General features: G+C 43.5%; 4 protein-coding genes across 4 annotated transcripts; 3 read left to right on the top strand and 1 right to left on the bottom strand.

The window, feature by feature from the left end:
* The first annotated feature begins 10,894 nt into the window (after positions 1 to 10,894).
* LOC310870856 (protein-glutamine gamma-glutamyltransferase K-like) lies at positions 10,895 to 53,566 on the top strand. The gene is made up of 14 exons (XM_083782201.1): positions 10,895 to 11,021; positions 21,143 to 21,489; positions 21,989 to 22,186; positions 29,323 to 29,577; positions 32,463 to 32,581; positions 32,918 to 33,025; positions 33,681 to 33,858; positions 38,370 to 38,508; positions 41,206 to 41,398; positions 42,740 to 42,893; positions 45,037 to 45,321; positions 46,672 to 46,832; positions 47,069 to 47,205; positions 49,440 to 53,566. The coding sequence occupies exons 2-14, from the start codon at positions 21,144 to 21,146 to the stop codon at positions 49,591 to 49,593; spliced, it is 2,427 nt and encodes an 808-aa protein (XP_083638327.1). The 5' UTR covers positions 10,895 to 11,021; position 21,143; the 3' UTR covers positions 49,594 to 53,566.
* A 4,132-nt stretch (positions 53,567 to 57,698) lies between these two features.
* On the bottom strand, positions 57,699 to 71,843 carry LOC310870860 ((Lyso)-N-acylphosphatidylethanolamine lipase-like). Its single transcript, XM_083782206.1, has 8 exons — positions 71,707 to 71,843; positions 68,329 to 68,408; positions 65,436 to 65,540; positions 64,942 to 65,233; positions 63,649 to 63,845; positions 61,670 to 61,784; positions 60,613 to 60,799; positions 57,699 to 59,428 (listed from the first exon to the last, which is right to left on the bottom strand). The coding sequence occupies exons 1-8, from the start codon at positions 71,766 to 71,768 to the stop codon at positions 59,309 to 59,311; spliced, it is 1,158 nt and encodes a 385-aa protein (XP_083638332.1). The 5' UTR covers positions 71,769 to 71,843; the 3' UTR covers positions 57,699 to 59,308.
* A 2,473-nt stretch (positions 71,844 to 74,316) lies between these two features.
* dad1 (defender against cell death 1) lies at positions 74,317 to 82,272 on the top strand. The gene is made up of 3 exons (XM_083782215.1): positions 74,317 to 74,601; positions 78,622 to 78,779; positions 82,023 to 82,272. The coding sequence occupies exons 1-2, from the start codon at positions 74,391 to 74,393 to the stop codon at positions 78,750 to 78,752; spliced, it is 342 nt and encodes a 113-aa protein (XP_083638341.1). The 5' UTR covers positions 74,317 to 74,390; the 3' UTR covers positions 78,753 to 78,779; positions 82,023 to 82,272.
* Positions 82,273 to 83,145: 873 nt separating this feature from the next.
* On the top strand, positions 83,146 to 99,138 carry pigr (polymeric immunoglobulin receptor). Its single transcript, XM_083782207.1, has 8 exons — positions 83,146 to 83,251; positions 83,926 to 84,291; positions 88,720 to 88,801; positions 89,950 to 90,206; positions 92,452 to 92,575; positions 95,174 to 95,262; positions 95,702 to 95,751; positions 98,707 to 99,138. Exons 1-8 carry the CDS (start codon positions 83,203 to 83,205, stop codon positions 98,791 to 98,793), a joined length of 1,104 nt encoding a protein of 367 aa, XP_083638333.1. The 5' UTR covers positions 83,146 to 83,202; the 3' UTR covers positions 98,794 to 99,138.
* The last annotated feature ends 12,172 nt before the right edge of the window (positions 99,139 to 111,310 follow it).

Genomic DNA, 111,310 nt, shown 5'->3' with positions numbered 1-111,310 from the left:
GCATTTTGTTTGAAACTGAGCACTCCTGTGAACTTTGGAAGCCAATCTTAACCAATCAGGATGGAGTCTGATAAATCTGAAAGACCCGTTTCGTTGAATGGCTCTAGAGAGACTGTGTACCAATTTGCGTGATGTTTGGACAAAATCTGTAGGTGTACTGTGCAAAAACTTGTTTTGCACAAAGCGGCCTCCTGGTGGCGCTATAACAGGCCGTTCTGGAAAGTTTGGGGCAGAGGTTCATCGTTGGCATCCAGGGAGTGTGTGTGCAAAATATGGCATCGACCGGGTTAACGGTGGCCGAGATTAGCTGTTCACGGACGGACGGACGGACACACACACACACACGGACGGACGGACACACGGACGGACGGAGTGCAAAACATACTCTCCCCACATGCCTTCGGCCTGGTGGAGACAAAAATGCAGCGACCTCAATCGAAGACGTGGAGAAGGTGAGGCGTTATTTCCTTTTGCGTTGTAGGTCACTGAGCAACTTGCCTATTTAAAATGAACAATTAGTTGCACATTTTGATTCTGTTCTCGTATTTGTTTATAGAAACTGGTGGGTCAAACTCCTGGTGCTCCACCCCAACATCTGATGTGTCCACTGACCAGGAGGATGTTTGTTGACCCCGTTAAAACAACCCATGGAACGGTCTACGAGCGCAAGGCCATCGAGAATCATCTCAAAACGTGAGTACACAACAGTTAATCACATTCGGCTGGCTTCCATACTGTGGGAGCCAGCCATACAGGGGACATACAGTACAGTACTACTTAGTACTTACCCTACAGTATAGACTTTGTATGACGAATAACAAAAATAGTACAAAAAAATAATAATTCAAACCTAAATATCAAATGTATCAGGCAGTGTAGATTTCCCAAAAAACATCAAAACATCAACCTCTCCCACCCTCGGCAAATCCAACCCTGAATATCACCACAGGTTGTTTTGACCTGCTGACTGAACCAAGTCCAACTAGATTCTCAATAGAGCACCCAAGTCTGACGTCAATATCGGTAGAGGGCGCTAAGTCCACAGGTTCATGTACTTTTTATTTGCATTGTTATCCCGGTCGTTTCACTCGTATGAAGAATCAACTGACTGAGGGAAAACACTAATGTCACTGATGCTGAATTAGTTAAATTTTCGCTAGAAACAGAATGTATGAAATATGACTGACTGAAGCCCAACACACACCGTCTGCGAACGCCGCGCGTCAAAACAGCCGCCTCCGTTATTTTCAATGAATCTATCCCACACCGGCGGCGTCCGACGCGTGTTCACGCCTCGCCTGACGCTCCGATACGCCACTGTTATATTTTCCAGGCGTTGCCGCGTCTTCACAGACGGTGTGTGTTGGGCTTGACTGTCGTAAACGATACAGAGACACCTCCCTGACAATATCGCACAGAGACAGTTTATTTTTTGGACCACAGTTCTTATGAGACGATTGAGTTGGATACTGTTTCGCCCCAACACACTTTCTCCTATTTCTAGTTTATCTAAATAATGTCATGCTCATTTGTCCAGTGCATAATAGCTTACTGCAGGCCTGGTTGACTAGATTTAGAAGACATTTTGATGCTCTTGCTACTGAAATTACCGATTGTTTGTGGAGAAATCCCGTCATTTATCATGCATCTCAATGGGTGAAAAGGAGAAGTAACCGTTGCTAACGTGCCTGTTGGGGAGGGACTTGGCGAAGTGCTGATGTTCATGTATTCTCACAATGACTGAACACTGTTTCAGGTCAGAGCATGATCCTCATTTCGGTGTGAAGCACCCCCTCGGACTCACTGACCTCAGACCAGACCGAGACATGAAGCGAATGGTGAAGGAATACCGTTCAAATCAAATCAAGGTCAAGGAACCACTTGTTTAGAACAGGATTGGGGGCAAATCTTTGTTCATTCTCTCTTATTTCATGGTACATGCACTTGGGCAGAGAGGTTTTGTGGGTAAGCTTGTGGCGCTCTGCTCCTTTAACACTCTCCTACGTCACGTGCCAGTGCGCTACGAGAATGAATGAATGGAACGGGAGCGCGCTTGAGGAAGTAAGCTGTTGACACAATGGAATAACATGAGAGATTAATTAGTAGTTAATATAGTTATGTTTAGGGTGATATGGTCGGTTCCTTTGGGTCCGCGGTAGAAAGAACAAGTCCACAGTATTCGATCGGCGATCTGTTGCAGTCGGCGTCTCAGATGGTGATCCACAAAGACGTGGGGGAGCGTTCATCATTGTTAGCCTAGCCATGTTCTCCAGCATCTGAGCTAACTTCAACTTGACCACCAGCCTGCTGTGCTGTAGTTTGATATCTGGGCAGATAACGTGAACACCGAGGAGCCGCTCACGCTCAGTCAGCTGTGAGCCCCTGGGCTTTTCTTTAAAGACTTGCTGTCGTTTTTGCCTATTATACCACCACGAATCACGATGGCTTCCTCCTCTGGAAACGATGATGACCTGACCATTCCCAGGGCAGCTATCAATAAGATGATCAAAGAAACCCTCCCCAATGTGCAAGTTTCCAACGACGCCAGAGAGCTTGTGGTGAACTGCTGCACGGAGTTCATCCACCTCATATCATCAGAAGCCAATGAGATATGCAACAAGTCCGAAAAGAAGACCATATCTCCCGAGCATGTCATCAATGCCCTGGAAAGCCTTGGTTTTGCGTCATACATCACAGAGGTAGGCTACAAACGGACACGATCAGCGGGCGGCAGAGTTGACAGCTGTCGGTGTCAACAGCTCACTTCCTCAAGCGCACTCCCGTTCCATTCATTCATTCTCGTAGCGCACTGGCACATGACGTAGGAGAGTGTTAAAGGCGCAGAGCGCCACAAGCTGCCCCTAAGTCATGACAAACTGGAAGACAGACAGGTGAGCCATCATTAGGCCCTTTGTAAATGTTAACATGTTGAGTTTCTTGATTTGAAATATGCATTGTCACACGATATGACATTCAAACATGACAGTTTAAAATAATTCCATTTAGTGGGGAATAACATTTCCCAGTCGTTGTCGTCTGTGTGTAATGGTTTATATCCACAGCTAGTAGAGATATATGTGGCATAATCTCACCTCCATGTTTAGGTAGGTAGGTATGTTTGTACCGTCAGTTCGTTCTTCGACGCTATCCAGTTCATTGATGTCTCTGAAAAAGATTGCCGTTTGCTTCTGGCGTTGATCCAATGTAAAGAATCCTTTGCTAATTGCAGTGTAAATCGCCTGGAGGTTATTTCTTTGCTTTCTGAATATATATGCAGCCATACTTGCCTGGTTATGTCTGTGTTCTTTCTGTTGAGGTGTTAATATCCGTCTCTTTTTAGTTTCCTCCTCGGTCTGAGGAGCACATACCTTTGTTTTTCATTTTCTCTTCTGTTGTACAATTACAGAGTTTAAAGTTATGACTCATACAAATAATTTAAAAAGGGAAAGAAGTTTCAAACAAATCCAAGAAGATGCCAAACTATCGCTGCCTGCTTTGTGCAAGTAGAAGTATAATATGTAACGTACAATAACCCAACAAAACATGCATTCTAAAGCTATGAGGTGTGTTGGTTTTGATGGGGGATGAATGCTTTTTGTGTTGCATATTGTTAAACCTAAACGAGGGAAACATGGCTGAAGATGGTTGGTGCTGTAAGAAAGGAGAGATGGGACAGTGGTGTGCTTCTTGAAGCACTTGATGACCACCACCGTCCAGCCCAAAAGGGCTTGGAGTCGGTAACATCTGGTTCTTCTGTACAGTTTGGAGGAAGATCTCCTGTCGTCACTGTTGGGCAGATGGATACCTTGTATATCTATACAGTATGTCAACGTTTTTATGTTTTATTGTAAATGTATGCCCTACTTATTTGTGTAACTGTGTCGCACAAAAGTAGTAATAGTGTTAAAGTGTGTGTGTATTTTATTTATTTTGTGACATAACTGACCGCTTTTTTGTTTGTTTTTGTTTTTACATTTCCTGAAAAAGTAACTGTTTTGGACATACAAGGTTCCCATTGCACCCAATGACAGTCACATTAATTGGCCTCATTACCACTACATGATGTTACTCTCTGCGAGGCGGAGTCTTCTTTGGACTGTTGTGTCCTGGTTCCTCTGTCATCAAGTCCTTTTGTTTAAACATGCCACACATGTCCAGTGTCTCAACCAACCACTCATACGTCTGCTGGCACGCTGATAAAAACGGATTGATAACACCTCATGGCTTTAGCACTGTTTTGGATGAACCTGTGCACCTCTTCAGTTAAACATTGTCATGGCTCACATGCATGATTTGCACTCTTATAGAGCGTCGAGTGGCCCAGGAAATTATTCTCCATTCATTTTCTCCATAGGCTTTTCAAAAAGTATTTATATAAAGACGGTTACGCTGCGGACAAAGCCAACTCGGATCGTGACAAATCATGACAACAAACACAATATCTTGTGCCGATCAAATAATTTGAAAGAAGAAAATAAAAGGCAGGATACAACACACTATTTGTTTTGTTTTTCTTCTTACTAATTATTTGATCGGCCCAAAACATTGTAATTATTGTCATGATCCGAGTTGGCTTTGTCCGCGGCGTAACCGTCTTTAACCCATTCTGACCGGGCACCCATTTTGGTGTCAGCATCATGTTATGCTTTAGCTATTGAAAAATAGCAGATCTACAAGCTCATATCGCGCCACCGAGTGGCGCGATACGAGCTTGTAGGTCTGCTATTTTTGAAAAATCGAAGAGCAACTGACATTTTTAGAATCTGATCTCAGGTCAGAATGGGTTCATCAGACCCAGTGTGTGTCCGGCGGAAACCTCGTATGAATCTGATCTCAGGTCAGAATGGGTTAAATAAATACTTTTTGAAAGCCTATGGAGAAAATGAATGGGCCACTCGTCGTTCTGAAAAGGGGCTCTATAGGGTTGGTGTAGGGCGGCTGCCCAAAGTACAGGAATGTGGAACAAACCACACACGTTATTTTTTTATTGTACAATAGATGTGTCATAATGGGGTAAAGCTGCCTGTAATTAAATTAACGAGCCCTTTTTTGAAGAGCAAGTGCTGATGGGGCAAGCATGTCATTCTAACTACAGTACATGTTTAGTCTTTTTACGATGCATGTATGTAAAATGCTTTTGCACTCTGTATTACAATTATTGTATTGGGTTTGCTTTGTATTTGAATTATTTGTTTCTTTCAATTGTGGATTTGGTTAAATGTCCAATCATTTTCAGACCTGTTCAATGCTGATTACCATTATTTTGTTTGTGTGAAATTATATCTGAAAGCTGCTTGTGTGGTTCTTTGATCTGAATGTTTTCAGTAGTGTTGAGTTGGCATGCATCGTTCTTTCTGAAGAAGACATGTACCAAATCTTTTGATTAAAAAAGAAACAACTACAGTTCCTTTAGTAGTGTACCTTTTTATTTATTTTATATCAACTTTCTGGTGTGATATTCAACTAGTTTAAAAAAATCAATGAATTTATTCCTAAAAGCAATTCAATGTACAAAGTATGTTCATCTACTACTAATGTTTACCTGTAATAATGTTCGCATATGGTTTTGAAAAGCCCAGTATCAAAGAAGATGGTACTCTGTGTGTGTGTGTGTGTGTGTGTGTGTGTGTGTGTGTGTGTATAGCCCTTAGCTATTGTAGTACTATAAACAACCAGTAGGGGGCTCTTGTTGGCTTCATATGTTTTGTCATCTCCAGGGAAACTATCTGAGTCACTTATGACATGAAAATATGAATGGATGAGCCCTCCCTGACTGACTGGAAGAGTCACAGATGCATGCACCCGGACGATGATGTCACAGCCTGATATTCGTAATGAAGAACAATTTGAGCATTGCTGCCTAAATCTTAGTCTTAAAACTGCACTGTAATTGTAATGGTAATTTTCCTCTTCTACCCCGGATTTGAACCAGGTTGTGCTGACATCTTTATACCATTGGGTTCCAGGGGGTCCACAGCTGACATCTTTATACCATTGGGTTCCAGGGGGTCCACAGCTGACATCTTTACCATTGGGGTCCACAGCTGAAATCCGTTTAATGACAACGTTGGCTATTTGAAAATATAAGATCTCTTACACACTCGCTATATACATTGTGAGATTCCAGATATTTTGTTAAACATTTTGAACAATTGGAACATTTTTGAATCTTGCATATCTTCTAACAACACATCTCTTCATTTCAAATGACGATTTGTGGCCAAAATGCATATTCATTTGGGGTTTCTTGACATGAATAAATACAGAGTTAACCCATTCTGACCTGGGATCAGATTCATACGAGGTTTCCGCCGGACACACACTGGTCTGATGAACCCATTCTGACCTGAGATCAGATTCTAAAAATGTCAGTCGCTCTTCGATTTTTCAAAAAATAGCAGACCTACAAGCTTGTAGATCTGCTATTTTTAAATAGCTAAAGCATAACATGATGCTGACACCAATATACACACTTCCCCTCTGCTACAGGCCTGCTTTCTGTTCCCGATAATTCAAAATAACCTCCAGTTTCCAGAGTGCAAGATTTCATTACTTTTCGCTCATGATGACATTTGGCCTGACTTTATGCCCCGAGCAGTCGCATGATGTCATACTGCAGAGGGCGAGGATTGGTCCCTCTATCCACTATAAAGTTGAATTTCTTCTTTTCTCTGACAGGGGGGGCGTTTCCCCGGCTGGACGTAGCGTGTGGAAGGAACACGTAATTTCTGACCAGTTCCTTTCCCCTCCATCAGGCGCCCCGGCTGGCCAGGGGGAGGCAGTTTAGTGACCAGGATTACTGCATGTTTTTGTTAGGGTATACCTACCCTAGGGGACACGGGGAGAACATGCAAACTCCACACAGAAAGGCCCTTTCGCCAACCCCGCCTCGGGTATGGGCACTGATGACGGAGGAGAAGAGGAGAGAACACGCCCCCCAGCGGGAATCGAACCCAGGACCTTCTAGCTGTGAGGCGACAGCGCTGCCGACTGTGCCACCGTGCCACTCATTCCTACTGTATGTCCTAATCGCTGGGCCATGTGCCAGCTGGTCCCCACCCATCAGTAATGTTACAGGTCAGTTATTAACAGAGCTGACAATACAACGCATACCTCACACATTCTCCTTATCTGACTGGGCCACAGGGTCACTGTATGTCCCTAAAGAGAGGTTTATACTGATGTGTACACTGAGCAGGATGGGCCTTGCTTGGCCATATAGGCTAGATCAGAACCTCATCAATACATGATGATGGTGGAGCAAAGAACGAGGAGGTTGGACCGATTTACTGTAGATGATGGGTTAGCCTTTACAGGTTCAGGTTCATTTATTTGTTTGTCCCAGAGGGGCGATTTGTTGTACAGCAAAGCATCATAACAGCCTAGGCAGACAACATAAATCACATAAAATACAGTAAAGAAAAGACACATGGTCCACATGGAAACAATAAAACAGGATGGCAGTTCAAGTTATCAGTGTAGCATTGGAATTCATCGCTTGCAAGAACAGTTGTATATTAATAAATACAAGAAGCGACAAAGTTACCACCTCATATCAGCATTTAAGGCCTGAATAGACACAGGCACGAAGGACAATTGATGTGCCTTTTTGGTTAAATAATACTGTAGCATTCATAATACTTAGTTATTAATAGGACTTTTACCTTCTATAGTTCTATACTATGTAAAGGTAATACATTTATGTAGTTGTGTACAGATACCCCATTTGCATGAATATGAGAATATATTTCAATGGAAATATCCTAAATAAATGCGTATGTCGTATTCTAATCGGGGACTAGACTATTTCACATTCAATGTTCTTTTTCCACAAATGAGTCTTTGGAAAAAATGGGGCTCGTCTTATAATCAGAGTTGTCTTATATACGGTAGTTTCTTGTTCATTTAGATAGATAGATATTCTTTAGCTTTTGTCTTTTGCACACAAGAAAGAGAAATGGACCCATACATCAAATATATGATTTGTTTTGATACCATTGTGCTATAGTTGATGATGCATGTTGTTAACCTTTCTTTTTACTCCAAAATGAAAGGGTGTCATTGGGGAGATGATGATATGGGCCAAATCTTAATCTTAATCTTAATCTTACCCAAAATAGTCCGATCTGGTCCTGACTCCCGACACTGAATTCCTGAATTCTTACTGCTTTTCCCCTTTGTTATGTAACATAACGGTGGTGGTTCAGTGGTAGTCTATTTTTCCCCATAGGGAAACATGTTACATTAAACACACTCTCCATGTCTTCCAGGACACAGAAGCGGAAAAACGCATCTCTCTCAAAGCGCCTCAAATGCAGACGTTTTCTTCAGAGATGTGGCTTCTGTTCCACGCACGGTGAGACACTCTGCTCCAGATTCCATCTGTTGTTCTCAGACATTATTGCACTGATCACTTTCACAACCACAGATATTTGTAACTGGTGTCAAAGTGGGCAAAAACAACATGAAGACTCTGGATGGGTTGTTTTAATTGCTTTTCCTTTTTTTTGTCAAATACAAAAGTGATGCTTAAAAAAATACATCGATTGCACAGGATTATATCAAATCAAATCAGTCGCATGAAGACCCGTTAACCTATTCTGACCTGAGATCAGATAAAAAAAATGTCTTCTACATCCAGACATAGCTTTCTGAAAAAGCTATGTTTCTATGTCGTTCAAAAATAGCAGACCTTGGCTACAAGCCACTCGGTGGCGCGCTATGAGCTTGTAGATCTGCTATTTCTCAATAGCTAAAGCATATCACAATGCTAACACCAAAAGGGGTTCCCGCCCAAAATGTTAAAGTTCACATACAAAAGTTAAGTCATGTTCTCCCCTAAAGCGTGTGTGAATGTCTCTTTGGAAATGTCTTTGTTATCTTAACACTGAATCAGCTTTCTGCTTCTACAGGCCGATGGCGGTGAACAAACTATGACTATATACTGTACCTGAAACTTGAAAGGCAGCATCTGTAGACATTTTTAAAGCACAGCTCAAGACCTTCTACACTCTTGCATTACTGCTATTTAAATTTTGTATGCCTTACCCTTAATTTGCTTTTCAGTTTTTCTCTATTGCTCTGTAAAGCACTTTGAGATGCATGTCATGTCATGAAAGGTGCTATACAAAGTTTTATTACTATTATTATTATTGCCGGTGCAGGCATGTTAGACACACGTATGGCATTAGTAGGTTGAATGCACAAAGGCTAGTTTAGGTGTGGTGTTAACCTCACATCATCACCGTGTGATGAATATGAACTGCACTGCAGATGTGCCAGTCTTCTCTACTTTTGAGTAATTCTCTTCTCCCTCTCTGCCTGACTGCCTCAGGCATGTACACTATGAAGACTGAACTCTGAGAAAGATTCCCAGGGATAAGATGCAATTCACACACCACATGTCATTGTTTTTGGGGCAGACGCGTTGGACTGCCAGCCACCTCCAATGAAAACGCTAACATTTCTCTCAAATGTTGTGCAAACATTGTGCAATTATTCATCATTGCTGATGACTTGTTCTAGGGCTTTTTTTTTCAACCATATTTAACTCCAACTGGGAAATGGGAGACCATTGTAGTCCCGGAGGGGCGAATTCGGTTTAATCTTCCCCCAGGGTCTCAGGGTTCCCCGTTACAAACATGTTCTGAAAATGCACCCGATTCTACAAATGCCTACGAAACACAGTATAGTTCTCACACTTTCAAGATTTTAAAATAATGTTAAAACAATTGCAGATGCACAGCAAGCTCGCAAGCACGTACGGACGGTATGAAGTGAAGTGACACACTGTGAGCTTGTACTAGTATACAGTATATTGTACAGGGCCTAGAGGTGGTGGGAAGTTTAGTGCGTGGGAGTATTAAGGAGAAGTGAAAATACACAAAGGAAGTCAGATGTCCTGTGATGTGTGGAAGGATGAACCAAGATCTCTGACCCAAGAGGTTGGAAGTGGTCCAACATTGCATAGCTGAGGTTCCGCTTCTGTGTGTCCTGGAAGACATGGAACAATGATGGCAGGATGCCAGCGAGGCCGAGGGGTGTGTGTGGGTGGGTGTGTGTGTGTATGTGTGTGTGTGTGTGTGTGCGCCTCTTAGAGCAGTGGTTTTCAACCTTTTTCACTTAAAGGTCCATTTATTCAGCATTTGAGCCACGGCCCACAGACCACTACACCATTTGATGAGATTTAGCCTCTCAGGATATTTTGTTGTTGTTGGATACGTTTTCAAAATAACAATTCTTCTACATTCTCTAATTGTGTAGACTAAAATACGGATGTTTATTTAACACAGGTCCATTTGGTATACCAACTCTCCGTCATTTAGCTAGCTGTGGACCGCATGAACCCCCCTCAAAGATCCCTGGACCACTGGTTGAAAACTGTCTAGACTAATGGATGCATTTTAGCATTTTTAAATGTCTGTTCTGGGTGGGCTCTCTCTCTGACAATAACCCTCCCTTTCATTAACAATCAAGCATGCATTGTATTATTTTATTACTCGCTCTTGTTTCCACTCCCTTCCTGCCTTAAAATCTGACACACACACACACACACCATTGCATAAGACTTTTCTCCCTCCCTCTCACTCTCTCTCACTCACCCGTGACACACGCACGCGCACACACACACACACACACACACACACACACGCGCGCGTGCACAGACGCACTGGCACCACTTGCATCTACGCGTACACAAGGGCAAAGGCATGCATGGACATTGGGCAAGTTTGTCGAAGCGCAGCAGTAAGTAAGTGAGGGTGGGCTGGCTCAGGCTGGGATGCCTGGGGATCATAGGCTGGGATGGGCGAGAGAGAGAGAGAGAGAGAGGGGTGTGTCATCCCAAACTATTGTAGGCATTCCAGTGCACGCATATTTATACTCCAGTCCAAGAACCAGGCGTGCAACTGAAAAAGAACTTCCCAAAGTTTCAGTACTGACTGGATAGTCATTCAGGACGCAGCCCGCAGTCCACACGTTTTACCACTGATCAAAGCAAGGAAGAAAACCACCCCTAGAAAGTAAGAATGTATTTCTCAATACCTTTTCTTCATAGAACCGTTAGTTTAGGGCTTTAGGCTAACGTTTACACAGCGCTGTAGGCTTTCACTTTGTCAAGAGCCTTAGGTACAGAGTTGCTGTTCTGTGTTCACTGCTTGCTTGCTTGCTTTAGAGGCAGGTGTCAAGTCAACTAAATGGAATGGATGTTGACCTTAATGTAGACTCTAGCGGTGCATCGACCGGACAGTTTATTTCAGAGAAAGGCTCTTTTTCTTTGAAGGGGGGAGAAACTCTGACTGGAACTCTCTTTGGTCCACTCTAAATAGAGTGAGACTGAGTGAGAGAGAGAGTGTAAAATCAAAACATTGAATGGTTTAATATATTATGTCATAGCTCTGCTCATATGTATTTAATTATGTATAATTTTATAACAAGCCATGTGTGTGCTATAGTTGCTGAGTGTGTATTTACTGTTTCCTTGAAATCCAGGCTAGTGGTCTGGACCACAATTATTAAAAAAACGTAACTAGTTACTTTGTAGATTTTTTTCATACATTAACCACTTCAGCCCTATATACTATATGAAAATAGCCGATCTACACGTAATTTTTGCATTCTGGACTCTTACAATGTAGAGTAGTTCGACATTGCAATAGCCTACGGATACTTTTATCTACAGTAAGTAAGACATGCTAGTACTTTAAATATAGAAATGCTAGTACTCTAAGAACTTTAAGAAATGCTAGCAATGCCACCCCTGCTGTTCTATGACCAAGAAAGGGAGACATTTCTAACCTGACACCCCCTGGGCCTGACCCCTAGTGTCCACAGTCCTGTCCCATGCAGGACTCTTTAACCCGACACCCCCTGGGCCTGACCCCTAGTGTCTACAGTCCTGTCCCATGGTTCAGGTTCAGGTTCAGGTTTATTTGTCATTTGTATAGATACAGAGTATACATACAATGAAATTTATTTTGCTCAGAGCACTCTCAGTCTTACATACACAGGACATAAACAAACATCTATAGTGCAAGAAAAGACAAAAACAGGTAAAGAAAAGTGCAAGTGAAGTGAAGTGAAGTGCAATACAGTTCAAGGTCAGCTGTTCAGCAGCCTGACTGCCTGGGGGTAAAAACTGTTACTGAGACGGGTGGTACGAGATTTGATGCTCTGGTAGCGTTTTTTGGAGGGGAGTAGTTTGAACAGGGTATTTGCGGGGTGGCTGGTGTCTTCCATGATGTTATGGGCTTTTTTCATACAGCGAGTGGTGTAGATGTTATGGAGATTGGGTAATTCTGTAGTGCCGATGATTTTAGCTGCTGTTTTAATGGTCCTCTGCAAGTGTCCACAGTCTTGTCCCCAAGCAGGACTGACACCCTGCCCTGACCCCTAGTGTCCACAGTCCTGTCCCATGGAGGACTGACACCCTGCCCTGACCCCTAGTGTCCACAGTCCTGTCCCATGGAGGACCCCCTGCCCTGACCCCTAGTGTCCACAGTCCTGTCCCCATGGAGGACACCCTGTCCTGACCCCTAGTGTCCACAGTCCTGTCCCATGGAGGACTGACACCCTGCCCTGACCCCTAGTGTCCACAGTCCTGTCCCATGGAGGACCCCCTGCCCTGACCCCTAGTGTCCACAGTCCTGTCCCATGGAGGACTGACACCCTGCCCTGACCCCTAGTGTCCACAGTCCTGTCCCATGGAGGACTGACACCCTGCCCTGACCCCTAGTGTCCACAGTCCTGTCCCCATGGAGGACACCCTGTCCTGACCCCTAGTGTCCACAGTCCTGTCCCATGGAGGACTGACACCCTGCCCTGACCCCTAGTGTCCACAGTCCTGTCCCATGGAGGACACCCTGCCCTGACCCCTAGTGTCCACAGTCCTGTCCCATGGAGGACCCCCTGCCCTGACCCCTAGTGTCCACAGTCCTGTCCCATGGAGGACACCCTGCCCTGACCCCTAGTGTCCACAGTCCTGTCCCATGGAGGACACCCTGCCCTGACCCCTAGTGTCCACAGTCCTGTCCCATGGAGGACACCCTGCCCTGACCCCTAGTGTCCACAGTCCTGTCCCCATGGAGGACACCCTGCCCTGACCCCTAGTGTCCACAGTCCTGTCCCCATGGAGGACACCCTGCCCTGACCCCTAGTGTCCACAGTCCTGTCCCATGGAGGACACCCTGCCCTGACCCCTAGTGTCCACAGTCCTGTCCCATGGAGGACACCCTGCCCTGACCCCTAGTGTCCACAGTCCTGTCCCATGGAGGACACCCTGCCCTGACCCCTAGTGTCCACAGTCCTGTCCCATGGAGGACACCCTGCCCTGACCCCTAGTGTCCACAGTCCTGCCCCATGCAGGACTCTTTAACCCATTCTGACCTGAGATCAGATTCTATAAACGTCTTCTACATCCTGACAGTTTTCTGATAAAGCTATGTTTCTATGTCAGTCATTCTTCGATTTTTCAAAAATAGCAGACCTACAAGCTCGTATCGCGCCACTCGGTGGCGCGATATGAGCTTGTAGATCTGCTATTTTTCAATAGCTAAAGCACGACATGATGCCAACACCAAAATGGGTTCAGAATGGGTTAAATTGGGAAGCCTCGAAAGCTGAAACAAATCCTGAAACGGGACATTGTGCATAATGAGTACTTTCTGCTGTTGGTACTTTCGGTACATTTTGATGCCACCACTTTTGTACTTTTTAAGTAAAGTAGTAGTAGTAGTACATTTTGACTACATTTCAGACTTTTACTTTGTAACGGAGTAGTTCTACATTGGAATATATTGATACTTTTAATTACTGCAAGTAGAATAAATAATTTTTCCACCACTGGTTTCTCACTGTAAATGTACAGACAGAAAGAGACGGACGAGCACAGCAGTTTAATTAATTACGTTGAATCCTTTCTTTAGGCACTTATATGTTATATACATACACATCTGGCATTAATTGCAGCGAGTCTTAATGGTTGTTTTATAGGAATGACATCGGCAGTCGTGGCGCCAAGTCTGGCCATTTAAAGTGGGTGGTGGTGTTGTTGTTTTTGTTGTTTGTGCCATAGCAGCAACTTTGAATTTGGATGGATTCCAGCCCTGCTGGCATGGCATGCCAAAGAAAGCTGGCATGCCAGCTTTTCTGGAAAGCATGGTGGTGGAGGCCGGGCAGAGCTGACTGACTGACTGGGGAAGGGTGGTGGAGGCCGGGCAGAGCTGACTGACTGACTGGGGAAGGGTGGTGGAGGCTGGGCAGAGCTGACTGACTGACTGACTGACTGGGGAAGGGTGGTGGAGGCCGGGCAGAGCTGACTGACTGACTGACTGACTGGGGAAGGGTGGTGGAGGCCGGGCAGAGCTGACTGACTGACTGACTGGGGAAGGGTGGTGGAGGCCGGGCAGAGCTGACTGACTGCCTGGGGAAGGGTGGTGGAGGCTGGGCAGAGCTGACTGACTGACTGACTGACTGGGGAAGGGTGGTGGAGGCCGGGCAGAGCTGACTGACTGACTGACTGGGGAAGGGTGGTGGAGGCCGGGCAGACCTGACTGACTGACTGACTGGGGAAGGGTGGTGGAGGCCGGGCAGAGCTGACTGACTGACTGGGGCAGGGTGGTGGAGGCCGGGCAGAGCTGACTGACTGCCTGGGGAAGGGTGGTGGAGGCCGGGCAGAGCTGACTGACTGGGGAAGGGTGGTGGAGGCCGGGCAGAGCTGACTGACTGGGGAAGGGTGGTGGAGGCCGGGCAGAGCTGACTGACTGGGGAAGGGTGGTGGAGGCCGGGCAGAGCTGACTGACTGACTGGGGCAGGGTGGTGGAGGCCGGGCAGAGTGTGCACTTTAGGGGCACTTTGGGCTAATGACAGAAGCATGGGGGGCGGCCGTGCCTCAGGAGGTAGAGCAGGTCGACCAATGATCCGTGGGTCGTCGGTTCGAATCCCGGCTCCTCCTGTCCACAATGGGCAATGTGCTCCTCGGGCAAGACACTGAACCCCACAATGTGGGAAGTGAGGACGCTGGCGTCGACTGTTCGCCGCTTCACCTCCCCATGTATGAATGAATGGACCGCTGTAAAGCGCTTTGAGCACTTGGAAAAGCACTATAGAAATGCTATCCATTATGGAGTTACTTTACTTTGACACCTCAGTGACCGTCAATACTGTACGTACGTATTAATCAATGAAAGCATCATTTATCAGACAAATGACTGAGGTATCGTCATTGGAGATAACATTAATATAATTATTTCGTATTCATTTTGAGATATTATTATCATATTTGAAATAGTCCGGACGTAAAATGCGTCACACAGATGCTACCATTTTCTAAGCTTATGTTTCTTTTTGCTGGCTTGTTCGTTCTCTCAGAGTAATTAGCACAGGATTTGAATGCAGCAGGAAGATGGTGAATATAGTCTTGATTTGGCAATAGAGCTTTTGCTCAGAGCAAAGGCAGATTCATATAATATAAAGATGTGTCTGAACTTTTACAGTAATTGTCATTTATGACTCTTCTGCACCCGGAGAACGTACGTGTTGAATCCTGCCATCCTTTAAATGTCATATCCATGTGCTTCTCACCAGTGAAAGTTGGAAAGTAAACTAGGTCAATTTACTTGCTGTAAGTACTGTACTTAAGTACAATTTTGAGGTATTTGTATTTGAGTATTTCCAATTTTGAGTACTTTTACTTCTACTCCACTAAATCTTGTACTTTTTACTGCACTACATTTATTTGAAAACTTTAGTTAAGTACTAGTTATACTTTGTAGATTTGTATTATTATTACAAAACATACATTAGCCACTTCAGCCCTATTTTATATATATATATACATTTCGGCATTTTGAAAATAGCAGATCTCACAATGGCCCCTTTTCCACCAAAATAACTTCGGTTCAGAACCAGTGCCGTTCCGAACCATGGTGCTTTTTGCGAACCGGTCGCGAACCGGCTGCATTTCCACCAGATTGACGGCCGGTTCATTTGGTGGCGCTATTATTATACCTCAACACAAAATGTTGAAAAGGAGAAGGATCCGTCATGCCCGCAGACGCCCCGAGGGCGTTGCACAACACAAACCGATGTAAACAGTATCCACGAGGTTGTGATGTCAAGTTATTATAACGCCCCGCAAGTCTCAGCTGGATTCTGGATCGCGATGCATCCGTATACGTTTGGTTCCAACCCACTGACGAGTTCCAACCTACTGACACCTTAGAGTATATATATGATATAGATATAGATATATAACTCTATGACTGACACACCCACTTATATCGTCTCGGTTCACAAAGCGCTGCGTGCAGTTACAAAGCTGAACCACCGTTTTGTGGTTCACATTGGGTACGAACGTTTATGGTTCGGAACCAACTCATTTTCAGTGGAACTGGTTCAATATTTAGCGGGAAGAAAGAACCGAACCGGTTCAACCCCGGTGGAAAAGGGGCCAATGCGTCGCAAAGTGACGCGTTTTAGTCTTGTAGATCGGCTATTTTCAAAAGATGCTTAAACATCAACAAAACCTGAAATGGAAATGCATAATGAGTATTTTCTACTTTCTACTACTGAGTACATTTTGAATATGAGACTTTTACTACTTCTACATTGGAATATTGATATTTTCCTTACTGTATAAGTATAACAATAATTGAGTACTTTTCTTTTCCACCAGTGGTTTCTCACTGTAAATGTAGACTGGCCTCCAGAGGGAAAGAGACGGCTGGGCGTTTTTAGGGAGGATGTTATATTGTAATACAGTACATACTCAGTCTGTCTTATTGTATGAGTCACTATGATTTAGTAATGGGTTTTTTTGTCAAATATTTGGAGGATTTAGAAACAATTGACCACAGGGAGGGGAATATTATCTGACCAGCAAATGAACGAGAGAGAGAGAGAGAGAGAGAGAGAGAGAGAGAGGCCAGAGTTGAGATTGAGAAATCACGTATACACACAATTTTTCACTGACATGATACACTGCATATTTATACAGAAATTATACTGTATATACAGGCTCTCTCTATGTACGTCGCGCACACGCACACACACACACACACACACACACACACACACACACACACACACACACACACACTGTCAATATTTGCCTTTTCAAAGTGTCTTCCCCAGCCTTGTCCGACTCAGACTATCTGACTTGACCACGTTGCCATCCATGGCAGAGCCGAACGCATCAAAGTGTGTAATCGCAATCCGTTTCATTGTCACATCACAGCTTTGCAGGTGTGAATCAGTGGGTGATATTATTTTTTGCGCAAGTTCCATTATCGCCAGAATATTGCCAGTTTATCATTCTGAAACATGATGCATTCGGACACATTTACAACAAAATTGTTGTATAGCCTATACTGACATGATGTAATACTACATAATTTAATATACGGTGATGTTTTGTAAGACATTATGGCCTACAGTATATATCGCAGTGTAGCTACAAATCTTCCACACCAATTTCATCCATTCTATTACAGGATGGCTGGTGCAAATTAGATGATCAATCTATAAGCGCATAATTATGTGATGCGCTGTGAGCTTGCAAATATGTACTTTTCAGCATGTGACACCGGCGTGCAACAAAGTATCTATATGCACCCAAGTGTGCAACTTAATTAAGTGTGTGTGGCATCATTCACACCTCTTGTGTGTTGACTCCTCACCCTTTCACACCTTTACTTCAAGCACAGGAGTGCTAAAGTGTTTGTGTCCGGGTAGCTCAGTCGGTAGAGCTCTCGCCTTTGGACCACAAGGTCACGGGTTCGATACTCCGGGAAGTACTGGGAGCTGATGGTAGGTGTGGAGCTCCACCTCAGACTCCATCTCCCAGGAGTCTAGTCTAGCGCATTGTAACAGAGACAGACTCCTGGGTGTTATCGGCTGATACTGACAATAAGCCACTCCCGACCTAAATTACTGTGAAACACAGATAAGCATCCCGAGTTGAAGATGTCTAGTCGAGCTTGTTGCCTCTCATAGATATTCGCAAACACGATGTTTGGTGCAGTGTGTCTAACGATGTAGGACATCTGTGTATTTGTTTAGTGAGAGAGAGAGAGAGTCTCTCCTCACCGAGTGCATTGCAGCAGCTCATTACAGCTTCGCTGCTGTTTTACAAGAGCCAACCAAAGTCCCATTGGGACTTGTTTGGGTTATATTGGCTGAGACTTAACAGCACTAGGCTTCAGTCCAAGTGTTGCCTTTAATGTTTAGATTGAGGGAGAGGCGGGGAAGAAAGAACAGGGAAATTTGTAGTGGAGAAGTATCTCTGTCCTTTCACTGTCCTTCCTCTGATTGTAAACTATTTTTGTAACTTTAATATCAGGACACATATGCCATTTGACTCTGAGCCCATGCTTAGCCTATGCATTGTATATTAATATAGACCAACCCACGGTAAGGCGCTCGGGTGGTGCGAGGCTAAAGTTCCAGCCCACCACCACCGCGGTGGAGACTATAGGGTTTTGAATCCTCTCTGGCTAGGCCGGGCATTCCAACAAAGACAATTGTCAGTTTTAATGATAAAGAAGCCTTAGATAGGCATCTTGGATAGGCTTGATGTGTTATGTTGCACTGCAAGTGGCTGAGGGGGGTTTTTCACATTCTTTATGTATGTAAGTACATAAAAAATTGACTCCAGATTCTTGATGGCGGTCTCTGTTAATTGGGTGCATGTGTTTCGTCCGACGTGCTACTAACAGCCTGACAGGCATTAGTCTGACACACCCTAACCCCTAAACCCCAAACCCTGACATAACCCTATACCCTAACCTCACTGGGAAGCCACGGCTGAGTTTTAACCGGCAACGCAACGCATGTCGGGAGCCACGGAAAGGGTCGGGTCGGGACAAACCGTTTTTTAAGGTAAACCACACCAAGTGCAACTCATTGAGTTGCAATGAGTTGCGTTGGTGTGGTTGACCTTTTAAAACCATTTTTTGTCCCAACCCGACCCTTTGGTGTGGTTTGGGCTTTAACCGGGGTCTGGGAGCCTCGGGTGAGTCTTAACCAGCCACGCATGTGTCGGACTAATGCCTGTCGGACTGTTAGTCTTGACATTATGTGTATCAGAGGAGACTATAGAGGACCGTCTGTAGTATCAAAGCACAAGGGACTGGAATATAGGCCTATAGGGAATCGGGAATTGTTGAGAAAGTTTTAAATAAAATAAAAAGAAAGAAAATAAATGTAAAAACAAAAGAGCAAACGGTAATACTGTGCTGGAATCACTTGCCGTTGTGTGAATTGTGTTGTGTTTGAAGGAAGATGGAGTTACGGACGGTGTGATTATCGGTGTAGGATATAAGGAGTGCGTGCGCGGGGTTGACAGAATGATGAATGCACAACAACTGAAGCACTGTAGCGTTAACACCCAATCTGTGTTCACATTTACACAAAAACACACACGTTGCTCGCTACCCAGCAGCTGGGCAGAATGGAGCAGATGGAATCCGACAGCTCGTATGAGGACTGAGGAGGTACCGTAGTACAGTACAGTACATGTTGGCCCTGCTCGGGGAGTTTTGGGTGACTTTGGACAAAAGGCTAAATACACCCAGGATGCTTTGCGAAGAAAAGGCAGCCGAGCAGACGGTCGAGGGAAAGTGCAAGTCTGGAATGCGGTAATTGTGGGAAAACGAATGCAAGAAATAATAGACAAGCACATTCAGTACAAAGTCATGAGTACCAACCAACTCGGGAACAATACAGAGAGGAGGTACTGAGGAGAGAGAGATGAAGATGATGAAACTCATGCGAATCTTTTAGTGGAGCATTAAACCACAGCACAATACACATCATGACCTGACCACGGACTGACATGCTTATGTAAACCAACAACAACTCCTGTGATGGAGTTTAGACCTTATTTGCACCCACAGGCATTCACTCTTCTGAGACAACCCCGGCTTCTCTTCGATTCTCTTATCTGTTTTCTCAACACGGTTCCCATCTCTCCCGTGGCTTTTATCTATCCCTCCTCCATTCATCCACCCCAGTGACCGACCTCACCCTGTTGGTATATCTCTCTCTACACCGTCTGTCTGTTGTCCAACCATCGACCACATTTATCTTCTTTAACTCTTTCTTCTTTATCTCCCTCGCTCCCTCTTCCAATTAAATTCCAATCTGCCTTATCGCCGAGGGAAACATGTGCATTCATTGCCAAGGCAAGTGTCAAATAAAAACAATCCAAAGTAAGACATGTATGTACAATAATATATGTAGGCTAAGCATATTGCCTACTAGAATTAAGAAATGTGTGAACAGAAAACTTGAAGACTAAAATGAAATAAAATACAACCCGAACAATTGTGCTTTTGTTCATCCATCCATCTTCAACTGCTTATCCGGAGTCGGGTCGCGGGGGCAACAGCTCCAGCAGAGAGCTCCAGACTTCCCTCTCCAGAGCAACATTAGTAACTTCCCGAGGTGATCCAAGGCCAGTCTCCATAGGGAGACGCCCAAAAGGCATCTAACTAGCCTCGGAAACCCAGGCGTTTTTATTTCCAGGAAGGAAAAAAAAGTATGGGTCCGCATAGAGTAGCGCAAACGTCGCTCACTCTGCTGATTTCTGATCGTCTGCACCATTGTTAAATTGACGTACACACACACACACACTCCTCTCTGTCGCTCTAATTAATTAGTCTCATGTCATGCAGCTGCGTGTAGTTTCTCCCAGCGGATCCTGCCGGGAGCTGCCTATGCCATAAAAAGCATAGGTGAGTTCCAGTCTACATCCTAACCAGATGCCCGAACCAACTCAGCTGGCTTTCCTTTCCAAGCCAAGAAGCAGCGACTCCACTCCGAGCTGTGCTTTTGTTGCATATTGGAAAATACATCTGTGTAGTAAAGATAACGTACTCTCTCTCTCTCTCTCTCTGTCGGCTATTTTCACAATGTTTGTCTCTTTCTTGCGTATAATTTGGCCAATTCGAATGTGTATGTTGGTTTGTTTACTCTTGAGTGAGAAAACAATGTTGCACATGAAGCTAAACATCTGGGGACCCCCTTGATGTTCAAGACATCAGTACGATAGAGAGAAGAGTGTCTACTGACTGCACCGTTCTATGATGCGTTTATGGATGACATATTATCTTTCTTTGACACCATATGGCGTCTCCCCAATCAGAATGCCAGGTGAGCGGATGGTGCCACGGGGCACGGCGGACGTGGGGCGTTTCCACGCCGCGGCGGCCCCGCCCACCCGGGTGGAGCTGACCATTCACGAGGAGGGCGACAAGAAGCAGGAGGGAGGAGGATGCGGAGGAGGCTGCCGCCGCTGGTACCACAAGCTGTGCCCGTGCTGCTGTAAGCCGCGCCAGGCCGCTGGCACAGACGTCACGGACAGGGTGGAGCTGATCAAACCTCCGGCGCCGCTCATCAGCCCCGAGGAACCTCCCCCCAAACCCAAACCGCTCCCCGAAGAACCTCCCGCTAAGCCGCTGCCTCAGATCGGGGACGACACGGAGATGAAAGGTAAAGGAAAGAGGGATGTGTAACCGTCATTAGTAAACAATCAGTTAATAGGTCACTGGTTCCCAAACACTGGGAGTTTGTGAGTGGCAGACACATTTTCATCTGAATCAGAATCATATTTAGTGGGTCGTGAGTATAAATATCCCTTAATGTTTTTGTTTCCTACAATTTCATTTTTTTCCCAACAATTTTTTTTGGAAAATCTTCATGAATTAAAAACAATGTCAATGATTTTTCTAAATGCAATAATTAGTAATTACATTAATTGACAATAATCGGCTCTACAAGTCGCTGAACATCTGCTATTTTCACTAATTTGGGTCCCGGCTTCAAATCCCGACTTCAAATCTTTCTTTTTGGGTCTCGAGCCAAAAACAAAGTTAGGGAAGAACACTGAGTTAGGCCATTGAGCTCCATGTCTTTGAGGGGGTTCCAGGGGGGGCAAAATAACAATTTGACTGTCTGTTCCCTGTCTCCATCTCTCTGTCTCCCTCTCCAGAGATAGAGACAAAGCTGACGGTGTGTTCGGTGGACCTGCTGAGCTCCAAGGCGGGTCAGAACCGCAGCGAGCACCACACGGACCAGTTCCACGGAGACGACATGATCATCCGCCGAGGCCAGACCTTCCAGATGGAGCTGGAGCTCAGCAGAGTCTACAACGCAGACACGGACAAACTGCACCTGGACCTCCGGACGGGTGAGCACTACAGGGAGCGACGGGGGGGGGGACGGGGGGACGGGGGGGGTGGACACACAAGGAGACAAAGGAAAGGAAAGGTACTATATTTACCCAGGGTAACTGGACTAAGCGCAATAACTTGTTTACAGCCAGGCCATGCTCATAGAACATTTCATGGTAGGGGTTCAATGCCTTGTCCAAGGGCACTTCAGCGGTGGTAATTTTAACGTGCCGGTCCGGGGATACGAACTAGCGACCTTCCGATATCAAGACCGCTCTGCAAACCGTTCAGCCACCGCTGCCACACGCGAGGGAGACAGCCAGAGTCACACGGACGCAGACAAAGTGAGCCCCAGCCTCTAATGATGTTTTAGGGTTAGACCAAAAAACCACCAAAGAGCAGATCGAGGCAAGGTGAGTCTCTTAATTCCAATAGTGAAGTGGCCATGATTATGAGATTATATGACCGGTTCTTTCTTTCGCTACATGATACTATAGTCACTGAAATGAATATTGGAACCAATCCTCACAAACACAAGCCTCACATACACTTCTGAACATTCTGACACGAAAAAATTACTCTCACCGAGATCTGGCAACGTACAGATTACAGGACGTTCGGTGAGATCTGACAAACACACGATGCCCAATTATAGGAAACCAAAAGTATACCATTTCATACTTTTTGGCGAGGCGTGGAACGCGGTGCAGTATAAGGATCTTTGATGTATAGATGGGTGCGATGTATAGGATGTGGGTGGGTCCATGGATTCAAGGTCAAGGTAAACTTTATTGTCCAAAAGGGAAATTTGTCTTGGGCTTTCACCCCAGCTACACCCCAGCTACAGCCACACATAAAACATCAATGAGAAACAAAAATACATTACAGAGGAAGACGCAACATTAATTGCACACATGATGTGGATAATCTATCCTCACACAGTTACTGCTGTTTCAGAGCCTCGTTCAGCATCTTGGTTGATGCTGGTACAAAGATTTTTTTAAATCTGATGTACTTCCACTTTGGTTCTTTGTATCTTCTCCCAGAGGGCAGAAGTATACAAACTCGTCATTTAAAACATGGGTAACATCACTGACGACTTTTTTGAGCCTGTTTTAATTTTCATTTCATGGGTTGATATGATATAGTATGTTATTGTCAGTTCACACTGCGACCCAGCAGCCAAGTATGCAGAACACATATACACACATTTGACATAACACAAAGAACAAGACAATTTACATACATAAAGACATGAAGACAAGAGCAATATCCACCGCTTAGATTATCCTGTGGCTACTACAACTCCTGATTAAGCCTCAAGGTCGACTGGTGGACAAAGCTTTGTGGCTAAAGGCCAAAGCGCTTTACATAGATTGTGCGTTACATTCTCACACACATTCATACACCGATGGCGGAGGACACCTTGCAAGGCATGAACCTGCACGTCGGGAGCAATTGGGGGGCTATAACTCTGGGGGAGCCCGGGATCGAACTCGAGCTGCTTTGCCGGCCATTCTACCCTCTGAGCCACTGCCGCCCCTAGCTGTGCGCCTACATGTCTGTGCACCTACATATCTGCTATTTTTCAATAGCTAAAGCATAACATAATGCTAACACCAAAAGGGGTTCCCTCCCAAAATGGGTTAAAGCCTCAGGTCATTATGATTCGTGCCAGAACGTGAGAAAGTGTCCACAAAACCGTAAAAGGTGGATGAAGAATGGCGGCAGGAAGGGAAGGACTCAAGTCATTTATCACCGAGTGGAGTACAGCGTGTTCTTCACATGCGGTTCACATGGTGGATGATGTGGTACTGCACTGTTGCACTGTTCATGTGTGAACACATGTGTTCACACATGTGTTCATGTGCACTGTTCATGTGTGCACACATGTGTTCATGTGTGAACACATGCACTGTTCATGTGTGAGGCGTTCCGGTGGCTCTTGACATGCAGCTGTTACCCCCGTGATATACTGTGTGGTGAAGCATGGCAGCTGGGGACCACACATGTGGATTAGTAGAAATATTAGCATGGGTACGGTATACAGTACATGCATGTATGCACTGTGTATGCTGCATTATATAGCAGTGGTTCCCAAGCGGTCTAGGCCGTGACCCATAGGAGAGATGTGATATGTCTCCCCACGACCCAAACTAGTGAAAATAACAGATCTACTACTTAATGTATGGATTTTATTTTATTTTTTATTTTATTTTTTGAAATCTTTTCATGAAATTACTGGGGGGAAAAAATTGAAATTAGTTTATAATTCATGAAACCTTTTGCTTTTTTCTGAAGTGTTTTGAAATAATAATCATTAAAAACAAAGTGTATTAAATAAAAAAAATAAAGGGACCCATAAAAATGTGTCCGTGACAAATGGGTTCCAACCCACTGCTTGGAAAACAATGCACTACACAGTATATGTGCCAAGTGCAACACACATACAGTACACACAGGCACATGTGCACACAGACATTCAGACGAGCAATAGCTAATGCACGCACACGTACACACACACACACACACACACACACACACACACACACACACACACACAGTCATAGACCAAGACATTTTAAATAGTATATATGGTGCAGTGCATATGATTAGTATTAGTGTATGACAGTGTACGATTTATATTAGTGGCTCAGACATTGCGAACACATTTTTAAGCAGCTTTAAGCTTACACCTCCCCTGCCAGAGTTAATGGCTTCCAGACACCAGACCCTCTCTGTGGTATTTATGGCATTTACAACGCTCACCGTTCCATTACACACTCGGGAATAACCATCCGTTACCACAGGCAGCAGTGGCACCGCAGAAAACCGTTTGGCTTCCAAATGAGATAAATGCTTTTCTATCAGCGACCATTTGTATGTTTTGGGGTGGGGGGGGGGGGGGGGGGCGGAGGGGGGAGGAGGAGGGGGTTGAAATACCTGTGTCATCTGTAGTGAATGACATATGCATAATATACGCTGCATGCGTACAGTATACTCCCTCCGGCAAATCCTTGATTTTCAGAAAATAATTTCCCGTGAGCCAGTTGTGCAATATGCAGGCGTTTCAAACATAAGGGAAAGATTTCTGCTCCCCGAAGGAAGGGAAATTGCGTTCACGGCTGAACCCAGCTGATGGCTCCTCAGATGGATGTGATGAGAACATCGGCGGGCCGTTGGGGGTTAAGTGCCTTGCTCAGGGTCGGGGTTTGAACCTGATACAGTGATACTATATACCTTCCCATTCCCAGATGTGTGAAAGCATGCTTTGTGTGAAGTCAATCTTGGTTAATGTTGAACTCCGCAGTGGAAACAGAGACAGTGTTTCTCTTTTCTTTTTGATTGATTTTCCTCCCAGCGAGTATGCAGCGGGCGGGAGAGGAAGGGTGTCGGGTTCTGGCTCAGGTCAGATAGAACAATGTTATCTGGTTATCGGGAGCAGACATACTGTACTGTACTCAGTACTGCAGCTCTGACTGCTGCTTCCAAAGCTAACAACAGCTGAGGGAAAATCTCTTCTTCCTCTGCGAAGAATGTCACACTTAGAGTAATGTCCTTTTGCACTTGATGTGACATGACATGACATGACATGACATGACTAAAGTAAACAAACAAGACACAATCCTTCCAGACAGTTGTTAGTCCTCCAAAGTGTTCTTTCTTTACTTTCTTTCTTTCTTTCTTTCCTTGCCCCGAGCGTGACGTCTAGATTCTCAAAGTCACTTTCCAAACCCACATCCAGGCTAGTATTGGGAGGTAAACATCACAGCAGGCCGTCATGTCTCTTCTTCATGGAGCAGCCGAAACCCCCGGCCCGCCGAAAATACAAGCAATTGTGACCTTGTAGATCGGCCCGGGTGTAGAGATCCATGCCCCACATTTATGTATCCATCTCTCTGTGTACCTTTATTCTGTGTTCTGTGTCAGGCATGCCCAAATATGGGCATGCCTGACACAGAACAGAGTGTTGTGATGTCAGATGGAGCCTGGGCAGGGGCCCTGTCCAGTAGGCTGGCGCGGCCAGACTCATAGCGAGGATTCACTGACGTTTCCACGGGGAGGAAACGTCAGTGAATCCTGGCCGAGCCGGGCTACCTGTCCAGAGCCCGGGCAGAGGCCCTTTGTGGCGGTTCTGGACAACCGTGGGTCCGACCGACCGACTCGACACCGGGCATTGCACTCCCTGTGGGGGTGTGGAACGCGTGTGGCGAATTTGAAGTCGGCGGGGCGAACGGTTCTCGAGTTACGTGGATTTCAGACGTACGTACACCGTACACACAGAGACGTGGTGCATTTATGTAGATATAGAAGATTACACATAACTCTGCATGGGAAGCTTTGCACAGCGCTGAGTGTGTTTACTCAGAGGAACCGAGCACACTTGGAGCGAAGGGCTGCGATGCTTGTGTTGTTTACAGTTTAGTTCTGGCTGTTGGCTTGTTGTTTACTGTGTCATTCGCTGCAGCGACAGACCAGTAATTACAGTGACGTTGAATAATAGGGTTTACTCGGCATGCAGCCCGCAGCAGAATATCTGTGTGGAATCATTCCACTGTCACTGTCTCCTACTATCTTACCCTACCGGAGGTCAGATTTAGATACATGTGGAATCATTCCACTGTCACTGTCTCCTACTATCTTACCCTACCGGAGGTCAGATTTAGATACATGTGGAATCATTCCACTGTCACTGACTCACTGTCTCCTACTATCTTACCCTACCGGAGGTCAGATTTAGATACATGTGGAATCATTCCACTGTCTCTGTCTCCTACTATCTTACCCTACCGGAGGTCAGATTTAGATACATGTGGAATCATTCCACTGTCTCTGTCTCCTACTATCTTACCCTACCGGAGGTCAGATTTAGATATGTACATGTGGAATCATTCCACTGTCACTGTCTCCTACTATCTTACCCTACCAGAGGTCAGATTTAGGATACAGGAGACTAAAGAAGGATTTAAAAGGGTTTTCGTGGCACAGTGTGATGTGGGCATAAAGAGGTCTACCCGTATCTCATGCACACTTGAGCATGCAGTATTCACAGAGAATGCATGCACACACACACACACACACACACACACACACACACACACACACACACACACACACACACACACACACACACACACACACACACACAGGTGTCAAAGGGCACCCTGCATGCATTGTAACCCATAGCCCATAGCACTTACCCTAACCCCTTAGATAGCATTTATGTTGGCTTAGATAGCATTTGACACAGACTTATAGCATGTTATGTAGACAGCACTATAATTGTATTGTATATAGTCATAGCACGCCATAGTACATATGTATAGCATAGTAGTGAATATGTATAGTTTATTATGTATAGTGTATGTATAGTTTCATCATATAGATATTCCGCTGTTACCTTCTTAGCTTACGCATGTTTCATGATAAATGCTTTTATGTGATGTATTCCCATGATTTTGTTCTTGCTTAAATGTAAGTCGCTCTGGATTAAGAGCGTCTGCTAAATGCCTAAATTGTAAATTGTAAATTGTAACTGTGTGTCCCCTTCATACAGGTTCCCTGCCCATGGTGTCAAAGGGAACCCTAACATGTATTGTAAATGTGTGTCCCCTTCATACAGGTCCCCTGCCCATGGTGTCAAAGGGAACCCTGCATGCATTGTAACTGTGTGTCCCCTTCATACAGGTCCCCTGCCCATGGTGTCAAAGGGAACCCTAAAGCTAAATTCCAATACCCAAAATCTCGGCCACTCACTCACTCCCACTCGGTCACTCTGGGTCATTCCAGCGTGACCCTGAAATGGTTAACGTTCCGATTGTTAAAGCGCTCCATCGAGGAGGAGAGGAGAGTCGAGTGGAGGAGCCGAGTGAGCTCTCCGAGACCGCATAGAGCGAGTGTACATCAGGTGCAGGCTCGGTGGGGTATTTTGTCTCCTCGTAGCGGATTTCCGCATCACGTGTACATGTTTTTTTTCCTTCTCCAGTGACATAAGTCCGCCTCCTCCACATGTGGCACAGAAAACACTGATGAAACCCGATACTGTGCACCCCCCCCCCCCCCCCCCATCCACTAGCTGCCGGCCGGCTGAAGTCGCCGACCCAACGGCCAACACACACATGCACGCACTGTTCAACTGTTTGTTGAAGAGACACATTTTCGCTGAATGAATAGAGCTTCAGAATGATAAAGTAGCCTATCTAGCCTACTTATGTGAAAGTGAAAGGACGACAACAAGCCACTGGCTTTATTGCGTTGTGTGATATATAAGCATAATAAAAGTAGGATATATAAATTAGGCCGGCTATATTGTGTGCACCTCAAAAGCTATAGTTAATTTATCTCTGTGCATGCCTGAATGCACAGACTGCTATGAATGACGGTGACAGAAATGAAAAATGTATTTATTTATATGTGGACTGAACTGAATATGTAAGTCAGAGAGACTATACCTAATTCCTGTTATAGTGTCCGTTATTTGCAAAGACCGCGGAGGAGGACTGACTGTCGGAGGAGGGGGGGGGGGTGATTTATACGTGTGCGCATCCTGGCGCTTATTCACTATTTCAGGAATAAATAGCCTTGCCTTGCACATGTTACCAATACATACACATTGGCCTCGGACCCTCGGTTACATGTACAAAATGATGAATTGTCTATTCTGTAGACTGTACGGCTCTGTTCGGAGTTCCAGTGATCCAGCTGTGTGACACCACTTTTGCTTTGGCAATGTTAACGTATGTTTTCCCATGCCAATAAAGCCCTTTGAATTGAATTGAATTTGATACACGTCATTAGTGATCGCGGAATGTGCCGTCGCTTTGAAATGACAGCGTAGTACATTCCGATTCCAGAGGAAAATTCGACCACCACTCTGTCCTCCACTCTCCTCCTCCTCTCCTCCTCGCTGGGGGCGGAGCCGAGGAGCGAGTGGAGGACGCGAGGAGAGTGAGCGAGTGTGAAAGTTGTGGTATTGGAATTTAGCTTTACATGTATTGTAAATGTGTGTCCCCTTCATACAGGTCCCCTGCCCATGGTGTCAAAGGGAACCCTGCATGTATTGTAACTGTGTGTCCCCTTCATACAGGTCCCCTGCCCATGGTGTCAAAGGGAACCCTAACATGTATTGTAAATGTGTGTCCCCTTCATACAGGTCCCCTGCCCATGGTGTCAAAGGGAACCCATGTCATCGTGCCCCTGGTGGACGAGCTGGAGGACGAGCGCTGGGAGGCCAAGGTCGTGGAGCAGAGCGACAACAGGATCAAGCTGTCCGTCAACTCCCCGGCCAGAGCCGTGATCGGCCTGTACGGGCTCACCGTGACCACCGGCTCGCTGAAGGGCGCCGGGGGCGTGGCCACCTACACCTCCAGCAAGAACATTGTCATGCTCTTCAACCCGTGGTGCCAAGGTAATGCAAGGCCCAGCCGTGCTATGATGTTAATGCTTTAGCTGTTGAAAAATAGCAGATCTACAAGCTCGTAGAGCGGCACCGAGTGCCGCTCTACGAGCTTGTATAGATCTGCTATTTTTGAAAGATCATGAAAATGTGTCCCAAATGCAGATAATTCTGGGCGTCCTTGACGTGAAAAAGGTTACCGACAGGTTTTTCAGAAAACTGTCTAAATAGGTTAATACTGTATACCTATACGGTCAAAATTACATACAGCAGATTGGAGATTTGTTTTTGCTTTGCTTCGTCATTGTTCAGCTGGGCTCTGATAGCCTCAGGGCTGCTCAGGTACCTGAGGGAGGTAGGAAGAAAGAAAGAAAGAAAGACACAAATTAGAGTCATGTCTCATGTCAGTATTCAGACAAAATACTTTGGTAATTAACAGCTTGCATAAGAAACATCTGATGAATGCCAAATACAATGCAGATACTATCATAGCATAGCAAATAGAAGGCAGAGATCCTGTCAGAGCATAGCAAGTATAAATGTAGATTGTATCAGCGTACAAGCAAGGGCAACAAAGTCATTATTTCTGTTAGCAGAGAGTGCTTCAGAACAGACCCGAGTGTCTTTAGCCTTTGGCTCTCTCAGAGGAGTGCCAATTTATCTTTGGGCGGGAAAAGGCCAACTCATTGCCCAGGAACGTGTTCCCATCAATCAAATAGCTACAACACCATGACCCTGTGTTCGACTTTAGGCTTTAAGTAATTCTTTTGGATGTCGCACTGCTTTGTGCCTGTGCTGCCCACGTTATAAGAAACCAAGTTAAAGATAAGATGTCCTTGCAAAACAACTGCACCGCTGGAGCAAAACATAATAGCAGTTCGCCGGCCACTCATTGCGTATTCTTACTCTCACTCCTTTGAGTTTTGCTGACCACAGCAAAGCATTTGCACAGGATATTGATTTGAAAAGATGTTTTTGTGCATCCCAGCAAAAAGCAGTGGATGTGTTTTTGATAAAAATAAAAAAGAGCAAGCCCGTCTTTGATATTATGCGTTTGCTGCTTTTGGCGGCGAGCCCAATCGTTTTTCTCCTCCTCTCAATCTCTCCATCCCCAGACCAATCTCTGCAAACCTCTCGTGTAAAAGCCAGAATGCCCCAATTACTGGATAAAGTGCTTCAGGCATGTTGCACAATATAATAATCCTACAGCTGGTGGCAATCTTCCTCCCCCGCGTTATGCTTTCCTCTACATTTTCTTCTCCACCCTTCCCTCTCTCTCTCTCTCTCTCTCTCTCTCTCTCTCTCTCTCTCTCTCTCTCTCTCTCTCTCTCTCTCCCCCCCTCCCTCTCTCTCGGTTCACCTGACCCTCGTTCTATCACCCCATCCTTCTTTTCCTTTAATTTCTCTCTCTCTCTCTATCTCTCTATCTTTTGTTGCATTCCAGAGATGTTTAGTGAGGAGTGAGCACCACGTGAGACGCAGCTGTCAGTGCTTTAATCCGCGGTACCTCCCTGCACTTTCTCCCAGTAAAACTTTACACACAGCCTCCCTTAACCCCCCCGTGGCTTGCCTTATACTCCCTCTCTAATCCCCCTAGCTAAAGTTATGCTTCTCTTTCAGGCATAACTTCCGCCCTTTCTCCACCCCTCCGTATCGTGACCGTTTGTGTAACCTTTTACTGCCTCTTCCTTCCACTCTCCACTCACTCCCATTCCTGTGTTTTTTTTCACCATCCTCTCCAAAATATCACTGTTTTGTCACCTCTCTCTCTCTCTCTCTCTCTCTCTCTCTCGCTCTCGTAATGGGTCCCTCCCTGCCAAGTCTCTCTCTCCCTCTGTTCCCACACTTAGCCTGTTCTCTGTCTCATGGCCTCGTGCGTTCTCCTCCCCTTCCTCCTGCTCCTCTCACACACATAGCGTCTCACCGGTGGGTAATCACGTCCATGTGTCAGGAGGAGTGAGAAGAGACCAAACAGATGGTTGGAAAAAAACAAGAGAGCGAAAAAACACTGGAAAGAGATTCAAACGGAGAGGCAGAGAGATGCACGTCTGAGGGTCCCACACCCTCTGTGGTGGTGATGATGTCACCGCAGAGCTTTTCCTCTAAATGAAACCGGGCCCCAATGCGATGGGACCGACACGCTATTGTGTTGCTTAACCGTTTCCTGTCCTGTGGCTCGCTGACTCTCACAGAAACACCCATGACGTTCAAGAAAGAGAAAATCCCATTCTTGGCTCGGCTTAATCATTGAAAAACTTCACCTGACCTGAAGTGAACTGGGCCAGGCCTGATTTCTGGTTCCACCCGGTGTAGAGTCACAGAGTGTCCCCAACAAACCAACACACCGAACCACATGGATCACTGTAATACAGGGCATGAAAATAGGCCACGGTCAAGGTCAAGTATACAGACCCATAACGGATCCCGGTCAAAGAAGTATGGAGTTCGTGTTTAAAGTACAAATGTATCCATTTGTAGGGAGGGGTGTACGATTATGAAATTATGACCGATATCCGATATTATACGGATGCTGCCTTCAAACATTAGAAATACACAAAACAAAACCGACAGACAGTCACATTTATTATTGTGACTAAAAATAATCTGGATTCTTTTTAGACCGATCCGATCCGGTGGGTATACGATATGGCATTTTTATGGCCGATTTCGATATGCTTTCGATATTTGTTCCTACAGTAGCAGTGAACACAGACAGAAATAAACAGGCAACACATTTCCCTTTGGGGTCTTTGTGATGGAATCGGGAATAATGTTGATTGAAAACAGGCCACAGGTCCACAGAACGGCATGCCTGTTACAGTACAGTACATACCGTACTGTATCACGGGTCTGCATGGAGTCTCATGTACTGTCTGGTTGTCTGCATGTCTTTCTAGAGGACACCGTGTTCCTGGACGACAAGGACGAGAGGACGGAGTACGTGATGAACGACATCGGAAGGATCTATTACGGCACGGAGAAACAGATAGGCGCTCGCACCTGGAACTTTGGACAGGTACGGAGTAGGAAAGCTACACCTCGACTACATCAGAGACTACATCTCTGATGTAGTCAGTCACTTTGGACAGGTACGGAGTAGGAAACCTACACCTCGACTACATCAGAGGCTACATCTCTGATGTAGTCAGTCACTTTGGACAGGTACGGAGTACGAAAGCTACACCTCGACTACATCAGAGATGTAGTCTCTGATGTAGTCGCCAGAGGTTGACTGTGGTCCAACACTTGACAACGCCACAATTTCAAGAATCAAAAGGTTACCATTTGAAATGTTCTTTCTGTATGAGTGTAAGTGTACCCCTTTTAGTAATCTTTTCAGTATGTCTCTTAGTTCCACGAAGGCGTCCTGGATGCCTGTCTTTTCATCCTGGAGAAGAGTGAGATTCCTCCGTCTGGGCGAGGAGACGCTATCAACGTGGTCAGGGTCATATCTGCCATGGTGAGTGTCCAAGATTGCTCGGATAGCACTGACGAAGGTCTTAGGACCGAAACTTTTTAATTGCACTTTGAGCACAGATCACTTTATGAGCATGATCAAATAAAAAAAATTGGACCCAGTGCCTCTCTGCTTGGCACTCAGCATCAAGGGTTGGATCGGGGGGTAAGTCCCTGCGACATACCAGCGTCATGTCCAGGGGCTGTACTTGTACTCAAGCTGCCTCACGCTACAGAAACAGGAGATAGGCTCCTGCCCTGTGGGCCTCATGACGTATTATTCTACACTGCAGTAAATGTAGTGTAAAAGTCACACCCGTGTGAAGTGAGGGGCGCTCTTATCATCCTACATCTTCATGGTGTATATGAGGACATTGTCAAGGGGAATTTTATCTTTGTGTTAGGACAAAATAGCCGATTTGCTCGTCTACATAATTATGACGTAGATTCTCCATTCATTGTCAATGGCATTTAATGTTTGTGTTGGGACAGGAATCTACACTATAGCTGAATATAGGAAGGGCTGGCGCCCCTCCAAAACCTGTGAGATACGAGATCAGATGGATCCCCTGCGTGACTGTTTCAGAAACGACAACGTTACGACAACGACGCATATTATTGTAATCAAAGTCTCGTCGCTCTCGCGTCCATCTCTCCAGATCAACGCCCAGGACGACTTTGGCGTGCTGGTGGGGAACTGGTCGGGGAACTACAGCGACGGGGTGTCCCCCACGGCGTGGAGCGGCAGCGTGGAGGTCCTGCGCAAGTACCACTCGTCTGACGGAACGCCCGTCTGCTACGGACAGTGCTGGGTCTTCTCTGGCATCACCACTACAGGTGAACATGGACGCCGGGCTCAGGTTATGGTGCCCCGTGTGTGTGTGTGTGAGCTGTATGCATGTACGTGCAGGTGCATCCCTCCATTCCGACATGCCCCCATTCCGACATGTTGCCATTCCGACATCCCCCCATTCCGACACATTTTAGTCCCACCATTCCGACAGTCCACAAATCTTAAATGTATTTTCAAGGCAATTTTTTAAGGGGTGTGTAGCAACTTATAATGTAATAATCAGCTCATAATGTAATTAAAAGACGAGCACATAACTTAATAGATTTTTCTATAATGTAATAATGTGTTACATTAAAACAGTTTGACTGTTTTACACGCTTAACCCGCATTTTAATCAACCCCCCTTCACTGCCGAGATTGTTGTATTACCTTTAGAGCATACGCTGAATTATTTGGGCTTTTAATCCGCGAAAATCCAGCAAAAAAAGCTCCGGTGGTTTGTTATGATCCGAGCGTATCATCCACCATCTTGGTGCACCCGGAAGACGCACACAAGACTCGTCTCAATGAGGCGTTGCACCCCATGCATTTCCATTGGCCTCAATTTCCCAGAAGCCCTAGCAGCCCACAGCATGTGACGATTTCCGGTTTCGTCATCAAAACGAAACCATCTATTCTCTATCTCCGCGACGAAGACGGATTTTCTTTTTATTTATTACAATACAGCGGATTAAACACATAGAACAAATGGCGGGTATAGCGGGTTTGGCAGCGACATTAACCTGGATTAATCCATTCCCGGCACGGAAACTGTTTTAAGAACCTCCACATAGGCGACTCATACTGTAATAAAACTTCATAATGCAATAATGTCTTTATAATATATGAGCTGATTATTACATTATGAGTTTTTATTACATTTTAGTCATATTGACCATGATACTGACATGACACTGACCATGACACGATACTGACCATGACACTGACATGACACTAACCATGACACTGACATGATACTGACCATGACACTGACATGACACTGACCATGACACTGACATGATACTGACCATGACACTGACATGATACTGACCATGACACTGACATGATACTGACATGACACTGACCATGACACTGACATGATACTGACCATGATACTGACCATGACACTGACATGACACTGACCATGACACTGACATGACACTGACATGATACTGAGCATGATACTGACATGACACTGACCATGACACTGACCATGACACTGACATGATACTGCCCATGACACTGACCATGGCACTGACATTATACTGACCATGACACTGACCGTGACACTGACATTATACTGACCATGACACTGACGTGACACTGGCCATGACACTGACATGATACTGACCATGATACTGACATGACACTGACCATGACACTGACATGATACTGACCATGACACTGACACGATACTGACCATGACACTGACATGACACTGACCATGACACTGACATGATACTGACCATGACACTGACATGACACTGACCATGACACTGACATGATACTGACCATGACACTGACATGATACTGACCATGATACTGACATGACACTGACCATGACACTGACATGACACTGACCATGACACTGACCATGACACTGACATGATACTGACCATGACACTGACATTATACTGACCATGACACTGACCATGACACTGACATGACACTGACCATGACACTGACATGACACTGACCATGACACTGACATGACACTGACCATGACACTGACATGATACTGCCCATGACACTGACCATGACACTGACATTATACTGACCATGACACTGACCATGGCACTGACATTATACTGACCATGACACTGACCATGACACTGACATTATACTGACCATGACACTGACCATGGCACTGACATATTATACTGACCATGACACTGACCATGACACTGACATTATACTGACCATGACACTGACCATGACACTGACATTATACTGACCATGACACTGACCATGGCACTGACATTATACTGACCATGACACTGACATGATACTGACCATGATACTGACATGATACTGACCATGATACTGAAATGACACTGACCATGACACTGACCATGACACTGACATTATACTGACCATGACACTGACCATGACACTGACATTATACTGACCATGACACTGACCATGGCACTGACATTATACTGACCATGACACTGACATGATACTGACCATGATACTGACATGATACTGACCATGATACTGAAATGACACTGACCATGACACTGACATGATACTGACCATGACACTGACATGATACTGACCATGACACTGACATGATACTGACCATGACACTGAAATGACACTGACCATGACACTGACATGATACTGACCATGACACTGACATGATACTGACCATGACACTGACCATGACACTGACATTATACTGACCATGACACTGACCATGACACTGACATGATACTGACCATGACACTGACATGATACTGACCATGACACTGACATTACACTGACCATGACACTGACCATGACACTGACATGATACTGACATGATACTGGCATGGAACTAGTAACTAGGTCCCGTTTTGTTATAATAATACTCAGTTGAAGGCATATTTCTGCTGGCGTGTGACTTTCTTTCTGCTGGCATGTGACTTTCTTTCTGGGACACACTGTATAGGCCTATCATCTTCAGAAAGTTAAATTAATAATTCAATTGAGTAATTCATGCTATTACATTCGATAATATTCAAGCAGGATAAAACATTTGTACTATAATCAATAAACCATAAATAAAATAATAAATAAATAAATATAAATAATAATATTTATATTAAAGGTATAAAAGTGATTTCACTTAATTCAAATATCACTTATTGTTTTGTTTTGTTGTGATAATCCTCCCTACTATAGAGTGTGCTGGCCATATAAGGAGTTCCTCCCTGTCCCCAGTTAACCCCTGGGGGTCAAAAAACCTTAGGTTTCGTTTTTGATTTTTATCCTGATTGGACGAAAGGCTGGGTCCCACAGCCAAAAACGAAACCTAAGGTTTTTTGAGTGAAATCACTGAATATACCTTTAATATAAATAATAATAAATAAATAATAATAAATAAATAGTTGTAAACCATTTGTACTATAATCAATCAACAATAAATAAATAAAAATAAATAAATAAATAATACATAAATAAATAAAATAATAAATAAATAAATATAAATAATAATATAAATAATAATAAATACATAAATACATAAATACATAAATACATAAATACATACATACATAAATACACAAATTAATAAATAAATAAAATAATAAAATAATAAATAAATATTTATATTTATATTAATATAAATAATAAATACATAGATAAATAAATAAATAAATAGTTGTGAAAGTGATCTGTCGGAATGGTGGGACTTTTTCTGCCGCGGGTCCCTGTCGGAATGGTGGGACTTTTTTCTGTCAGAATGGTGGGATGTTTACAAATATGGAGCATACCACCATTCCGACAATTAGAAGTCAATGTCGGAGTGGCAGCATGTCGGAATGGAGAGTGAACACCGTACGTGCATCCAGGAGTTTGTGCGTGCGACGTGCGTGCACTTGTTATCAGTGAAAGTGTTTTTCTTTTCTTTTCTTTTTTCTAGCCGGACATGTTTCTGTTTAGTTGCCATGTGAACAGAGCATTGCCCTGACAGAGAGAGAGAGAGGGAGAGAGAGAGAGAGCTTCATGCTTTCCTCCTGTCTATCAGGCTCTTCTAATTAGCGGTGTCTGCTCTCCGCAACAGAAGACTTCATTCACGGTGCCTGGAGAGGCAATAATGTATAACTGCTGCACAGGGGTGGCCTCTCATCTCACGCTACGGCTACTGCAGCTGACCTTATAGCTCGTAGCATTCCTCCTGATAGAAGCGCAAGCACCGCCATAGCTCATATCTACCCCCAAAATACCCCGGCCTGCATTCCTGCCATGCCTATACGGGATACCACTTTTGTCACACGCATGTGTCGCCTTCCCTCAGCCAGGATAACGTGAGGTTCCGCGTTGGAAGCCTATTTTTAAAGTGAGGTATTTGCGGAGTAATTGAATTTATGTTATTCAACTTCTGCGATCTCTTCTCGTTTTCACTTTCTCTTTACCCGACCCGCATCTCAAAATATATTGTTCCAGGGACGATATATTAATCAAATATTTGAGTTAAAAAAACGTTTGCTGCTGTGAAAAACAAATATTTGCACACGTTTTCACTATTTTTCAAAAATAAAATAAAATACAAGCTCCATCTTCCAACAGCTAAAGTTTAAAATAATGGTTAAAGTGATGAAAAGCTAAGATAGTGCAGGCCAGGCAGCATACTTTTTTTTTTTTGTCATCAAAGTTTTTGAATGATTTTTCAATAAAGAATACAAAATACACAAGACTCACATAAAAGAAAAAGACAAGATAAAAAAACAACTAACACACAACTAATCTCTAATCTCATGTTCACTTTCCCTTTCTCCTTCTCCTGTCTCTTTGCTCTAATGCTGCACCACAGTGCTCCGTTGCCTCGGCATACCAGCTCGCAGCGTCACCAACTTCCAGTCTGCCCACGACACCGACGTGTCCCTCACCACGGACGTATACTTCGACGAAAACATGGAACCCATCGAGTACCTCAACGCCGACTCCGTCTGGTAAGATGCTGCTGCTGCACTGCTTTCATAGAGGAAGGGGGGATGACGACAACTCTCACTTTCTTTCGGGAGGAAATTCCAGCCACTGCAGGTCAATCCAGGCCAAAATGACCATATTTAGAATGATGCTGCTCTGAAATCCCTGCTGTCCTCCAAATATGTGACGGAGAGCTTTATTTATACCACACTGTCACCTATACCCTTCCCCCGGCTGTATTCAGATAGACTCCATATCAGACTCAGATTCATGTCAAGGACCCCCAGTTTATTGTACATGCTGGCTCTGACCACCGGGCCGGGCTGGGGTGCGAGGCATGCAGCGTACTACTGAGGACCTTTCACTTCATATCTTGTTATGCATTCCGGCGTGCAGGCACTGGGGATCACTGGAATGCAGTGTCAACTTTTTAAACAAGTCGTAAAAGTCACAGTCATAGCTGTGCCTAAAATAAAGGTGAGTAAAATAGCAGAGGGTTGATTGTGGCCAGGTGGTTGTGGCCTATATACTCATTTTCTCACAAGGCTACGCTTGTCTCTGTGAGCAACATTTTGCCAGCATATATCCTGCAACAGCTTCAACCACGCTGGTACTGTTCTGAGGGGAATGTTCATTACATTCACCTGACATCCCAGCCTCCCCACTGTCCTCCCAGGTCCCTGAGGAGACTGTGAACAGTCCCCTGGCATCCTGCAGCCTCCCCACTGTCCTCCCAGGTCCCTGAGGAGACTGTGAACAGTCACCTGGCATCCTGCAGCCTCCCCACTGTCCTCCCAGGTCCCTGAGGAGACTGTGAACAGTCCCCTGGCATCCTGCAGCCTCCCCACTGTCCTCCCAGGTCCCTGAGGAGACTGTGAACAGTCCCCTGGCATCCTACAGCCTCCCCACTGTCCTCCCAGGTCCCTGAAGAGACTGTGAACAGTCCCCTGGCATCCTACAGCCTCCCCACTGTCCTCCCAGGTCCCTGAGGAGACTGTGGACAGTCACCTGGCATCCCAGCCTTCCCACTGTCCTCCCAGGTCCCTGAGGAGACTGTTACAGTCCCCTGGCATCCTACAGCCTCCCCACTGTCCTCCCAGGTCCCTGAGGAGACTGTTACAGTCCCCTGGCATCCTGCAGCCTACCCACTGTCCTCCCAGGTCCCTGAGGAGACTGTTACAGTCCCCTGGCATCCTGCAGCCTACCCACTGTCCTCCCAGGTCCCTGAGGAGACTCGCTACAGCTTAGACAGGCACCCTCTGTAGACGCCTTTTAAAGCACAGCTCAAAACCCACCTTTTGCTTTTAGTTGAGCTTTTAATAAAAACCCTCTGTGTTCTTATTCAGGCACCCATTGTTCTGTATTTGCTGCTGGTTTTATGCTCTTTGCTTGTTTTAATGATATTTTTATTCTTGTTTTTCTCTTTGCTGCATGTAAAGCACTTTGCGCTGCATTTCTATGGCATGAAAGGTGCTATACAAATGTATTATTATTATTATTATTATTATTATCATCAATACTATTATTATTGGGGTGCAGTACTTAGTTTAGAGTTTAGACAGTTTTTGGTTCAGACTAGTCATTGGTTAGACCAGTCATCATTAGTCCTACTACTACAACCTATCTCAAACCCTCACCCTAAACCTAACCTCCCACGGGGCAGCACACCAGATCCTAACCTTAACCCATGTCTAACCAATGACTAGTCTAAACTAAGTACCAATGACTAGTCTAAACTAAGTACCAATGACTAGTCTAAGTATGCACCCCTTATTAATGACACAACAGAGGCCCCTTTTCCACCGGGGTTGGTTGGTTGGTTGATTAATTGAATAAACAGTTTGCAGAATGGGTACAGTTCAAGGAAGGTACAGGTCGATACAAAATCTGCTATTAAACTCGGGTTAACTGATGAGCAGACACATGATGTCATGGTTATATTTTATGAGCACGTTTAGTGCCCATAATAATATAACAGTGATGACTCAAACAGGCAAGCTGGTACCTGAGATTCTAACTCTCTTTTCTGTGGCATTTCTTAATCTCAGACTTTCCAGCAGTGTTGTTTTTGGCAGCAAATTTGAGTTTTAGTCATAGACTCTTGTGAATAGTTTTAATTTAGTTTTAGTCACGTTTTAGTCACCTGGAATGTTTTAGTGTTAGTCTAGTTTTAGTCGACTAAATGTCATAAGATTTTAGTCAAAATTTTGGCGGGCCTTGATGCCGTCATAATGACTGTTTTTTTTCACTTGCCTGAAATAGCCGATCTGTTGTGGGCTTGTAGATCGTCTATTTTCAGCATGCAACTAATTGTAAAATGACTTCTACTGGATCTCTTGTCCACTAGTCCCTTCCTAACATTTTAGTCTAGTTTTTAATTGTTGACGAAATTGTCAGTATATTTAGTCTTAGTTTTAGTCATCATAGCTTAGTTTTTATTTAGTTTTTATTTAGTTTCCATTTAGTTTTCGTCAGTGGAAAAAGGTAGTCGACGGACATTTTTTGTCTTAGTTGTAGTTTTAGAAATCAATACTGCTTCCCAGTAAAAGACAAATGACGAATGATATTTAGTCCGGACTAAAACTAGACTAACACTAAAACATTCCAGGTGACTAAAACGTGATTACAACTAAATGGAATTCAAGTCAACAACTACACTATAGGAGCCAGAGTTGAAACCACAGATCACAGCATTAAAGTAATACATTTTCCACACACAGGAACTTCCACGTGTGGAACGACTGCTGGATGGCCCGGCCGGACCTGCCCCCAGGCCACGGGGGCTGGCAGGCGGTGGACTCCACGCCCCAGGAGACCAGCCAGGGCACCTTCCGCTGCGGCCCCGCCTCCGTGCACGCCATCCGCGCCGGCCAGGTCTACCTCAAACACGACACGCCCTTCGTCTTCGCAGAGGTGAGGCCGGGCATGGAGGGTTTGGGATGTGATATGCCTGTGTGTGTGTGGTGTGATTGTTGTATGCTGTGCACGTTCAGTGGGGTTGTACATTAAATAATGCTTATCTTATCTTACACTGGTATATTTATATAATATACCTTAAATGTGACTATACTTTTATTAGAATGACTGTCATTGTGTGTTTTTGAGTGGTTAGGGTTAGGGTTAGGAACAGCAATGTCCGTGTTCACCTATGTGTCCGCCTATGTGACGTTAATGAGCACCAGTATGACTATTAGTACCAGTAGGGGTGCTGTTGTGCCAGAAACAGAGAGAGAGAGTGCTGCACTGTTGCCTGTATATGAGAGAGAGAGAGAGAGAGAGAGAGAGAGAGAGAGAGAGAGGGGGGGGAGGGGAGGGGAGTTGCACCACTCAGTTCACACGGGTGTGATTTTTATTCTTTCTATGAAATCATGGAATCATAGCAAAGTAATGATGTATTGGTTAATTAGAGTGAATACAGTTCTACAGCTTATAGAAGTGAAGTCAAGTTAAAACTCTTAAAGAGAGTCTCTCTCATTCAGAGTATGTATGTATGCCATCATACATAGCGGGGTTGCATTTCCTTTGTTGTCATCATAGGTGTCTTTCACGCCTCTGAGTGAGACTAGTCTTTGTTTGATGATCTCTGACTGGGATCAGAAGGAAAACAACTAGCATAAACACAACGGTTTTAACAAAATCTTATTGCTTTATTTGCTTATACATCTTTCTTTGAGATTTACATTAGACAATTAAAAATCCGATATTTTATCTCCGTTTCCGATCTTGTGAAAATCATGTGATCGGAGCCGATTTCCAATCACCCGATCCGATCGGGACAACCCTAAATATAACATATTTTGTCATTTGAATGCATTTTCTATAAATATATATATATTTGTTATTATATTGCTTTATTTTTCTTCACTATTTCAGACGAGAACTCGGCTCGCTTTGATTTACCTCGTTAATTAATCAAAGAAAAACTGTTTTCTGTATTAGAAATTAACCAGTGAAACCAGGCAGTAAAACTTCAACACGCATTCAGGTCAGGATTCATGTTTATAGTGTGTTCTTCAAATACATTTTGGGAAATAGATGACTGTATGGATTTGAGATTGATTCATACTTCTGTCGTCTGACTGTGTCGCAACCCTGAAAAAAGAAAACTGCTAGTTTTGCCGTGCAACATATGCCAGACGGGGCATAACTCTTATGCAATAGTCTGTACATGTCCTGAGTAAGTGTGATAGCATCATTAGAGTGTGACGCAGTGTTTGTTGGAGTCAGTCTCTCTCTCTCTCCCTCCACCACCAGGTGAACAGTGACAAGATCTACTGGCAGAGGAGTTTGGACGGGACCTTCAGCCAGGTCCACAGTGAGAAGAAGGCCGTGGGACACAACATCAGCACCAAGGCTGTGGGGTCTGATGAGAGGTCTGACATCACCCACCTCTACAAGCACTCTGAAGGTAACATACGACACTGGCAAAATACCATGGGCGACTGTGGCTCAAGAGGTAGAGCAGGTCGTCCAATGATCCATGGGTCGGCGGTTCGAATCCCGGCTCCTCCTGTCTACATGTTGAAGTGTCCTTGGGCAAGACACTGAACCCCAAATTGCTACCGATGTGCTGGTTGGTACCTTGCATGGCTTCTGCCGCAATCGGTGTATGAATGGGTGAATGTAATGCACAAGGCGCTATATAAATGCACCATTTACCATCTCAGAAACTCGAAAAGACTCAACGTGCCACGTTGCGACGGGTCGTGAGCTTGTAGATTGGCCATTTTTGCTACTTTTTTGTTTGACAATGTAGTCTGACGGAGTAGTGCATTCATTTACAAAATAAATACGAAAGATGGTGAAATGGAGATACAAGGTTTCTGCCCCGACATACAGCAACGATTTTCGGAACTTGTCAAGTAGAAAACTGAAGCCTGATAGCCAGCAAACTTACAGGAACAACGCAGCCAGCATTTGTCTTTGTTCTGCATTGCACAATTTGTAAAACAACAACAACACCACAAAACAGATGCAAAGCATTCCAATTCCCCCTTTATGTATTTTTTATTTTTTATATATATAACTTAATTTATTGATGGAGTGCATCGTCATGCTCACCTGCTCTCATTCTCATGTCAAAGTATTTCTCACAGTTTTGCTTTGGTTGGAAGGAGAGAGAAGGTATCGCGCTCTGGTGTCTCACAAATCATGACTAGTTGCTGAAGGAGTGGACTGCATTCCTCTGGCAATAGGGGATAAAACATGAGCACATAACTTAAATTCTAACCCGTGACTCGCATTAGATCGCTTGATGTTGCTAACCTACTGTCTGGCTATCTCCTTAAGATTAATTTATACTTAGAGTAGGCCTAGGGCTAGGGGGGTAGTAAGATGAATGAAGTATGAGTCTGTCTGTCCATACATTCCCTCTCCTCCTCCCCCATCTTCCCATCCTCATATCTCTCCTGTCAGAATCAGAAATTATCTTTTTAAATGTACGTAACCGCTCCATTATGAAAGGGGGAAAGAAGAAAAAGGAGAGTTTGGGGGCAGGGAAAAGGAGAGCAGAGAGAAAACATAAAATAAGCATGTCAAAAAGATCTAAATAAATATCTATATACACTCACTCATGTGAGCCGGCAGTGGCTCAGGGGTAGAGCAGCCATTCCCAAGCCATTCCATCCCGGGCTCGCCCAGAGTTAGTGTCGAAGTGTCCTTGAGCAAGGCACTGAACCCCTTAATTACTTGAGCAGGTTGGTGCCTTGCATGGTTTCTACCGCCATCGGTGTATGGATGTGTGTGTGAGTGAATGGGTGAATGTAATGTACAATTTATGTAAAGTGCCTTTCGATAAATGTGCTATATAAATGCACCATTTACCATTTACTCGCAGAATAAGACCAGCAGATACAGCATGTATCAGCTCAGTGGCCTTGTGGTTAGAGTGTCCGCACTGAGGCTGGGAGGTTGGTGTTCAATCCCCGGCTGGGTCATACCAAAGACTGTAAAAATGGGAACCAGTGCCTCCCTGCTTGGCACTCAGCATCAAGAGTTGGATTGGGGGGGAAAGATAGATCAACTACAAATGATTCTCGAGCACTCACCGCTCCAAGAGATGGGTCAAATGCCGGAGATTAACAAATCTCACATACAGCAATGTATGTGACAAATAGTAGGACTTTAACTTTAACCTTTAACCCATTTAAGACCTGGGAACGATTCTACAAATATCTTCTAAATCCAGTTTGACAGTTTTCAGAAAAACGCTATATTTCTATATCAGTCGTTCTCAAACATCTTCAGGTCAATGACCCCCAAAGATTATATGTAATTGGCCTCCGACCCCCATCTCAAAATGTTGTCCCAGGGACCCCCCCCCCCCCCCCCCCCCAGAAGCAAAGATTTGAGTTAAAACGTTCGCTCTGAAAGAATATATATTCGAAATTTGCGCCACATTTTAACGATTCTTTTCAAAAATAGCAGAGCTACAAGATCGTAGATCTGCTATTTTTCAATCGATAAAGTTTAAAATAATGGTTATAAAACACCAAAAAGGGTTCCCACGTCCAGAATGGGTTCATAATTTACATGATCGTCTTCATCATCAGGTTCCGAAGAGGAGCGCATCGCGGTGGAGACGGCCAGCCGCTACGGCAGCAAGCCGGACACCTACTCCTCCCCCGTGGCGGAGGACGTGAGCGTGGAGGTGAAGATGGAGGGCGAGGGCCCCCAGATGGGCTCCGACGCCCGCCTCAGCATCCTGCTGAAGAACCTGAGCTCGGAGGCCCGCAGCGCCACGCTGCACAGCCAGGTGGCGGTCATGTACTACACCGGCGTGCTGAAGGGCACCATGAAGAAGGAGCAGATGACCGTGGACCTCCTGCCCAATGAAGGTTCAGTGTTTCTTCTGACCTGAGATCAGATTCTAAAAATGTCTTCTACATCAGTAGATGTAGAAAAAGCTATGTTTCTATGTCAGTCGTTCTTCGATATTTCAAAAATAGCAGACCTACAAGCTCATAGCGCGCCACTCGGTGGCGCGATATGAGCTTGTAGATCTGCTCTTTTTCAATAGCTAAAGCATAATGTAATGCTAACACCAAAATGGGTTCCCGTTCAAAATGGGTTAAAACCCGTTTAGACGTAAAAGTACGGAATTGAAAAAGTACAAAAGTATCGGCATCAAAATGTACTTAAAGTACTGAAAGTAAACGTATTCATATTGCAGAATGTCACATTTCACAAGTTCAATGTATTTGGATCCGATATGTAGTGGAGTAGAAGTGAAAGTAGAAATACCTCAAAAAGTACATATGCAGTACGTAGTTCCACCCCTTCTTGAGAGAGATGAACAAAACAAAACCATTAACTGCATGGGTGCTGCCAACAGTATTAATGGCTGAACTAAAGGTATGGACTGGGTGCTCCTGGTCAGATGAACTAAAGGTATATTTAAACAGTCCTACCTCCACAGAGAAGAGCATGGACTGGGTGCTCCTGGTCAGATGAACTAAAGGTATATTTAAACTGTCCTACCTCCATAGAGAAGAGCATGGACTGGGTGCTCCTGGTCAGATGAACTAAAGGTATATTTAAACTCTCCTACCTCCACAGAGAAGAGCATGGACTGGGTGCTCCTGGTCAGATGAACTAAAGGTATATTTAAACTCTCCTACCTCCACAGAGAAGAGCATGGACTGGGTGCTCCTGGTCAGATGAACTAAAGGTATATTTAAACTCTCCTACCTCCACAGAGAAGAGCATGGACTGGGTGCTCCTGGTCAGATGAACTAAAGGTATATTTAAACTCTCCTACCTCCACAGAGAAGAGCATGGACTGGGTGCTCCTGGTCAGATGAACTAAAGGTATATTTAAACTCTCCTACCTCCACAGAGAAGAGCATGGACTGGGTGCTCCTGGTCAGATGAACTAAAGGTATATTTAAACTCTCCTACCTCCACAGAGAAGAGCATGGACTGGGTGCTCCTGGTCAGATGAACTAAAGGTATATTTAAACTCTCCTACCTCCACAGAGAAGAGCATGGACTGGGTGCTCCTGGTCAGATTAACTAAAGGTATATTTAAACTCTCCTACCTCCACAGAGAAGAGCATGGACTGGGTGCTCCTGGTCAGATTAACTAAAGGTATATTTAAACTCTCCTACCTCCACAGAGAAGAGCATGGACTGGGTGCTCCTGGTCAGATTAAAAAAGGTATATTTAAAGTGTTCTACCTCCACAGAGAAGAGCATGGACTGGGTGCTCCCGGTCCAACAGTACCAGGACCACTTGGTGGACCAGGCCGCCCTGATGCTGACCCTGTCTGGACGGGTCACAGAGACCCAGCAGGTCCTGGCCAACCAGACCAGCTTCAGACTGCGCACGCCCGACCTCAACATCAAGGTGAGACATCATCAACTGAGACACTTCTTCATCATAGCAGTGATTCGTTAATGTTTCCATGTCCATGACAGCCCACCCCCCCCCCCCCATCCCCTCAATGACTTTGAGAACCGCTGAATCATATCACTGTCCGTTAGCATTTGGCTTAACACTTGTGTGTCTGTGTGTGTGTGTGTGTGTGTGTGTGTGTGTGTGTGTGTGCGTGTGCGTGTGCGTGTGTGGGGCGTGCGTTGCAGCCTTTGGGAGATGCTGTGGTGGGCAAGGAGATGGCAGCTAAGATCACCTTCACCAACCCTCTGCCCAGAACACTGAGAGGCGTGGTGTTCAGGGTGGAGGGACTGGGTCTGCAGACGGGCCACGAAGTCATCGTTGGGTAAGACATTCTTAATGACACGAAAAGGACATTAATCGCATTATTAAATACTAATTCACTGGAAAGACACCAGACCTCTAAACGTTTTGTTTAACGACGGATTGAAATGCAAATGAGACGAATGTGAAACGGGATGAGGTTGGGCGCATAACTTGGGGTAGGCAACCTTAGGCACGGGTGCCAACATTGGCACAGCAGAGGGTGGTCACTGGCACACTGACATAAGTGTGAGAGAGATGATTTTTCTTTTAAATTTAAATGTATATAAAAAAGGTTTACAGTTAAATTAAGTCCACTCACATCTGTATGCAAATTACATCCTGCACATAATTCTACATTCATTTAAACTCACATTCATTGAACTCGCTGACTGGGGAGACAGTGGTAAAAATCATAATTGAGTCTAAAAACCATACATGCTGATGTGAAAGAAAATGTTTCTAAAGAAGAAGAGAAAAAATAAAGGTTGCTATGTGTGCATGAACAATCGAAATCGGATGGAAATATATAATTTGGATGTGGTGTCATAATTAAAAGTAATGTCGATATGGCACGGCGACTATCAAGAAAATAAAGACACGGCACTTCATGTCAAAAAGGTTGCAGACCCCTAGTCTCAGGAGCTGATGGTCACATGGATTTATGAAGCTCTCAGTCGCCACGACTGATTCCATGATAGAAGTCATCAAGTCTTCTATGGAAGCATGTCATGCACAGAAAATAGGCCGTCTATAAGCTTACAACACGTAAACACAACACAGCTTATACGTAGATAGCATAATTTCCGGTTATTCGTTATTTTTAAGGAGTATTTAAAGTGGTCAAACTAGCAATATAATGCATGTTAAATCTTCCGGAAATCCTAAATGACCTCAGATTTCCTAAAAGCAAAGAAAAAACTAAATATAATATACTACATTTATGAAACACATCGCTAGTGTGTTGGGGGGGGGGGGGGGGGGGGGGCTAGTGAGACATAGCACAATACTGAAGACCTAAACCAAGATTTTACCTTTTATTTACAGTAAAACTTTTACTTTTGTGGAAGTTAACATCATTATAATATTAATTTATAAGATACCCCAGGTTGGCTGAGTTCAGCTCGAATTAGGAGGCTAAGAGCAGTTCCTGGATTTGCACCAGTTTTACACCAGGACTTCGGCACTTGACCTGACAATTGTTTTTCAGTCGTGAGATAATTTTTTTGCTTTAATCCATGCGGTCATTGTTGCTTTACTCGGGGAGCGGTCGTCGTCACTGCCCAGCCTGGATTCCTAGAGAAATAGAGAGGGAAGGAAGAAGAGTGAGAAATTAGAATGGAGGAGGTGGTTGGTTGGGTCGGAGGAGGAGGAGAAGGACCCAAAGCAGACCGAACAAGGCGGTTGAGTGAGCACAGGTTTTATTTATACTGTGGGGATAATAGAGCGTCGCAGTCCCGCACCCTCGAGAGACCCAGAAAATAAATCCCCGTTCATTTTCCTCATAGACTTTTCAGGAAGTATTTATTTAAAGACGAATTAGAAAACACTTTTTTGTTGTTTTTCTTCTTTGTAATTATTTGTTTGGTCCAAAATATTGTGTGTGTTGTCATGATTTGTCACGACAAGAGTTGGCTTCGTACGACGCTTAAAAGGTCTTTAAATAAATACGTTTTGAAATGCCTATGGGAAAAATGCATTGGGATTCATTTCCTGGGCCTGGCGTCGTCATGAAAGGGGGCGGGACTGCGACGCTCTATTGCAACGAGGATTGGCTGTGGTGGTGAGTGGAGAACAGATAGCGGTGATTATGAACAGGGCGAATGAGTGAAGCCAGGTGTGATGGCGGATTCTAGGGAGGCAGTTGAGAACAGGGAGATAAGCAGAGGGGTGGTCTCTCTACTCCTGAACTTGTGTTGAACACATCTTCATTAACCCATTAATACCTGCATCCGTGTCACCTTAGCTTTTAAATCAGATCTTTGTATATTTTAAATAGTCTTGAGAAATAAAATGCTGCTATTTGTCCCAAAGTGACTGAAAAAGAAATGCTATTTGTTTCGAAAAAACGTTATACCCTACAAAGCATGTATATAAGCAGTATATAAGTCTACAAAATGTTGTACCCCCGCCAACTGTATATACTTTCCCCATTTTCAGTTTTTATTGTATTTTGACAATGTAAACGTATGTTTTCTCATGCCAATAAAGCTCAATTGAATTGAATTGATGTTAACCCGTGTTTGTCTCTCTCAGTGACGTCGGAGGGCACGCCACGGTGACGTTGACGGAGCACTTCGTCCCCACCCAGCCCGGGTCCAGGAAACTGGTGGCGTCTCTGGACTGTAAACAGCTCACACAGGTCCACGGGGTGGCTGACATCATCGTCCTTGACGTCCTGGGCCAATGAGAAGACAGCTCACTCACTCACACAGGTCCATGGGGTGGCCAATGAGAAGCAGTGTACTTAACCACTTATCCATTAAACCCCCAGCGTTCATATTCTGGAGGGAAACTTTAGTGGAGAAAATAGCGGATGTACAAGCTCGCAACGTGTCAAGTTGCGACACGTCGTGAGCTTTTCAGCGAAGATATACTACAGTCCAATATTAGTTGCACTGTGAAATTGGTATTTGAGTTAATGTGCTGTAGTATTTGTTAAAAACAAATAATGAAGTATTCAGAAGTGCATGCTTTTTTTAAATACTTAAGTATTCAAAAGTACAAATTACTGCATTTTCTACTATAGTAGAAAACTATAATAGTGTTTTTAATAACAAAGCATTGCTGTATTGAAATTTATTTTATAAATTCAGAAATTAGTGCAAAGTAGATGTGCTCTGTTACTTACTAAACAAATAATTTCACAGAAGTGCCTTTGAATGATACTAATAATAATTCAGACATTTCTTGAAACTTTCGAGAGACAATCAACTGTTGTAGTGATACCACCCAGTATTATAAATTCCCTTAATTTGTAGCACGATAAAATCGTTATCTGCCGTGTTCTGAAGCAGCATATATTATTTCTTTTTTACTGTAAACTATAATGCGGAAAAAGCATTTAATGCTTTTCATGAGAAACAGTCGTTAAACTACTGTAGCGAACATTGCGATATGATTACTATTTATCTCAATGGACTTTTCTAATAATAGAATTTTTTTAAAACACTGAACGCATCATTTCAAGTAGCCCCTTTCGGGACCCTCGGCTACCTTTTGTGAATTTTGGACGGCGGTACCCTTAGGGTCCCTTGTAGGTTAATCCACTCTCCATAGGACGCAGCTTTACCTACTGTCTGTTCACAGAGGCCCACGGGGTCGCTTGAGCGTTGATGGGATGTTTCAACAATGCATCCAACAGCAGTAGGAGACAGCGGAAACGTGTGCGAAGCGGCGCTAATCGGAGTTGCCGTTAACTATTTTAATTTCTTTTTTTGAAGTTTTGCCTTCTCTGAAATTCTCTCTTCCTCACTTCCTCACATGTCCCGCCTCCCGCACCGCGACTGGCTAGCTGCACGTCCTAGTTGCTGCCTCTGATTGGCCAACCGCGTACATGCAGGATGTTTTTAATGCTGTCGTGTCCTCGGGGGCGGGACATGGGAAGTGAGGAAGAGAGAATTTCAGAGAAGCCAAAACGGCAACGCCGATTAACGCGGCTTCGCACACGTTTTCCGCTGTCTCCTACTGCTGTTGGATGCATCGTGAAACATCTCATCAACGCTCAAGCGACCCCGCGGGTCTCCGTGAACAGACAGCAGGTAAAGCTGCGTCCTATGGAGAGTGGAATAACCTACAAGGGACCCTAAAGGTACCGCCGCCCAAAATTCAGAAAAGGTAGACGAGGGGGTCCCGAAAGGGGCTACATTTCAAGGTGCTTTCAGCCATTTTCTTCATGTACAGTTCAGTATGTTTGAGTGTTATTTTGTATTAATCTATTTCGAGATGCATGCGAGATATTTTAGTGTTGCAGTATTTGTATTGTTGTGGTATTATTATTGTCTGACAAAATGTGCCTCGCGAGTCGCATGGCTTACCAAAGCAGTGGTGGAAAGTAACTAAGTACATTCACTGTAAGTACTGTACTTACAGTAAGTACAATTTTAGAAGTATTTGTACTTTACTTGAGTATTTCCAATTTATAATACTACTTACTTCTACTCCGCTACATCTCAGATCCAAATATTGTACTTTTACTCCACTACATTTATTTGAAAACTATAGTTACTAGTTACTTTGTAGATTTTTCATTATTATTATTACAAAACATAGAGCCCATTTGAAAATAGCCGATCTACTAGCGATGCGACGCATTGTGAGCTTGTAGATCGGATATTCTTTTAAATATATTTTTGTATATATATATTTTTTGAACTTGTACAATGGGACATTCTGCATAATGAGTACTTTCTACTTTTGGTACTTTAAGTATAGCCTATACATTTTGATACCTTTTGTACTTTTACTCAAGTACATTTTGAATTCCGGACTTTTACTTGTAACGGAGTAGTTCTACCATTGATACTTTTTAACCCATTTTGCGCGGGAACCCATTTTGGTGTCAGCATCATGTCGTGCTTTAGCTATTGAAAAATAGCAGATCTACAAGCTCATAGCACGCCACCGAGTGGCGCGCTACGAGCTTGTAGGTCTGCTATTTTTGAAAAATCGAAGAACGACTGACATAGAAACTTTTTCAGAAAACTGTCATTTTCAAACAGACATTTTTAGAATCTGATCCCAGGTCAGAATGGGTTAAGTAAAACAATTCAATACTTTTTCCACCACTGACTATAAGCCTGTTTATATATTGTGTCGTGTGGCGAGAATGGGTGGTATTTTCAGTCACACGGGTATAGATTAAACACCACATGAAGGAGGAGCACATCTTCCCCAAATGGGATCAAATTAAGACACCATCTTTCATATTTGTTTTTGTTTGATGTCACATTAAAGGTATATTCAGTGATTTCACTCAAAAAAACCTTAGGTTTCGTTTTTGGCTGTGGGACCCAGCCTTTCATCCAATCAGGATAGAGAGCCAAAAACGAAACCTAAGGTTTTTTGACCCCCAGGGGTTAACTGGGGACGGGGAGGAACTCCTTATATGGTCAGCACACTCTATAGTAGAGAGGATTATCACAACAAAACAAAAAAATAAGTGATATTTGAATTGAGTGAAATCACTGAATATACCTTTAATTACTTGCATTTGTAATCAAGTAAATACAAAGCTAGATCATTGATGATTTTTGTATATTGCCTGAAATGGTTGAAACAAGAATATCAGGCAAAATAAATATTTATTATCATTATTAAATAATGTTTGTCTAATGTTCAAAAGTCCCTGAATAAACTGCCCATGTTTTCCCAACCATTTCAGGCAGTGTGATTTGAAGATGTCACAAAGTGCAGTGTTTTAATGCTGTAAGAACCAATAACAAAACACTTGGAATTTCATGATGTCGGATGTCTACTTCTGACAAAATTACATAATAATAATAATCTATAAATTCCAGGAATCCCTGTCTGTCTCTTTGTCCGTCAGTCTGCCTGTCCTTGGTATTTCTCAGGAACCGCTCATCCGATCAACTTTACATTTGGCGCCGTTGGCGGGTACTGAGTGAGGACCCCAAAGAAGTGCAGTTTTATTTATTTTTTGTCTTTACACCCAGTGTCAATTGTCTACACTCCCTCTGCCAACCTGGGGAGAGCATCTGACCTCATGATTCCTTCGATGCATGAGGAGTCCAAGGCTCCCTGACGGGGGAGTTTCCCCAGTTTGGATGTACTGTAGCACGTGGAAGGACCATGTCATTCCAACCGGTTCCAGTCCCCTCCATCAGGCGACCCGGCTGGCCAGGGGGAGGCAGTATAGAGGGAAGCGCAGTGTTGAGTGTGGATTGGATGAGCGGTTCTACAGAAGTGGCCCGCTCCGAATGGGCTTGCGTTCTGAGTTTCAGTAGGTCATATTCACCCCTAGCGGGAACTTAACAATAATTTGTGAATTGCAATATTGACAATATTTCAATATTGATATTCCTTATAGGTTGCCCCGAATGACTTTGGTGTGTTCATGTGAATATGTGTAAGACCGAGTGAGGTCAGTATTATGTTACACCTCAAGGTGTGCCCTCTTAATGCCTCTTGCAGGAATAAATTATGCCAGGGGAAAGAGAGACCTACTGTATACTGGTCACAACTGTACCACAATAGCCTCATTTTTCAATTTCAACAGTTTTTAGTGTTCTTTTTGCTCCTGCACTTAACGTACAATGTGAAGGAAACTATTTTAATACAATTTTTTTTAATACTATTTATCTACTCATGTTTTTGTATTGTATTGACTGTTGTATTGATAATAAAGATAAAACAAATATGATAAGATTATGGTGAGTCTGAGTCATGTGGATACTGATTTGACCCATTTAGACCTGGTGAAACCTATACGTCGTTAATACCTCTGAATCCGGGAGCTATACTTCGATCTGTGTCTCATTACTTTCGCCAGCAGAGCGCAAGTAGGGTGATGATATGTCTGTCTGTCTGTCTGTCTGTCTGTCTGCGTGCGTGTACGTGTATATGTGTACCGGTATGTAGGCCTACTGTATGTGGCCAGATCTTGTTTGCAGCATATCTCGAAAACAAATATCAGCCCAAATATCCTACGAATATCCCTGGTCTCCTCCTTGGTGGGACGTGCCTCGAGGACCTCCGCTGCTCGAGAGGCATCCTAACCAGATGCCCGAACCACCTAAGCTGGCTCCTTTGCCGGTGAAGAAGCAGCGACTCTATACTCAGTCTCTCTCGTGTGACTGAACTTCTCACCCGATCTCTATAGGGGAGATGCCAGCCACCCGTCGGGGAGAAAACTCATTTCGGCCGCTTGTATTCGCGACTTTATTCTTTCGATCATGACCAGGTCATGAGGCAGCGGTGGCCGAACGGTTTGCGGAGCGGTCTTGATATCGGAAGGTCGCTAGTTCGTATCCCCGGACTGTCACGTTAAAATTACCACCGCTGAAGTGCCCTTGGACAAGGCATTGAACCTCTACCATGAAATGTTCTATGAGCAGGGCCTGGCTGTAAACAAGTTCTTGAGCTTAGTCCAGTTACCCTGGGTAAACATGGTACCTTTCCTTTCCTATACCCACGTACACTTCATGACCATAGGTGAGAGAGTAGGAACAAAGATTTCTCGGTAGACAGAGAGCTTTACCTTCTGGCTCAGCTCTCTCTACAACAGAGCGGTACAGCGAGTTTGTCTTCCATCATTTGGCTGTAGTGTTTGGTTTCATTACAGCTACAACTGAACTGATCGCAGGGACGCAGAAAAAAGTAGCAGGAATTATGTCAAATATATTGAACCGAGCCGTCTTGGGTGTTTTTTGTAACACCGAGGTACAAAATGGAACGTCCATTTGGTTACAATCCTGAACGTAAATTAACACTGCAATGGAGGTGTCCCTGTAGAGCCTACATGTTATAAAAAATACATTGGAGCGTATGTGCTTGGAAACTGTTGAGTCAAAACTCAGGTATGGAGAATTATTGCCAAGTATCTACAGCCATACAGGTACAGTATTATGGTCAACATTACACCTCAAATAACTACACTTCCCAGAGTTCCCAGAGCTGCTGCTCTTTAGGAGCACCTGGAGACATTCAGTCAAACAAACACCAGACCAGAGAGAAGAAGATTGAAGATCTACATGCAGGTTCAATCCAAAGACGCCAATGGTCAGTGAAATTGCATGGGTCTTTTTTTTTAAACATGCTTGTTGATTGAAATGCTGCTGAATGTGTTTATGGTTTTCAACTGCTACAGTTTTGTGTTGGTTAAGGAACTCATTCCAGTGTGTGTGTGACTGTGTGTGTGTGTGTGTGTGTGTGTGTGTGTGTGTGTGTGTGCGGGGGGCATCATCATGGTTTGTTCAGTGCTGTGAGAGGGGCCCGATATGACGGCCTGACAGGCAAAACATTTAGCAGAGCTGCTTACTTACGCCTACTGCCCATTCTGGGACATAGGCCGTCAACAAGCGATCTCCAAGCATCTCTGTCTTGAGCTGTTCTCTCCAGCTGGTTCCAGGTCGTCTTCATGGTCTTGATGTCTGCCTCCAGGTCTCTGCGCCAGGTGTTTCCGCTTGCCCTGTGGGTTCCACGTTAGGGCATCGCCATCTGCGTTTCCTAATCTCTTCTTCCGCCGGAAGCTGGTTTGTTCTCTGCCAGAGTTCATTGTTACTGATGGTGTCTGGCCATCGGATGTGGAGGATCTTCCGCAGGCAGCTGTTGATGAAGACCTGCATGTACTTTCTTGATAGAGCTGCAAATGCCAAGATAAAAAAAGAATAGAGGGCAATAGCTCCAAATAAATTACTTCTGTCAAACAAGTACATACTGGTTTGATATGTAGGCGGTATGACATCAGAATCAGAGGTAACTTTCCATCACTGCAACACTGTTTTGTTACATCATCACAAACAATCTATTCCATGAAGAGGTGTGGGCTTGTGAAGATGGCTGGGTGGCAATTTAACTATTCATCACAATTTAAATGCATTTTTATGAGGTTACGCCCTTTGACTATAGGCCAGAGGGGTTTTATCATTAAAAGGGTACATTTGACAGATTATAAAACACTGCCTGCACCATCTGTTTTGTTGCTCGTTCCATTCCTGAGATTTGACCAGTCATGTCTCTCTCCAATTATATACTTCTTTTCAGGGCAGTGATAATCGTTCTCAATGAGTTTCATTTGTTCAGTATTTTCTGCTCTCTCTCACACAGAGTTGTGTCATGAAGTTAATTTAAAAAGTGTGAAGCACTATATTTAGACTGTCGTATAGATGTGAATTAGCAGCAAACGGCGGTTAATTTATGAAATAATATGAAAGTATACTTCAGTTACAAATTACAATACCTTGCCACCATATGCCTCATAGAGGTTCAATCTTTACACATGCAAGAACTTGGGCCTGTTACCATAGTTACTGTATATGGAGTGACCTCTTTGACATGGGGGGGTCATATTTTGACATTTCATTTCATTTCATTTTATTTCGCAGTATCACAATACAGTACAAATCATAATAGATAACAATTAATTTGTCTTACATACTTCATTTGTTTTTCATACCTATCTGATACACCCATGACAGTGTTTTTTGACTGGGGGGGTCATATTTTGACAGCAGCAACTGCCTGTCATAATTTCACCTCCATATCTAATTATTGGACAGTTTTAGCCATTAGGATGTGTGTATCTCGCAAGTTGCTAGTTTCAGATGAAACATACATACTCACCCAAACAATTTAACCCACATAACTAGGTCATACATAGCCAACTTGTGTACTAGTACACTCCCAACTTGAAAGTTAATTACGTCAACAACTAAAAAGATTAATTTTACCCATCAAATTATTTTGAAAGATAGATTGGTTACGTTACCATCAACAGCCAATTCAGTATTAAATAGGACAATGACGTTTCAGAATCGTTCAAAACTGTTTTAAACAAAACAATTGTATTTTATATTATCAGATTTCTTTAAAGGTATATTCAGTGATTTCACTCAAAAAACCTTAGGTTTCGTTTTTGGCTGTGGGACCCAGCCTTTCGTCCAATCAGGATAGAGAGTCAAAAACGAAACCTAAGGTTTTTTGACCCCCAGGGGTTAACTGGGGACAGGGAGGAACTCCTTATATGGCCAGCACACTCTATAGTAGGGAGGATTATCACAACAAAACAAAAAAATAAGTGATATTTGAATTAAGTGAAATCACTGAATATACCTTTAAAGATTTATTTGTTTTAGTACTAGTATTTAATTTCAACTTGCGCATTATGCTTGCGCACTAGGCCATTTATGGCCTACTTGTGTGCAATGCGCATGTTGGCACTCGACAGAGTGCAGTTCTATTTGACTGTGTTTCAGTTCAGCCCCCCTTTTAGGCTGGGCTGTAACGAGTGATCTCTGTTGACGTGTTTATCAGGACAGATACTTTTTCAGTGACATCCAGTGTGTGTTTATAGTTAATCTATAGTCATACATACTGCTTAGACACTTCATACCAGTGCTGCACAATTTAACAAAAGAAGATTGTGATCTAGATCTAATCTCATTTTGTGAATGGTGCAGCACTATAGTTGGCTGTCCAATTAATCTATTTACTCATATGTTTTTGCTACAAGAGAGTGTTTAAGTCAAGCTTTGATGTCTGTATAAAGCCACAGTAGCTGGCGGGCTCCAGGTACCACATTTTGTGTTGAATTGTGTGAGAATCGTGATCTCAATTCTTGTGGAGGAAAATCGAGATTCACACTTTGCGCAAGAATCGTCCTGCAGCACTATACTTCATACCACGCTTGCACAAGGAAAGACTCATACAATCTACATCCAAATGAGCAGGCACATATCATTGAATAGCATTTAATTTCACACAGTATAAAATATAGAGTACAGTATACAGTTTGAGTAGAGTATACAGTAGAGTATACAGTTTGAAACGGTGACTGAATACAAAAGCTCAGAGGGAACAGAAATGGTACATTCATTGTCATGTGCACTGTTAAACTTCTAGGCACAATAAGTCACAACATTCAAAGCATGCTTCAACATACTGTAGTCACATACTGTAGGTCGTTATCTAAAGACAGTGTAAGTGTATACTAATGTAACCACAGGTTATTGCTAGTAACGTATAACTATAAACAAAACATTCAGAATTCTGTGTGAAAAAAGACAGCAGCGTTCAATTCACATTTAACTCAATGAGGAAATGAGCAGTAACCACATTGTGATAAACTTGTACATAAAATAAATGTCTGTCATATACTGTACACACCAGTGGTTCCCAAGCGCTTTCATGTCAAGGACCCCCAAATTGACACTTATTAGCCTGTGGACCCCCCATGTGAAAAAGGTATGCCAGGGACCCCCATAAGAGAAGATTCATTTTCAAGGACCCCCAGTTTGACATGCATTAGTCTACAGACCCCCATTTAATGGCATTTCTTTTTCTCTGAGAACCTAATTTATATTCTAAAAATCAATGTTAATTTAACTCTGAGTGTACAAATGGAACCACGGGTTCATTTGGTTCGGAGTTACAGACCCATATGGGTCCATTTGGTTCCAAACTATCAATTAGCTGGGGACCCCCTGGAACTCCCCGGACCCCAGTTTGGGAACCACTGGTATACACAGTAAAATGTTCATTTAATTCTTAAGTGTACAGATGGAATCACATTTTTTGTTAAAATCAAAGATACAATCCATATCCATATTTCTGTCCTACTGATGTTTCAAACTTGGAAGTCTGACATAGACCAAATGAACGCTAAAGCTAAGAAGTCTGACATAGACCAAATTAATGAAAATAAAGCTAAGAGACAGGGAACGTTGAACACGTTGAGCAATATCCCTTGTCAGCCAGTAGGTGTCCTACTTGAGACCCACAGGGTCTACATTTCTCAAAAGGACAAGTGGAAGCAACCACTACAGTTGTGCTAGTCTCGCATTGTCGGAAACCCAGACGTTGCGTTGTCAGACTGTTCCCTCTCTCAATTATCAAAATTGCTTCCGTCATAGCATTTGGAGATTGTGGAATTAATGTCTGGCTATGCGAGACTACAGTTGTGCTAGTTACTGTATGGTATTACTATACTATATAACATACTCTACCACACAGACTGGTAAAAAAAAAAAAAAGATTAATATAAATGTTCTTCTTATAAAATAAGGATTGCAGCTTTAACACATTTACTGTGTACGGTCTATATACAGTAAAATAAGTTATTAATAGTTATTGATTGATCAACCAACCAGGCCTTTGTTGCATTGTGTGTTTCAAGTTAACCTTTTGACTTTTGAGTAGAGGATTCAGGAAATTTAAATCCTGTCAAAACAAATTGCATTGAAACTACTAAAAACAACAGTAAGTGTTCATTTTTTACACGGTCATTAGCATGTTGCAGCACTTGAGGAACTTAATGCCCATGTTACGTATTATGTACATACAGCATACATCATCCCATATCACATTCTCAAGCCCTACTATGTATGATGTGATCTTCCTTCCAACTACAAGACCTAAAGAATCTTCTCATTTGTCCATTCTGTTCGTTACGGTCTTGACTTGGTCCACCTCTGCTCTGGGTCTGCACCGTTGCAAATGTTTTCCACCATTTTGTTGAACTTTTCTGGCTGGTCAGCGTAGACATGGTGAGAGGCGTTGTCAACCAACTAGAAAGAGAAGTGAAAAATAGATGTCAAACTTGGCAACAAGAATCAGGACCAGTGTTGTTTTTGGCAGCACATTTTCATTTTAGTTTTAGTCATAGTCTCTTAGTCTCTCTTGTTTTCATTTCGTTTTAGTCACATTTTAGTCACCTGGAATGTTTTAGTCGACTAAATAACATAAGATTTTAGTCAAATGTATTTTGGCGGGCCTTGATGACCTGATTTTACACTTGTTGAAAATAGCCAATCTTGTAGATCTGCTATTTTCAGCATGCAACCAAGTGTAAAATGACTTATACTGGATCTCTTGTCCACTAGCCCCTTCCCAACATTTTAGTCTAGTTTTTATTTGTTGACAAAATCGACAGTATATTTAGTCTTAGTTTTAGTCATCATGGCTTCATTTTTATGTAGTTTGTCAGTGAAAAAAGGTAGTCGACGGACATTTTTGGTCATAGTATTAGTCGACGAAAACAGCACTGAATTCAGGACCCACGGTAGTCGTTTTGTTCACCGATCATTTGGGTCTTTATCTGGCCTATCTATACTCCATAATTATTTACTAATCCCCTGTCGGCGTTACTGACTGTGGACTCTTTATTTTTCTATGATGAGTTTGTAACTCCTACTGTAGCCTCCTTTTGTTTCTTTCTGTTCTGCGTCTCATAACTGCTGTAATGCCACAACGACATAATTTACCACGTGGGAAATTCAGCCAAAATACACGCAAGTTAGAAAATAAATAAAAAGCAATATTTGGCACTCTTACTGTATGTGGAAGTTTGTCCACTTTCGATTGGTGAATTGTTGTACATGTTCAAAGTTTGAAACATGTATATTAAACCTATATAGTAAGTACAGTATGTATGCATTATGGAATTGGATGTAGTTCCCTCCACGGTGTGAATGTCAACCCCTCTGTTACTGTGGTGTGACATTTAAAGGCAGCTCTCCACCGCTGCCGACGTCGTTAGTGTTGGAAAGCAGTGTCGGCTCTCAGGCAACCTTTTCTTCCACACCTTCCAACGACTGATCTCCCCACTTTATTCCACTGCAAGTCTGTGTCTGTGGTAGTCCGTTTGGTGGAGAGTGCAGTGGTTTTCAACCCTTTGCATGATGCACATCAAGGCCCATTCGATGATATTGATATATTGATGATATTTTAACCCATGCAGTGCTGCTCTCACCAGTACTACGGTGTGACTCTCCTTCCTGATGTGTGCCACCATGTTTCCGGAGCTGCTGTCCACCCAGGAGCGCGCTCCGTACAGCATGGTGACGGGCATGGAGGAGGGCAGCTGGTGGACCCTCTGCAGCATGGGCCTCTTGGCCCAGGCCATGGACTCCGTCAGGGCCCGGAAACCCAACTCGCCGCTGCGTGGGCAGAACCAGACGAGTTGATCAGGGGGAGCGATGGAGGCAGGCGGGAGACACGGAGAGGTTATATTATTATTCTTAAGTAAAGGACGACTTCACCACTTTTCAACCTATCTTCATATAAATGGTCCGCACACACATTTCTTTTTCCCTGCCTTCCAGTGACATCATTGTTAGGCAGATTCCTTTTTTAAACAAGATATATATATATTTCGATTTGAGGGGTGCCCCAGCTTTGTGTGTACCACGAATGTGATGATTTGAATGGCTGATTTGAATGGCACAGAGTGCCGCGCTACGAGATCTGCTATATTTGAAAATGTAGCGCAAATCTTTTTATATATATTCTTTCAGAGCGATTTTTTCCAACTCAAATCTTTGCTTCTGGGGGGGGGGGGGTCGTCCCTGGAACAACATATCTTCAGATGGGGGTCGACGGCCAATTTCAAATATTTTTGGGGGTCCTTGACATGAAAATGTTTGAGCACCAACCACTGTTATAGACAGATAGGATTTAGAAGACATTTAGTAGAATCTAGTGTTTGGTCTAAATGGGTTAAGCCGGTGATTCTCAACCTTTTGAATTGCAGGGACCCCCTCAGTGTTATTAATATTATTTAATGATGGTTACACAACTACCGTTCCTGTGTTTTCGACCACATTGCCTTCCAAAGCTTTTTGTTTTCATTGTTTTATTTGATTCCACCAGCTGGGCTGGGTTTGTTTCTCCTAGGGGAATCCCAAGAGACCGCAATGTGAAATCGCTCACTTTCACACACCCTTGGGCATAAACGGAACAATCAAATAAACAAACACATTTTAAAGTAGTATCAACAACAACTCGTGTGAAAACTCATTGTCACCTACCTGGGCCTCTGGGCGTTACAGTGGTAAATGTACTGTGTCATAATTGTATCGTCGTCAAAGAGGTCTTCAAAATTTTCCCTGAAGTCTGGACGGAATCTGTTCACCAAGCCTGGACCTGCAAATTATTACCATTTAGTAGTAGTAATGATCTATTACTATAAGAGGTCATCGGAGCATAGCTTTTGAACATGTGTATAGCCCACAGGCACCCGCTTTGCTTACTCTCCTACTCTACACTCTGGTGTGTAGTACCCCCATAGCGATGATTTGATTGGCTGAGCAATGTGTGTACCCCATATAGAGCGTCGCAGTCCCACCCCCTTTCATGACGACGCCAGGCCCAGGAAATGATTCCCAATGCATGTTTCCCATAAACATTTCAAAACGTATTTATTTAAAGACGGTTACGCCGCGGACAAAGCCAACTCGAGTCGTGACAACTCATGATCACAAACACAATATTTTGGACCAAACAAATAATTACAAAGAAGAAAAACAACAAAAAATTTGTTTTTTTCTTCTTTCTAATTATTTGTTCGGCCCAATAAATTGTGTTGGCTTTGTCCGCTGCGTAAACGTCTTTAAATAAATACTTTTTGAAATGCCTATGGGAAAAATGTATTGGGATTCATTTCCTGGGCCACTCGTTGTTCTGAAAGGGGGAGTGACTGCGACGCTCTATAGCGATGATTGTATTGGCTGAGCACGGAATGTGATGTATGATGATGCATGATAAGAGCGCCCCTCACTTCACACAAGTGTGATTTTCTTTCTTCAAGGGTTTGCCTATATAATGAAATGGAAAAAAAGGAATGCCAGGGTTAATGCAGTTAACCACTTGAGTACTATTTTATGCTTTGTATGACGTGTTGGAAATGGCTGATCTACAAGCTCACAACAACGCATCGTGAGACGAGATCTGCTATTTTTTGCAAAACTTTTGCTAAGTCTGTCTGTGGGCTTTATAAATATTTAACCAGTGAAAAGTATTCACAAGAGTTTGTGACTAGATAACTTTATTCATTGGAATACAGGCACATTTTTTCCTGAAAAGTAATGGTCAACTTACATGATTCGTGACTAGGACTACACACGCACACACACCCTAAAATACACTCCAATGTTCTATATGCACACACGCCATTTTGGAAAGAACCTGGGCCACTTACCGACTTCCTGCACAGGTGTTATCGCTGATACTAATTATGAAGGCTCTGTTCCATTCTGGTCAAACAGAGTCAGGGTGCTGCTATTGTGCATTTGGAAGGCTCACTGGAAACTCTGCTACACCAGTGGGTCTTTAAAGTGTCCTTAAGTGGGTTCCAAATGGCCCTGTGCGGGCGTGTAAAGGCTCATTCATAGTCATAGATTTTCGGTGGTGAGGTGACAACCGCTCCGGTGGTGAGGTGACCATAACGTTGTCAGGTGGTGAGTAAAAACAGAGAGAAGGGCTGGGGCGGTGGTTTGCGCTTCACCGCGGCTCGTGACGTCATGTTCGGTGGTCACCTCACCACACCACCACAGAAAATCCGGACTATGAATAACGCTTAAAGGGCAGTCCATACTGTCTCCGACCACCGAACTTTTCGTCGGAAAGATCAGACTTATTTTTTCTCCAAAGTAGAGTTCGGCGAGTCACAACATCTGGGAGTGCAGCTTTCAGAACAAAAATTCGGAGGAATGCGTTTCAGAAGTTGCGAGTGACGTCATATTGTAGTTTTTCCGACGAAAAGTTTGATGGTCGGAGATGGTATGGACTGCCCTTAACTCTGAGAGTGTACATATGGACCCGTAAAGGGTCCATTTGGTTCCATTTGTACCCTCAGACTTATGGGTGTCCTTGCAATTAAAAAGGCTTGAGAACCACCGCACACTAAATGGAGCAGAGCCTTAATTAATATCACCTGTAACACCTGTGTAGGAAGTAGGACCGCGGCCCAGAAGTGTGCATTATATTCCTCTTTATATAGATTTCTTACCCAATGGGCCGGCGACTCTAATGACAGCCAGGGGGTTGAAGAGCGACAGGACGGACGCCACGGCCCTCACCCAGCGCGGAGGAGGTGGCCTCTTGATCACCTCGGGCCCCGTGCCCTTGGGGGAGCCCTGGCTCTGGGCTTCTGGCTGGGATCGCTCGGGGAAACCCCACGGGTCCACGAGGATTAGACTGGTGACCCTGACGAGAAGAGACGGTGAATATAATATGATCCTGAATCAATGATCTGCCATATATTCATCATTTAGGTTACCAATGTTCCTAGCAGATTGCTACAAAGCTAAAACATTATTCAGACAATTCATGACCAGTCCATTTGTGTGTCTGCGGCCAGTACAATATATAATATAAAGTATTGATTTCTGTTGAAATAATACAAACCCCTACGTTCATCAAATATTCTACAAATGTCTTCTAAATCATGAGTTTTCTGAAAAACCTGTGTTTCTATATCAGTGGTTCTCAAACAATTTCATGTCAAGGAAAATATATGTATCTGGCCGCCGACCCCCATCTGAAAATGTTGTTCCATTGACCCCCCCAGAAGCATAGATTTGAGTTAAAAAGATTCTCTCTGAAAGAATATATATTCAAAGTTTGCGCCATCATTTCACGATTTTTCAAAAATATCAGACCTACAAGCTCGTAGCGCGGCACTCGGTGCCGCGCTATGAGCTTGTAGATCTGCTATTTCTCAATAGCTAAAGCATAACATAATGCTAACACCAAAAGGGGTTCCCGCACAAAAATTAGTTAAATCAGTCATTACCCACACCACAAATACTGTAGGTTGGTAATACTGTATTCTGCAGCTCTAGTTTAGATTAAAGGGATTGTGACATTAAAAAAAAGGTTTTGGAATTGTTCTTGTTTTTTTTAGGTTTTCTAATCTCAATTGCACCCAAAAAACATGAACTTTTAACATTCAGTAGATTTTCTGTGATCTGGGGTTTTCTGGCTCAAACAGGTGCTCTGATTTGCCGGCAGTAAGTGACATCACTTACTGCAAATCCCATATATGTCACTGTTTCACTGTGTTGCCTGTTTTCATTGTAGCTCAAAAGGCCCAAAAAACCCCAAAGAAAACTTCAGACCACAGAAAATCCACTGAATGTTCAAAGTTCAGGTTTTTTGGGTGTAATTGAGGTCATAAAACCTAAAATAAAAAATAAAAATAAAAATAAATGAAAATGAATGTCATAAAACCTTTAAGCAAAAGTGCCTTAAAATAAAAATATCTAATCCATTTGAAACATCACCACCATAGCCATGTTACCTGGTCGGGTGCTGGATGGCGTAGGACGTGGCCAGATATCCACCCAGGCTGTGACCCAGGAGGATCATCTTCTCCAGGCCCAGCGACTCCCTCCAGAGCTCTATGGAGTTGACAAACTGCTCCTCCGCCAGGGCGGCGTCCGCGGGGAAGGGGGGCCGCGAGCTCCGCCCGAAGCCCAGGAGGTCGAAGGCGTACACGGGCCGGCCCGTGTGGCTCAGCGCGTCCAGGTTCCTGATCCACAGGCCCACCCCGCCCCCGAAGCCATGCACCATCACCAGGGGAGTCTTGGCAGCTGGTGGTGTGTTGGGAGGAGAACAACAACAGAGAGGTGTGTATATGGAGGTCAATGAGAGAGACGGAGAAAGAGAAATAGATCAACCCGCTAAGACCTGGAACGCAGAGCTCAGCGAACGTAGAGCGGCAATCATGAAAACGTGCAAATCTTTGAATATAATATTCTTTCACAGCAAACGTTTTTAACTAAAAAGTAGTACCCGTGTCTGCTGGTTTCGGGGCCTTCTTGTTGGTTAGGGTCAGTGTCCATATCCTGTCTTGGTTTGGAAGGGTCACGAACCGGGCCCATAAATCATTCTGAATACCTGTAACCGTTAAAAAAAACACATTTTCAGGTCTATAGATGTGTCTTCTTTTAAAACTATTGAAAACAAATCACACCCATATTATTATCATCATACATCAATCACACATCACATTCCGTGCTCAACCATTCGTATCATCACAATTGTCATTCAGGCCAAACGCTTTTGGCGTCTTCACTTTATCTTCATTTTGCTCAGCCAATCAAATCATCGCTATGGGGTGATCAGCCAATCACAAGCCAATGTTTGTGTATTTACACAAACCCCGGAACGCTGCATGGGCATAGGAGGGGGCTAGTGCCCCTCAAAAATATATGTACCACAAAAGAGCTGTATCATGCATTAACATTCTGACGCGATTGACAACTTAAGAAAAAAAAAGCTAAAGTTTTAGTCACAGGGTATAGGTCAGTCAGCGACTTCAAGTTCCTCGGAATACCCATCTCAAGGGACCTGAAGTGGGCCACACACACACACACACCACAGAGGGGTGAAAACCCGCCTGAAGAAGTTCCGAGTGAGCCCCCGCATTCTCAGCATTCCACAAGAGTGCCAAAGAGTGTTCTGACGAGCGGCACCACTGCCTGGTTCTGGATCTGCACCGCCGCAGAACGGAAAGCGTTGCAGAGGTCGGTGCGAACAGCACGGCACATCGTGGGGGGGGGGAGCTTCCCCCGCTCCAAGGAAGCTCTGAGAAGGAAGAGAAGTGGTCACGTGACTGCGCTGTGCCATGTCACTTTCATGGACACTTTCATGGGAGCCAAACTCACACCCGAAGTGCAATGAATATATGGCAGTAAATGGAGCCAGCTGGACCAACATTATTTATGAACAATTGAGACTTTTTTCATATAATCGGTTCAGGAATATAAAAGAAGACATATCACAGGTTGTTTTCTAATCACTTACTTTTCGATGTGCACAGAGTGCACAGTATATAATTTTATCTGAGGATCTAAACAGCAGCAGGTATCGTTTCTGGCTCCGAAGTATCGCGAGATTTGGCTGCCAGACAGCCAAATCGCGATACTTGGTACGTTCAAAAAGGTCTTTAGATACCATACCTCTATACAAATTACACAGTGTACACATCGAAAAGCAAACACAGCAGACAATAATGTGTTACATGTCTTCTGTTATATTCCAGAAGTGATTACTTTACAAAAGGTCTCAGTCATTCATACATAATGTTTGTTCATGAGCTGGTCACTGAGCTCTCATTGACTCCAGTGCATTCTGCCAAACTTCCGTGTAGTTTGGCTCCCATGAAGGTGTCCATGAATGTGTCATGGCGCAGCCCAGTCACGTGACCACTTCTCTTCCTTCTCAGAGCTTCCTTGCCCCGCTCCAGGAAATACACGAGAGACGTTGTGTGGCTAAGGCTGAAAACATCATCAGGGACATCCATCGCCCCAGCCAGCCATAGCCTGTCCAAGCCACTGCCGCACCCACGGCAAACGTTTCCAGAGCATCAAGAACAGCACCACCAGGAACAGTTTCTACTTGTCAACAATTAGACTGCTGAAGAAGTACTACGTCTGGTGACACTGACAGACTGAACTGAACTTGTCTCTTGTTTTAACCATAGAGTTATATATCTATAGAGAAGACACCCGAGTTCTCCTCCCATCCACTTGCATTAAGTTGCTCAAAAGCGCATGAGGCGGATTCACTCCTCCTTCCTGGTAGGAACAGAGTGCATTCTGGGACGGATTGCAATGGTGAGTGGCCCCAAACACATGAACGCGCTGCCGTTGAACGCGCACGAGCGTCGTCCGTCGTGAACGTGTACAATGTTAGTCAACGGACAGCGCGTTCATGTGTTTGGGGCCAGGCTGCAATACCTTCATTCGGCCACTATGTCCATTTCGCCTCAAGATTTCCTCTGGGTGCCTTCTCTATTCATATATATACTCTAAGGTTTTAACCCATTTTGGGCAGGAACCCCTTTTGGTGTTTTCAAGTAAAAGTATTGGAAATTGGAAATACTCAAGTAAAGTACAAATACCTCAAAATTGTACTTAAGTACAGTACTTAGTTACTTTACAGTTTACACCACTGAACAGAACAGACCAATGACACAGTGATCAAAGGTTGGACCAATCATAATAATCCAGTCAATCAGCATGAGGCAGTTGTGCATCGCTGCACTTCCATTAAAACCCTTTTTATGCAAATTGAATATAGACGGCATGCAGGAAATGAAATAAAAACTATCAAGTATCATCCCATATTTCCACATTGTGACTCTTATCTTACAATGGGCAATGAGAGTCCATGTCAATCACTGTGCACATAAAACAGAGCCACATTATCAGTACTCAAATTGCTCGCCTCTATCATCCTTCCATTGGTAGCAATTAAAAAAACCTGGCAAAATATGTGACAATCTTGTAGACATCACATAACGTCAGTGTGATTGTGGTTTATTTATTTAGCTGAGTTCAACCTAGCTGTATTTTTTAATCCAGCAGCCAGCCACTGCTGACTTTATTTGTCACTGTACAATACGTTGAAACAGTTGTAATGTTGCGGCTGAACTAATTCAACCCAATACTTAACTGGGGTCTCCCAGGGGTCTGTACTTGGTCCCCTCCTTTTTTCCCCCCCTCTAAACCAAATCACTTTGTAAAAAAAGATCATCTACGTAATAGCTCACAACGTGCTTGCAGATTGGATATTTTCGGTGAATGTTCGCTGTATTAACTTATGACATGCCCAGATTGAATAGGGATGCTAGGAGAAGAGAAGGCAGGTTGAGGGTTAGAAAGATAGAGAAGACTCTTACAGGCAAGGATCTTGGCTTCGACGGTTTTCAACAGGGACATGGATGTTGGACACCAGGATGGCCACCAAGACGAACCTGGCCTGGGAGAGGGAGAGAGAGAGAAAAAATACATATTTAATTTAGAGGGACAGCATGTTACCCTTTGTGTAGGCCAGTGGTTCTCACCCGGCCGCTTTAATTTCAGGACTCCCCCCAGTTCGATATGCATTATGATTTTTACCGTCTGGGAGCCCAATCTAAAATCCCCACAGTGCTCCATCCGTACGCAGAGTTACAGACACTTTGTGCATTTGATCCTAGCGTTCAGTCACTTACCTGGCGACGCCCTGGAACCTTCAGAGGTGCACCACGGACTCTACGTTGATAACCAAACAACTCATATATCAGTGCATGCTTGTTAACTCTTGTTCGCATCCACACAAAGGGTTAAGGGTATCACTATCCAGGGTAAAGGTCTGCACGGAATAGGTTACTGTATGTTAACCCTGTAACACCTTGATATATTTGCAAAAAAGAGATTTTTACTACTTTTTACTACTAGGACTTAGAGGAAATTATGTTTAAAACTTTTTTGCAAATGTTATGCAACTTTATAAAAAATTTAAGAAAATAAATAAATAATAAATGTATAATTTACATTTGGGGGATATCTTTCACAATAATAAATAAAACATTTTTGTGAATTTCAGCCTGCCTATGCAAATATCATGACCAATGTCATTGCAATGAACATCAATGATGACGTTTAGGTGAAAAAGGTATGTAAATGTATTATTGCAACACTGGGTGTTACAGGGTTAAGTACACACACTAGTACACACCCATAGTTCCCTTTGACGTTTCATGCCTGCAATGATTCAAGAAAAGAGCAGTGTCATTCTGTAAGTCAGCCATATTTTGTTCTGGTTGGGTTTGGAAAAGTGGAGATACCGTAATGTATGGCAGCAAAATAAGTGACTAGAATGTTCCCCTGTACCAGTGGTTTTCAACCCTTTTCATATCAAGGTCCTTATTAATTCGGCATTAGAGCCACGGACCACCATTTGATGACATTTAGCCTCTCAGACCCAAAACTGAATATTTTGTTGTCGGTGGATAAGATTTTGTCCACAATTCCATGATGTAGGTACCATAGGAGAGATAACAGCCAAACGTTGATCAATTATTCTACATTCTCTAATTGTGTAAACTTCTTGTAAATTATGTAATGCAAATGCTTAACAATACTTTAACTCTGGAGAGCGTAAAATGGTCCGTTTGGACGTTTAATTTTACACTCAAGAGGTCCATTGACTCCATTCGGTTACCAAAACTCTCCATTTAGCTGAGGACCACCTGGAACCCCCTCAAGGACCACTGATTGAGAACCACTGCCCTACTATAGTTAGTGGAAGCTCAGAGCACACAGTAAATGAAGCAATGGGGAGGTCAATAATCAACAGGCAGTGCTGTTGCTGCTGAGTCACTCACGATGAGGTGTGTGTCCCCCGTGCTGAGCGGAGCGTCACTCACACAGATGTCACCTCTTGTTGTCTTCAACAACAAACGGAACCTAATGAGCGTCACACCCCTCCGCAACTGTCAAGATCACAACATGAGTGTTTGAGAGTACGGAGTACACAATGTCCTAAAATATGCCATGGTCGATTCTGTAAGATGGGTACAAGAGGAGAGGGCACTAAGGAAAAGTGGGCACCTCAATGTAAAACTTGGCATTTTGTGCAAAAAATAGCTACCCTCGATCAGTCCCATTAGGGAAAAACCAGGGCCACACAATCCGTTCCTCCGGAACTACTCTGCCGGGACTGGGTATGCGGGAGGATCGCATCAATCTGGCACGTGGATTCCACTTGGCCCATGGTGGTGCCGCAGGCTCCACTTGCAGCTTGAATGGCCCTCCTAAAGGCCTCACCGTGGGTTTGTTGGGCTTCTTCTTCTGCACCAAACCATACTGCTCCCAGTTGCCGTCTACATTCCGGCTGCCACCCGTCTCTCCGGTGGTCACCAGACTATTCCTGGTTGTCACGTAGTCTATTCCTATGATTCACTATAAATAGAATAACTAAAACAAAAATACATCGCATGGATGCACCTGGGACGTATCCTCAGTGATGTATCCCAAGGTCATCTGGTTTCGGGTCTTTCAACATCATACCCCTCACTCAGGTGACCCAGCCGGGGTGATCAAGTCCCGACTTACGTCGCAGTAGCTACCCTCGATTAGTCCCAAACCAGGGCCACACAATCTGTTCTGTATATATATGAGAGATGATATTTATTTTAGTTTTTGAAAAATGGTCTTTAGTAATGTAAATTATACATGATTTGAACATTCTTGTAAGTTGTTACAAGCATTGTATTTGGTGTTGTGACCTTAAAGGACAACTTTAGTTTTTTTCAACCAAGGTTCATGTTTTAGGTTGTTATTAGAGAAACTAAAAGGTGAGTGTAAATTTTCTTTCATTTGCTGCTTTCTTTCGTTTTGGGGATTTTAGCAGTTTTTGACAGGGGGGCGGGGGCATTCGAGCATGGGGCTAAATATGTATTTTTTTGCAAAATATTATGGCGATTTATTTTTTTATTATTTACTATAGTCCTAATAAACCCCAAGAAATTACATCTGGCCACAAAAGATCACAGGATCTATTGAATGTGACAAACTGACATATTGAGCCTATACACACAGTATAAGCCTTCCCACAGTAGGCTATACCTTCACATTCAGTAGATCATGTGATCTTCTGTGGCCAGATGTAATTTCCTGGGGTTTATTAGGACTATAGTAAATAATAAATAAATAAATCACCATCAAATTTGGTAAAAAAATACATATTTAGCCCCATGCTCGAATGCCCCCGCCCCCCTGTCAAAAAGAGCTAAAATCCCTAAAACGAAAGAAAGCAGCAAATGAAAGAAAATTAACACTCACCTTTTAGTTTCTCTAATAATAACCTAAAACATGAACCTTGGTTGAAAAAAACTAAAGTTGTCCTTTAAATGACCTTAATGACCTTAAATGTCAATAATGTTCAATCGTGTTCTAATCATGTGTACTTTACATATAAATATACTTAAAAATACATCCACAAACCTTTTTTTTTCTTTCTTATTTTTTAACAATTTGCCGACTCTCCCTATAGTGCCCACTCTTCCTGTTAGGTCCCTAGAATAATGGATGTCTTAATTTTTTTAGCCAACTTTATGTTGTATTAAACACGCTATAATAATAATATAATAAAATAGTATTAACGTTACCGAGGTTGATGCAATGAGGTTGTAAAAGACAAAGGAAGGTGAGTTACATAACTCACCTTACATTTAATGTAAACAAAAACATCACACTACTGTAATTATCAATATAGTACTGTCTATACTTACTCTGTCTCACAATCGTTCTGCATCGGAGGAGCGGGAGAGGTGGTGGTCGAAACAGGATCCATTCAATGTCATATTCCGGTGTATATAATAATATATCAATATATTATATTAATAAACAGTCCTTGACGAGCGTCCGCTGATCCCTTCAGTGCGTTTTGTAACATCAGAGCAGCTGATTGACTGTTGAAGACACTGGAACACGGGCGGAGTTTAAGCTCGGACTGTATTCTGTGTAACACCCCGAAACCGGCGTTGCCATGTCCGCTTATTATAAGCGACTGTGGGCTTCTTTTTCTGTTGATTGATTGATTTATTAACAGTTTGCAGAATTACAGTACATTTCAAGTACAATACAAAAAAACGTAACTGTGAGTGGATGACACCATAAAGCATTACACTTGTTTACACCACCATTTTCAATTCATCAAAAAGTAGTTCCTACCTAAACTAACTAAAACTGAGTGCCCTCCAACCCCACAAGGCCACTGGCCATGACAATATTCCCTCCAAATTTCTCAGAGACTCAGCCTTTTCCATAGCTCCAGTCATCACCCACATAGTTAACCTCTCCATCAAACAGGGACAGGTCCCCCAAGATTTTAAACTGGCCAAAGTAACCCCCTTGTACAAAAAAGGGAGTAAATTAGAACCCGGCAACTACCGCCCTATTTCTATTCTAAGCTCCATCTCGAAAGTGATGGAAAAAATAGTCTATGAACAGGTTGAAAAGTATCTTGCCTCTAATAAATTGCTGTACGAGTTCCAATCTGGTTTCAGAACATCCCACTCCACTGACACATGCCTCCTCTATTTGAGCGATCACATCAAACACGAGGTGGATGCTGGAAAATACTGCGGCATGGTCATGCTGGACCTCCAAAAGGCTTTTGACACCGTGAACCACTCCATACTGGTTAACAAGCTTAAAGCTATTGGTTTTGATAGCACATCAGTGAGCTGGATGCAATCCTACCTGGAGGGGAGAGAACAGATGGTGGAGGTGAACGGAACACTGTCCCCTCCCCTCCCAGTGAGCTGTGGCGTCCCACAAGGAAGCATACTAGGGCCTTTACTGTTCCTAATTTATGTTAACGACATGACTTCAGCTTGTGACTGCAACTTGTTCCTGTTCGCAGATGACTCAGCACTGCTGGTCTCGGACAGGAACAAACTGCAGGTTGAAAAGACCCTCAGCTCTGAACTCGGTAGAATCTGCACCTGGCTCGCTGATAACAAACTATCCTTACACCTGGGAAAAACTGAATCCATCCTCTTCGGATCAAATAGTAAACTCAGCAAGGCAGATGGCTTCTTGGTTAGAGTGGGTGACAATATTATCACACGAAAAGATGAAATTACCTACCTAGGTTCCATCCTGGAGGCCAATCTTTCCGGTGATAAAATGGCCACCAACGTAATCAAAAAAGTCAATCAAAGAACAAGATTCCTTTACAGGATCTCCTCACTGGTCAGCAAAAACACCTTGAAGACCTTAACAGGAGCCCTCGTACAAGGTTTCTTTGACTATGCATCCACCTCTTGGTACCACAGCACCTCAAAGGCCCTTAAAACAAGGCTCCAGACCTCCCAAAACAAACTGGTCAGGCTCCTACTTGGCCTCACCCCCCGAACCCACCTCACCCCTGCCCACTTTGACAGGCTGGGATGGCTTAGGGTCGACGACAGAGTACAGCATCTTGCAATGGGTCTGGTCCACAAGATTCGATACACCACCAAGATACCCATGTACCTGTCTAAATACTTCCTTAATGTAAACGAAGTCCACACCCACAACACCAGAGGGAGTGCAACAAACCATGTACAACCCAGATTCGGCACAAACAAGGGACTAAATTCTTTTCGCTCCTATGCCACCAAAATGTGGAACGCCCTACCAACAGTCATTAAGACATGTGAATCCCTTGACTCCTTCAAAACCGCTCTCAAAGGGCACCTACGGATGGCTGCAATTCGAAACTGGCCTCTGTAAAATCTGAATCCCCCCCCACCCCCCCCCCCCCCCATTTTCCCTCACTGTATATTGTATCTTTTCCCTTTTTTGCTTCCCATATGATGAATTCCTGTTCTGTACTTTAGCTACATAGAAATGTCTATTTGTATGTCTCTAAATGTCTGTATGTCTTTAAATGTTTTGATGAATTGAACAATGTGGACCCTGTTGTAAACAAGTGTAATGCTTAATTGGGTCGTCCACTCACAGTTGACAGTCTTTGTATTGAGTTTGTGCTTAAAATGTACTGTAAATTCTACAAACTGTTAATAAATATTTCAATCAATCAAAAAAAAAAGTATTCTCGCTTATTTGGTCTCTTGTTTCCAAATGTCGTTTTTTAAACCAGTGATGCTCACACTCACACATTTTCATGTCAAGGACCTCCAGATTAAAGGTATATTCAGTGATTTCACTTAATTCAAATATCACTTTTTTTTTTTTTTTTTTTAGTGAAATCACTGAATACCTTTAAATACCTTTAAAATGTTTCAAAGAATATCTGCTATTTTCAAATGGCCTGGATGAATGGATGGTTGCTTATATCTCTCACACAATCTGGCAACACTGCCCGGAAAGAAAAAAAAACCCACTTCCGTTCCTTCTGGACACGTCAGTCATTGAAGAAACGGACGGTGGAGAGAAAGCCATAATAATCTAAAACAAATCAAACATGTCCAATTCCGTGATCTCGGTGGTGTCTCGCTTCCTGGAGGAATACACCACCACGACGCCCAACAAGCTGAAGGTGGTGGACGCCTACCTGCTGTACATCCTGCTGACCGGCGCGCTGCAGTTCCTCTACTGCCTGCTGGTCGGAACGTTCCCCTTCAACAGCTTCTTGTCCGGCTTCATCTCCTGCGTGGGAGCCTTCATTCTGGGAGGTAAATACACACATGTTTGTTTGTTTGTTTAGGTGGTGGTGGCGTTCTTTATTGTTGTTGACCTGCAGACAGTGTGTCTGTGGCCCCGTCCAGACATGCAGTTCAAGTTCAACAGCTATAGCTGTGTAGCATTGTGTAGCAGAGTGGCTCAGAGCCTCTCTGATGGCCTCAAAAGTCTAATATCTCCTCCGGTCCAGGGCGATATCCCTTTGGTCTAGTGGTTAAGATGTTGTACTTCCTTAATGTAAACGAAGTCCACACCCACAACACCAGAGGGAGTGCAACAAACCAGCATGTACAACCCAGATTCGGCACAAACAAGGGACTAAATTCTTTTCGATCCTATGCCACCAAAATGTGGAACGCCCTACCAACAGTCATTAAGACATGTGAATCCCTTGACTCCTTCAAAACCGCTCTCAAAGGGCACCTACGGATGGCTGCAATTCGAAACTGGCCTCTGTAAAATCTGAATCCCCCCCCCCCCCCCCCCCCATTTTCCCTCACTGTATATTGTATCTTTTCCCTTTTTTGCTTCCCATATGATGAATTCCTGTTCTGTACTTTAGCTACATAGAAATGTCTATTTGTATGTCTCTAAATGTCTGTATGTCTTTAAATGTTTTGATGAATTGAACAATGTGGACCCTGTTGTAAACAAGTGTAATGCTTAATTGGGTCGTCCACTCACAGTTGACAGTCTTTGTATTGAGTTTGTGCTTAAAATGTACTGTAAATTCTACAAACTGTTAATAAATATTTCAATCAATCAATCAAACGTGTTTGGGCTATGGTGGGCCTATACCTGAAGTAGCTGCACTATAAATGCAAATGTACCCAGCTTGAATATAAACGCTGACCCCGCTTTATATATGTATGCATTATTTATTTTAAGATGTGTTGTGGTATATTGTCTTGGCTCTTGAGTATGTAAATAATAGTACAGTGCCATACATTACAGTTCTCCTTCTTCTCTTCCAAAGGGCACTGTAGTGTAGAATCAGAATAAACTTTGTCTCATCATTCACAGGTGTGAAGATTAATTGGTTGAGGTTATTTTGTGATGTGACCCAAGGTTAGCCCAGGTTCGAGTCGAGATACTATATAGACAATTGTAGGGAACGCACAGAACTTGTATTTACAAACAAGTTGGGAGTTGGCTATATTTTATTTTAATGTTTTATTCTTAAATATATTTTTACCCTCCCAATTATGTTAGTTGCCCCACGTGTAAATAGCAACTTAATCTGCATAGCCGCAAGCAACTTGGATGCTATAATGCTATCTGGGTTCGATTCCCGCTCGGGGCGCTGTGGGTGCTGGCGGCGTGTTTCCTCCTCCGCGTCATCAGTGCCCATACCCGAAGGCGGGGTTGGCGAAAGGGCCTTTCTGTGTGGAGTTTGCATGTTCTCCCTGTGTCCCCTAGGGTAGGTACCCTCACAAAAACATGCAGTAATCCTGGTCTCTAAACTGCCTCCCCCTGGCCAGCCGGGACGCCTGATGGAGGGGGAAGGAACTGGTTGGAATAACGTGTTCCTTCCACGCGCTACGTCCAACCAGGGAAACTCCCCCCTGTCAGGTGTAAAGGAGCAACTTGGACACTCAAGCATGAAGGAAGCATGAGTTAAGTCCGTTGCTCTCCCTAGGTTGGCGGAGGGTGTGTAGAGCCCAGGATCACATCACAGGATGATTGACACAGGGGTGAAAAATGGGTTATAAAATCGTGGGTCAAAAAATATAAATAAAAATAATAATAATAATAATAATGCTATCTGGCATCCAAGTTGCAACACCAACCCTTGACAGCCCATTCATCAAAACCAAAAAGTCCTATCTGATTTTATTCAATGTTAAAATCAGAAATATCGCAGCTCTAGCATTTGTATCTGTCAAGTTTTTGTTTTTTTTACCTCTGTCAAATTCTGTGCAGGTGATTCTTATTCAAATTGATAAGAGTTTGGAAGCACTCGTTTTCAATAACTCAAAAGAGCGTCCTGCTGCAGTGCTGCCTCCTGCATTGTGTGATTTCGAAACGGTTGTTACACTGGACCGTTGAGTGATTTACAACAAACGCTTCCAAACTCAAACTATTCGAAAAATAATCACATCATGCACAGAATCTATTGACGGAAGTTCAGACTTCACTGACCGATACAAAGAGGATAACCCAAGCTTTCCATACAGATGCAGTATTTGTGTGTTTAAAGTCATTTAATTAATACAATCTGATAGGAGTTTTTGTTTTCAATGAATGGGCTGTCAAGGGTTCGTATTGCAACAAAGCCTGACAGCACTATAGCATCTTGACAGCCCGTTCACAAAAACAGAAAAGTCCTATCTGATTGTATTAAACTCGCCAATCTTGCAGCTGTATTGGAAAGCATGAGTTATTCTTTGTCAAACTCAAACGCATAGAAATACGTTTATTGACAAAGTCTAATGCCTAATGCATGCAGATCTTTTCACCAGGAGGATGCGGGGCCTAGGGTTAGGCCTAATGTATGCAAAGGAACACACTTTGCTGCCCAGTTAGTTGCACTTCCAGCTGAACAACCAACCGACAGGCATCGTTCTGGTGCAGTGACAGAATTAAATTGCCCTCCCCACCCAGCTTCCCGCCCGGCCAAACCAGAGGCACCGTGGAGGCACTCAAGTATTTGAATGTATTTTAAATACCAAATTCCAGGAAACGCATTCTTATGCACACCTTATCGGCTCAGAGACGGGTGCGTAGGCATGGATCAACGTATAAACAAAATGCACACAATGTACACAATGAATGACCACACCGTCTGCACTTGCAATGGAGCGTCGCAGTCCCGCCCCCTTTCATGACGACGCCAGGCCCAGGAAATAATTCCCAATGCATTTTTTTCCCATAGACATTTCAAATAGTATTTATTTAAAGACCTTTTAAGCGTCGTGCAAAGCCAACCCGAGTTGTGACCAATCATGACAATACACAACACAATATTTTGGACCAAACAAATAATTACAAAGAAGAAAAACAAGAAAAAAAAGTCTTGTAACCTGCCGTTTTCTTCTTTCTAATTATTTGTTCGGCCCGAAAAATTCTCACAACTCCAGTTGGCTTTGTACGAGGCTTAAAGGGTCTTTTTGAAATGTCTGAGGAAAATGAAGGGACTGCGACACTCTATGAACACTTTGATTATTTAAGCACCGTTTCGGTCATAGTGAGATGCCTGAAGAATAAAAGTGTTCATATTGCATATAGTGCAGGTCATTGTGTACATTTTGTGCATTTAAAAAAACAAACCCAGTAACCACACCTAAGCACACCTCAGGAAGACCCGTATTGTCTCTTTTCCACCTTTTAGATAAGTGCCATTATTGATCACAGTTTTTAGACAATTGGTCACAAAAGTCACTGCAAGGAAGGAAGCCATCCCTTTGTTGTGCAGTGATAAAGATCAACCTCTCCACCTGGCTTCCATTCCTGAACACAGTCAATTGTGTTTGTAGACGATGCTCAGCCAAAGTGGATGCACCGTGGTGGAGTCAAATCCTAGCCTATACAGTTTAGTATTTTTTCCCCTGTGCAAAGATTCAAGGTTCTTAAACGGCATGCTGGTTTTGGAACAAAGTTCTCTATTTACAACCATTGTCTTGGCTACACCACCACAAGCATGCCAGAAATAATGTATCACTATGTTCATTTCAGACTGAAAGCATTGTTAAAGGTATATTCAGTGATTTTACTCAACAAACCTTAGGTTTCGTTTTTGGCTGTGGGACCCAGCCTTTCGTCCAATCAGTATAGAGTCAAAAACGAAACCTAAGGTTTTTTGACCCCCAGGGGTTAACTGGGGACAGGGAGGAACTCCTTATATGGCCAGCACACTCTATAGTAGGGAGGATTATCACAACAAAACAAAAAAATAAGTGATATTTGAATTAAGTGAAATCACTGAATATACCTTTAAGCACCATTTTGAGCGTGTGGCAAGACATTATGCGGGGCGAGAACTAACGGTGCATATTCTGTCTCCTTTGTTTTAGTGTGTCTTCGTATTCAGATCAACCCAACGAACAAAACAGAGTTCATGTCCATCTCCCCAGAGAGGGCTTTTGCCGACTTCCTATTCGCACACACTGTCCTCCACCTGGTCGTGATGAACTTCATTGGTTGAAACTACAAATGAACCGCGTGTCAGCAGGTGAGCGTGATCATTCACACGCATCTTTTGTAATAATTCAAACGTTTTGATGGTCAAGCTTCAACTTTATATCCCTGGGGAAAATCTATCATTTCTAGACCTGCACTGACAACAAATATCCACACATAATCAAAATGGTATCTTAAAAAAAAAAAAGACACACACAAACAAACGCACAGATGTACGGGCACAGAGGGAGAGAGAAAATGTAGGAAACTTTTAGACTCCTGTTAACGTAAGGCCTCTCGTTTAACCCATTTTGACCTGACATCAGATTCTAAAAATGTCTTCTACATCCTGACAGTTTTCTGAAAAAGCTATGTTTCTATGTCAGTCGTTTTTCAAAAATAGCAGACCTACAAGCTCGTAGCTACGAGCTTGCTCATGAGTATGCTCAAGGTGAACATGCTGTCTCACAGATTTAGATGTATTCAACCGGTGAAGAGTCCACTCTTTAGATCTTTCTTATTTCTGTAATCTGTACACCTCAGTCTGTATACTGCCCACCTGTGGTGTCACTACAAACAAGGCAACATCAGATGACTCACAGTGGCTTATAATGACTGCATGAGGCTGCTGCTGAGAGCGCCAAGAAGCTCTGGTGCAAGCCAGATGTTTAGTTAGTGTCTGGCAACGGCGTCAACTCCGGGAGTGCTTGAGGGCTGAAGCACCCACTGACACAATAGTAAGCCAAATGGCACCCACTGACAGAATAGTAAGCCAAATAGCACCCACTGACACAATAGTAAGCCAAATAGCACCCACTGACACAATAGTAAGCCAAATAGCACCCACTGACACAATAGTAAGCCAAATAGCACCCACTGACACAATAGTAAGCCAAATGGCACCCACTGACACAATAGTAAGCCAAATAGCACCCACTGACACAATAGTAAGCCAAATAGCACCCACTGACACAATAGTTAGCCAAATGGCACCCACTGACACAATAGTAAGCCAAATAGCACCCACTGACACAATAGTAAGCCAAATAGCACCCACTGACACAATAGTAAGCCAAATGGCACCCACTGACACAATAGTAAGCCAAATAGCACCCACTGACACAATAGTAAGCCAAATAGCACCCACTGACACAATAGTAAGCCAAATGGCACCCACTGACACAATAGTAAGCCAAATAGCACCCACTGACACAATAGTAAGCCAAATAGCACCCACTGACACAATAGTTAGCCAAATGGCACCCACTGACTGAAGGCTGAAGCTCCCATCCCCCTGGTCATTAATTGTCACGTAGGAACACACCTTTACGGTGTTCACAGAACAGGAACAGGCTTTGTTCCAGTGACCGCACGGTTCGTTCACACTACACTGACAGCGGAGAGGCTGCTGTCTCTGTGCCATCAGCCCGTCTGTAGAGAGCCATAAAATAAATAAATAAATAATGCCGTTTATAAGAACCTTCCGCCACTGGTGTCGACCTACACAGTCTCGTGTAGAGATTTTTGTGTAGGGCATCTGAGTCCGTAAATGACATCAATGATGTCTGTGTATATTTGAAACTGAACGTGGTGGAAGTCTTTTAGTGTATTTCTTATACTCCCGATCCCGATGGCCTTTGCCACTGCCACTGCACTAGAGAATAGTTCTGCTAGCTGGCTGTTAATGTTACTTTACTGCTCGTCATTGATTAAGAAAATATTTAACATATGTAACATGCTTTAAAATGGCTGGCTCACCAACAATGATTGGCTTCACGTTTACACTTGCTTGACAAATCTGATAAATGTTTTAATTTTGACCACCCCAGGCTCTTATGTACATTATGGATTTATGTTTTTGTTTTGTTTGTCATGTTGGATTCTCCTTGTTAAAAAGTAACAATGTAAAAAGGATGGGCACTAATAAGCCACAAGCTTCTGCCTATACCTTTTTCGATCTGGCTAAAATAAAATGCTTTTTTGTAATGTCTCACTGTTCAAAGAGTATCTGAATAAACGGTATACATTCATTAGCGGGCCATTCATGGACGGGAACCCCTTTTGGTGTTTTAACTAAGCATTATGTTATACTTTAGCTAATGAAAAATAGCAGATCTACAAGCTCATAGCGCGCCACCGAGTGGTGCGCTACGAGCTTGTAGGTCTGCTATTTTTGAAAAATCGTGAAAATGCAGCACAAATCTTTCAATATGTATTCTTTCCGAAGACTTTTTTTTATTTCGATGTCAGGCCTAAATGGGTTAGAATGGCCGATTAGCCTTTTCTTCAAGCTAACGTTAACATCCAGCATTGGGCATGTTCCCCACTGTTCCATTACATACTGTAGCACCCAATGATGGCTGCCTGCTCAAAAGTCCAATGTTCAAATGAAGCATCTTTATACTGTGTAGAATGTCAAAGTTGACAGAAGAGGGAGCACTAACCTTGTTCCACAGACCGCAGCCACACTGTAAACAGTGTAAAAGCCTACAGTCTGTCTGCAGTGATGTTTCTGTTTATGCCATTTAGACCTGAGGATGTACAGTATCTGTGTCACCTTGTAGCTTTTAATTAACCATTATTTTAAACTTTAGCTGTTGGAAAAAATAACAGATCTACAAGCTCATATCGTGGTACCGAGTGCCGTGCTACGTATGAGCTTGTAGATCTAAAAAAAAAAATGAATCATGAAAATGTGTGCAGTTCTTTGAATATATATATTCTCTCACAGTGAACGTTTTAACTCAAAACTTTGCTTCTGGGGGGGTTCCTGGAACAACATATTTTCGGGGGGGGGGTCTGCGGCCAACCAAATCTTTTTGGCATCCTTGACAATTGACATGAAATAGTTTGAGAACCACTGACACATAGAAACAAGGTTTTTCCAGAAAACTGTCATGATTTAGAAGACATTTGTAGAATCATGTCCGCAGGTCTTATTATGTTATTGGCCTCATGAGTGTGTGCATTGGCCAATGTTGATTATCTCAGAATGCCGACAGTCACCACTAAGTGTAAAGTATTGTTGTTCTTAACCCATTTTCCGCGGGAACCCCTTTTGGTGTTAGCATTATGTTATGCTTTAGCTATTGAAAAATAGCAGATCTACAAGCTCATAGCGCGCCACCGAGTGGCGCGCTACGAGCTTGTAGGTCTGCTATTTTTGAAAAATCTGACAGAAAACTGTCAGGATGTAGAAGACATTTTTAGAATCTGATCTCGGGTCAAAATGGGTTAACACTTACAAAAAATTCTGTGGTACTGATTAACTCTTTCTTTTCTCATCGCTCAACAGAAGAGATGATTTAATGGTTCCCCTCCGAGACGTGAAGCCACCTCTTCATCCGTGCCAGTAATTTGGACAGTTGAAGCCCACCATTCAAAAGGAATTTGCTGCAACAACGTGTCTTATATCATACAAGACAACTTTTGTCTATTGACAAAACCATTGAAAATGTTTTGATTTTGTTTTGTTTTATATACTGTTTTTTTCTAAAAGCATTCCCTTTTGCACAGAAATGGAAATAAAGGCTACTGCAATGGCATTAATTGTGTATTGTGGTTATATAAATGGTAAATGGTGCATTTATATAGATTGTGCATTACATTCACACACTCATTCATACACCGATTGCAGCGGAAGCCATGCAAGGTACCAACCAGCACATCGGGAGCAATTTGGGGTTCAGTGTCTTGCCCAAGGACACTTCGACATGTAGACAGGAGGAGCCGGGATTCGAACCACCGACCTATGGATCATTGGACGACCTGCTCTACCTCTTGAGCCACAGGTGCCAAAACTGGCCACAACTAACTGGTCAGAGGTCTGGTGTACTAGCTACTTTGTTTTATTTACACCAATGGCATTGATACAGTGAACAATTGCAATTATATGCTGTTATCATTTTAATATTGAAGGCATTTCCCCTGAATCAAATGCTACCTGTTTATTGCCAAGAGTAATATAAAGTGTTTATAAAACGTCTAACTTAAATATATTAAGCTTTTGTAACACATTTAAATTACGTGCATTTTGTTGTACATTTTCTTTGTATTGTTGTGGCTTTCACATTTTACTGTAGATAAGAGGCAAGGGAACCTTTAACACATTTCGATATTCAGTAGATAAATTGCAAATGTTCTGAATTATATCTGGAGCACTAAATGTGTAGATTGGTTTTTTCATAGTGGGTAAATGTCAAAGTCAATCTAAACCTAAACAATCATTGCTATTCAGTTCACAGACCGCAAGAAGCAGTTGCAAAACAAAAAGTCTGGTTTCGTGAATGATCATTTTAGTTTCCTAAAATTCCACAAAAAAAAACCCCTCCGGCACCGATATGGTTAACATCATGATTCAAAACATCTGGATTCCACATGTGGTCATGTGACCAACAGGAAGTCAGGATTGCGGAACGGGGGGGAAGAGTTGAGGTTGACTCGTCAAACGTCAAACTGATTAGGAGTTAAACAACATGCAGCAGCTTCTCCTGCTCGCCGTTGGACTGCTCGCCTACATTCCAGGTAATTCCGCTCATCCGTTCACTGATGATTAGTTGCAGATCATGTTCAGACGCTTCTTAAGGAAAAGGGAAAGGTAGGAAATCTTGTGACAAAAGAAAAACTGTGCTGCTGCTGTTACTTTTCATTATCCAGAGCTTTCCACAACACTGCATGTTTTTTGTTTGTTTAGTTTTTTTTTCTTTTTAGAAAGGGTGAACAAAGTTCAGTCAAGACTTTATGTAACTTTTGTCTCGTTGCTACAAAGACCACTTTCAACTTTCAACTTTCTTTTGAACTGTCATAGACCCCCAAATCAGAATTGCATTATGGCAAGGAAGTGAAAATGGCAGTATTGGCAGAAAGTATTCATTCATAGAAAACGAAACCAGAAGTGTGGGAAAAAAAGCGGTTCTTGAGGCTACCGTTTTTGGGAATACTTACACACACGCGCACACTCGCGCACACAGTCACACACACAGTTATATAACTACTACTACTTATAACTGCTTCAATTTGTTGCAATCTCTATTTTCTACAGATATATTTGTATTGATTTTCCTTTTTCCACAAACAACACAGGGGGTGGTGGTTGATGATGATGTGATCTGATCTCAAGAACACACAAGAGGACAACCAACCTATACCACTGATTCAAAATGCTTTTAATAACCCACCTTTTTTGCCACAATCTGCAGCCTCTCTATGTAGAGTGACCACAATAGAGGAGCTCACAGTCCTGGAGGGCAGCCCTGCCACGGTCCCGTGTCATTACGACCCTCAGTATGCCGGCCACGTGAAGTACTGGTGCCGAGGGAGAACCATCAACTTCTGCTCCAGTCTGGCGCGAACCGACGAGCCTCGATCGGCCTCGGCCAGCTCCGACGGCGGGGAAGGAGAGACCAATAAGGTGGACATCTTTGACGACCCCGTGCAGCAGGTGTTCACGGTCACCATGAAGGACCTGAAGGAGGCGGACGCTGGCTGGTACTGGTGTGGCGTGGAGGTGGGGAACATGTGGACCGCCGACGTCACCGCCTCCGTCCACATCAACGTCCTTCATGGTGAGTAACATGAGGGGTAGACTGGCCCGTTAGAGAACCCGGATGGGGAAACATGAGGTTCCCGGTTCGATCCCGCGGACTCCCGCCCCGGAGTTGGTGTCGAAGTGTCCTTGAGCAAGACTCTGAACCCCTAATTGCTCCCGATGTGCAGGTTGGTGCCTTGCATGGTTTCCTCCGTCCATCGGTGTGTGAATGGGTGAATGTGAATAGATTTCCGTGGTCAAAGGGCAATGCACCTCACAGAAACAGTTTATCGATAATGTTACAATTGATATTCATATACACGAAACAAAGTGAAAATCAAAGCCAAATATAAACGCCAACCACTGATATTGTCCAGGGCTGAGATAAGGGCAAGGTATTAATGATAAAATGCACAAATAACGACGACATAGATAAATTACTATAACTAAATACCTCTGAGGAAACGATAAACGTAATCAGTTTGGATTTAATTTAGATTCATGTCGGTTTACTGCTCATGCCAATTCTGCTTACGTGATCCAAATGCAAAAGTCCAACTGCAATTATACTCTGTATATAAGTATTATTGAGGGGTGCTAGTCCCTCCTATGTCCAGCTTTGAGTGTTTGTGTAAACACACACATTGAAGACAAAAGTGAGGACCCATATTGTGATTGGTCGGCGTGATTGGGTGGGAGATGTGCCATTTGTTTTATTTGGATGTATATTTAACAAAATAATGTATTGGTATTCTCAAATTACCAATATTTGTAGGAACCCGAGTCAACGGTTCATGTAAACTGTATTTTAACTGTTGGTCACCTTTACAACTAGGTATAGCGTGTAAGGATCAGGCGTTCGTGGAATGAGCAACACAGCTAAAGGTGTGGGTAGCGCCTCCATGAAATGTGGTTGGTATTCATCCTTGTTTTGAGTTGCTTAGTGGATTAGTGCACTCTCACACAGTAATAAGGATAAAAACAACACATATTGGCCACTTACACTTTATTAATTTGACACTGTTGGGGAACTCAGTTGCGCCTGGAAGAACCATATAAATGAAGCCACAACACTTGGGATGGCATGGGGCGCAGTATCTCTCTCACAGGCAAGACACAACTTGTCATCATTGAAGGCAATCTCAATGCAGTGAGATATCGGGAGGATGAGATTCTGGAGCCAGTTGCGATCCATATCTTCAGAATCTGGGAGCTAACGCTATCCTCCAGGATGACAACGCTCGCCCCAGACCCCCACAGTGCCAGGGTCATCACAGAGAACCTCCAAAATGTGGGAGTGGAGAAGCGAGAGGGGCAGTGGTGGCCTAAGGGTTAGAGGAGTGCCCTTGTTGTTCGATTCCCCGGACGGGCAGGAAAAATCTGGGTCGGGAAGTGATTGTCATCACTCACCCAACACCGCTGAAGTGCCCTTGAGCAAGGCACTGAACCCCCAACTGCTGAGTGGCCAATACTGTGGTTGTACTGGTCAGCTCCCAGGTTTTAATGTGTGTGTCTGTGTGTCTCTATGTGCAGGGCGTTGCTGAAAATGAGCACTTGTGCTCAGCTACTACCCTGGGTAAATAATGGATTTCTTTTTTAAAGAAGAAAAAAAAGGACTCACAGGCCTGCTGTGATGCAAGTCCATCCATACCTCAACCCAATTTCACACTTGTGGGATCAGCTCGGCCGTGCTGTACGTGCTAGAGTGACCAACAGAACCACGTTGGATGACTTGCAACAAAACGTGGTTGAGGAATCGGATGGGATGCCATGGCCCATGATGCCACCCCACAACAAAACGTGGCTAGGATGGTGAGCAGCTTGAGGAGGAGGTTTTCAAGCTGTTGTGTTGTGGCTGTGTATGGATCTTCCAGGCGCGAGTGTAAAAATGGCCAAAATGTGCTTTTTTTCCCTTTATTACTGTGTGAGTGTACAATTATCCAATCCACTAAGCAACTCAAAGGATGAATACCAACCACTTGCCATTTTGGCAAATCTTTACCTTTACAACCTCGTTGTAAAGGTGACTAATCAACGATTAAAATGATATAAAATACAATACCATTTGGTATTATTAAAATGGAGAAGTAATGGACCAAAGTTAAGTTTCAGAACTTTTGTTGCTGAGTTTACTTAGACAGATAAGATACCTTTTATTAATCACGTGGGGGGAATTCAGGCGCCAGCCAGCGGCATGCTCTGCTCTGGCCTGGACTAATCAGAGTCACTGGACTAATTTGAAGATGGGGAGCCTGCAGGGAGTCAACAAAAGACACTGGTGTCTAGAAACTGGGGCAGACTTGGGCCTCGGGGCATGTCAATTCATGACTGACAGACGGCCTTCCATGAAGCCTTCCTTCCATGACCTTCCATGAAATTCCCATTCCCCTATTTCATATCGTATAAAGCAAAGCTTAATAACAAAACAAAATCAATCGAGTTTGATTGTACGAATCCACCCTCTTCACGTCCTCTCACTGCATGAGAACAAGGGTCCTCCTGTTCCTCTGACAGACAGGACACCACAGTCCTCCTGTTCCTCTGACAGACAGGACACCACAGTCCTCCTGTTCCTCTGACAGACAGGACACCACAATCCTCCTGTTCCTCTGACAGACAGGACACCACAGTCCTCCTGTTCCTCTGACAGACAGGACACCACAGTCCTCCTGTTCCTCTGACAGACAGGACACCACAGTCCTCCTGTTCCTCTGACAGACAGGACACCACAATCCTCCTGTTCCTCTGACAGACAGGACACCACAGTCCTCCTGTTCCTCTGACAGACAGGACACCACAGTCCTCCTGTTCCTCTGACAGACAGGACACCACAATCCTCCTGTTCCTCTGACAGACAGGACACCACAGTCCTCCTGTTCCTCTGACAGACAGGACACCACAGTCCTCCTGTTCCTCTGACAGACAGGACACCACAGTCCTCCTGTTCCTCTGACAGACAGGACACCACAAGCTGCTTCGTTTGGCCTCCTGTTCCTCTGACAGACAGGACACCACAAGCTGCTTCGTTTGGCCTCCTGTTCCTCTGACAGACAGGACACCACAAGCTGCTTCGTTTGGCCTCCTGTTCCTCTGACAGACAGGACACCACAGTCCTCCTGTTCCTCTGACAGACAGGACACCACAGTCCTCCTGTTCCTCTGACAGACAGGACACCACAGTCCTCCTGTTCCTCTGACAGACAGGACACCACAGTCCTCCTGTTCCTCTGACAGACAGGACACCACAGTCCTCCTGTTCCTCTGACAGACAGGACACCACAGTCCTCCTGTTCCTCTGACAGACAGGACACCACAGTCCTCCTGTTCCTCTGACAGACAGGACACCACAGTCCTCCTGTTCCTCTGACAGACAGGACACCACAGTCCTCCTGTTCCTCTGACAGACAGGACACCACAGTCCTCCTGTTCCTCTGACAGACAGGACACCACAGTCCTCCTGTTCCTCTGACAGACAGGACACCACAGTCCTCCTGTTCCTCTGACAGACAGGACACCACAGTCCTCCTGTTCCTCTGACAGACAGGACACCACAAGCTGCTTCGTTTGGCCTCCTGTTCCTCTGACAGACAGGACGCCACAAGCTGCTTCGTTTGGTTGATATTGAGCTTCAGGTCATTGTCGCACCATGTGATGAAGCTACCGGTCATTCGTCTGTACTCCAAAGAGAATACACACACACACACACACACACACACACACACACATACATGTACGTATAATGTAATATCAATACGTGTAATGTAAACTAACAATAACCTGTAAACATTAACCTGTTTGGCGAATGTACAATAACTATGATGCTGCATTTCTAGTTATTCACTGCGATGATCATCAGGTGATCTGATGTCTGTAGCCGTGCAATGCTCATAAAGTATAGGTGTGCTTTTATTTTTGAGTTGACGGATGGATAGAGGGTATGCGCGTGACATCATGGTACCTGGAAGTTATGCGGGAACGCCAAAAAACGACTTTCTGGCCTTGACAGCCAATTCATCCAAACAGAAAAGTCCTGTCTGATTGCATTAAAACAATGTTAAACTCACCAACATTGCAGCTGTACGGAAAGCTTGAATTATCCTCTTTCTATCTGCAAAGTCTTTTTTCATAAAAATCCACCATTATGAGCTATACTTTCTGTCAAGAAATGTCCTGCATTTGATTATTTTTCTAAGTGTCAGAGTTTGGAAGTGCTTGTTTTCAATAACACAACATTTTGCTGCCTGTGACATTTAGAAACGTGTACGCAGGACGGTTGAGTGATTTTCTCAGTCTAGATGACAGTCAGCGTGTCCTGATGGGAAAATCATGCATGTGCATACTCTCTATACCAGATGGGACTATAGGCTGTAACGTTTCTCTTTAGTGTGTTTTTAGTGTGCAGATGTGATAGATTTATCACAGACATGTTTACTGAGCAGGTCTCCGTGCGTGCTTGCGTTCCACAGACGTGTCGGTGGTCAACAGCAGAGTCAGTGGAGTGGAAGGGGACAGTGTCACTGTTGAATGTCACTACAGTGAAAGATACAGGTATTACATCTTGTTGCTATAGCCACTTGATTCATATAGAGAAAAAATATTATTATTTTAATTTTGTAACCCATTTTTTTCACCCAGTGTCAATTACCTAATGTAATCCCATGGGCGCTACACTTCCTTTGCCAACCTGGTGGGGGGGGGGGGGGGGGGTAGCAGACTGACCTCATGCTTCCTTCTATGCATGAGGAGTCCAAGCTGCTTCTTATCACCTGACAGAGGAGATTTTCCCCGGCCGGACACGTAGCACGTGGAAGGAACACGTTATTCCGACCAGTTCCTTTCCCCTCCATCAGGCGCCCCGGCTGGCCAGGGGGAGGTAGCTTTAGAGACCAGGATTACTGCATGTTTTTGTGAGGGTACCTACCCTAGGGGACACGGGGAGAACATGCAAAAGAAAGGCCCTTTGTGTTCTAATTTGATGTGTTCAAATGGAACCAAATGGACCCATAAGAGTCCATTTGGTTCCATTTGTAAACTCCTACTGAGTAACAAATTGAAGAAATAATCCACAAGAGGCTGTGCTTTGGATCGTACTGTGTGTGGTTATTGCTTTTCCTTTCTAGTTACAACTGACTGTTCTCAGAGGATATCTATTTTTATTTCCCTGGCAGTGTGCTGTGAAGCCCCTTTTGTATCTGTGCCTTTGAAAGAGGACGTAAAGTGTATTGTTATTATAACCCTTACATGCACCTAGAAATGCTCCTGTTGTATTATTACCATGGCTATACTGCAATCCTTTAGACCTGAGGACGAAATTGAAAGAAAATGTCTTCTACATTTTCTGAAAAACCTCATGTTTCTATATCAGTCATGGTTCTCAATATTTCATGTCAAGGACCCCAAAAATTATATGTATTTGGTCGCCGACCCCCATCTTAAAATATGTTGTTCCAGGGACCCCCCCCCCCCCCCCCAGAAGTAAAGATTTGAGTTTAAAACGTTCGCTCTGAAAAAATATTGATTCAAAGATTTACACCACATTTTCACGATTTTTCAATAGCTAAAGTATAACAACAAAACACCAAAAGGGGTTCCCGCCCCCAAAATGGACGAATCTTTTACCGTGTAATAATAATCAATGTTTCGTTTCATTCTTCCTTTCCGTATAACTGCGTTCGCTGCAACACAAACACAAACAGACAGGCTGAGAAGAAGTGGTGCCGCAGTGGAGACTGGAGCTCCTGTCTGGCGACGGACTCCGCGGGCAGCTACAAGGACGCCTCGGTGGCCCTGGTGGACGACGGGGCGCGGGGGTCCTTCACCGTCACCATCACAGACCTGAGGATGAGAGACACGGGCTGGTACTTCTGCGCCGCCGGACAGCGCCAGAAGGCCGTGCACCTGCAGGTCGCACCGCGACCCGTCACCACACCGCCACCCGCCACCACCACCACCAGTAGGTTCACCGACGACTCGTATACATCCTAGTTCTGAGAACTAGGATTTTTGTCTGTTTATTTGATGTATATATTTCGTATCCAATTCTTTGGAATGTTAACCCATTTTGACCTGAGATCAGATTCTAAACTAGAAAAAGTGCCCTTCTGGGCACAGGTCTCCACCAGGTTATCCACAGATCCGTGCAGTTAGAGGTAAAAACACTTTTCGGCCAGTTATAGCGCCACCTTGAGGCTGAGTTGAAATTGTTCATGTGGCATTTTGTCCTGGGCCTAGTGGGAATGTGGGTGCACAATTTGACGGAAATCACGCGATGTGTTCATGATTTGCAGCATTTTGTTTGAAACTGAGCACTCCTGTGAACTTTGGAAGCCAATCTTAACCAATCAGGATGGAGTCTGAGAAATCTGAAAGACCGGTTTGGTTGAATGGCTCTAGAGAGACTGTGTACCAATTTGCGTGATGTTTGGACAAAATCTGTAGGTGTACTGTGCAAAAACTTGTTTTGCACAAAGCGGCCTCCTGGTGGCGCTATAACAGGCCGTTCTGGAAAGTTTGGGGCAGAGGTTCATCGTTGGCATCCAGGGAGTGTGTGTACCAATTTGCGTGATGTTTGGACAAAATCTGTAGGTGTACTGTGCAAAAACTTGTTTTGCACAAAGCGGCCTCCTGGTGGCGCTATAACAGGCCGTTCTGGAAAGTTTGGGGCAGAGGTTCATCGTTGGCATCCAGGGAGTGTGTGTGCAAAATATGGCATCGACCGGGTTAACGGTGGCCGAGATTAGCTGTTCACGGACACACGGACGGACACACAAACGGACGGACGGAGTGCAAAACATACTCTCCCCACATGCCTTCGGCCTGGTGGAGACAAAAATGTCTCCTACATCCTGACAGTTTTCTGAAAAAGCTATGTTTCTATGTCAGTCGTTCAAAAATAGCAGACCTACAAGCTCCTATGAGCTTGTAGATCTGCTATTTTTCAATAGCTAAAGCATAACATAATGCTAACAACAAAAGGGGGTTCCCGCCCAGAATGGGTTTTAAACACTTATTGTTCAATTCAGATTGTGACCAAATTGTGGAGTTTTGTTACTTTACGTAAGGTATATCCTGACCTATAATACAGTATGTGGAACAAAGCAACTGTTAATAATAAATTGATGTCCCAAAATCTAAATATTCATGTGCTTTTGGACCCTAATCCATATCTGTGTTGATTGTTACAGTTGTAGATTATTTCTATGGCTTTATGGTCATAAAGAAGGTTATGAGAAGGCTGTAAAATTCTAACGAATGACATGTCAAGAATAGACTTTTAGCAAAGCTATAAAACCTCTGCGTGACCCGCTGCATTTGATGATCTCATTCATTGCCACTTGCGATGAATAAGTACACCCCCCCTGTGTTCTTATTCATTTGGTGTCGTCTTGTTCAAGGACAATTTTACTTTGACCAGTTCTGGAAAAGGTTTTTGAATTTATCACGGGCCCTAGAATGTATGAAGATTCATGAAGAGTTTTCTGCCAAACGGCTTGCGTGAATGCAGCCTATTGTTGTACCCTATACCGGACGTGGAACACAAAGAACAGATCTACAAGCTCACAACGTGCTGCAGCGTGATCCTAATCCTATCAGCTAGGATAGGTGGTGTAGCAAAGATTTGGCACGATATTTGGAATGGAATTATACCATTCTCTATTCTATGCTTTATTTTTTGCTATATAGGAGTAAGCCGAGACTCATTATTTGCACTGAATGCCTGGAAATTGGGTTAACTATTCAGGAAAGGTTTTGGAAACCTGTCCCGTTTTGGTGTTTTAAACATTATGTTATAATTTAGCTATTGAAAAATAGAAGATCTACAAGCTCATAGCGCGCCACTGAGTGGCGCGCTACGAGCGGCGCGCTACGAGCTTGTAGTTCTGCTATTTTTGATTTTTTTTTTAAATGTGGCACAGACCTTTGAATATATATTGAACGTTTTTAACTCAAAGCTTTGCTTCATGGGGGGGTCCCTGGAACAACATATTTTCAGATGTGGATCGGCGGCCAATTACATATATATTTTTGGGGGTCCTTGACATGAAATATTGAATACCACTGATACAGAGAAACATGAGGTTTTTCAGAAAACTGTCAGGACATTTTTTTAAATTTCGACGTCAGGCCAAAATGGATTAAATTGTGTGTCCTCACATTTACTCCTGACTGAGAGTTCTGTATAATGTCTTTGGCTCCAGCTGCTGTGTCTACGATGATGCCATCATCGTCTCCACCGTCGGCACAACCTCCGGCGTCTTCCACTGCCAGCTACCTTCCTCTACAGCCCAAGAACATCAGTATGGAGCCCGGGGACACTCAGAGGTGCGGTAACACTGTCTGCAACAATGTTGAGCTGAGACTGAGAGGAATGCATTATGCTGAGACTGTCTGAAAGGAATGCATTATGCACAGTTTATTCCCACACATTTCAGGTGCAAATTAACAATACAGCAGATGCTCTTATACTAACCCATTTAGGCCTGACGTCGAAATAAAAAAAAAGTCTTCTGAAAGAATATATATTCAAAGATTTGTGCCACATTTTCACGAATTTGCAGACCTAACAAGCTCGTAGTGCGCCACTCGGTGGCGCGCTATGAGTTTGTAGATCTTGCTATATACCCAGAATGCGTTAACCGATTTTTGTTGGGCGGGAACCCCTTTTGGTGTTTCAAGAATGATGTTATACTTTAGCTATTGAAAAATGGCAGATCTACAAGCTCATAGCGCGGCACCGAGTGCCGCGCTATGAGCTTGTAGGTCTGCTATTTTTGAAAAATCGTAAAAATGTGTCTCAAATCTTTGAATATATATTCTTTCAAAGTGCATGTTTTTAACTCGGGTCTAAATGGATTAAGTGCGAGATCAGAGTAGATTGTAATATTGTATGAAGTCCACAGGGCAATATTAATTGCGATGCGAGAGTGCTGTCTACTCTAGCCAGCACCAACTGGGGACTAGCCAGCACCAACTGAATCACATCATTAGAGTGAAAAGAGGACATTTGAAGTGCACCTAACATAACAAATCAAAATAACAAAGACCTCGTCATCATCAGTGCGCATACAGTACCTGAGAGGCGGGGTTGGCAAAAGGGCCTTTCTGTGTGGAGTTTGCATGTTCTCCCCGTGTCCCCCTGGCCTATAGGGTAGGTACCCTCACAAAAAACATGCCGTAATCCTGGTCTCTAAAAAACTACCTCCCCCTGGTCAGCCGGGGCGCCTGATGGAGGGGAAAGGAACTGGTCGGAATAACGTGTTCCTTCCACGCGCTACCTCCACCCGGGGGAAAACTCCCCCCCCTGTCAGGTGAAAAGAAGCAGCTTGGACTCCTCATGCATAGAAGGAAGCATGAGGTCAGTCCGCTGCCACCCCCCCCCCCCCCTCCCTTCCCCCCAGGTTGGCAGAGGAGGTGTAGCGCCCAGGATTACATTAGATAATTGACACTGGGTGGAAAAAATGGGTTGCAAAATCGTGGGATAAAAAAAAAGAAAAAGACCTGTGAACATGTGAAGAGGAGTTCAAGTATCTCGTATGGGTCTTGGTTATTGTGAGTGATGAGCCGGGGAATTGGAGCAGTGCTGAGATCACTGCACTGTTGTGACAAGAAGAGAGCTGAGCCAGAAGGCAAATAGTCTGGCAGCCGGGCTTGTGGGGTGGGAACTGGGACATTTGGTATATAGTATATATATATTTTTTTGCCTAAAAATATTCATGAATCCACTTGCTGACCGGCTGTCAGTATTGAGCAATTTGTTTTATAGGGGTTTGTGGTCCTACCATTAACCCATTCTGACCTGAGATCAGATTCATACGAGGTTTCCGCCGGACACACACTGGTCTGATGAACCCATTCTGACCTGAGATCAGATTCTAAAAAATGTCAGTCGCTCTTCGATTTTTCAAAAAATAGCAGACCTACAAGCTCGTATCGCGCCACTCGGTGGCGCGATATGAGCTTGTAGATCTGCTATTTTTAAATAGCTAAAGCATAACATGATGCTGACACCAAAATGGGTGCCCGGTCAGAATGGGTTAAGTAGCATGTGACATGTCAAACTACGTAGGGGGTTTTCATGACTCTGGATCCATTCCAAGCATTAGTTTTGCACAAAAAACACTTGCATGGGCTGATGAGGTCAACACATTTTGGGCACATTTTGAGCAAGTGGCTATGGCCATTTCTATAGCCCCAAATGGGACCCAATGCCTCCCTGCTTGGCGCTCAGCATCAATGGGGGGGTCAAATATACTAATCAAATGATTCCCGAGCGCGGGGTGGCTGCAGCTCACCGCTCCTTGGCTGCGGCTCACCGATCCAAGAGATGGGTCAACTCAAAATACAGTACATGCAGAGAACACATTTTACTGTGGTAACGTGTGTGACAAATCGTATGCCTTTGACTTTGATTCTACAGCTTGGGAGAGCCTTGGAATGACCTTTCTAGGACACACACACGTCCTTGTGGGGGGGGGGGGGGGGGGGGGGGGGGGTTGTAGGTCATCACCAGTGTGCAGCATTCAGAAGCCAGTGAAGGCCAGGAATACAAAAGGGGGAGAGAGATGTGAAGGTTGGATACCAGGCGTTCTGTTCCAACAGTAGGGGCTGACTAGGGGAATCAGTTGCAATATAAAATGCGGGATACTGTACTTTACCGTACAACACCTGTAATACTGTATGATTCTTATCACGAGCATTTCTCTCTCCAAGAAATTTCTCCAAGTGTTTTTCTTTTTTACTTCCCTACACGCTCTCCACACTTCACTGTTTGCTTTGCTTTCATTGACATAGTGTTTATCTAGCTAGGACATTTAAATCAAGTATTGACGGAATATTCTTGTCCCTGCTGTTTATTTCAAGATACCGCTCACTAGTTTACAAGGTTTGTTTTGACTGTTTTGGCTGCTCTGTGCTTCCCAGACGAGCCTTGGAGACGGCGGTGATATGTGTCTCTCTGATGCTTCTCATGGGCATGGCTGTGTTAGCGAGGAGGATGTGGAATCAGCACAGTAAGGCAGCTTCTCACCTCTCTATCATTTAACTGTATGTCAATATTGCATTGTAGAAATACTCTGTTACAAGTAAATGTACGGAATTCAGAATGCACAAAAGTATTGGTATTAAAATATACTTTAACCCATTTTGACCTGAGATCAGATTCTACATCCTGACAGTTTTCTGAAAAAGCTATGTTTCTATGTCAGTCGTAATTACATGACAATAAAATGACATGACAATAAAATGATGACAATAAAATGATATAACAATAAAATGATATGACAATAAAATGATATAACAATAAAATTATATGACAATAAAATGATATAACAATAAAATGATATAACAATAAAATGATATGACAATAAAATGACATGACAATAACATATGTGTAGGAGCTACTGTATCTATTATCTTGCAATTAAAGCTGTTATTCCTGTCCATATCCAGAAAAAGAGCGACGGCTAAGACAGACGGAGGAGCTGAAAGCGAGGCTCACTGTAAGTATATATATATATATACAGTACTGTGATAAAGACAGACTGCTTTCTCACTTTTCCTCTTGAGCCACACATGTTTAATTGTTTTTCATTTTCTGTTTATCATGACCTCATTTCATACTCAACATGCCCTCTGTATTTAGTCATTATCCAACAGTTTGCTGTTTAACTATGCCGGCTAAGTTAGCAATCAGTTGATCTTGACTTCTACCGTTTTATCTGCATATATCCAATCATTTCATTTCATAATTAGGACAGAGACAATGGGTTGGTCAAACATACTTTTATTCCTTTCAAAGTCCAACAGTTTGACAACATAGTAATGATAACTCAAACACCCACTACTCACACCATCCTCATTTCCTGGTCAAAGTTTCACAAAAGAGTCACTACTGAATCCACTGCTCCTTTTATAGGTGGAGGATTCAATTGGGTTGCACCATGGTGCAGGGGTCTGGTAATACATACTATTTAGTGTGATTACAACGAGACGGGTTGTTTAAGACCTGGTTTGTTGATTACTTTGATATCGACGAATATACTGTAATTGTTGGGAAATGTTTTCTGTGTTGCATGTTCACTAGATTTATAAGTGAATGCTTTGGGGAAACCTGTCTCTAGACAGATGGTATGGGCCAATAGTCAGAGGTCTGGGTTTGACTTCATGTAGTCAGTCCATGGTGAGACATGGGGAAGAAGGGGCACAATGCGGGAAGCTCTGCCCTAGGACAGTGTAGGGACTGGTAATGTCCACACTGGATGCTTGAATTTAAGCATGTCATTTAAGTTTGTTATTTTCGTTATTGGAAGTTATATTTTTATTTTTGTGCAAGAAATATTTTCCTGAGGCATTTTTTTGGAACATTATTTTTGGAAACTATTGAAGAAATAAATCTTTGGCAATAGAGATTTGTGGTATGTCATTTTTCTGTGCACCTAGCCCTCATCAAACGGACTCATTTACACATGGTGGCAGTGGTGGGATGAGTGGCAGTCAAGGGTGACAGAAACCGTCATGGCTACCAGATCCAAAGTACATCAAGACGGCGGCAACCAGACCTCGTTTGCAGACAAGGTTGAAGAGGAACCCATTCTAGAGGAGGAGGGAAGAGCCACCGGTGGTCAACCACCAGAGACGGTGGACAGTCTGAGCAGAACCTTCCAAGCCTACCTCCAGAATCAACAACTCAGAGATGAACGAAGGGAGCGTGAGAAGCAGACACAGGAGCTCCGGCTACGAATCCTCCAGCACCAGTTTGGCCAGCTACAGCAAGAAATCCAGCTGGAGCGACTGGAGCGAAGGTCGCTGAGAGCCACATCAACTGATGTCACCGCAGCGCCTCCTCATGGTGACCGCAGGGAATTGCAGCCTTCCAGGATGGCTGATTCTCCTGCTGTCTGGCTGACCAGGGGGCGGGGTCCCCATCATCAGGCCACGCCTCTTCAGCATCACCTCCAATGGATCCACAGGATGAGAGACACAAATGGCAGAATAGCACGGTGGTTCCTTTCTTTGCAGCCTTACAACTTTACTGTGAAGTACCGTGCTGGAAAGGATACTGTGGTGGCTGACTTCCTGTCCCGCAAAGAGATGTGAGGGACAGGTCTTAAAGGGGGGGATGTGTGATAAAGACAGACTGCTTTCTCACTTCTCCTCTTGAGCCACACATGTTTAATTGTTTTTCATTTTCTGTTTATCATGACCTCATTTCATTTCATACTCAACATGCCCTCCGTATTTAGTCATTATCCAACAGTTTGCTGTTTAACTATGCCGGCTAAGTTAGCAATCAGTTGATCTTGACTTCTACCGTTTTATCTGCATATATCCAATCATTTCATTTCATAATTGGGACAGAGACAATGGGTTGGTCAAACATACTTTTATTCCTTTCAAAGTCCAACAGTTTGACAACATAGTAATGATAACTCAAACACCCATCCTCATTTCCTGGTCAAAGTTTCACAAAAGAGTCACTACTGAATCTACTGCTCCTTTTACAGGTGGAGGATTCAATTGGGTTGCACCATGTTGCAGGGGTGCAGGGGTCTGGTAATACATACCAGTATATATGTGTATCCCCGTACCTACCGTTATCTGTATAAAGGAGTGAGTGTGTGTGCGAGGACATACACATCTCAAAATCAAACCAAAACAGTATTCATGTATGAGGCAACCACTTCATATACATGTAAACACATATGTATGTAGGACCATATGTATATGTGTGTTTGTATCATAGGCGTGCGTATGTATGTATGTATGTATGTATGTATGCTATGTATGTATGCTATGTAAGTTTATAAAAGAAACGAGTGAATAATTATTATTATTAGTAACATCATCATCATTGTAACAATTGTCACTAAGTTGTAGAAATAGTGATTTTTGATCAGATTAATTTTTAGATTTTTTCTTTCAACATGGTTGTGTTTAATCCTTTCATTAGAAATGCAGCAATGTAGGAAACGGATTTCTCTATTTATTTTTTATGTTTCCTTATGAGATTACTGAAATCTCAAAAAGGTGGGCATAATAAGCTTCGGCTTCAGCCCTTTCCTTTTCGGTCAATTGTATCATGACAACCCCTTTTCCTTGTATGTAATAATGTTGGATAAACCATGACCGAGACAAATAAACTATCTAATCTAAAAAAAATCATTATTGGAAGTTATATTTTATTTTTGTGCAAGAAATATTTTCCTGAGGCATTTTTTTGGAACATTACTTTTGGAAACTATTGAAGAAATAAATCTTTGGCAGTAGAGATTTGTGGTATGTCATTTTTCTGTGCACCTAGCCTTCATCAAACGGACTCATTTACAAGTACTATATACTGTACTATCCGTCTGCCTGTGCCTGCCTCTCTCAAATTATTGAACAATGTCACACTATTATGTACGTTTGAATGGGGTTTTATACAACGACTCTAACCTTCACGTCCTCTTCCACAGGGTTACCCAGGGGACATAGGTGACCTGCAAAGCGGAGCCACGGTCATTTTCCTCAACGGAGATTCACAGAATGCACACATGATCTGACCATGTGACCGACCGATCCATGCAGTACATCAGGTTACTAATAACTAACACATATCATTACTGGAAACCCAGGGATATGATAAGTCATATACGGTACCATTTCAACATGACACGGGACTCTTTTACTTCATGTTATAAAGTTTCGTGAAAATGTGTTTTGCGTTTACGTCGGATTACGAAGGTTAACTGGTTTGATACGCACTTTCGATCACTGTGCACAGTGAAATACCATGCAGTGTTAATTTAACCCATTCTGGGCGGGAACCCCTTTTGGTGTTTTAAGCATTACGTTTAGCTATTGAAAAATAGCAGATCTACAAGCTACGAGCTTGTAGATCTGCTATTTTTGAAAAATCGTGAAAATGTGGCGCAAATCTTTTGAATGTATATTGTTTCACAGTGAACGTTTTTAACTCAACTCTTTGCTTCTGAGGGCTCAGATGCCGAGTAAATAATAGCCCTTGAGATATGAAAAGGATTGAAAAACCACTGGAATGGAGGATTTAAGTGGTCCATTTCTGTGTTCATTCTGTACATTCTCTCTCTGTTGTTCTCTGTGAATCGCCTCCAGGATGAAGGACCTTCATGGTGCATCATGGTCTTTTATCTTTTCTGCAGAACACTGTCCACCCACTTTAAAATGGTTTGTGTCACTTTGTGTGGGATGTGCGTGTGTGCGTGTGTGCGTGCTTGCGTGCAAAGTTGAAGGTACTCAGACTGTCTCCTGTCCTCTCAGTTAGTTAGTTAGTCACCCACGCCTCCATATATTGCTCACGCCTCGTGACATCACACATCCGTATATGGTCACGCCTTGTGACATCACACATCCATATATGGTCACGCCTCGTGACATCACACCTCCATATACACAGTATGGTCACGCCTCGTGACACCACACATCCATATATGGTCAAGCCACGTGAAAAATGGACATATACTCAAGACAAGTAAAGGAAACGTATCTCAAAATACATTTTCAAGAAATCTACGCAATTAGAGAATGTAGAAGAAATTTTTTTTTGGTTTTTTTTGTGGACAAATGAATCGTAGCCAACGATTCCAGCGTGCACTCGTATACGTGCAGGGTTTCTCTGTGCATGTGGTATACTGACTACTGTATATGTCAATGTGTACCAAATTAACCAAATGGACCCTAAAATGTAATTATAAAGCTTGACAATGACCTACTTACAAGAAGCACAAGTAAACCACATAATAACCGACAGACGATCACACCCCTCACGTGAGTTTACTTCATTCTTTGCTTCCTGTCCATCGTGAGAAGTTGTGACCAAACTCTACAGACATGCCCACGTAAGGGTCCATTTGGTTTCTAATTATACGGGAGACCCCCTGGGACCTGCTCAAGGAACCCTGGGGGTCCCCGGACCCCCCTGGGACCTGCTCAAGGAACCCTGGGGGTCCCTGGACCCCCCTGGAACCTGCTCAAGGAACCCTGGGGGTCCCCGGACCCCCCTGGGACCTGCTCAAGGAACCCTGGGGGTCCCCGGACCCCCCTGGGACCTGCTCAAGGAACCCTGGGGGTCCCCGGACCCCCCTGGAACCTGCTCAAGGAACCCTGGGGGTCCCCGGACCTTGGGAACCAGTGCAGCACCGTTGCATTTTCACACTTTGATTGATGAATGTGTCTTGAGCCAAATATTCACTATATTTCACACTCATTTTATTTCCTAGATAAATGTTTTAATCTGGTCTCATAATTGTTATCTGACCTAAGGATCAGTTGATAATCTTCAAGGACCACTTCACCCTTTTTCAACCTATCTTCATATAATTGGTCCTCACTAATGCTCAGTAGTATAATAGTATTATATTTAATATGAATATTAAATAGGGTAATATTTAATAGTGTGTATATATAATATAATACTATACCGATATATAATCTAATATTTTTTTTACTCGGTCTGTGCATGTCTCAGGGGAAGGCTGTGGACAGTTCAGAAACCTGCCCACCTGCAGTGACATCATCGATGGAGAATCCAAGCTAATACTGTAGATTAAGAAACAGCAGGCTTTATACTGTAGCTAATACTGTAGAAACAGCAGGCTTTATACTGTAGCTCAGGGTTCCCCAATTAATTTTCCTCAAGGGCCATATTTTGACTAGCGTACCAGGCTGGGGGCCGTGTCTGCACGCGCGAGGTCGAGGTCTTGCCCTGAAAATTCATTTTCAGGGCAAGACCCCATTTGAAAAGGATGCCCAGTTTGACATGCATAGGCTACTGACCCCCATTTAATGCCATTTATATCTGGGACCCTTAAAAAAAATAAAAATAATAATAATATATATATATATATATATTTTTTTTAATTCTTTCATGGGCCACAAGGGGGCGCTCTGTGGGCCGCAAATGGCCCGCGGGCCGCCTATTGGGGTACCCTGCTGTAGCTAATACTGTAGGAAGCCATCGTTCTCGTGTTACAAATCTAAATAGACTCGTTAGGCAGTGTCCACAGCAGTGTTGATTTCGTCGACTAAAACTATGACAAAAAATGTTCATCGACTACCTTTTTCCACTGACGTAAACTACATGGAATCTAAATAAAAACTAAGCTACGGTGACTAAAACTAAGACTAAATATACTACTCAACCAATACAAACTAGACTAAAATGTTAGGAAGTGACTATTGGACAAGAGATCCAGTAGAAGTCATTTTACACTTGGTTGCATTCTGAAAATAAACAGTCATTACGACGGCATCAAGGCCCACCAAAAACACATTTTAGTCGACTAAATCAACTGTAGATTTAGTCGACTAAAATATTATGACATTTAGTCGACTAAAACTAGACATTTAGTCGACTAAACACTAAAACATTCCAGGTGACTAAAATGTGACTAAAACTAAATGAAAGCTTTTCAAGAGACTACAGTATGACTAAAACTAAAATCCAAATGTGCCGACAAAAACAACACTGGTCCACAGCCCTCACTCAGACGAGTATAGAAACATAATTGTACCGTTTTTATCATGAACATTACAGTGAGGACTCATTATATGAAGATACAGTAGGTTGAGAATGGGTGAAGTCGTCCTTCAAGCTAAATGAAGTGCCAGAAGCCCTAACAAAAGTTGGCATGAAATAAGATGTATTGATGTTTTCAATACTTTGTCATGAAAGGGATTTCATTGGCCTCCCTTCACAGTGTCCTCGTGGAACTATACAGTCAAAGCTTTCCTCTGTCATGATTTTTTTTTTGCAATTTCGGGTGAGGATATCGCTTCAGTAAGTGTTACTGTACATGCAAGCCTTTCTATCCTGTACTTGTGCAATTTGTACTCATATAATGTACTATGTTATTATTTTCAGTGCAGGGACAAAGCTGCTGGAGTGGACAAATATTGTACAAATATGCTGTTTCTGAGCAAATATTCCACCAACATTCCGCTGCTTGTGCACAAGTATGCACTCGTATGAATGAGTGAAAAATAAACCCCTTTGAATCTTCAGGTGCTCTCATTAGTTGTGTGTCATTACTATTACGTGTCTGCATTTTGTGTGTATTTCTATGCACGGGTTCATCTGAAAACCCACAACATGAAACAAATTCAGGTTTTTTTGCTAATCAATCACCATGGACATCCTATGTGGAGGAAAATGAGAAGTCAGTCAGTCACTCGTTTTCTGTGAACAGCATTTGACACTATGCAGCTTTACACCGTTGCACAGATGCTAGTTGTCTTCGTCCAAGATGAGAACAACTGACCCATTATTTTAGCCGTTCCTGATGTGGTCATGTCGTACATCAAAGATGGAAGTTCAGGTAAGAAGCTCAATGACCATATATCCCTTGCTTTAGTTGCAAAGGCATGCACTGCAAAGGCATGGAGGAATTGTGGTGTCCTGGTTCTCTGCAATATACAGGTACTCTTCTCTTCGCAGATGAGTAAGGCTGCGCTGAGGTTCGCTGTGGTCTACACTATTCCAGCACTGCACGACGCAAGGATATCTCTGAAGGTGAAGGCAATACGGATGTGTACTATAGTGATGGGAGATTAATCGGCAAACATCGGTTAACGCACAGATTTTAGTTGTTTTTAGATGAATCGTCATCAGTTCGACTAATCAATCAGACCGATTAATTAATCGGTCCGATTAATCGGGTCTGTCTTTACAGATAAACAAGCCCAAAGTAACAGCTTGAACAGATCTACACATGCTCTGTTGTTGTATTTCTCCAAATAGGTATGGGAGTTTTTGTTGTTGTTGGCTATAGTTTCAAACCCACTGTGTGTGTGTGTGTGTGTGTCTTTTCTAACGTTTCATTCTTTCTAATCGATAGATAAGGAATTTACGTATTAACAAACATTAAAACATGACTTTCTTGGTTTTTATTTATTATAATAATAAGCAGCTTGTGTGGAGATATAAATCATATAGATTAGATCACATAATAAAGGTTGATTTTGTGTTCAGATCCAGGTCTGTATGTGAGTGCAGAAGAAGGAGGCAGCATCACTGTTCAGTGGGTCTACTTGCACTACAGTGACTCATATTAGGCTCATGAGAAGAAATGCTGCAGACATTCAGTAACCTGTAGAACTATAGGATCCACCATGACGACCTGCTGAGGGATGGGATGGATAAGGGTTCAGGAGGTGACCTGGCACTGCGTGGTGTGCTGTTGCAGACGTATGGTGCCCCCGGCCTGTGTGTACATCAATGTCACCCCCAAAGATCACAGGTAAGCCTATGTATTTATACACACCGTATCAAAACAAAGTGCTTATGGTGACTAGTGATGGCTGGTGTTTACTTAGTTCCTAGTAGACAGATGATGGGTTTGATGTTGTCTGGTATCTTTCCCAGCAAGCGCACGGTCAGGACCTCGACGAATTAGTGACGTCTCGATTGTGGCTAGATCAACTGAAACCAAGACTAGTCAGATCTGGCCCAGAACATCACCTGATTTCAACCAACATACATTTGACTCTACCCTACGTCCCTGGATGAATCGGAGAGAGTCCGATCGAGGCCCAGATCAACTTAAGTAATATCACAACTAGTCAGATCTGGCACAAAATAAGCTATATTATTTAATCTGGTGAAGACGTCCTGGAAATGACGTAAAGATCATCCCCATATGGGCTGTGATCTGGCCTAGTCCTGAACGTCACCGGAGGACGTCGTCATAACATTATCATGACGTCATTTGGCTTGCTGGGTAGTCACTTTGTAGCATTCCTATTCTGTGTAGGGATGTCCCGATGTTTTCGTTCCCGATCCGATCCCGATACCACCATTTCTGTGACAATACCGATACCAGTGTTGTGATCTCGTGTTGTGTTTATAACTATCTAGCTATATATCTCGTGTTGTGTTTATAGCTATCTAGCTATATATCTCGTGTTGTGTTTATAGCAGACTCCTCACTCAAATGTGCACTTTCAGTTTGGACAAGTCGAAAGCAAACTCCACATGCCCCAACATTTTATTTACCTGCCGTAGGGTCAACCTCTTACCCCTGTGTCGGATCGGTGGTTAGACTGGCATATTGTCAACCTCTTACCCCTGTGTCGGATCGCTGGTTAGACGGGCATATTGTCAACCTCTTACCCCTGTGTCGGATCGCTGGTTAGACGGGCATATTGTCAACCTCTTACTCCTGTGTCGGATCGGTGGTTAGACTGGCATATTGTCAACCTCTTACCCCAGTGTCGGATCGCTGGTTAGACTGGCATATTGTCAACCTCTTACTCCTGTGTCGGATCGGTGGTTAGACTGGCATATTGTCAACCTCTTACCCCAGTGTCGGATCGGTGGTTAGACTGGCATATTGTCAACCTCTTACCCCAGTGTCGGATCGGTGGTTAGACTGGCATATTGTCAACCTCTTACCCCAGTGTCGGATCGGTGGTTAGACTGGCATATTGTCAACCTCTTACCCCAGTGTCGGATCGCTGGTTAGACTGGCATATTGTCAACCTCTTACCCCAGTGTCGGATCACTGGTTAGACTGGCATATTGTCAACCTCTTACCCCTCTGCCGGATCGGTGGTTAGACTGGCATATTGTCAACCTCTTACCCCTGTGTCGGATCGGTGGTTAGATTGGCATATTGTCAACCTCTTACCCCTGTGTCGGATCGCTGGTTAGACTGGCATATTGTCAACCTCTTACCCCTGTGTCGGATCGCTGGTTAGACTGGCATATTGTCAACCTCTTACCCCTGTGTCGGATCGCTGGTTAGACTGGCATATTGTCAACCTCTTACCCCTGTGTCGGATCGGTGGTTAGACTGGCATATTCGCCGATACCGTTATGAACCGATATGACAAATAAGGGCCCATGCTGATACTGTATCGGGACATCTCTAATTCTGGGCATGTCATAATAGGTGGTACATTTGAAAATAGATAAACATTTGGCAAAAAATAGACAAACATCCAAATATAGCCGATCGATGCTAAGTGCCTTTATTACTCCAACACCAAGTCATCACTTAGAATAATGAAAGTAAGGTTTATGACAGATTTAACTTTTTCTGCTTTGAAGACAAAATAATCTGTTCCCTAGCTGCTGTAAAGATAGCCACAGTAGGACAGATATAATTATGCACATAGTGCTTTATCATTCAGATACTAAATCTATTTCTGTCCACTGTTTCTGTCGACCAGCAAATATATCTGCTTGTAATACAATTATCTGTTACTAATTTAATAAGAACAGAAGGTGTATTTTCTGAATAAAATAATTTCAAGTGTGAAACTGGGTGAATTTTGTTTTTGAAAAAACGACTACTTTTTATTACTTTTGTCTCTCCAGACAATAAGATAACAAACAATCAAATGGAAAAGAGAAAGGTGAGGATTTAATTCTATCCTGGATTATATTGATTTTATTTTTCATTTTCCTCCTCCATGAGAGCAGCCAGTACACAACGTGCATGTAGGAGATACAGTATGTTTTCTAATATAATGTGCAATGGTCCTTTCATCTTCCTTCCTTTGAAGCCACAGTAAAATGACCATGAAAAATGTGCAAATCCTTCTGGGTTTCCTTGGACTCCTGACAGTTCTGCTGGTGCTGGGTGTGACCCGAAAGAAGCTGCAGAAACAGACACTGTGAGCGATATCACACTCAAAAACCAAGTTCAAATTGATTTAACTGAAACCACAATATTAGGAGCTGTGGTGGTTGCTTCCAATAAATTTGGCTACTAGCAAAACACATTTCCTCTGCAAATGAAGAGGAAGTGAAAGTTGTTTCTGCCTCTGCAATGGCACGGCATGGTATTTTCACTTCACTAGATATCTGTCTCCAGTGTGCAACTGTGTGCTAGTGCTATTGACTACATGTAGGCTACTGTATATATACATGTGTGTGTGTGTGTGTGTGTGTGTGTGTGTGTGGTAAATGGTAAATGGTAAATGGTGCATTTATATAGCGCCTTTATCCAAGGCGCTTTACAGAGATTGTGCATTACATTCACCCATTCACACACACATTCATACACCGATGGCAGCGGAAACCATGCAAGGCACCAACTAGCACATCGGGAGCAATTAGGGGTTCAGTGTCTTGCTCAAGGACACTTCGACAGTAACTCTGGGGGAGCCCGGGTTCGAACTGGCAACCTTACGGTTACCATCCAGGCACTCTACCCCTGAGCCGCCGCCGCTGTGTGTGTGTGTGTGTGTGTGTGTGTGTGTGTGTGTGTGTGTGTGTGTGTGTGTGCGCGTGTGTGTGTGTGTGTGTGTGTGTGTGTGTGCGTGTGCGTGTGCGTGTGCACAAGCAAGCATTTGCATGAGTCTATTTGGGTTTGTGCATGTACGTAGAGAATGATACAACATTAATGTGTATCTGTGCTGTGCATTTATGCTTTAGTGTGCGTGCGTGTGCATGTTTTTGCGTGTGTGTCCTTCTCCCGGCGGTCTGGTGAGTGGCACTGGTAATGATATCTCTCATATAATAATAACCCAGCGGTCCACAACACAAAGCTATGGCGTACACCGACCATATAGACACGGTCTGGTAGTATTATCTTATTATGGAATCACAGAAGGAGCATAGCCTCGGAAACCCAGACGTCTTTTATTATTTCCAGGGAGACTGTCGAGCAGCCTGAGCTGTATTAGTGTACGTGGTCGACGCATCACAGCTTCACAGCCTGGTGTAAACAAGTGGGTTCAATTGGTTTTTCAGACTATAGGTTCTGTTATTTGCAGTTTTTCAGGAATGGGAAGGAGAAAGATGGAACAAGAGAAACATATTAAAACATATTCCTCATATACTGTGCCTGCATCGTTAAAAGAGATGGCCATGGAATGAGGCGGTTATAGCAGCAGATTCAGTAACGGCAATCTACAGTAACCACTTACAATTATATTAACCCATTTTGACCTGAGATCAGATTCTAAAAATGTCTTCTACATCCTGACAGGTTTCTGAAAAAGCTATGTTTCTATGTCAGTCGTTCTCTCGAGTTTTCAAAAATAGCAGACCTACCAGCTCGTAGCGCGCCACTCGGTGGCGCGCTATGAGCTTGTAGATCTGCTATTTTTCAATAGCTAAAGCATAACATAATAACACCAAAAGGGGTTCCCGCCCAGAATGGGTTTTATTATTAGGTTAGAGGTTGAATTTAGATATTAATTTAGAGACGGTTTATGTTCAGGCGTATAGGTTTGGTTTTGTTGAGGTCAGGGTAAAGAACCTCGTTTCTGCCTGTAACTCGGGCCGGATATATGCAATTAATGCCCCCCTAAATGCCCTGACTGCCCCACCAAACATGATGGTGTGTAGTATGCAAAAATCCCACATTTCCCAAACATATTTCAAATTAAAGGGCTTATATTTACTACAACTACTTGGTATTTGAAACATACTACTAACTAGAACCGTCGCACCACCAAACCAACACCATCTCATCATCCCAACACTTTAATGCTGCAGTCAGACCACTCTCTCCTTGGGATTGTGGGTGGGGGGGTGGGTGGGATAGGGGATGGAGTTTTATTTTTTATTTTCATATTTGATATGTCTCTGTTTAATGCTTGCCCCTGGGTTTGTCACAAAACTTTTAATAAAAAGATTTTGAAAAGAAAAAGAAAGACCACACTCTCTGCACCTATTATATAGCCGACCAGCTTGAATAGTGCTCTGCCCTTATTTGCTCATTCAAAGTTACTGATTAGTTTTCGGGGGATTTAACCGCCCAAAAATATTCCGCCCGTGTCGCCTTGCGGCGCGGCCGAGGAAGTCGTCCCCTCCAATTTCCCCAAGCCTTAATTACTCTGATTGATTGATTCATGGTACTGAAGGTCTGCTACTCCTATGTGTGAGGGTGGAGTAATGCTACTTACACACTCTCTCTCACGCACGCACGCACGGCGCACGCACACACACACACACACACACACACACACACACACACACACACCACATAATTTAAACGTAAATGCTTCAGTTCTTATCGATTATACACGCATTGCATTCCACTCTGATGAAGGTCATATGGGAACAAAATGCTTTTTGATTGAACGAAGTTGCATTTTGCGTAGTGGGAGAGTTTACAGGAGGCACAACCACCTACAGTACACTCAGATTTTGTCCACAAAAGGAACTGGATATTAAAGAGGAGATTAAAGCAGCAGAACTCAATTCAGGATCAATAACTTCATAATGGCTACACGATACATTGTCCCTTACTACTACTTATATTTCTTTTCCCACGATTTTGTAACCCATTTTTCACCCCTGTGTCAATCATCTAATGTGATCCTGGGCTCTACACACCCTCCGCCAACCCCATATATGGGGGACAAGGGGAGAGCAACGGACTTGAACTCATGCTTCTTTCATGCCTGAGTGTCCAAGTTGCTCCTTTACACCTGACAGGGGGGGGGTTTCCCTGGTTGGACGTAGCGCGTGGAAGGAACACGTTATTTCAACCAGTTCCTTTCCCCCCTCCATCAGGCTTACTACTACTTCTGCTGTGCTGTCAGTTTGTGCTGACACACACACACACACACACACACACACACACACACACACACACACACACACACGTATAGCCCAGTTGTATAATGGCCTGTACTGGTTGATATTTTACTTGTTTAGTAAGGAAAGTAAAGCTTCCTCTAAACTTGAAGCACAGCCAACTTCCAATAGAAAAACCTCTCTGCTGTTGGGTCATTGCATTGAAACATTTCTGGTTTCACACAGGAATGTTTGTGAAACACAACAGAGGAAACAAACAGGCGACACATCTTTGGCAATAATGTTGACAATTCTGTCATATGCCTGGCTATATACAGTCCTTTGTAAATATTACAGCCGTTTAATATATGAGACATAGGTCTGATGCTGTCCCTGGTGTAGACCAGGCCGTGCCCAGACCTTTTTTTTTACTTGAGAGCTACTTTCAAAATGACCAGCGCAAAAAGATCTACCCACCAAAAAATATGATCTCATTGCTGAAATTAGTTTAAATAACATGACAAACACACTTTCTAATGCTACTGATCTTTGTGCTCAACACTCTTGAAAACAAAGTAATCTGTTGTGGGTTTTAACAGGCAATTTTTGTTATGTCAATCAATCAAGTCACCTTAATTCAAGTGTCAGATGCCAAATTATATATTTTTATATTACATTATATATGTTTTAGGGGCCATGTCATGTGATCTACCTGCACACTCTTTGTGATCTAAGTACTGGTAGATCGCAATCTACCTTTTGGGCACCCATGGTGTAGACCAGGGTTGGGCAACTTTGACGATGGAGAGGGCCACTATATTTCCACACTCAATCCCTATAGGGCCATATATTACTGTCATAGCAAAAAATAGCCGATCTACAAGCTGCGACACGTTTTGATATTAACCTGAGGGCCACATTAAGTGAAGGTTGGGGCCGCATGTGGCCCCCGGGCTGCCAGTTGCCCACCCCCCATGGTGTAGACAGTGAGGGTCAGGATTATTGGGATACCAGATGGATAGATTCAGTTTGGTTGGCAGCACTATAGGAGGCGTGCCTTTACTGTGAGGATGAGAACGTCCTCATCAATCGCTGCGTTTTTTGAACTGTTGCCATCCAGCCGACGGTACAGAGTGATCAAGTCAGGGACCAACAGATTCAGTAACAGCTTCTATCCCACAGCGGTATAGTTGCACTCAATGCTGCTAAAGAATGATCTGTTGCTGCGACACATTCTTTTCTGCTATCTTGCTGCGATAGCAGCTAAAATGACATGTTTGTACATTAGTGCTACAGGGGTTGTGCAATAACAAGAAGTCATGTGTGTTTTGTTTTAGCTTGTATGTTGTTTTGTGATATGATGCACTGATTGGTTGACACTTTTAATTTCGTTGTACACGTTGCAATGACAAATAAAGATCTATTCTATCAGCTGACTGGAGGCACGCAAGCTTCCCTCTTGTCCAGCACGCGCGCGCGCGCACACACACACACACACACACACACACACACACACACACACACACACACACACACACACAATTTAGGCATTTAGCAGACTTAATCCAGAGCGATTTACATTACAATTACAATTTACAATTTAGGCATTTAGCAGACGCTCTTAATCCAGAGCGACATACAATAATCAAGAACAAAAGCATGGGAATACATCACAAAAGCATTTATCATAAAACATGCGTAAGCTAAGAAAGTAACAGTGAAATATCTATATTATGAGACTATACATATAAACTATATATATATACTACTATGCTATACATATGTACTATGGCGTGCTATAACTATATACAATGCAATTATAGTGCCGTCTACATAACATGCTATAAGTCTGTATCAGATGCTATCTAAGTCTACAGAAATGCTATCTAAGGGGGTAGGGTAAGTGCTATAAGTGCTACATTAAGCAAGAACAAAAAGCATGGCAATACATCATATATACTACAAAGTAGTTATCATGAATCATACGCAAGCTAAGAACGGAATATCTATAAAATGAAACTATGCATATAGCGGTATATACTATATAGTGCTATGAATGCTACGGCTACATAAACTGCCATCTAAGTCTGTCTAAGTTACATAAGTTGAGCCTTTGCATACGCCTGTAGGAGATAGAGGCTAGGGCAAGTACTACGGAAAGTGCTATGGGCGCGCACACACACACACACACACACACACACACACACACACACACACACACACACACACACACACACACACCTTTCTTTCATTTATGTATTCATCTCTTTTACAAAGGAGTCCTGGCATGGATAGTATTAATTATACATGAAATATACAAAACGATGCATAAACACAAATCATACAAAGCTATAAAATAACCACACAAACATCAGTTATTGATGTTGTCTGAGATCAGACTTTAAAAAGCCTCCAAACGGGATGAAGAATTGCTCTAATGACTTTCTGGAGCTGATTCCAGGACCCTGAAGTATTCCAACAAAAATCAATCCTCTCAAATGATGGTGGCATCATCACTCAGATCAAAGCCCAGTATTACTGTGGGACAGCTTAACCCATTCTGACCT

This window comes from Protomyctophum parallelum (assembly GCF_964188405.1).
Source record: "Protomyctophum parallelum genome assembly, chromosome: 14".
Taxonomy (NCBI): Eukaryota; Metazoa; Chordata; class Actinopteri; order Myctophiformes; family Myctophidae; genus Protomyctophum; species Protomyctophum parallelum.
This window is presented reverse-complemented; position numbering and strand designations above follow the sequence as displayed.

Bases quoted from the DNA above. Each gene is read 5' to 3' on its own strand.
- LOC310870856 (XM_083782201.1), top strand. From the start codon at position 21,144: ATGCCAGGTGAGCGGATGGTGCCACGGGGCACGGCGGACGTGGGGCGT. The intron at 41,399-42,739 runs GTGAGGCCGGGC...CTCCACCACCAG, and splicing joins CGCCCTTCGTCTTCGCAGAG to GTGAACAGTGACAAGATCTA. The intron at 42,894-45,036 runs GTAACATACGAC...CTTCATCATCAG, and splicing joins CCTCTACAAGCACTCTGAAG to GTTCCGAAGAGGAGCGCATC.
- LOC310870860 (XM_083782206.1), bottom strand. From the start codon at position 71,768: ATGGATCCTGTTTCGACCACCACCTCTCCCGCTCCTCCGATGCAGAAC. The intron at 68,409-71,706 runs GTAAGTATAGAC...TCCCTCTCCCAG, and splicing joins CAGAACGATTGTGAGACAGA to GCCAGGTTCGTCTTGGTGGC. The intron at 59,429-60,612 runs GTGAGAGCAGCA...TTCTCTTTCTAG, and splicing joins AGAGTCACACCGTAGTACTG to TTGGTTGACAACGCCTCTCA.
- dad1 (XM_083782215.1), top strand. From the start codon at position 74,391: ATGTCCAATTCCGTGATCTCGGTGGTGTCTCGCTTCCTGGAGGAATAC. The intron at 74,602-78,621 runs GTAAATACACAC...CCTTTGTTTTAG, and splicing joins GGGAGCCTTCATTCTGGGAG to TGTGTCTTCGTATTCAGATC.
- pigr (XM_083782207.1), top strand. From the start codon at position 83,203: ATGCAGCAGCTTCTCCTGCTCGCCGTTGGACTGCTCGCCTACATTCCA. The intron at 84,292-88,719 runs GTGAGTAACATG...TGCGTTCCACAG, and splicing joins CCACATCAACGTCCTTCATG to ACGTGTCGGTGGTCAACAGC. The intron at 90,207-92,451 runs GTAGGTTCACCG...CTTTGGCTCCAG, and splicing joins ACCCGCCACCACCACCACCA to CTGCTGTGTCTACGATGATG.